This window comes from Pleurodeles waltl, chromosome 9 (genome assembly GCF_031143425.1).
Source record: "Pleurodeles waltl isolate 20211129_DDA chromosome 9, aPleWal1.hap1.20221129, whole genome shotgun sequence".
Classification (NCBI taxonomy): Eukaryota; Metazoa; Chordata; class Amphibia; order Caudata; family Salamandridae; genus Pleurodeles; species Pleurodeles waltl.
The window spans coordinates 638,481,674-638,619,444 of record NC_090448.1 but is presented as its reverse complement, the minus strand read 5'-3'; positions in this window follow the sequence as shown (position 1 = coordinate 638,619,444).

Here is a 137,771-nt window from a genome sequence, read left to right as displayed (position 1 = left end):
GCATCTCCCCTGTGTCCTGATACAGCCCAGTGTTTAAGGATTGCAAAAAGACCTAGGTAGGAGCCCTGAGATTTTTCTGGGTAAATAGTATTATTTGTTCAAAAGTGTTAGTTTCAGCTACCTGTGTTTGTTTCACTGTGGACTCTCTGTGTTTCAGGAAGCCTGGCCTCTGTTAAAGTTGTATTTTTTTAAATTAGTTTTTGCCGTGACTGTGTGAATTGCCTTGCTAGTTTGTGTCCCCCCTCCCCCACTTTTCTCTCTTCTAAGCAAAAAGGCTACATACATCTTGCAGAGTGTGTTTTTAGGAGACTGTTTTAATCTGTTTGTGTGATTTAAATTGTGCTTAAAAACTGTCTGCCCCCTGTATTTTTGCCCTTAAAAAAGCCCGATTTTAGAGTGCGTACCCAGCACTATTGCAGTGTTTGTTTCTTAAACAATCTCTCCCTTACCTGGAAAGTAGACTCTGCCAGCTTGGAAGTGTGGATTCAGCCTGTCTGTATGCAAGGAGATTCTGAATAGAGCAGTAGTTGCCTTTCCCCCTGACCTTAGGGACTGGACTTAGATGATTGGCTCCCTGAGTCCCTGGTGCACCTGAGACCCCCCGCCCACCTACTCTGGCCCCTTAAGTTTGTGGAGGGAAACCCAAGACAGCCAACTCTATTTTGTGAGCCTCTGTGCATCTCCCCTCTGTCCTGATACAGCCCAGTGTTCAATGATTGCAAAAAGACCTAGGTAAGGAGCCAGGGAGATTTATCTGGGTAAATAGTATTATTTGTTCAAAAGTGTTTGTTTCAGCTGACTGTGTTTGTTTTACTGTGGACTCTCTGTGTTTCAAGCAGCCTGGCCTCTGTTAAAGTTGTATATTTGTTTTATTCGTTTTTGCCGTGACTGTGTGAATTGCCTTGCTAGTTTGGGTCCCCCTTTTCTCTCTTCTAAGTAAAAAGGCTACATACATCTTGCAGAGTGTGTTTTTAGGAGACTGTTTTAATCTGTTTGTGTGATTTAAATTGTGCTTAAAAACTGTCTGCCCCCCTGTATTTTTGGCTTTAAAAAGCCCTTTTTTAGAGTGCGCGCCCAGCACTATTGCAGTGTTTGTTTCTTAAACAATCTCTCCCTTACCTTGAAAGTAGACTCTGCTAGCTTGGAAGTGTGGATTCAGCCTGTCTGTATCCAAGGAGATTCTGAATAGAGCAGCAGTTGCCTTTCCCCCTGACCTCAGCGACTGGACTTAGCTGATTGGCTGCCTGAGTCCCTGCTGCACCTGAGACCCGCCCCCCCCCACCTGCTCTGGCCCCTTAAGTTTGTGGAGGGAAGCACAAGACAGCCACCTCCATTTTGTGAGCCTCTGTGCATCTCCCCTGTGTCCTGATACAGCCTAGTGTTCAAGGATTACAAAAAGAGCTAGGTAAGGAGCCCTGAGATTTTTCTGGGTAAATAGTATTATTTGTTCAAAAGTGTTTGTTTCAGCTACCTGTGTTTGTTTTACTGTGGACTCTGTGTTTCAGGCAGCGTGACCTCTGTTAAAGTTGTATTTTTTTTAATTAGTTTTTGGCGTATCTGTGTGAATTGCCTTACTAGTTTGTGCCCCCCTCTCCTCCCCCGTTTTCTCTCTTCTAAGTAAAAAGGCTACATACATCTTGCAGAGTGTGTTTTTAGGAGACTGTTTTAATCTGTTTGTGTGATTTTAAATTGTGCTTAAAAACTGGCTGCCCCCCTGTATTTTTGCCTTTAAAAAAGCCTGATTCTAGAGTGCGCGCCCAGCACTATTGCAGTGTTTGTTTCTTAAACAATCGCTCCCTTACCTGGAAAGTAGACTCTGCTAGCTTGGAAGTGTGGATTCATCCTGTCTGTATCCAAGGAGATTCTGAATAGAGCAGCAGTTGCCTTTCCCCATGACCACAGGGTCTGGACTTAGCTGATTGGTTCCCTGAGTCCCTGATGCACCTGAGACCCGCCCCCCCCACCTGTTCTGGCCCCTTAAGTTTGTGGAGGGAAGCCAAAGACAGCCACCTCCATTTTGTGAGCCTCTGTGCATCTCCCATCTGTCCTGATGCAGCCCAGTGTTCAAGGATTGCAAAAAGACCTAGGTAAGGAGCCCTGAGATTTTTCTGAGTAAATAACATTATTTGTTCAAAAGTGTTTGTTTCAGCTACCTGTGTTTTAATGTGTACTCTGTGTTTCAGGCAGCCTGGCCTCTGTTAAAGTTGTATTTGTTTTTATTTGTTTTTGCCGTCACTTTGTGAATTGCCTTGCTAGTTTGTGCCGCCCCCTCCCCATTTCTCTCTTCTAAGTAAAAAGGCTACATACATCTTGCAGAGTGTGTTTTTAGGAGATTGTTTTAATGTGTTTGTGTGATTTAAATTGTGCTTAAAAACTGTCTGCCCCCCTGTATTTTTGCCTTTAAAAACGCCCGATTTTAGAGTGCGCGCCCAGCACTATTGCAGTGTTTGTTTCTTAAACAATCTCTCCCTTGCCTGGAAAGTAGACTCTGCTAGCTTGGAAGTGTGGATTCAGCCTGTCTGTATCCAAAGAGATTCTGAATAGAACAGCAGTTGCCTTTCCCCCTGACCACAGGGACTGGACTTAGCTGATTGGCTCTCTGAGTCCCTGCTGCACCTGAGACCCGCCCCCCCTCAACTGCTCTGGCCCTTTAAGTTTATGGAGGGAAGCCCAAGACAGCCACCCCCATTTTGTGAGCCTCTGTGCATCTCCCCTGTGGCCTGATACAGCCCAGTGTTCAAGGATTGCGAAAAGACCTAGGTAAGGAGCCCTGAGATTTTTCTGGGTAAATAGTATTATTTGTTCAAAAGTGTTTGTTTCAGCTACCTGTGTTTTTTTTACTGTGGACTCTCTGTGTTTCAGGCAGCCTGGCCTCTGTTAAAGTTGTATTTTTTTTAATTCGTTTTTGCTGTGACTGTGTGAATTGCCTTATTGCCTTGCTAGTTTGTGCCCCCCCTCCCCTCCCCCCTTTTCTCTATTCTAAGTAAAAAGGCTAGATACACCTTGCAGAGTGTGTTTTTAGGAGACTGTTTTAATCGGTTTGTGTGATTTAAATTCTGCTTAAAAACTGTCTGCCCCCCCCTGTATTTTTGCCTTTAAAAAAGCCCGGTTTTAGAGTGCGCGCCCAGCACTATTGCAGTGTTTGTTTCTTAAACAATCTCTCCCTTACCTGGAAAGTAGACTCTGCTAGCTTAGAAGTGTGGATTCAGCCTGTCTGTATCCAAGGAGATTCCAAAGAGAGCAGCAGTTGCCTTTCCCCCTGACCACAGGGACTAGAGTTAGCTGATTGGCTCCCTGAGTCCCTGCTGCACCTGAGACCCGCACCCCCCACCTGCTCTGGCCCCTTAAGTTTGTGGAGGTAAGCGCAAGACAGCCAACTCCATTTTGTGAGCCTCTGTGCATCTCCTCTGTGTCCGGATACAGCCCAGTGTTCAAGGATTGCAAAAAGACCCAGGTAAGGAGCCCTGAGATTTTTCTGGGTAAATAGTATTATTTGTTCAAAAGTGTTTGTTTCAGCTACCTGTGTTTGTTATACTGTGGACTCTCTGTGTTTCAGGCAGCCTGGCCTCTGTTAAAGTTGTACTTTTTTTTAATTAGTTTTAGCCGTCACTGTGTGAATTGCCTTGCTAGTTTGTGTCCCCCCTCCCCCCCTTTTCTCTCTTCTAAGTAAAAAGGCTACATACATCTTGCAGAGTGTGTTTTTAGGAGACTTTTAATCTGTTTGTGTGATTTAAATTGTGCTTAAAAACTGTCTGCCCCCTGTATTTTTGCCCTCAAAAAAGCCCGATTTTAGAGTGCTCACCCAGCACTATTGAACTGTTTGTTTCTTAAACAATCTCTCCCTTACCTGGAAAGTAGACTCTGCCAGCTTGGAAGTGTGGATTCAGCCTGTCTGTATGCAAGGAGATTCTGAATAGAGCAGTAGTTGCCTTTCCCCCTGACCACAGGGACTAGACTTAGCGGATTGGCTCCCTGAGTCCCTGCTGCACCTGAGACCCGCACCCCCCACCTGCTCTGGCCCCTTAAGTTTGTGGAGGGAAGCCCAAGACAGCCACCTCCATTTTGTGAGCCTCTGTGCATCTCCCCTGTGTCCTGATACAGCCCAGTGTTCAAGGATTGCAAAAAGACCTAGGTAAGGAGCCCTGAGATTTTTCTGGGTAAATAGTATTATTTGTTCAAAAGTGTTTGTTTCAGCTACCTGTGTTTGTTATACTGTGGACTCTCTGTGTTTCAGGCAGCCTGGCCTCTGTTAAAGTTGTACTTTTTTTTATTTGTTTTAGCCGTCAATGTGTGAATTGCCTTACTAGTTTGTGTCCCCCCTTTTCTCTCTTCTAAGTAAAAAGGCTACATACATCTTGCAGAGTGTGTTTTTAGGAGACTTTTCATCTGTTTGTGTGATTTAAATTGTGCTTAAAAACTGTCTGCCCCCCTGTATTTCTTTCCTTTAAAAAGCCCGATTTTAGAGTGGGCGGCCAGCACTATTGCAGTGTTTGTTTCTTAAACAATCTCTCCCTTTCCTGGAAAGTAGACTCTGCCAGCTTGGAAGTATGGATTCAGCCTCTATGTATCCAAGGAGATTCTGAATAGAGCAGCAGTTGCCTTTCCCCCTGACCACAGGGACTGGACTTAGCTGTTTGGCTCCCTGAGTTCCTGCTGCACCTGAGACCCCCCCCCCCCCCCCCCCACCTGCTCTGGCCCCTTAAGTTTGTGGAGGGAAGCCCAAGACAGCCACCTCCATTTTGTGAGCCTCTGTGCATCTCCCCTGTGGCCTGATACAGCCCAGTGTTCAAGGATTGCGAAAAGACCTAGGTAAGGAGCCCTGAGATTTTTCTGGGTAAATAGTATTATTTGTTCAAAAGTGTTTGTTTCAGCTACCTGTGTTTGTTTTACTGTGGACTCTCTGTGTTTCAGGCAGCCTGGCCTCTGTTAAAGTTGTATTTTTTTTAATTCGTTTTTGCCGTGACTGTGTGAATTGCCTTGCTAGTTTGTGCCCCCTCTCCGCCCCCTTTTCTCTCTTCTATGTAAAAAGGCTACATACATCTTGCAGAGTGTGTTTTTAGGAGACTGTTTTAATCTGTTTGTGTGATTTAAATTGTGCTTAAAAACTGTATGCCCCCCTGTATTTTTGCCTTTAAAAAAGCCCGATTTTAAGTGCGCACCAAGCACTATTGCAATGTTTGTTTCTTAAACAATCTCTCCCTTGCCTGGAAAGTAGACTCTGCTAGCTTGGAAGTGTGGATTCAGCCTGTCTGTATCCATGGAGATTCTGAATAGAGCAGCAGTTGCCTTTCCCCCTGACCACAGGGACTGAACTTAGCTGATTGGCTTCCTGAGTCCCTGCTGCACCTGAGACCTGCCCCCCCACCTGCCCTGGCCCCTTAAGTTTGTGGAGGGAAGCCGAAGACAGCCACCTCCATTTTGTGAGCCTCTGTGCATCTCCCCTGTGTCCTGATACAGCCCAGTGTTCAAGGATTGCAAAAAGACCTAGGTAGGAGCCCTGAGATTTTTCTGGGTAAATAGTATTATTTGTTCAAAAGTGTTAGTTTCAGCTACCTGTGTTTGTTTTACTGTGGACTCTCTGTGTTTCAGGCAGCCTGACCTCTGTTAAAGTTGTATTTTTTTTAATTAGTTTTTGCCGTGACTGTGTGAATTGCCTTGCTAGTTTGTGCCCCCCCTCCCCTCCCTCCCTTTTCTCTCTTCTAAGTTAAAAGGCTAGATATATCTTGTAGAGTGTGTTTTTAGGAGACTGTTTTAATCTGTTTGTGTGATTTAAATTGTGCTTAAGAACTGTCTGCCCCCCTGTATTTTTGCCTTTTAAAAAGCCCGGTTTTAGAGTGCGCGCCCAGCACTATTGCAGTGTTTGTTTCTTAAACAATCTCTCCCTTACCTGGAAAGTAGACTCTGCTAGCTTGGAAGTGTGGATTCAGCCTGTCTGTATCCAAGGAGATTCCAAAGAGAGCAGCAGTTGCCTTTCCCCCTGACCACAGGGACTAGAGTTAGCTGATTGGCTCCCTGAGTCCCTGCTGCACCTGAGACCCGCACCCCCCACCTGCTCTGGCCCCTTAAGTTTGTGGAGGGAAGCGCAAGACAGCCAACTCCATTTTGTGAGCCTCTGTGCATCTCCTCTGTGTCCGGATACAGCCCAGTGTTCAAGGATTGCAAAAAGACCCAGGTAAGGAGCCCTGAGATTTTTCTGGGTAAATAGTATTATTTGTTCAAAAGTGTTTGTTTCAGCTACCTGTGTTTGTTATACTGTGGACTCTCTGTGTTTCAGGCAGCCTTGCCTCTGTTAAAGTTTTACTTTTTTTTAATTTGTTTTAGCCGTCACTGTGTGAATTGCCTTGCTAGTTTGTGTCCCCCCTCCCCCCTTTTCTCTCTTTTAAGTAAAAAGGCTACATACATCTTGCAGAGTGTGTTTTTAGGAGACTGTTTTAATCTGTTTGTGTGATTTAAATTGTGCTTATAAACTGTCTGCCCCCCTGTATTTTTGCCTTTAAAAAAGCCAGATTTTAGAGTGCGCCCAGCACTATTGCAGTGTTTGTTTCTTAAACAATCTCTCCCTTTCCTGGAAAGTAGACTCTGCTAGCTTGGAAGTGTGGATTCAGCCTCTATGTATCCAAGGAGATTCTGAATAGAAAAGCAGTTGCCTTTCCCCCTGACCACAGGGACTGTACTAAGCTGTTTGGCTCCCTGAGTTCCTGCTGCACCTGAGACACGCCCCCCCCACCTGCTCTGGCCCCTTAAGTTTGTGGAGGGAAGCCCAAGACAGCCACCTCCATTTTGGGAGCCTCTGTGCATCTCCCCTGTGGCCTGATACAGCCCAGTGTTCAAGGATTGCGAAAAGACCTAGGTAAGGAGGCCTGAGATTTTTCTGGGTAAATAGTATTATTTGTTCAAAAGTGTTCATTTCAGCTACCTGTGTTTGTTATACTGTGGAATCTCTGTGTTTCACGCAGCCTGGCTTCTGTTAAAGTTGTATTTTTTTTTTTTTTTTTTGCTGTAACAGTGTGAATTGCCTTGCTAGTTTGTGCCACCCCCCACCCCCCCTTTTCTCTTCTAAGTAAAAATACTACATACATCTTTCAGAGTGTGTTTTTAGGAGACTGTTTTAATCTGTTTGTGTGATTTAAATTGTGCTTAAAAACTGTCTGCCCCCAGTGTATTTTTGCCTTAAAAAAAGCCCGATTTTAGAGTGCGCGCCCAGCACTATTGCAGTGTTTGTTTCTTAAACAATCTCTCCCTTACCTGGAAAGTAGACTCTGCTAGCTTGGAAGTGTGGATTCAGTCTGTCTGTATCCAAGGAGATTCTGAAGAGAGCAGCAGTTGCCTTTCCCCCTGACCACAGGGACTGGACTTAGCTGATTGGCTCCCTGAGTCCCTGCTGCACCTGAGACCCGCCCCCCCACCTGCTCTGGCCCCTTAAGTTTGTGGAGGGAAGCCCAAGACAGCCACCTCCTTTTTGTGAGCCTCTGTGCATCTCCCCTGTGTCCTGATACAGCCCAGTGTTCAAGGATTGCAAAAAGACCTAGGTAAGGAGCCCCAAGATTTTTATGGGGAAATAGTATTATTTGTTCAAAAGTGTTTGTTTCAGCTACCTGTGTTTGTTTTACTGTGGACTCTCTGTGTTTCAGGCAGCCTGGCCTCTGTTAAAGTTGTATTTTTTTTAATTCGTTTTTGCTGTGACTGTGTGAATTGCCTTACTAGTTTGTGTCCCCCCTTTTCTCTCTTCTAAGTAAAAAGGCTACATACATCTTGCAGAGTGTGTTTTTAGGAGACTTTTCATCTGTTTGTGTGATTTAAATTGTGCTTAAAAACAGTCTGCCCCCCTGTATTTTTTTCCTTTAAAAAGCCCGATTTTAGAGTGGGCGGCCAGCACTATTGCAGTGTTTGTTTCTTAAACAATCTCTCCCTTTCCTGGAAAGTAGACTCTGCCAGCTTGGAAGTGTGGATTCAGCCTCTATGTATCCAAGGAGATTCTGAATAGAGCAGCAGTTGCCTTTCCCCCTGACCACAGGGACTGGACTTAGCTGTTTGGCTCCCTGAGTTCCTGCTGCACCTGAGACCCGCCCCCCCCACCTGCTCTGGCCCCTTAAGTTTGTGGAGGGAAGCCCAAGACAGCCACCTCCATTTTGTGAGCCTCTGTGCATCTCCCCTGTGGCCTGATACAGCCCAGTGTTCAAGGATTGCGAAAAGACCTAGGTAAGGAGCCCTGAGATTTTTCTGGGTAAATAGTATTATTTGTTCAAAAGTGTTTGTTTCAGCTACCTGTGTTTGTTTTACTGTGGACTCTCTGTGTTTCAGGCAGCCTGGCCTCTGTTAAAGTTGTATTTTTTTTAATTCGTTTTTGCCGTGACTGTGTGAATTGCCTTGCTAGTTTGTGCCCCCTCTCCGCCCCCTTTTCTCTCTTCCAAATAAAAAGGCTACATACATCTTGCAGAGTGTGTTTTTAGGAGACTGTTTTAATCTGTTTGTGTGATTTAAATTGTGCTTAAAAACTGTATGCCCCCCTGTATTTTTGCCTTTAAAAAAGCCCGATTTTAAGTGCGCGCCAAGCACTATTGCAGTGTTTGTTTCTTAAACAAGCTCTCCCTTAACTGGAAAGTAGACTCTGCTAGCTTGGAAGTGTGGATTCAGCCTGTCTGTATCCAAGAAGATTCTCAATAGAGCAGCAGTTGCCTTTCCCCCTGACCACAGGGACTGGACTTAGCTGATTGGCTCCCCGAGTCCCTGCTGCACCTGAGACCCGCCCCCCCTCCCACCTGCTCTGGCCCCTTAAGTTTGTGGAGGGAAGCCCAAGATAGCCACCTCCATTTTGTGAGCCTCTGTGCATCTCCCCTGTGTCCTGATACAGCCCGGTGTTCAGGGATTGCAAAAAGACCTAGGTAAGGAGCCCTGAGATTTTTCTGGGTAAATAGTATTATTTGTTCAAAAGTGTTCGATTCAGCTACCTGTGTTTGTTTTACTGTGGACTTTCTGTGTTTCAGGCAGCCTGGCCTCTGTTTAAGTTGTATTTTTTTTAATTCGTTTTTGCCGTGACTGTGTGAATTGCCTTGCTAGTTTGTGCCCCCTTCACCCCCTTTTCTCTCTTCTAAGTAAAAAGGCTACATACATCTTGCAGAGTGTGTTTTTAGGAGACTGTTTTAATCTGTTTGTGTGATTTAAATTGTGGTTAAAAACTCTCTGCCCGCCTGTATTAATGCATTTAAAAAGTCCGATTTTAGAGTGCGCGCCCAGCACTATTGCAGTGTTTGTTTCTTAAACAATCTCTCCTTACCTGGAAAGTAGACTCTGCTAGCTTGGAAGTGTGGATTCAGCCTGTCTGTGTCCAAGGAGATTCTGAATAGAGCAGCAGTTGCCTTTCCCCCTGACCACAGAGACTGGACTTAGCTGATTGGCTCCCTGAGTCCCTGCTGCACCTGAGACCTGCCCCCCCACCTCCTCTGGGCCCTTAAGTTTGTGGAGGTATGCCCAAGACAGCCACCTCCATTTTGTGAGCCTCTGTGCATCTCCCCTGTGGCCTGATACAGCCCAGTGTTCAAGGATTGCAAAAAGACCTAGGTAAGGAGCCCTGAGATTTTTCTGGGTAAATAGTATTATTTGTTCAAAAGTGTTTGTTGCAGCTACCTGTGTTTGTTTTACTGTGGACTCTCTGTGTTCCAGACAGCCTGGCCTCTGTTAAAGTTGCATTTTTTTTAATTTGTTTTTGCCGTGACTGTGTGAATTGCCTTGCTAGTTTGTGCCCCCCTCCCTTTTCTCTCTTCTAGGTAAAAAGGCTACATACATCTTACAGAGTGTGTTTTTAGGAGACTGTTTTAATCTGTTTGTGTGATTTAAATTGTGCTTAAAAACTGTCTGCCCCCCCTGTATTTTTGCCTTTAAGAAAGCCCGATTTTAGAGTGTGCGCCCAGCACTATTGCAGTGTTTGTTTCTTAAACAATCTCTCCCTTAACTGGAAAGTAGACTCTCCTAGCTTGGAAGTATGCATTCAGCCTGTCTGTATGCAAGGAGATTATGAATAGAGCAGCAGTTGCCTTTCCACCTGACCACAGGCACTGGACTTAGCTGATTGGCTCCCTGAGTCCCTGCTGCACCTGAGATCCGCCCCCCCACCTGCTCTGGACCGTTAAGTTTGTAGAGGGAAGCCCAAGACAGCCACCTCCATTTTGTGAGCCTCTCTGCATCTACCCTGTGTGCTGATACAGCCCAGTGTTCAAGGATTGCAAAAAGCCCTAGGTAAGGAGCCCTGAGATTTTTCTGGGTAAATAGTATTATTTGTTCAAAAGTGTTTGTTTCAGCTACCTGTGTTTGTTTTACTGTGGACTCTCTGTGTTTCAGGCAGCCTGGCCTCTGTTAAAGTTGTATTTTTTTTAATTCGTTTTTGCCGTGACTGTGTGAATTGCCTTGCTAGTTTGTGCCCCCCCCTTTTCTCTCTTCTAAGTAAAAAGGCTACATACATCTTGCAGAGTGTGTTTTTAGGAGACTGTTTTAATCTGTTTGTGTGATTTAAATTGTGCTTAAAAACTCTCTGGCCGTCTCTATTTTTGCCTTTAAAAAAGCCAGATTTTAGGGTGCACGCCCAGCACTATTGCAGTGTTTATTTCTTAAACAATCTCTCCCTTACCTGGAAAGTAGACTCTGCTAGCTTGGAAGTGTGGAATCAGCCTGTGTGTGTCCAAGGAGATTCTGAATAGAGCAGCTGTTGCCTTTCCCCCTGACCACAGGGACTGGACATAGCTGATTGGCTCCCTGAGTCCCTGCTGCACCTGAGACCCGCCACTCCCCACCTGCTCTGGCCCCTTAAGTTTGTGGAGGGAAGCCCAAGACAGCCACCTCCATTTTGTGAGCCTCTGTGCTTCTCCCCTGTGTCCTGATACAGCCCAGTGTTCAAGGATTGCAAAAAGACCTACGTAAGGAGCCCTGAGGTTTTTGTGGGTAAATAGTATTATTTGTTCAAAAGGGTTTGTTGCAGCTACCAGTGTTTGTTTTACTGTGGACTCTCTGTGTTCCAGGCAGCCTGGCCTCTGTTAAAGTTGTATTTTTTTTAATTCGTTTTTGCTGTGACTGTGTGAATTGCCTTGCTAGTTTGTGCCCTCCCTCCCCTCCCCCCCCTTTTCTCTCTTCTAAGTAAAAAGGCTACATACATCTTGCAGTGTGTGTTTTTAGGAGACTGTTTTAATCTGGTTGTGTGATTTAAATTGTGCTTAAAAACTGTCTGCCCCCCTGTATTTTTGCCTTTAAAAAAGCCCGATTTTAGAAAGCGCGCCCAGCACTATTGCAGTGTTTGTTTCTTAAACAATCTCTCCCTTAACTGGAAAGTAGACTCTCCTAGCTTGGAAATATGGATTCAGCCTTTCTGTATCCAAGGAGATTCTCAATAGAGCAGCAGTTGCCTTTCCCCTTGACCACAGGGACTGGACTTAGCTGATTGGCTCCCTGAGTCCCTGCTGCACCTGAGACCCGCACCCCCCCCACCTGCTCTGGCCCCTTAAGTTTGTGGAGGGAAGCCCAAGACAGCCACCTCCATTTTGTGAGCCTCTGTGCTTCTCCCCTGTGTCCTGATACAGCCCAGTGTTCAAGGATTGCAAAAAGACCTAGGTAAGGAGCCCTGAGATTTTTTTGGGTAAATAGTATTATTTGTTCAAAAGTGTTTGTTGCAGCTACCTGTGTTTGTTTTACTGTGGACTCTCTGTGTTCCAGGCAGCCTGGACTCTGTTAAAGTTGTATTTTTTTTAATTCATTTTTGCCGTGACTGTGTGTATTGCCTTGCTAGTTTGCTAGTTTGTGCCCTCCCTCCCCTCCCCCCCTTTTCTGTCTTCTAAGTAAAAAGGCTACATACATCTTGCAGAGTGTGTTTTTAGGAGACTGTTCTAATCTGTTTGTGTGATTTAAATTGTGCTTAAAAACTGTCTGCCTCTGTATTTTTGCCTTTAAAAAAGCCCGATTTTAGAGTGCGCGCCCAGCACTATTGCAGTATTTGTTTCTTAAACAATCTCTCCCTTAACTGGAAAGTAGACTCTCCTAGCTTGGAAGTATGGATTCAGCCTGTCTGTATCCAAGGAGATTCTCAATAGAGCAGCAGTTACCTTACCCCCTGACCACAGGGACTGGACTTAGCTGATTGGCTCCCTGAGTCCCTGCTGCATCTGAGACCTGCCCGCACCTGCTCTGGCCCCTTAAGTTTGTGGAGGGAAGCCCAAGACAGCCACCTCCATTTTGTGAACCTCTGTGCATCTCCCATGTGTCCTGATAAAGCCCAGTGTTCAAGGATTGCAAAAAGACCTAGGTAAGGAGCCCTGAGATTTTTCTGGGTAAATAGTCTTATTTGTTCAAAAGTGTTTGTTGCAGCTACCTGTGTTTGTTTTACTGTGGACTCTCTGTGTTTCAAGCAGCCTGGCCTCTGTTATTATATTTTTTACATTTTTTTTTGCCGTGACTGTGTGAATTGCCTTGCTATTTTTGTGCCCCCCCCACCTTTTCTCTCTTCTAAGTAAAAAGGCTACATACATCTTGCAAAGTGTGTTTTTAGGAGACTGTTTTAATCTGTTTGTGCGACTTAAATTGAGCTTAAAAACTGTCTGCCCCCCTGTATTTTTGCCTTTAAAAAAGCCCCATTTTAGAGTGCGTGCCCAGCACTATTGCAGTGTTTGTTTCTTAAACAATCTCTCCCTTACCTGGAAAGTAGACTCTGCTAGCTTGGAAGTGTGGATTCAGCCTGTCTGTATCCAAGGCGATTCTGAATAGAGCAGCAGTTGCCTTTCCCCCTGTCCACAGGGACTGGACTTGGCTGATTGGCTCCCTGAGTCCCTGTTGCACCTGCGACCCACCCCCCCACCTGCTCTGGCCCCTTAAGATTGTGGAGGGAAGCCCAAGACAGCCACCTCCATTATGTGAGCCTCTGTGCATCTCCCCTGTGTCCTGATACAGCCCAGTGTTCAAGGATTGCAAAAAGACCTAGGTAAGGAGCCCTGAGATTTTTCTGGGTAAATAGTATTATTTGTTCAAAAGTGTTTGTTTCAGCTACCTGTGTTTGTTTTACTGTGGACTCTCTGTGTTTCAGGCAGCCTGGCCTCTGTTAAAGTTTTATTTTTTTTAATTCGTTTTTGCCGTGACCGTGTGAATTGCCTTGCTAGTTTTTGCTACCCCTCTTCTCCCCCCCCTTTTCTCTCTTCTAAGTAAAAAGGCTACATACATCTTGCAGAGTGTGTTTTTAGGAGACTGTTTTAATCTGTTGGTGTTACAAGAGCGACCTCTGACCTGTTTTTGGTCTAGAGCTCGCCCCCCACGTCCGCAGCACCACCTTGCTGCCTCCCTGCGGCCCGCCCCCCTCGCGCCCCATTCGCCGCTCCCTCCCGCCTCCCAGCTGCTCCTCCCACCCCCCTCCCTTCTTAATGGCTGGTGCTGCGCGTCGCGAGTGAGCGACCTCTGACCTGTTTTTGGTCTAGAGCTCGCCCCCCACGTCCGCAGCACCACCTTCCTGTCTCGTGCCCCTGATCCCCGCCCACGCTGCTGCTAGCCTTTTCGAGGCCCTCCTCCACCCACATGCATCCTCCTGCGCCTCATCCCTGGTGTCTAGTGGGCTCTGGTAAGCTTCGCTAGACCCATGTGCTCTCTGCCTCTTTTCGCCGTATCTGTAAGTGTTTTTCTACTTTTCAGCGCCTTGCGCTCTTGCCCCCATTTGTGCCCCTTCTGATTGCTGTATTCCGATTGTATTTTGTGCCATTTATCATATTTTGTGACTGTTTTTGACTTGTGCCTTACTTTTGTCATTGTGCCATGTTTTTCCTGGTTTTCGCCCCTTGTGCGCTCACCCTTGCCGTTTTCTCCCTGCCGCTGCCTCCCTGCGGCCCCGTCCCCATCGCGCCCCTATTCGCCGCTCCCTCCTGCCTCCTGCCTCCCAGCTGCTCCTCCCTCCCTTCTTAATGGCTGGCGCTGCGCGTCGTGAGTGAGCGACCTCTGACCTGTTTTTGGTCTAGAGCTCGCCCCCCACGTCCGCAGCACCACCTTGCTGTCTCGTGCCCCTGACCCCGCCCACACTGCTGCTAGCGTGTTCGAGGCCCTCCTCCACCCGCAGGCATCCTCCTGCGCCTCATCCCTGTTGTCTAGTGGGCTCTTGTAAGCTTCGTAAGACCCGTGTGCTCTCTGCCGCTTTTCGCTGTATCTGTAAGTGTTTTTCTACTTTTCAGCGCCTTGCCTCCTTGCGCTCTTGCCCCCATTTGTGCCCCTTCTGATTGCTGTATTCCGATTGTATTTTGTGCCATTTATCGTATTTTGTGACTGTTTTTGTCTTGTGTCTTACTTTTGTCATTGTGCCTTGCTTTTCCTGGTTTTCGCCCCTTGTGCGCTCCCCCTTGCCGTTTTCTCCCTGCCGCTGCCTCCCTGCGGCCCGCACCCTCGCGCCCCCATTCGCCGCACCCTCCCGCCTCCCAGCTGCTCCTCCCTTCTTAATGGCTGGCGCTGCGCGTTGCGAGTGAGTGCCCTCTGACCTGTTTTTGGTCTAGAGCTCGCCCCCCACGTCTGCAGCACCACCTTGCTGTGTCGTGCCCCTGACCCCCGCCCATGCTGCTGCTAGCGTATTCGAGGCTCTCCTCCACCCGCAGGCATCCTCCTGCGCCTCATCCCTAGTGTCTAGTGGGCTCTGGTAAGCTTCGCTAGACCCGTGTGCTCTCTGCCGCTTTTCGCCGTATCTGTAAATCTTTTTCTACTTTTCAGCACCTTGCCTCCTTGCGCTTTTGCCCCCATTTGTGCCCCTTTTGATTGCTGTATTCCGATTGTATTTTGTGCCATTTATCGTATTTTGTGACTGTTTTTGACTTGTGCCTTACTTTTGTCATTGTGCCTTGTTTTTCCTGGTTTTCGCCCCTTGTGCGCTCCCCCTTGCCGTTTTCTCCCTGCCGCTGCCTCCCTGCGGCCCGGTCCCCCTCGCGCCCCCATTTGCCGCTCCCTCCTGCCTCCCGCCTCCCAGCTGCTCCTCCCTCCCTTCTTAATGGCTGGCGCTGCGCATCGCTAGTGAGCGACCTCTGACCTGTTTTGGTCTAGAGCTCGCCCCCCACGTCCGCAGCACCACCTTGCTGTCTTGTGCCCCTGACCCCCGCCCACGCTGCTGCTAGCGTGTTCGATGCCCTCCTCCACCCGCAGGCATCCTCCTGTGCCTCATCCCTGGCGTCTAGTGGGCTCTGGTAAGCTTCGCTAGACCCGTGTGCTCTCTGCCACTTTTCGCCGTATCTGTCAGTGTTTTTCTACTTTTCAGCGCCTTGCCTCCTTGCACTCTTGCCCCCATTTGTGCCCCTTCTAATTTGCTGTATTCCGATTGTATTTTGTGCCATTTATCGTATTTTGTGACTGTTTTTGACTTGTGCCTTACTTTTGTCATTGTGCCTTGTTTTTTCTGGTTTTCGCCCCTTGTGCGCTCCCCCTTGCCGTTTTCTCCCTGCCGCAGCCTCCCTGCGGCACCGCCCCCCTCACGCCCCTAATCGCCGACCCTCCCGCCTCCCAGCTGCTCCCCCCTCCCTTCTTAATGGCTGGCGCTGAGCGTCGCGAGTGAGCAACCTCTGACCTGTTTTTGGTCTAGAGTTCGCCCCCCACGACCGCAGCACCACCTTGCTGTCTCGTGCCCCTGACCCCCGCCCACGCTGCTGCTAGCGTATTCGAGGCCCTCCTCCACCCGCAGGCATCCTCCTGCGCCTCATCCCTAGTGTCTAGTAGTGGCCTCTGGTAAGCTTCGCTAGACCCGTGTGCTCTCTGCTGTTTTTCGCAGTATCTGGAAGTGTTTTTCTACTTTTCAGCACCTTGCCTCCTTGCGCTCTTGCCCCCATTTGTGCCCCTTCTGATTGCTGTATTCCGATTGTATTTTGTGCCATTTATCGTATGTTGTGACTGTTTTTGACTTGTGCCTTACTTTTGTCATTGTGCCTTGTTTTTCCTGGTTTTCGCCCCTTGTGCTCTCCCCCTTGCCGTTTTCTCCCTGCCGCTGCCTCCCTGCGGCCCGTCCCCCTCGCGCCCCCTTTCGCCGCTCCCTCCCGCCTCCCAGCTGCTCCTCCCTTCTTAATGGCTGGCGCTGCGCGTTGCGAGTGAGTGCCCTCGGACCTGTTTTTGGTCTAGAGCTCGCCCCCCACGTCTGCAGCACCACCTTGCTGTCTCGTGCCCCTGACCCCGCCCACGCTGCTGCTAGCGTGTTCGATGCCCTCCTCCACCCGCAGGCATTGTCCTGCGCCTCATCCCTGGTGTCTAGTGGGCTCTGGTAAGCTTCGCTAGACCCGTGTGCTCTCTGCAGCTTTTCGCCGTATCTGTAAGTGTTTTTCTACTTTTCAGTGCCTTGCCTCCTTGCGCTCTTGCCCCCATTTGTGCCCCTTCTGATTGCCGTATTCTGATTGTATTTTGTGCCATTTATCGTATTTTGTGACTGTTTTTGACTTGTGCCTTACTTTTGTCATTGTGCCTGGTTTTTCCTGGTTTTCGCCCCTTGTGCGCTCCCCCTTGTCATTTTCTCCCTGCTGCTGCCTCCCTGCGGCCCGCCCCCCTGGCGCCCCCATTCGCCGCTCCCTCCAACTCCGAGCTGCTCCTGCCTCCCCCTCCCTTCTTAATGGTTGGCGCTGCGCGTCGCGAGTTAGCAACCTCTGACCTGTTTTTGGTCTAGAGCTCGCCCCCCACGTCTGCAGCACCACATTGCTGTCTCGTGCCCCTGATCCCCGCCCACGCTGCTGCTAGCGTATTCGAGGCCCTCCTCCACCCGCAGGCATCCTCCTGCGCCTCAACCCTTGTGTCTAGTGGGCTCTGGTAAGCTTCGCTAGACCCGTGTGCTCTCTGCCGCTTTACGCCGTATCTGTAAGTGTTTTCCTACTTTTCAGCGCCTTGCCTCCTTGCGCTCTTGCCCCCATTTGTGCCCCTTCTGATTGCTGTATTCCGATTGTATTTTGTGCCATTTATCGTATTTTGTGACTGTTTTTGACTTGTGCCTTACTTTTGTCATTGTGCCTTGTTTCTTCTGGTTTTCGCCCCTTGTGCGCTTCCCCTTGCCTTTTTCTCCCTGCCGCTGCCTCCCTGCGGCCCGCCCCCTCACGCCCCTATTCGCCGCTCCCTCCCGCTTCCCGCCTCCCAGCTGCTCCACCCTCCCCCTCCCTTCATAATGGCTGGCGCTGCGCGTCACGAGTGAGCGACCTCTGACCTGTTTTTGGTCTAGAGCTCGCCCCCTACGTCCGCAGCACCACCTTGCTGTCTCATGCCCCTGACCCCCGCCCACGCTGCTGCTAGCGTGTTCGAGGTCCTCCTCCACTCGCAGGCATCCTCCTGCGCCTCATCCCTGGTGTCTAGTGGGCTCTGGTAAGCTTCGCTAGACCCGTGTGCTCTCTGCTGCTTTTCGCCGTATCTATAAGTGTTTTTCTACTTTTCAGCACCTTGCCTCCTTGCGCTCTTGCCCCCATTTGTGCCCCTTCTGATTGCTGTATTCCGATTTGTATTTTGTGCCATTTATCGTATTTTGTGACTGTTTTTGACTTGTGCCTTACTTTTGTCATTGTGCCTGGTTTTTCCTGGTTTTCGCCCCTTGTGCGCTCCCCCTTGTCATTTTCTCCCTGCCGCTGCCTCCCTGTGGCCCCGCCCCCCTTGCGCCCCCATTCGCCGCTCCCTCCCGCCTCCCAGCTGCTTCTCCCTCCCCCTCTCTTCTTAATGACTTGTGCTGCGCGTCGCGAGTGAGCGACCTCTGACCTGTTTTTGGTCTAGAGCTCGCCCCCCACGTCCGCAGCAGCACCTTGCTGTCTCGTGCCCCTGACCTCCGCCCACGCTGCTGATACCGTATTCGAGGCCCTCCTCCACCCGCAGGCATCCTCCTGCGCCTCATCCCTGGTGTCTAGTGGGCTCTGGTAAGCTTCGCTAGAGAGTGTGCTCTCTGCCGCTTTTCGCCGTATCTGTAAGTGTTTTTCTAATTTTCAGCGCCTTGCCTCCTTGCGCTCTTGCCCCCATTTGTGCCCCTTCTGATTGCTGTATTGCGATTGTATTTTGTGTCATTTATCGTATTTTGTGACTGTTTTTGACTTGTGCCTTACTTTTGTCATTGTGCCTTGTTTTTCCTGGTTTTCGCCCCTGATGCGCTCCCCCTTGCCTTTTTCTCCCTGCCGCTGCCTCCCTGCGGCCCGCCCCCCTCACGCCCCCGTTTGCCGCTCCCTCCCACCTCCCAGCTGCTCCTCTCTCCCCCCTCCCTTCTTAATGGCTGGCGCTGCGCGTCACGAGTGAGCGACCTCTGACCTGTTTTTGGTCTAGAGCTTGCCCCCCACGTCCGCAGCACCACCTCGCTGTCTCGTGCCCCTGACCCCCACCCACACTGCTGCTAGCGTGTTCGAGGCCCTCCTCCACCCGCAGGCATCCTCCTGTGCCTCATCCCTGGTGTCTAGTGGGCTCTGGTAAGCTTCGCTAGACCCGTGTGCTCTCTGACGCTTTTCGCCGTATCGGTAAGTGTTTTTCTTCTTTTCAGCGCTTTTCGCACTTGCCTCCATTTGTGCCCCTTCTGATTGCTGTATTCTGATTGTATTTTGTGCCATTTATCGTATTTTGTGACTGTTTTTGACTTGTGCCTTACTTTTGTCATTGTGCCTTGTTTTTCCTGGTTTTCGCCCCTTGTGCGCTCCCCCTTGCCGTATTCTCCCTGCCGCTGCCTCCCTGCGGCCCGCCCCCCTCACGCCCCAATTCGCCGCTCCCTCCCGCCTCCCAGCTGCTCCTCCCTCCCCCTCCCATCTTAATGGCTGGCGCTGCGCATCGCGAGTGAGCGACCTCTGACATGTTTTTGGTCTAGAGTTCGCCCTCCACGACCGCAGCACCACCTTGCTGTCTCGTGCCCCTGACCCCCGCCTACGCTGCTGCTAGCGTGTTCGAGGCCCTCCTCCACCCGCAGGCATCCTCCTGCGCCTCATCCCTGGTGTCTAGTGGGCTCTGGTAAGCTTCGCTAGACCCGTGTGCTCTCTGCCGCTTTTTGCCGTATCTGTAAGTGTTTTTCTACTTTTCAGCGCCTTGCCTCCTTGCGCTCTTTCCCCCATTTGTGCCCCTTCTGATTGCTGTATTCCGATTGTATTTTGTGCCATTTATCGTATTTTGTGACTGTTTTTGACTTGTGCCTTACTTTTGTCATTGTGCCTTGTTTTTCCTGGTTTTGGCCCCTTGTGCGCTCCCCTTGCTGTTTTCTCCCTGCCGCTGCCTCCCTGCGGCCCGACCCCTCACGGCCCCATTCGCCGCTCCCTCCCGCCTCCCAGCTGCTCCTCCCTCCCCCTCCCTTCTTAATGGCTGTCTCTGCGCGTCGCGAGTGAGCGACCTCTGAACTGTTTTTGGTCCAGAGCTTGCCCCCCACGTCCGCAGCACCACCTTGCTGTCTCGTGCCCCTGACCCCCGCCCACGCTGCTGCTAGCGTGTTCGAGGTCCTCCTCCACTCACAGGCATCCTCCTGCGCCTCATCCCTGGTGTCTAGTGGGCTCTGGTAAGCTTCGCTAGACCCGTATGATCTCTGCCGCTTTTCGCCGTATCTGTAAGTGTTTTTCTACTTTTCAGCACCTTGCCTCCTTGCGCTCTTGCCCCCATTTGTGCCCCTTCTGATTGCTGTATTCCGATTGTATTTTGTGCCATTTATCGTATTTTGTGACTGTTTTTGACTTGTGCCTTACTTTTGTCATTGTGCCTTGTTTTTCCTGGTTTTCGCCCCTTGTGCGCTCCCCCTTGCCGTATTCTCCCTGCCGCTGCCTCCCTGCGGCCCGCCCCCCTCACGCCCCAATTCGCCGCTCCCTCCCGCCTCCCGCCTCCCAGCTGCTCCTCCCTCCCCCTCCCATCTTAATGGCTGGCACTGCGCATCGCGAGTGAGCGACCTCTGACCTGTTTTTGGTCCAGAGCTTGCCCCCCACGTCCGCAGCACCACCTTGCTGTCTCGTGCCCCTGACCCCCGCCTACGCTGCTGCTAGCGTGTTCGAGGCCCTCCTCCACCCGCAGGCATCCTCCTGCGCCTCATCCCTGGTGTCTAGTGGGCTCTGGTAAGCTTCGCTAGACCCGTGTGCTCTCTGCCGCTTTTTGGCGTATCTGTAAGTGTTTTTCTACTTTTCAGCGCCTTGCCTCCTTGCGCTCTTTCCCCCATTTGTGCCCCTTCTGATTGCTGTATTCCGATTGTATTTTGTGCCATTTATCGTATTTTGTGACTGTTTTTGACTTGTGCCTTACTTTTGTCATTGTGCCTTGTTTTTCCTGGTTTTCGCCCCTTGTGCGCTCCCCTTGCTGTTTTCTCCCTGCCGCTGCCTCCCTGCCTCCCGACCCCTCACGGCCCCATTCGCCGCTCCCTCCCACCTCCCAGCTGCTCCTCCCTCCCCCTCCCTTCTTAATGGCTGTCTCTGCGCGTCGCGAGTCGCGAGTGAGCGACCTCTGAACTGTTTTTGGTCCAGAGCTTGCCCCCCATGTCCGCAGCACCACCTTGCTGTCTCGTGCCCCTGACCCCCGCCCACGCTGCTGCTAGCGTGTTCGAGGCCCTCCTCCACCCGCAGGCATCCTCCTGCGCCTCATCCCTGGTGTCTAGTGGGCTCTGGTAAGCTTCGCTAGATCCGTGTTCTCTCTGCCGCTTTTCGCCGTATCTGTAAGTGTTTTTCTACTTTTCAGCCCCTTGCCTCCTTGCGCTCTTGCCCCCATTTGTGCCCCTTCTGATTGCTGTATTCCGATTGTATTTTGTGCCATTTATCGTATTTAGTGACTGTTTTTGACTTGTGCGTTACTTTTGTCATTGTGCCTTGTTTTTCCTGGTTTTCGCCCCTTGTGCGCTCCCCCTTGCCGTTTTCTCCCTGCCGCTGCCTCCCTGCGGCCCCGCCCCCCTCGCGCCCCTATGCGCCGCTCCCTTCCACCTCCCGCCTCCCAGCTGCTCCCCCCTCCCTTCTGCTCCTCCTTCCCCCTCCCTCCTTAATGGCTGGCGCTGCGCGTCGCGAGTGAGCGACCTCTGACCTGTTTTTGGTCAAGAGCTCGCCCCTCACGTCTGCAGCACCACATTGCTGTCTCGTGCCCCTGATCCCCGCCCATGCTGCTGCTAGCGTATTCGAGGCCCTCCTCCACCCGCAGGCATCCTCCTGCGCCTCATCCCTGGTGTCTAGTGGGCTCTGGTAAGCTTCGCTAGACCCGTGTGCTCTCTGCCGCTTTTCGCCGTATCTGTAAGTGTTTTTCTAATTTTCAGCGCCTTGCCTCCTTGCGCTCTTGCCCCCATTTGTGCCCCTTCTGATTGCTGTATTCCGATTGTATTTTTGTGCCATTTATCGTATTTTGTGACAGTTTTTGACTTGTGCCTTACTTTTGTCATTGTGCCTTGTTATTCCTTGTTTTCGCCCCTTGTGCGCTCCCCCTTGCCGTTTTCTCCCTGCCGCAGCCTCCCTGCGGCCCCGCCCCCCTCACGCCCCTAATCGCCGACCCTCCCGCCTCCCAGCTGCTCCCCCCTCCCTTCTTAATGGCTGGCGCTGAGCGTCGCGAGTGAGCGACCTCTGACCTGTTTTTGGTCTAGAGCTCGCCCCCCACGTCCGCAGCACCACCTTGCTGTCGTGTGCCCCTGACCCCCGCCCACGCTGCTGCTAGCGTGTTCGATGCTCTCCTCCACCCGCAGGCATCCTCCTGCGCCTCATCCCTAGTGTCTAGTGGGCTCTGGTAAGCTTCGCTAGACCCGTGTGCTCTCTGCCGCTTTTCGCCGTATCTGTAAGTCTTTTTCTACTTTTCAGCACCTTGCCTCCTTGCGCTTTTGCCCCCATTTGTGCCCCTTTTGATTGCTGTATTCCGATTGTATTTTGTGCCATTTATCGTATTTTGTGACTGTTTTTGACTTGTGCCTTACTTTTGTCATTGTGCCTTGTTTTTCCTGGTTTTCGCCCCTTGTGCGCTCCCCCTTGCCGTTTTCTCCCTGCCGCTGCCTCCCTGCGGCCCGGTCCCCCTCGCGCCCCCATTTGCCGCTCCCTCCTGCCTCCCGCCTCCCAGCTGCTCCTCCCTCCCCCCTCCCTTCTTAATGGCTGGCGCTGCGCATCGCTAGTGAGCGACCTCTGACCTGTTTTGGTCTAGAGCTCGCCCCCCACGTCCGCAGCACCACCTTGCTGTCTTGTGCCCCTGACCCCCGCCCACGCTGCTGCTAGCGTGTTCGATGCCCTCCTCCACCCGCAGGCATCCTCCTGTGCCTCATCCCTGGCGTCTAGTGGGCTCTGGTAAGCTTCGCTAGACCCGTGTGCTCTCTGCCACTTTTCGCCGTATCTGTCAGTGTTTTTCTACTTTTCAGCGCCTTGCCTCCTTGCACTCTTGCCCCCATTTGTGCCCCTTCTAATTTGCTGTATTCCGATTGTATTTTGTGCCATTTATCGTATTTTGTGACTGTTTTTGACTTGTGCCTTACTTTTGTCATTGTGCCTTGTTTTTTCTGGTTTTCGCCCCTTGTGCGCTCCTTCTTGCCGTTTTCTCCCTGCCGCAGCCTCCCTGCGGCCCCGCCCCCCTCACGCCCCTAATCGCCGACCCTCCCGCCTCCCAGCTGCTCCCCCCTCCCTTCTTAATGGCTGGCGCTGAGCGTCGCGAGTGAGCAACCTCTGACCTGTTTTTGGTCTAGAGTTCGCCCCCCACGACCGCAGCACCACCTTGCTGTCGCGTGCCCCTGACCCCCGCCTACGCTGCTGCTAGCGTGTTCGAGGCCCTCCTCCACCCGCAGGCATCCTCCTGCGCCTCATCCCTGGTGTCTAGTGGGTTCTGGTAAGCTTCGCTAGACCCGTGTGCTCTCTGCCGCTTTTTGCCGTATCTGTAAGTGTTTTTCTACTTTTCAGCGCCTTGCCTCCTTGCGCTCTTGCCCCATTTGTGCCCCTTCTGATTGCTGTATTCCGATTGTATTTTGTGCCATTTATCGTATTTTGTGACTGTTTTTGACTTGTGCCTTACTTTTGTCATTGTGCCTTGTTTTTTCTGGTTTTCGCCCCTTGTGCGCTCCCCCTTGCCGTTTTCTCCCTGCCGCTGCCTCCCTGTGGCCCGCACCCTCGCGCCCCCATTCGCCGCTCCCTCCCGCCTCCCAGCTGCTCCTCCCTTCTTAATGGCTGGCGCTGCGCATTGCGAGTGAGTGCCCTCGGACCTGTTTTTGGTCTAGAGCTCGCCCCCCACGTCTGCAGCACCACCTTGCTGTCTCGTGGCCCTGACCCCCGCCCACGCTGCTGCTAGCGTATTCGAGGCCCTCCTCCACCCGCAGGCATCCTCCTGCGCCTCATCCCTAGTGTCTAGTAGTGGCCTCTGGTAAGCTTCGCTAGACCCGTGTGCTCTCTGCTGTTTTTCGCAGTATCTGGAAGTGTTTTTCTACTTTTCAGCACCTTGCCTCCTTGCGCTCTTGCCCCCATTTGTGCCCCTTCTGATTGCTGTATTCCGATTGTATTTTGTGCCATTTATCGTATTTTGTGACTGTTTTTGACTTGTGCCTTACTTTTGTCATTGTGCCTTGTTTTTTCTGGTTTTCGCCCCTTGTGCGCTCCTTCTTGCCGTTTTCTCCCTGCCGCAGCCTCCCTGCGGCCCCGCCCCCCTCACGCCCCTAATCGCCGACCCTCCCGCCTCCCAGCTGCTCCCCCCTCCCTTCTTAATGGCTGGCGCTGAGCGTCGCGAGTGAGCAACCTCTGACCTGTTTTTGGTCTAGAGTTCGCCCCCCACGACCGCAGCACCACCTTGCTGTCTCGTGCCCCTGACCCCCGCCTACGCTGCTGCTAGCGTGTTCGAGGCCCTCCTCCACCCGCAGGCATCCTCCTGCGCCTCATCCCTGGTGTCTAGTGGGTTCTGGTAAGCTTCGCTAGACCCGTGTGCTCTCTGCTGTTTTTCGCAGTATCTGGAAGTGTTTTTCTACTTTTCAGCGCCTTGCCTCCTTGCGCTCTTGCCCCCATTTGTGCCCCTTCTGATTGCTGTATTCCGATTGTATTTTGTGCCATTTATCGTATTTTGTGACTGTTTTTGACTTGTGCCTTACTTTTGTCATTGTGCCTTGTTTTTTCTGGTTTTCGCCCCTTGTGCGCTCCCCCTTGCCGTTTTCTCCCTGCCGCTGCCTCCCTGTGGCCCGCACCCTCGCGCCCCCATTCGCCGCTCCCTCCCGCCTCCCAGCTGCTCCTCCCTTCTTAATGGCTGGCGCTGCGCATTGCGAGTGAGTGCCCTCGGACCTGTTTTTGGTCTAGAGCTCGCCCCCCACGTCTGCAGCACCACCTTGCTGTCTCGTGGCCCTGACCCCCGCCCACGCTGCTGCTAGCGTATTCGAGGCCCTCCTCCACCCGCAGGCATCCTCCTGCGCCTCATCCCTAGTGTCTAGTAGTGGCCTCTGGTAAGCTTCGCTAGACCCGTGTGCTCTCTGCTGTTTTTCGCAGTATCTGGAAGTGTTTTTCTACTTTTCAGCACCTTGCCTCCTTGCGCTCTTGCCCCCATTTGTGCCCCTTCTGATTGCTGTATTCCGATTGTATTTTGTGCCATTTATCGTATTTTGTGACTGTTTTTGACTTGTGCCTTACTTTTGTCATTGTGCCTTGTTTTTCCTGGTTTTCGCCCCTTGTGCGCTCCCCCTTGCCGTTTTCTCCCTGCCGCTGCCTCCCTGCGGCCCGTCCCCCTCGCGCCCCCTTTCGCCGCTCCCTCCCGCCTCCCAGCTGCTCCTCCCTTCTTAATGGCTGGCGCTGCGCGTTGCGAGTGAGTGCCCTCGGACCTGTTTTTGGTCTAGAGCTCGCCCCCCACGTCTGGAGCACCACCTTGCTGTCTCGTGCCCCTGACCCCGCCCACGCTGCTGCTAGCGTGTTCGATGCCCTCCTCCACCCGCAGGCATTGTCCTGCGCCTCATCCCTGGTGTCTAGTGGGCTCTGGTAAGCTTCGCTAGACCTGTGTGCTCTCTGCAGCTTTTCGCCGTATCTGTAAGTGTTTTTCTACTTTTCAGTGCCTTGCCTCCTTGCGCTCTTGCCCCCATTTGTGCCCCTTCTGATTGCCGTATTCTGATTGTATTTTGTGCCATTTATCGTATTTTGTGACTGTTTTTGACTTGTGCCTTACTTTTGTCATTGTGCCTGGTTTTTCCTGGTTTTCGCCCCTTGTGCGCTCCCCCTTGTCATTTTCTCCCTGCTGCTGCCTCCCTGCGGCCCGCCCCCCTGGCGCCCCCATTCGCCGCTCCCTCCCGACTCCGAGCTGCTCCTGCCTCCCCCTCACTTCTTAATGGTTGGCGCTGCGCGTCGCGAGTTAGCAACCTCTGACCTGTTTTTGGTCTAGAGCTCGCCCCCCATGTCTGCAGCACCACATTGCTGTCTCGTGCCCCTGATCCCCGCCCACGCTGCTGCTAGCGTATTCGAGGCCCTCCTCCACCCGCAGGCATCCTCCTGCGCCTCAACCCTTGTGTCTAGTGGGCTCTGGTAAGCTTCGCTAGACCCGTGTGCTCTCTGCCGCTTTACGCCGTATCTGTAAGTGTTTTCCTACTTTTCAGCGCCTTGCCTCCTTGCGCTCTTGCCCCCATTTGTGCCCCTTCTGATTGCTGTATTCCGATTGTATTTTGTGCCATTTATCGTATTTTGTGACTGTTTTTGACTTGTGCCTTACTTTTGTCATTGTGCCTTGTTTCTTCTGGTTTTCGCCCCTTGTGCGCTTCCCCTTGCCTTTTTCTCCCTGCCGCTGCCTCCCTGCGGCCCGCCCCCTCACGCCCCTATTCGCCGCTCCCTCCCGCTTCCCGCCTCCCAGCTGCTCCACCCTCCCCCCTCCCTTCATAATGGCTGGCGCTGCGCGTCACGAGTGAGCGACCTCTGACCTGTTTTTGGTCTAGAGCTCGCCCCCTACGTCCGCAGCACCACCTTGCTGTCTCATGCCCCTGACCCCCGCCTACGCTGCTGCTAGCGTGTTCGAGGTCCTCCTCCACTCGCAGGCATCCTCCTGCGCCTCATCCCTGGTGTCTAGTGGGCTCTGGTAAGCTTCGCTAGACCCGTGTGCTCTCTGCTGCTTTTCGCCGTATCTGTAAGTGTTTTTCTACTTTTCAGCACCTTGCCTCCTTGCGCTCTTGCCCCCATTTGTGCCCCTTCTGATTGCTGTATTCCGATTGTATTTTGTGCCATTTATCGTATTTTGTGACTGTTTTTGACTTGTGCCTTACTTTTGTCATTGTGCCTGGTTTTTCCTGGTTTTCGCCCCTTGTGCGCTCCCCCTTGTCATTTTCTCCCTGCCGCTGCCTCCCTGTGGCCCCGCCCCCCTTGCGCCCCCATTCGCCGCTCCCTCCCGCCTCCCAGCTGCTTCTCCCTCCCCCTCTCTTCTTAATGACTTGTGCTGCGCGTCGCGAGTGAGCGACCTCTGACCTGTTTTTGGTCTAGAGCTCGCCCCCCACGTCCGCAGCAGCACCTTGCTGTCTCGTGCCCCTGACCTCCGCCCACGCTGCTGATACCGTATTCGAGGCCCTCCTCCACCCGCAGGCATCCTCCTGCGCCTCATCCCTGGTGTCTAGTGGGCTCTGGTAAGCTTCGCTAGAGCCGTGTGCTCTCTGCCGCTTTTCGCCGTATCTGTAAGTGTTTTTCTAATTTTCAGCGCCTTGCCTCCTTGCGCTCTTGCCCCCATTTGTGCCCCTTCTGATTGCTGTCTTGCGATTGTATTTTGTGTCATTTATCGTATTTTGTGACTGTTTTTGATTTGTGCCTTACTTTTGTCATTGTGCCTTGTTTTTCCTGGTTTTCGCCCCTGATGCGCTCCCCCTTGCCGTTTTCTCCCTGCCGCTGCCTCCCTGCGGCCCGCCCCCCTCACGCCCCCGTTTGCCGCTCCCTCCCACCTCCCAGCTGCTCCTCTCTCCCCCCTCCCTTCTTAATGGCTGGCGCTGCGCGTCACGAGTGAGCGACCTCTGACCTGTTTTTGGTCTAGAGCTTGCCCCCCACGTCCGCAGCACCACCTCGCTGTCTCGTGCCCCTGACCCCCACCCACACTGCTGCTAGCGTGTTCGAGGCCCTCCTCCACCCGCAGGCATCCTCCTGTGCCTCATCCCTGGTGTCTAGTGGGCTCTGGTAAGCTTCGCTAGACCCGTGTGCTCTCTGCCGCTTTTCGCCGTATCGGTAAGTGTTTTTCTTCTTTTCAGCGCTTTTCGCACTTGCCTCCATTTGTGCCCCTTCTGATTGCTGTATTCTGATTGTATTTTGTGCCATTTATCGTATTTTGTGACTGTTTTTGACTTGTGCCTTACTTTTGTCATTGTGCCTTGTTTTTCCTGGTTTTCGCCCCTTGTGCGCTCCCCCTTGCCGTATTCTCCCTGCCGCTGCCTCCCTGCGGCCCGCCCCCCTCACGCCCCAATTCGCCGCTCCCTCCCGCCTCCCGCCTCCCAGCTGCTCCTCCCTCCCCCTCCCATCTTAATGGCTGGCGCTGCGCATCGCGAGTGAGCGACCTCTGACATGTTTTTGGTCTAGAGTTCGCCCTCCACGACCGCAGCACCACCTTGCTGTCTCGTGCCCCTGACCCCCGCCTACGCTGCTGCTAGCGTGTTCGAGGCCCTCCTCCACCCGCAGGCATCCTCCTGCGCCTCATCCCTGGTGTCTAGTGGGCTCTGGTAAGCTTCGCTAGACCCGTGTGCTCTCTGCCGCTTTTTGCCGTATCTGTAAGTGTTTTTCTACTTTTCAGCGCCTTGCCTCCTTGCGCTCTTGCCCCCATTTGTGCCCCTTCTGATTGCTGTATTCCGATTGTATTTTGTGCCATTTATCGTATTTTGTGACTGTTTTTGACTTGTGCCTTACTTTTGTCATTGTGCCTTGTTTTTCCTGGTTTTGGCCCCTTGTGCGCTCCCCTTGCTGTTTTCTCCCTGCCGCTGCCTCCCTGCGGCCCGACCCCTCACGGCCCCATTCGCCGCTCCCTCCCGCCTCCCAGCTGCTCCTCCCTCCCCTCCCTTCTTAATGGCTGTCTCTGCGCGTCGCGAGTGAGCGACCTCTGAACTGTTTTTGGTCCAGAGCTTGCCCCCCACGTCCGCAGCACCACCTTGCTGTCTCGTGCCCCTGACCCCCGCCCACGCTGCTGCTAGCGTGTTCGAGGTCCTCCTCCACTCACAGGCATCCTCCTGCGCCTCATCCCTGGTGTCTAGTGGGCTCTGGTAAGCTTCGCTAGACCCGTATGATCTCTGCCGCTTTTCGCCGTATCTGTAAGTGTTTTTCTACTTTTCAGCACCTTGCCTCCTTGGGCTCTTGCCCCCATTTGTGCCCCTTCTGATTGCTGTATTCCGATTGTATTTTGTGCCATTTATCGTATTTTGTGACTGTTTTTGACTTGTGCCTTACTTTTGTCATTGTGACTGGTTTTTCCTGGTTTTCGCCCCTTGTGCGCTCCCCCTTGTCATTTTCTCCCTGCCGCTGCCTCCCTGTGGCCCCGCCCCACTTGCGCCCCCATTCGCCGCTCCCTCCCGCCTCCCAGCTGCTCCTCCCTCCCCCTCTCTTCTTAATGTCTTGTGCTGCGCGTCGCGAGTGAGCGACCTCTGACCTGTTTTTGGTCTAGAGCTCGCCCCCCACGTCCGCAGCAGCACCTTGCTGTCTCGTGCCCCTGACCTCCGCCCACGCTGCTGCTACCGTATTCGAGGCCCTCCTCCACCCGAAGGCATCCTCCTGCGCCTCATCCCTGGTGTCTAGTGGGCTCTGGTAAGCTTCGCTAGACCCGTGTGCTCTCTGCCGCTTTTCGCCGTATCTGTAAGTGTTTTTCTAATTTTCAGCGCCTTGCCTCCTTGCGCTCTTGCCCCATTTGTGCCCCTTCTGATTGCTGTATTCCGATTGTATTTTGTGCCATTTATCGTATTTAGTGACTGTTTTTGACTTGTGCCTTACTTTTGTCATTGTGCCTGGTTTTTCCTGGTTTTCGCCCCTTGTGCGCTCCCCCTTGTCATTTTCTCCCTGCTGCTGCCTCCCTGCGGCCCGCCCCCCTCACGCCCCTATGCGCCGCTCCCTTCCACCTCCCGCCTCCCAGCTGCTCCCCCCTCCCTTCTGCTCCTCCTTCCCCCTCCCTCCTTAATGGCTGGCGCTGCACGTCGCGAGTGAGCGACCTCTGACCTGTTTTTGGTCTAGAGGTCGCCACCCACATCTGGAGCACCACCTTGCTGTCTCGTGCCCCTGACCCCCGCCCACGCTGCTGCTAGCGTGTTCGAGGCCCTCCTCCACCCGCAGGCATCCTCCTGCGCCTCATCCCTGGTGTCTAGTGGGCTCTGGTAAGCTTCGCTAGACCCGTGTGCTCTCTGCCACTTTTCACCGTATCTGTAAGAGTTTTTCTACTTTTCAGTGCCTTGCCTCCTTGCGCTCTTGCCCCCATTTGTGCCCCTTCTGATTGCTGTATTCCGATTGTATTTTGTGTCATTTATTGTATTTTGTGACTGTTTTTGACTTGTGCCTTACTTTTGTCATTGTGCCTTGTTTTTCCTGGTTTTCGCCCCTTGTGCGCTCCCCCTTCCCGTTTTCTCCATGCCGCTGCCTCCCTGCGGCCCCGCCCCCCTCGCACCCCCATGCGCCGCTCCCTCCCACCTCCTAGCTGCTCCTCCCTCCCCCCCTCCCTTCTTAATGGCTGGCGTCGCGAGTGAGCGACCTCTGACCTGTTTTTGGTCTAGAGCTCGCCCCCCACGTCCGCAGCACCACCTTGCTGTCTTGTGCCCCTGACCCCCGCCCACACTGCTGCTAGCGTGTTCGAGGCCCTCCTCCACCCGCAGGCATCCTCCTGCGCCACATCCCTGGTGTCTAGTGGGCTCTGGTAAGCTTCGCTAGACCCGTGTGCTCTCTGCCGCTTTTCGCCGTATCTGTAAGTGTTTTTCTACTTTTCAGCGCCTTGCCTCCTTGCGCTCTTGCCCCCATTTGTGCCCCTTCTGATTGCTGTATTCCGATTGTATTTTGTGCCATTTATCGTATTTTGTGACTGTTTTTGACTTGTGCCTTACTTTTGTCATTGTGCCTGGTTTTTCCTGGTTTTCGCCCCTTGTGCGCTCCCCCTTGTCATTTTCTCCCTGCCGCTGCCTCCCTGCGGCCCCGCCCCCCTCGCACCCCCATTCGCCGCTCCCTCCTGCCTCCCAGCTGCTCCTCCCTTCCCCTCCCTTCTTAATGCCTGGCGCTGCGCGTCGCGAGTGAGCGACCTCTGACCTGTTTTTGGTCAAGAGCTCGCCCCTCACGTCTGCAGCACCACATTGCTGTCTCGTGCCCCTGATCCCCGCCCATGCTGCTGCTAGCGTATTCGAGGCCCTCCTCCACCCGCAGGCATCCTCCTGCGCCTCATCCCTGGTGTCTAGTGGGCTCTGGTAAGCTTCGCTAGACCCGTGTGCTCTCTGCCGCTTTTCGCCGTATCTGTAAGTGTTTTTCTAATTTTCAGCGCCTTGCCTCCTTGCGCTCTTGCCCCCATTTGTGCCCCTTCTGATTGCTGTATTGCGATTGTATTTTGTGTCATTTATCGTATTTTGTGACCGTTTTTGACTTGTGCCTTACTTTTGTCATTGTGCCTTGTTTTTCCTGGTTTTCGCCCCTTGTGCGCTCCCCCTTTGCTGTTTTCTCCCTGCCGCTGCCTCCCTGCGGCCCCGCCCCCCTCACGCCCCCATTCGCCGCTCTCTCCCGCCTCCCGCCTCCCAGCTGCTCCTCCCTCCCACCTCCCTTCTTAATGGCTGGCACTGCGCATCGCGAGTGAGCGACCTCTGACCTGTTTTTGGTCTAGAGCTCGCACCCCACGTCAGCAGCACCACCTTGCTGTCTCGTGCCCCTGACCTCCGCCAACGCTGCTGCTAGCGTGTTCAAGGCCCTCCTCCACCCGCAGGCATCCTCCTGCGCCTCATCCCTGGTGTCTAGTGGGCTCTGGTAAGCTTCGCTAGACCTGTGTGCTCTCTGACGCTTTTCGCCGTATCGGTAAGTGTTTTTCTTCTTTTCAGCGCCTTTCGCACTTGCCTCCATTTGTGCCCCTTCTGATTGCTGTATTCTGATTGTATTTTGTGCCATTTATCGTATTTTGTGACTGTTTTTGACTTGTGCCTTACTTTTGTCATTGTGCCTTGTTTTTCCTGGTTTTCGCCCCTTGTGCGCTCCCCCTTGCCGTATTCTCCCTGCCGCTGCCTCCCTGCGGCCCGCCCCCCTCACGCCCCAATTCGCCGCTCCCTCCCGCCTCCCGCCTCCCAGCTGCTCCTCCCTCCCCCTCCCATCTTAATGGCTGGCGCTGCGCATCGCGAGTGAGCGACCTCTGACCTGTTTTTGGTCTAGAGTTCGCCCTCCACGACCGCAGCACCACCTTGCGGTCTCGTGCCCCTGACCCCCGCCTACGCTGCTGCTAGCGTGTTCGAGGCCCTCCTCCACCCGCAGGCATCCTCCTGCGCCTCATCCCTGGTGTCTAGTGGGCTCTGGTAAGCTTCGCTAGACCCGTGTGCTCTCTGCCGCTTTTTGCCGTATCTGTAAGTGTTTTTCTACTTTTCAGCGCCTTGCCTCCTTGCGCTCTTTCCCCCATTTGTGCCCCTTCTGATTGCTGTATTCCGATTGTATTTTGTGCCATTTATCGTATTTTGTGACTGTTTTTGACTTGTGCGTTACTTTTGTCATTGTGCCTTGTTTTTCCTGGTTTTCGCCCCTTGTGCGCTCCCCTTGCTGTTTTCTCCCTGCCGCTGCCTCCCTGCCTCCCGACCCCTCACGGCCCCATTCGCCGCTCCCTCCCGCCTCCCAGCTGCTCCTCCCTCCCCCTCCCTTCTTAATGGCTGTCTCTGCGCGTCGCGAGTCGCGAGTGAGCGACCTCTGAACTGTTTTTGGTCCAGAGCTTGCCCCCCATGTCCGCAGCACCACCTTGCTGTCTCGTGCCCCTGACCCCCGCCCACGCTGCTGCTAGCGTGTTCGAGGCCCTCCTCCACCCGCAGGCATCCTCCTGCGCCTCATCCCTGGTGTCTAGTGGGCTCTGGTAAGCTTCGCTAGATCCGTGTTCTCTCTGCCGCTTTTCGCCGTATCTGTAAGTGTTTTTCTACTTTTCAGCCCCTTGCCTCCTTGCGCTCTTGCCCCCATTTGTGCCCCTTCTGATTGCTGTATTCCGATTGTATTTTGTGCCATTTATCGTATTTAGTGACTGTTTTTGACTTGTGCGTTACTTTTGTCATTGTGCCTTGTTTTTCCTGGTTTTCGCCCCTTGTGCGCTCCCCCTTGCCGTTTTCTCCCTGCCGCTGCCTCCCTGCGGCCCCGCCCCCCTCGCGCCCCTATGCGCCGCTCCCTTCCACCTCCCGCCTCCCAGCTGCTCCCCCCTCCCTTCTGCTCCTCCTTCCCCCTCCCTCCTTAATGGCTGGCGCTGCGCGTCGCGAGTTAGCGACCTCTGACCTGTTTTTGGTCTAGAGGTCGCCATCCACATCTGGAGCACCACCTTGCTGTCTTGTGCCCCTGACCCCCGCCCACACTGCTGCTAGCGTGTTCGAGGCCCTCCTCCACCCGCAGGCATCCTCCTGCGCCACATCCCTGGTGTCTAGTGGGCTCTGGTAAGCTTCGCTAGACCCGTGTGCTCTCGGCCGCTTTTCGCCGTATCTGTAAGTGTTTTTCTACTTTTCAGCGCCTTGCCTCCTTGCGCTCTTGCCCCCATTTGTGCCCCTTCTGATTGCTGTATTCCGATTGTATTTTGTGCCATTTATCGTATTTTGTGACTGTTTTTGACTTGTGCCTTACTTTTGTCATTGTGCCTGGTTTTTCCTGGTTTTCGCCCCTTGTGCGCTCCCCCTTGTCATTTTCTCCCTGCCGCTGCCTCCCTGCGGCCCCGCCCCCCTCGCACCCCCATTCGCCGCTCCCTCCCGCCTCCCAGCTGCTCCTCCCTTCCCCTCCCTTCTTAATGCCTGGCGCTGCGCGTCGCGTGTGAGCGACCTCTGACCTGTTTTTGGTCAAGAGCTCGCCCCTCACGTCTGCAGCACCACATTGCTGTCTCGTGCCCCTGATCCCCGCCCATGCTGCTGCTAGCGTATTCGAGGCCCTCCTCCACCCGCAGGCATCCTCCTGCGCCTCATCCCTGGTGTCTAGTGGGCTCTGGTAAGCTTCGCTAGACCCGTGTGCTCTCTGCCGCTTTTCGCCGTATCTGTAAGTGTTTTTCTACTTTTCAGCGCCTTGCCTCCTTGCGCTCTTGCCCCCATTTGTGCCCCTTCTGATTGCTGTATTCCGATTGTATTTTGTGCCATTTATCGTATTTTGTGACTGTTTTTGACTTGTGCCTTACTTTTGTCATTGTGCCTTGTTTTTCCTGGTTTTCGCCCCTTGTGCGTTCCCCCTTGCCGTTTTCTCCCTGCCGCTGCCTCCATGCGGCCCCGCCCCCTCATGCCCCTATTCGCCGCTCCCTCCCACCTCCCGCCTCCCAGCTGCTCCACCCTCCCCCCTCCCTTCTTAATGGCTGGCGCTGCGCGTCACGAGTGAGCGACCTCTGACCTGTTTTTGGTCTAGAGCTCGCCCCCCACCACCGCAGCACCACCTTGCTGTCTCGTGCCCCTGACCCCCGCCCACGCTGCTGCTTGCGTGTTCGAGGCCCTCCTCCACCCGCAGGCATCCTCCTGCGCCTCATCCCTGGTGTCTAGTGGGCTCTGGTAAGCTTCGCTAGACCCGTGTGCTCTCTGCCGCTTTTCACCGTATCTGTAAGTGTTTTTCTACTTTTCAGCGCCTTGCCTCCTTGTGCTCTTGCCCCCATTTGTGCCCCTTCTGATTGCTGTATTCCGATTGTATTTTGTGCCATTTATCGTATTTTGTGACTGTTTTTGACTTGTGCCTTACTTTTGTCATTGTGCCTTGTTTTTCCTGGTTTTCACCCCTTGTGCGCTCCCCCTTGCTGTTTTCTCCCTGCCGCTGCCTCCCTGCGGCCCGACCCCTCGCGGCCCCATTCGCCGCTCCCTCCCACCTCCCAGCTGCTCCTCTCTCCCCCCTCCCTTCTGAATGGCTGGCGCTGCGCGTCACGAGTGAGCGACCTTTGACCTGTTTTTGGTCTAGAGCTCGCCCCCCACGTCCGCAGCACCACCTTGCTGTCTCGTGCCCCTGACCCCCGCCCACGCTGCTGCTAGCGTGTTCGAGGCCCTCCTCCACCCGCAGGCATCCTCCTGCGCCTCATCCAGGGTGTCTAGTGGGCTCTGGTAAGCTTCGCTAGACCCGTGTGCTCTCTGCCGCTTTTCGCCGTATCTGTAAGTGTTTTCCTACTTTTCAGCGCCTTGCCTCCTTGCGCTCTTGCCCCCCTTTGTGCCTCTTCTGATTGCTGTATTCCGATTGTATTTTGTGCCATTTATCGTATTTTGTGACTGTTTTTGACTTGTGCCTTACTTTTGTCATTGTGCCTTGTTTTTTCAGGTTTTCGCCCCTTGTGCGCTCCCCCTTGCCGTTTTCTCTCTGCCGCTGCCTCCCTGCGCCCCCCCCCTCGCGCCCCCATTCGCTGCTCCCTCCCGCCTCCCAGCTGCTCCTCCCTCCCCCCTCCCTTCTTAATGGCTGGCGCTGCGCGTCGCGAGTGAGCGACCTCTGACCTGTTTTTGGTCTAGAGCTCGCCCCCCCACGTCCGCAGCACCACCTTGCTGTCTTGTGCCCCTGACCCCCACCCACACTGCTGCTAGCGTGTTCGAGGCCCTCCTCCACCCGCAGGCATCCTCCTGCGCCTCATCCCTGGTGTCTAGTGGGGTCTGGTAAGCTTCGCTAGACCTGTGTGCTCTCTGCCGCTTTTCGCCGTATCTGTAAGTGTTTTTCTACTTTTCAGCGCCTTGCCTCCTTGCGCTCTTGCCCCCATTTGTGCCCTTCTGATTGCTGTATTCCGATTGTATTTTGTGCCATTTATCGTATTTTGTGGACTGTTTTTGACTTGTGCCTTACTTTTGTCATTGTGCCTTGTTTTTCCTGGTTTTCGCTCCTTGTGCGCTCCCCCTTGCCGTTTTCTCCCTGCCGCTGCCTCCCTGCGGCCCGCCCCCCTCATGCCCCCATTCGCCGCTCCCTCCCGCCTCCTGCCTGCTCCTTCCTCCCCCCTCCCATCTTAATGGCTGGCGCTGCGCATCGCGAGTGAGCGACCTCTGACCTGTTTTTGGTCTAGAGCTCGCCCCCCACGTCCGCAGCACCACCTTGCTGTCTCGTGCCCCTGACCCCCCGCCTACGCTGTGGTAGCGTGTTCGAGGCCCTCCTCCACCCGCAGGCATCCTCCTGCGCCTCATCCCTGGTGTCTAGTAAACTCTGGTAAGCTTTGCGAGACCCGTGTGCTCTTTGCCGCTTTTCGCCGTATCTGTAAGTGTTTTTCTACTTTTCAGGGCCCTGCCTCCTTGCGCTCTTGCCCCCATTTGTGCCCCTTCTAATTGCTGTATTCCGATTGTATTTTGGGCCATTTATCGTATTTTGTAACTGTTTTTGACTTGTGCCTTACTTTTATCATTGTGCCTTGTTTTTCCTGGTTTTCGCCCATTGTGCGCTCCCCCTTGCCGTTTTCTCCCTGCCGCTGCCTCCCTGCGGCCCGCCCCCTCGCACCCCCATTCGCCGCTCCCTCCCGGCTCCCAGCTGCTCCTCCCTCCCCCCTTCCTTCTTAATTGCTGGCGCTGGGCGTCGCGAGTGAGCAACCTCTGACCTGTTTTTGGTCTAGAGCTCGCCCCCCACGTCCGCAGCACCACCTTGCTGTCTCGTGCCCCTGACCCCCACCCACGCTGCTGCTAGCGTGTTCGAGCCCTCCTCCACCCGCAGGCATCCTCCTGCGCCTCATCCCTGGTTTCTAGTGGGCTCTGGTAAGCTTCGCTAGACCTGTGTGCTCTCTGCCGCTTTTCACCGTATCTGTAAGTGTTTTTCTACTTTTCAGCGCCTTGCCTCCTTGCGCTCTTGCCCCCATTTGTGCCCCTTCTGATTGCTGTATTCGATTGTATTTTCTGTTATTTATCGTATTTTGTGACTGTTTTTGACTTGTGCCTTACTTTTGTCATTGTGCCTTGTTTTTCCTGGTTTTCGCCCCTTGTGCGCTCCCCCTTGCCATTTTCTCCCTGCCGCTGCCTCCCTGCGGCCCGGTCCCCCTCGCGCCCCCATTTGCCGCTCCCTCCTGCCTCCCGCCTCCCAGCTGCTCCTCCCTCCCCCCTCCCTTCTTAATGGCTGGCGCTGCGCATCGCTAGTGAGCGACCTCTGACCTGTTTTGGTCTAGAGCTCGCCCCCCACGTCCGCAGCACCACCTTGCTGTCTTGTGCCCCTGACCCCCGCCCACGCTGCTGCTAGCGTGTTCGATGCCCTCCTCCACCCGCAGGCATCCTCCTGTGCCTCATCCCTGGCGTCTAGTGGGCTCTGGTAAGCTTCGCTAGACCCGTGTGCTCTCTGCCACTTTTCGCCGTATCTGTCAGTGTTTTTCTACTTTTCAGCGCCTTGCCTCCTTGCACTCTTGCCCCCATTTGTGCCCCTTCTAATTTGCTGTATTCCGATTGTATTTTGTGCCATTTATCGTATTTTGTGACTGTTTTTGACTTGTGCCTTACTTTTGTCATTGTGCCTTGTTTTTTCTGGTTTTCGCCCCTTGTGCGCTTCCCCTTGCCGTTTTCTCCCTGCCGCAGCCTCCCTGCGGCCCCGCCCCCCTCACGCCCCTAATCGCCGACCCTCCCGCCTCCCAGCTGCTCCCCCCTCCCTTCTTAATGGCTGGCGCTGAGCGTCGCGAGTGAGCAACCTCTGACCTGTTTTTGGTCTAGAGTTCGCCCCCCACGACCGCAGCACCACCTTGCTGTCTCGTGCCCCTGACCCCCGCCTACGCTGCTGCGAGCGTGTTCGAGGCCCTCCTCCACCCGCAGGCATCCTCCTGCGCCTCATCCCTGGTGTCTAGTGGGTTCTGGTAAGCTTCGCTAGACCCGTGTGCTCTCTGCCGCTTTTTGCCGTATCTGTAAGTGTTTTTCTACTTTTCAGCGCCTTGCCTCCTTGCGCTCTTGCCCCATTTGTGCCCCTTCTGATTGCTGTATTCCGATTGTATTTTGTGCCATTTATCGTATTTTGTGACTGTTTTTGACTTGTGCCTTACTTTTGTCATTGTGCCTTGTTTTTTCTGGTTTTCGCCCCTTGTGCGCTCCCCCTTGCCGTATTCTCTCTGCCGCTGCCTCCCTGCGGCCCGTCCCCCTCGCGCCCCCTTTCGCCGCTCCCTCCCGCCTCCCAGCTGCTCCTCCCTTCTTAATGGCTGGCGCTGCGCGTTGCGAGTGAGTGCCCTCGGACCTGTTTTTGGTCTAGAGCTCGCCCCCCCACGTCTGCAGCACCACCTTGCTGTCTCGTGCCCCTGACCCCGCCCACGCTGCTGCTAGCGTGTTCGATGCCCTCCTCCACCCGCAGGCATTGTCCTGCGCCTCATCCCTGGTGTCTAGTGGGCTCTGGTAAGCTTCGCTAGACCCGTGTGCTCTCTGCAGCTTTTCGCCGTATCTGTAAGTGTTTTTCTACTTTTCAGTGCCTTGCCTCCTTGCGCTCTTGCCCCCATTTGTGCCCCTTCTGATTGCCGTATTCTGATTGTATTTTGTGACTGTTTTTGACTTGTGCCTTACTTTTGTCATTGTGCCTGGTTTTTCCTGGTTTTCGCCCCTTGTGCGCTCCCCCTTGTCATTTTCTCCCTGCCGCTGCCTCCCTGCGGCCCGCCCCCCTGGCGCCCCCATTCGCCGCTCCATCCCGCCTCCCAGCTGCTCCTCCCTCCCCCTCCCTTCTTAATGGCTGGCGCTGCGCGGCGCGAGTGAGCGACCTCTGACCTTTTTTTGGTCTAGAGCTCGCCCCCCACGTCCGCAGCACCACCTTGCTGTCTCGTACCCCTGACCCCCGCCAACGCTGCTGCTAGTGTATTCGAGGCCCTCCTCCACCCGCAGGCATCCTCCTGCGCCTCATCCCTGGTGTCTAGTGGGATCTGGTAAGCTTCGCTAGACCCATGTGCTCTCTGCCGCTTTTCGCCGTATCTGTAAGTGTTTTTCTACTTTTCAGCGCCTTGCCTCCTTGCGCTCTTGCACCCATTTGTGCCCCTTCTGATTGCTGTATTACGATTGTATTTTCTGTCACTTATCGTATTTTGTGACTGTTTTTGACTTGTGCGATACTTTTGTCATTGTGCATTGTTTTTCCTGGTTTTCGCCCCTTGTGCGCTCCCCCTTGCCGTTTTCTCCCTGCCGCTGCCTCCCTGCGGCCCGCCCCCCTCGCGCCCCCATGCGCCGCTCCCTTCCACCTCCCGCCTCCCAGCTGCTCCTCCCTCCTCCCTCCCTTCTTAATGGCTGGCGCTGCGCATCGCGAGTGAGCGACCTCTTACCTGTTTTTGGTCCAGAGCTCGCCCCCCACGTCCGCAGCACCACCTTGCTGTCTCTTGCCCCTGACCCCCGCCCACACTGCTGCTAGCGTGTTCGAGGCCCTCCTCCACCCGCAGGCATCCTCCTGCGCCTCATCCCTGGTGTCTAGTGGGTTCTGGTAAGCTTCGCTAGACCCGTGTGCTCACTTCCGCTTTTCGCCGTATCTGTAAGTGTTTTTCTACTTTTCAGTGCCTAGCCTCCTTGCGCTCATGCCCCCATTTGTGCCCCTTCTGATTGCTGTATTCCGATTGTATTTTGTGCCATTTATCGTATTTTGTGACTGTTTTTGACTTGTGCCTTACTTTTGTCATGGTGCCTTGTTTTTCCTGGTTTTCGCCCCTTGTGAGCTAGCCCTTGCCGTTTTCTCCCTTCCGCTGCCTCCCTGCAGCCGGCCCCCCTCGCGCCCCCATTCGCCGCTCCCTCCCCCCAGCTGCTCCTCCCTCCCCCCCCCTTCTTAATGGCTGGCGCTGCGCGTCGCGAGTGAGCGACCTCTGACCTGTTTTTGGTCTAGAGCTCGCACCCCACGTCCGCAGCACCACCTTGCTGTCTCGTGCCCCTGACCCCCACCCACGCTGCTGCTAGCGTGTTCGAGGCCCTCCTCCACCCGCAGGCATCCTCCTGCGCCTCATCCCTGGTGTCTAGTGGGCTCTGGTAAGCTTCGCTAGACCTGTGTGCTCTCTGCCGCTTTTCCTCGTATCTGTAAGTGTTTTTCTACTTTTCAGTGCCTTGCCTCCTTGCGCTCTTGCCCCCATTTGTGCCCCTTCTGATTGCTGTATTCCGATTGTATTTTGTGGCATTTATCGTATTTTGTGACTGTTTTTGACTTGTGCCTTACTTTTGTCATTGTGCCTTGTTTTTCCTGGTTTTCGCCCCTTGTGCGCTCCACCTTGCCGTTTTCTCCCTGCCGCTGCCTCCCTGCGGCCCGCCCCCCTCACGACCCCATTCGCCGCTCCCTCCCGCCTCCCAACTGCTCCTCCCTCCCCCCTCCCATCTTAATGGCTGGCGCTGCCCATCGCGAGTGAGCGACCTCTGACCTGTTTTTGGTCCAGAGCTCGCACCACACGTCCGCAGCACCACCTTGCTGTCTCATGCCCCTGACCCCCGCCTACGTTGCTGGTAGCGTGTTCGAGGCCCTCCTCCACCCGCAGGCATCCTCCTGCGCCTCATCCCTGGTGTCTAAAGGGCTCTGGTAAGCTTCGCTACACCCGTGTGCTCTCTGCCGCTTTTCTCCGTATCTGTAAGTGTTTTTCTACTTTTCAGCGCCTTGCCTCCTTGCGCTCTTGCCCCCATTTGTGCCCCCTTCTGATTGCTGTATTCCGATTGTATTTTGTGCCATTTATCGTATTTTCTGACTGTTTTTGACTTGTGCGATACTTTTGTCATTGTGCCTTGTTTTTCCTGGTTTTCGCCCCTTGTGCGCTCCCCCTTGCCGTTTTCTCCCTGCCGCTGCCTCCCTGCGGCCCCGCCCCCCTCGCGCCCCCCATTTGCCGCTCCCTCCCGCCTCCCAGCTGCTCCTCCCTCCCCCTCCCTTCTTAATGGCTGGCGCTGCGCGACGCGAGTGAGCGACCTCTGACCTTTTTTTGGTCTAGAGCTCGCCCCCCACGTCCGCAGCACCACCTTGCTGTCTCGTACCCCTGACCCCCGCCAACGCTGCTGCTAGTGTATTCGAGGCCCTCCTCCACCCGCCGGCATCCTCCTGCGCCTCATCCCTGGTGTCTAGTGGGATCTGGTAAGCTTCGCTAGACCCATGTGCTCTCTGCCGCTTTTCGCCGTATCTGTAAGTGTTTTTCTACTTTTCAGCGCCTTGCCTCCTTGCGCTCTTGCACCCATTTGTGCCCCTTCTGATTGCTGTATTACGATTGTATTTTCTGTCACTTATCGTATTTTGTGACTGTTTTTGACTTGTGCGATACTTTTGTCATTGTGCATTGTTTTTCCTGGTTTTCGCCCCTTGTGCGCTCCCCCTTGCCGTTTTCTCCCTGCCGCTGCCTCCCTGCGGCCCGCCCCCCTCGCGCCCCCATGCGCCGCTCCCTTCCACCTCCCGCCTCCCAGCTGCTCCTCCCTCCCCCCTCCCTTCTTAATGGCTGGCGCTGCGCATCGCGAGTGAGCGACCTCTTACCTGTTTTTGGTCAAGAGCTCGCCCCCCACGTCCGCAGCACGACCTTGCTGTCTCTTGCCCCTGACCCCCGCCCACGCTGCTGCTAGCGTGTTCGAGGCCCTCCTCCACCCGCAGGCATCCTCCTGCGCCTCATCCCTGGTGTCTAGTGGGCTCTGGTAAGCTTTGCTAGACCTGTGTGCTCTCTGCCGCTTTTCGCCGTATCTGTAAGTGTTTTTCTACTTTTCAGCGCCTTGCCTCCTTGCGCTCTTGCCCCCATTTGTGCCCCTTCTGATTGCTGTATTCAGATTGTATTTTGTGTCATTTATCGTATTTTGTGACTGTTTTTGACTTGTGCCTTACTTTTGTCATTGTGCCTTGTTTTTCCTGGTTTTCGCCCCTTGTGCGCTCCCCCTTGCTGTTTTCTCCCTGCCTCCCTGCGGCCCCGCCCCCCTCGTACCCCCATTCGCCGCTCCCTCCCGCCTCCCAGCTGCTCCTCCCTCCCCCCTCCCTTCTTAATGGCTGGCACTGCGCGTCGCGCGTTAGCAACCTCTGACCTGTTTTTGGTCTAGAGCTCGCCCCCCACGTCGGCAGCACTACCTTGCTGTCTCATGCCCCTGACCCCCGCCCACACTGCTGCTAGCGTGTTCGAGGCCCTCCTCCACCCGCAGGCATCCTCCTGCACCTCATCCCTAGTGTCTAGTGGGCTCTGGTAAGCTTCGCTAGACCCGTGTGCTCTCTGCCGCTTTTCGCCGTATCTGTAAGTGTTTTTCTACTTTTCAGCGCCTTGCCTCCTTGCGCTCTTGCCACCATTTGTGCCTCTTCTGATTGCTGTATTCCGATTGTATTTTGTGTCATTTATCGTATTTTGTGACTGTTTTTGACTTGTGCCTTACCTTTGTCATTGTGCCTTGTTTTTCCTGGTTTTCGCACCTTGTGCGCTCCACCTTGCCGTTTTCTCCCTGCCGCTGCCTCCCTGCGGTCCCGCCCCCCCTCGCACCCTCATTCTCCGCTCCCTCCCGCCTCCCAGCTGCTCCTCCCTCCCCCTCCCTTCTTAATGGCTGGCGCTGCGCGTCGCGAGTGAGCGACCTCTGACCTGTTTTTGGTCTAGAGCTCGCCCCCCACGTCCGCAGAACCACCTTGCTGTCTCATGCCCCTGACCCCCGCCCACGCTGCTGCTAGCGTGTTCGAGGCCGTCCTCCACCCGCAGGCATCCTCCTGCGCCTCATCCCTGGTGTCTAGTGGGCTCTGGTAAGCTTCGCTAGACCTGTGTGCTCTCTGCTGCTTTTCGGCGTATCTGTAAGTGTTTTTCTACTTTTCAGCGCCTTGCCTCCTTGCGCTCTTGCCCCCATTTGTGCCCCTTCTGATTGCTGTATTCCTATTGTATTTTGTGCCATTTATTGTATTTTGTGACTGTTTTTGACTTGTGCCTTACTTTTGTCATTGTGCCTTGTTTTTCCTGGTTTTCGCCCCTTGTGCACTCCCCCTTGCCGTTTTCTCCCTGCCGCTGCCTCCCTGCGGCCCGCCCCCCTCACGCCCCCATTCGCCGCTCCCTCCCGCCTCCCGCCTGCTCCTCCCTCCCCTCTCCCATCTTAATGGCTGGCGCTGCGCATCGCGAGTGAGGGACCTCTGACCTGTTTTTGGTCTAGAGCTCTCCCCCCACGTCCACAGCACCACCTTGCTGTCTGGTGCCCCTGACCCCCCGCCTACGCTGCTGCTAGCATGTTCGAGGCCCTCCTCCACCCGCAGGCATCCTCCTGCGCCTCATCCCTGGTGTCTAGTGGGCTCTGGTAAGCTTCGCTAGACCTGTGTGCTCTCTGCCGCTTTTCGCCGTATCTGTAAGCGTTTTTCTACTTTTCTGCGCCTTGCCTCCTTGCGCTCTTGCCCCCATTTGTGCCCCTTCTGATTGCTGTATTCCGATTGAATTTTGTGCCATTTATCGTATTTTGTGACTGTTTTTGACTTGTGCCTTACTTTTGTCATTGTGCCTTGTTTTTCCTGGTTTTCGCCCCTGGTGCGCTCCCCCTTGCCGTTTTCTCCCTGCCGCTGCCTCCCTGCAGCCCGCCCCCCTCACGCCCCCATTCGCCGCTCCCTCCCGCCTCCCAGCTGCTCCTCCCTCCCCCCTCCCATCTTAATGGCTGGCGCTGCGCATCGCGAGTGAGCGACCTCTGACCTGTTTTTGGTCTAGAGCTCGCCCCCCACGTCCGCAGCACCACCTTGCTGTCTCGTGCCCCTGACCCCCGCCCACGCTGCTGCTAGCGTGTTTGAGGCCCTCCTCCACCCGCAGGCATCCTCCTGCGCCTCATCCCTGGTGTCTATTGGGCTCTGGTAAGCTTCGCTAGACCTGTGTGCTCTCTGCCGCTTTTCGCCGTATCTGTAAGTGTTTTTCTACTTTTCTGCGCCTTGCCTCCTTGCGCTCTTGCCCCCATTTGTGCCCCTTCTGATTGCTGTATTCCGATTGAATTTTGTGCCATTTATCGTATTTTGTGACTGTTTTTGACTTGTGCCTTACTTTTGTCATTGTGCCTTGTTTTTCCTGGTTTTCGCCCCTTGTGCGTTCCCCCTTGCCGTTTTCTCCCTGCCGCTGCTTCCCTGCCGCTGCCTCCCTGCGGCCCGCCACCCTCACGCCCCCATTCGCCGCTCCCTCCCGCCTCCCGCCTCCCGCCTCCTAGCTGCTTTTCCCGCCCCCCTCCCATTTTAATGGCTGGCTCTGCGCATCGCGAGTGAGCGACCTCTGATCTGTTTTTGGTCTAGAGTTCGCCCCCCACGTCTGCAGCACCACCTTGCTGTCTCGTGCCCCTGACCCCCTCCCACGCTGTTGCTAGCGTGTTCGAGGCCCTCCTCCACCCGCAGGCATCCTCCTGCGCCTCATCCCTGGTGTCTAGTGGGCTCTGGTAAGCTTCGCTAGACCTGTGTGCTCTCTGCTGCTTTTCGCTGTATCTATAAGTGTTTTTCTACTTTTCAGCGCCTTGCCTCCTTGCGCTCTTGCCCCCATTTGTGCCCCTTCTGATTGCTGTATTCCGATTGTATTTAGTGCCATTTATCGTATTTTGTGACTGTTTTTGACTTGTGCCTTACTTTTGTCATTGTGCCTTGTTTTTCCTGGTTTTCGCCCCTTGTGCGCTCCCCCTTGCTGTTTTCTCCCTGCCGCTGCCTCCCTGCGGCCCGCCCCCTCGTGCCCCCATTCGCCGCTCCCTCCCACCTCCCGCCTCCCAGCTGCTCCTCCCTGCCCCCTCCCTTCTTAATGGCTGGCGCTGCGCATCGTGAGTGAGCGATCTCTGACCTGTTTTTGGTCTAGAGCTCTCCCCCCACGTACGCAGCACCACCTTGCTGTCTGGTGCCCCTGACCCCCGCCTACACTGCTGCTAGCATGTTCGAGGCCCTCCTCCACCCGCAGGCATCCTCCTGCGCCTCATCCCTGGTGTCTAGTGGGCTCTGGTAAGCTTCGCTAGACCCGTGTGCTCTCTGCCGCTTTTCGCTGTATCTGTAAGTGTTTTTCTACTTTTCAGCCCCTTGCCTCCTTGTGCTCTTGCCCCCATTTGTGCCCCTTCTGATTGCTGTATTCCGATTGTATTTTGTGCCATTTATCGTATTTTGTGACTGTTTTTGTCTTGTGCCTTACTTTTGTCATTGTGCCTTGTTTTTCCTGGTTTTCGCCCCTTGTGCGCTCCCCCTTGCCGTTTTCTCCCTGCCGCTGCTTCCCTGCCGCTGCCTCCCTGCGGCCCGCCCCCCTCACGCCCCCATTCGCCGCTCCCTCCCGCCTCCCGCCTGCTCCTCCCTCCCCTCTCCCATCTTAATGGCTGGCGCTGCGCATCGCGAGTGATGGACCTCTGACCTGTTTTTGGTCTAGAGCTCTCCCCCCACGTCCACAGCACCACCTTGCTGTCTGGTGCCCCTGACCCCCCGCCTACGCTGCTGCTAGCATGTTCGAGGCCCTCCTCCACCCGCAGGCATCCTCCTGCGCCTCATCCCTGGTGTCTAGTGGGCTCTGGTAAGCTTCGCTAGACCTGTGTGCTCTCTGCCGCTTTTCGCCGTATCTGTAAGCGTTTTTCTACTTTTCTGCGCCTTGCCTCCTTGCGCTCTTGCCCCCATTTGTGCCCCTTCTGATTGCTGTATTCCGATTGAATTTTGTGCCATTTATCGTATTTTGTGACTGTTTTTGACTTGTGCCTTACTTTTGTCATTGTGCCTTGTTTTTCCTGGTTTTCGCCCCTGGTGTGCTCCCCCTTGCCGTTTTCTCCCTGCCGCTGCCTCCCTGCAGCCAGCCCCCCTCACGCCCCCATTCGCCGCTCCCTCCCTCCTCCCGCCTCCCAGCTGCTCCTCCCTCCCCCCTCCCATCTTAATGGCTGGCGCTGCGCATCGCGAGTGAGCAACCTCTGACCTGTTTTTGGTCTAGAGCTCGCCCCCACGTCCGCAGCACCACCTTGCTGTCTCGTGCCCCTGACCCCCCGCCCACGCTGCTGCTAGCGTGTTCGAGGCCCTCCTCCACCTGCAGGCATCCTCCTGCGCCTCATTCCTGGTGTCTAGTGGGCTCTGGTAAGCTTTGCTAGACCTGTGTGCTCTCTGCCGCTTTTCGCCGTATCTATAAGTGTTTTTCTACTTTTCAGCGCCTTGCCTCCTTGCGCTCTTGCCCCCATTTGTGCCCCTTCTGATTGCTGTATTCCGAATGTATTTTGTGCCATTTATCGTATTTTGTGACAGTTTTTAACTTGTGCCTTACTTTTGTCATTGTGCCTTGTTTTTCCTGGTTTTCGCACCTTGTGCGCTCCCCCTTGCTGTTTTCTCCCTGCCGCTGCCTCCCTGCGGCCCGGCCCCCCTCGCGCCACCATTCGCCGCTCCCTCCCGCCTCCCAGCTGCTCCTCCCTCCCCCTCCCTTCTTAATGGATGGCGCTGCGCGTCGCGAGTGAGAGACCTCTGACCTGTTTTTGGCCTAGAGCTCGCCCCCCACGTCCGCAGCACCACCTTGCTGTCTCGTGCCCCTGACCCCTGCCCACGCTGCTGCTTGCGTATTCTAGGCCCTCCTCCACCTGCAGGCATCCTCCTGCGCCTCATCCCTGGTGTCTAGTGGGCTCTGGTAAGCTTCGCTAGACCCGTGTGCTCTCTGCCGCTTTTCGACGTATCTGTAAGTGTTTTTCTACTTTTCAGCGCCTTGCCTCCTTGCGCTCTTGCCCCCATTTGTGCCCCTTCTGATTGCTGTATTCCGATTGTATTTTGTGCCATTTATCGTATTTTGTGACTGTTTTTGACTTGTGCCTTACTTTTGTCATTGTGCTTTGTTTTTCCTGGTTTTCGCCCCTTGTGCGCTCCCCCTTGCTGTTTTCTCCCTGCCGCTGCCTCCCTGCGGACCCGCCCCCCTCGCGCCCCCATTCGGTGCTCCCTCCCAGCTGCTCCTCCCTCCCTCCTCCCTTCTTAGTGGCTGGCGCTGCGCATCGCGAGTGAGCGACCTCTGACCTGTTTTTGGTCTAGAGCTCGCCCCCCACGTCCGCAGCACCACCTTGCTGTCTGGTGCCCCTGACCCCCGCCTACACTGCTGCTAGCGTGTTCGAGGCCCTCCTCCACCCGCAGGCATCCTCCTGCGCCTCATCCTTGGTGTCTAGTGGGCTCTGGTAAGCTTCGCTAGACTGGTGTGCTCTCTGCCGCTTTTCGCCGCATCTGTAAGTGTTTTTCTACTTTTCAGCGCCTTGCCTCCTTGCGCTCTTGCCCCCATTTGTGCCCCTTCTGATTGCTGTATTCCTATTGTATTTTGTGCCATTTATTGTATTTTGTGACTGTTTTTGACTTGTGCCGTACTTTTGTCATTGTGCCTTGTTTTTCCTGGTTTTCGCCCCTTGTGCACTCCCCCTTGCCGTTTTCTCCCTGCCGCTGCCTCCCTGCGGCCCGCCCCCCCTCACGCCCCCATTCGCCGCTCCCTCCCTCCTTCCGCCTCCAAGCTGCTCCTCCCTCCCCCCTCCCATCTTAATGGCTGGCGCTGCGCATCGTGAGTGAGCGATCTCTGACCTGTTTTTGGTCTAGAGCTCTCCCCCCACGTCCGCAGCACCACCTTGCTGTCTGGTGCCCCTGACCCCCCCCGCCTACTCGGCTGCTAGCATGTTCGAGGCCCTCCTCCACCCGCAGGCATCCTCCTGCGCCTCATCCCTGGTATCTAGTGGGCTCTGGTAAGCTTCGCTAGACCCGTGTGCTCTCTGCCGCTTTTCGCCGTATCTGTAAGTGTTTTTCTACTTTTCAGCGCCTTGCCTCCTTGTGCTCTTGCCCCCATTTGTGCCCCTTCTAATTGCTGTATTCCGATTGTATTTTGTGCCATTTATCGTATTTTGTGACTGTTTTTGTCTTGTGCCTTACTTTTGTCATTGTGCCTTGTTTTTCCTGGTTTTCGCACCTTGTGCGCTCCCCCTTTCAGTTTTCTCCCTGCCGCTGCCTCCCTGCGGCCGGCCCCCCTCGCGCCACCATTCGCCGCTCCCTCCTGCCTCCCAGCTGCTCCTCCCTCCCCCCTCCCATCTTAATGGCTGGCGCTGCGCATCGCGAGTGAGCGACCTCTGACCTGTTTTTGGTCTAGAGCTCGCCCCCCACGTCCGCAGCACCACCTTGCTGTCTCGTGCCCCTGACCCCCGCCCACGCTCCTGCTAAGCGTGTTCGAGGCCCTCCTCCACCCGCAGGCATCCTCCTGCGCCTCATCCCTGGTGTCTAGTGGGCTCTGGTAAGCTTCGCTAGACCTGTGTGCTCTCTGCCTCTTTTCGCCGTATCTGTAAGTGTTTTTCTACTTTTCAGTGGCTTGCTTCCTTGCGCTCTTGCCCCCATTTGTGCCCCTTCTGATTGCTGTATTCCGATTGTATTTTGTGCCATTTATCGTATTTTGTGACTGTTTTTGACTTGTGCCTTACTTTTGTCATTGTGCCTTGTTTTTCCTGGTTTTCGCACCTTGTGCGCTCCCCCTTGCTGTTTTCTCACTGCCGCTGCCTCCCTGCGGCCCGCCCCACTCGCTCCCCCATTCGTCGCTCCCTCCCACCTCCTGCCTCCCAGCTGCTCCTCCCTCCCCCCTCCCTTCTTAATGGCTGGCGCTGCGCATCGTGAGTGAGCGACCTCTGACCTGTTTTTGGTCTAGAGCTCTCCCCCCACGTCCGCAGCACCACCTTGCTGTCTGGTGCCCCTGACCCCCGCCTACGCTGCTGCTAGCATGTTCGAGGCCCTCCTCCACCCGCAGGCATCCTCCTGCGCCTCATCCCTGGTGTCTAGTGGGCTCTGGTAAGCTTCGCTAGACCCGTGTGCTCTCTGCCGCTTTTCGCCGTATCTGTAAGTGTTTTTCTACTTTTCTGCACCTTGCCTCCTTGCGCTCTTGCCCCCATTTGTGCCCCTTCTGATTGCTGTATTCCGATTGTATTTTGTGCCATTTATCGTATTTTGTGACTGTTTTTGACTTGTGCCTTACTTTTGTCATTGTGCCTTGTTTTTCCTGGTTATCGCCCCTTGTGCGCTCCCCCTTGCCGTTTTCTCCCTGCCGCTGCCTCCCTGCGGCCCGCGCCCGTTCGCTGCTCCCTTCCACCTCCCAGCTGCTCCTCCCTCCCCCCTCCCTTCTTTATGGCTGGCGCTGCGCATCGCGAGTGAGCGACCTCTGACCTGTTTTTGGTCTAGAGCTCGCCCCCCACGTCCGCAGCACCACCTTGCTGTCTCGTGCCCCTGACCCCCGCCCACGCTGCTGCTAGCGTATTCGAGGCCCTACTCCACCCGCAGGCATCCTCCTGCGCCTCATCCCTGGTGTCTATTGGGCTCTGGTAAGCTTTGCTAGACCCATGTGCTCTCTGCCGCTTTTCGCCGTATCTGTAAGTGTTTTTCTACTTTTCAGCGCCTTGCCTCCTTGCGCTCTTGCCCCCATTTGTGCCCCTTCTGATTGCTGTATTCCGATTGGATTTTGTGTCATTTATCGTATTTTGTGACTGTTTTTGACTTGTGCCTTACTTTTGTCATTGTGCCTTGTTTTTCCTGATTTTCGCCCCTTGTGCGCTCCCCCTTGCTGTTTTCTCCCTGCCGCTGCCTCCCTGCGGCCCCGCCCCCCTCGCGCCCCCATTCGCCGCTCCCTCCCGCCTCCCAGCTGCTCCTCTCTCCCTTCATAATGGCTGGCGCTGCACGTCACGAGTGAGCGACCTCTGACCGGTTTTTGGTCTAGAGCTCGCCCCCCCATGTCCGCAGCACCACCTTGCTGTCTCGTGCCCCTGACCCCCGCCCACGCTGCTAGCATATTTGAGGCCCTCCTCCACCCGCAGGCATCCTCCTGCACATCATCCCTAGTGTCTAGTGGGCTCTGGTAAGCTTCGCTAGACCCGTGTGCTCTCTGCCGCTTTTCGCCGTATCTGTAAGTGTTTTTCTACTTTTCAGCGCCTTGCCTCCTTGCCCCCATTTGTGCCCCTTCTGATTTCTGTATTCTGATTGTATTTTGTGCCATTTATCATATTTTGTGACTGTTTTTGACTTGTGCCTTACTTTTGTCATTGTGCCTTGTTTTTCCTGGTTTTCGCACCTTGTGCGCTCCCCCTTTCAGTTTTCTCCCTGCCGCTGCCTCCCTGCGGCCCGGCAACCCTCGCGCCACCATTCGCCGCTCCCTCCCGCCTCCCAGCTGCTCCTCCCTCCCCCCTCCCCCTCCCGTCTTAATCGTTGGCGCTGCGCGTCGCGAGTGAGAGACCTCTGACCTTTTTTTGGTCTAGAGCTCGCCCCCAACGTCCGCAGCACCACCTTGCTGTCTCGTGCCCCTGACCCCTGCCCACGCTGCTGCTAGCGTATTCGAGGCCCTCCTCCACCCGCAGGCATCCTCCTGCGCCTCATCCCTGGTGTCTAGTGGGCTCTGGTAAGCTTCGCTAGACCCGTGTGCTCTCTGCCGCGTTTCGCCGTATCTGTAAGTGTTTTTCTACTTTTCAGCGCCTTGCCTCCTTGCGCTCTTGCCCCCATTTGTGCCCCTTCTGATTGCTGTATTCCGATTGTATTTTGTGCCATTTATCGTATTTTGTGACTGTTTTTGACTTGTGCCTTACTTTTGTCATTGTGCCTTGTTTTTCCTGGTTTTTGCCCCTTGTGCGCTCCCCCTTGCTGTTTTCTCCCTGCCCCTGCCTCCCTGCGGCCCGCCCCCTCAGGCCCCCCATGCGTTGCTCCCCTCCCACCTCCCGCCTCCCAGCTGCTCCTCCCTCCCCCCTCCCTTCTTAATGGATGGACCTGCTCGTCGCGAGTGAGCGACCTCTGACCTGTTTTTGGTCTAGAGCTCGCCCCCCATGTCCGCAGCACCACCTTGCTGTCTCGTGCCCCTGACCCCCGCCCACGCTGGTGCTAGCGTGTTCGAGGCCCTCCTCCACCTGCAGGCATCCTCCTGCGCCTCATCCCTGGTGTCTAGTGGGCTCTGGTAAGCTTCGCTAGACCTGTGTGCTCTCTGCCGCTTTTCGCCGTATCTGTAAGTGTTTTCTACTTTTCAGCGCCTTGCCTCCTTGCGCTCTTGCCCCCATTTGTGCCCCTTCTGATTGCTGTATTCCTATTGTATTTTGTGCCATTTATTGTATTTTGTAACTGTTTTTGACTTGTGCCTTACTTTTGTCATTGTGCCTTGTTTTTCCTGGTTTTCGCCCCTTGTGCACTCCCCCTTGCAGTTTTCTCCCTGCCGCTGCCTCCCTGCGGCCCGCCCCCCTCAAGCCCCCATTCGCCGCTCCCTCCCGCCTCCCAGCTGCTCCTCCCTCCCCTCTCCCATCTTAATGGCTGGCGCTGCGCATCGCGAGTGAGCGACCTCTGACCTGTTTTTGGTCTAGAGCTCTCCCCCCACGTCCGCAGCACCAACTTGCTGTCTGGTGCCCCCTGACCCCGCCTACGCTGCTGCTAGCATGTTCGAGGCCCTCCTCCACCCGCAGGCATCCTCCTGCGCCTCATCCCTGGTGTCTAGTGGGCTCTGGTAAGCTTCGCTAGACCTGTGTGCTCTCTGCCGCTTTTCGCCGTATCTGTAAGTGTTTTTCTACTTTTCTGCGCCTTGCCTCCTTGCGCTCTTGCCCCCATTTGTGCCCCTTCTGATTGCTGTTTTCCGATTTAATTTTGTGCCATTTATCGTATTTTGTGACTTTTTGACTTGTGCCTTACTTTTGTCATTGTGCCTTGTTTTTCCTGGTTTTCCCCCCTTGTGCGCTCCCCCTTGCCGTTTTCTCCCTGCCGCTGCCTCCCTGCCGCTGCCCTCCCTGCGGCCCGCCCCCCTCACACCCCCATTCGCCGCTCCCTCCCTCCTCCCGCCTCCCCCCCCCTCCAATCTTAATGGCTGGCGCTGCGCATCGCGAGTGAGCGACCTCTGACCTGTTTTTGGTCTAGAGCTCGCCCCCCACGTCCGCAGCACCACCTTGCTGTCTCGTGCGCCTGACCCCCACCCACGCTGCTGCTAGCGTGTTCGAGGCCCTCCTCCACCCGCAGGCATCCTCCTGCGCCTCATCCCTGGTGTCTAGTGGGCCCTGGTAAGCTTAGCTAGACGTGTGTGCTCTCTGCCGCTTTTCGCCGTATCTGTAAGTGTTTTTCTACTTTTCAGCACCTTGCCTCCTTGCGCTCTTGCCCCCATTTGTGCCCCTTCTGATTGCTGTATTCCGATTGTATTTTGTGCCATTTATCGTATTTAGTGACTGTTTTTGACTTGTGCCTTACTTTTGTCATTGTGCCTTGCTTTTCCTGGTTTTCGCACCTTCTGCGCTCCCCCTTGCTGTTTTTTCCTTGCCGCTGCATCCCTGCGGCCCCGCCCCCCTCGCGCCCCCATTCGCCGCTCCCTCCCACCTCCCGCCTCCCAGCTGCTTCTCCCTCCCCCCTTCCTTCTTAATGGCTGGCGCTGCGCATCGTGAGTGAGCGACCTCTGACCTGTTTTTGGTCTAGAGCTCTCCCCCCACGTCCGCAGCACCACCTTGCTGTCTGGTGCCCCTGACCCCCGCCTACGCTGCTGCTAGCATGTTCGAGGCCCTCCTCCACCCGCAGGCATCCTCCTGCGCCTCATCCCTGTTGTCTAGTGGGCTCCGGTAAGCTTCGCTAGACCCGTGTGCTCTCTGCCACTTTTCGCCGTATCTGTAAGTGTTTTTCTACTTTTCGGCGCCTTGCCTCCTTGTGCTCTTGCCCCCATTTGTGCCCCTTCTGATTGCTGTATTCCGATTGAATTTTGTGCCATTTATCGTATTTTGTGACTGTTTTTGACTTGTGCCTTACTTTTGTCATTGCGCCTTGTTTTTCCTGGTTTTCGCCCCTTGTGCGCTCCCCCTTGCCGTTTTCTCCCTGCTGCTGCCTCCCTGTCGCTGCCTCCCTGCGGCCCGCCCCCCTCACGCCCCCATTCGCCGCTCCCTCCCTCCTCCCGCCTCCCTCCCCCCTCCCATCTTAATGGCTGGCGCTGCGCATCGCGAGTGAGCGACCTCTGACCTGTTTATGGTCTAGAGCTCGCCCCCCACGTCCGCAGCACCACCTTGCTGTCTCGTGCCCCTGACCCCCCGCCCACGCTGCTGCTAGCGTGTTCGAGGCCCTCCTCCACCCGCAGGCATCCTCCTGCGCCTCATCACTGGTGTCTAGTGGGCTCTGGTAAGCTTAGCTAGACCTGTGTGCTCTCTGCCGCTTTTCGCCGTATCTGTAAGTGTTTTTCTACTTTTCAGCGCCTTGCCTCCTTGCGCTCTTGCCCCCATTTGTGCCCCTTCTGATTGCTGTATTCCGATTGTATTTTGTGCCATTTATCGTATTTTGTGACTGTTTTTGACTTGTGCCTTACTTTTGTCATTGTGCATTGTTTTTCCTGGTTTTCGCCCCTTGTGCGCTCCCCCTTGCTGTTTTCTCCCTGCCGCTGCCTCCCTGCGGCATGCCCCCCTCGCGCCCCCATTCGCCGCTCCCTCCCACCTCCCGCCTCCCAGCTGCTCCTCCCTCCCCCTCCTTTCTTAATGGCTGGCGCTGCGCATCGTGAGTGAGCGACCTCTGACCTGTTTTTGTTCTAGAGCTCTCCCCCCACGTCCGCAGCACCACCTTGCTGTCTGGTGCCCCTGACCCCCGCCTACGCTGCTGCTAGCATGTTCAAGGCCCTCCTCCACCCGCAGGCATCCTCCTGCGCCTCATCCCTGGTGTCTAGTGGGCTCTGGTAAGCTTCGCTAGACCTGTGTGCTCTCTGCCGCTTTTCGCCGTATTTGTAAGTGTTTTTCTACTTTTCAGCGCCTTGCCTCCTTGTGCTCTTGCCCCCATTTGTGCCCCTTCGGATTGCTGTATTCCGATTGTATTTTGTGCCATTTATCGTATTTTGTGACGGTTTTTGTCTTGTGCCTTACTTTTGTCATTGTGCCTTGTTTTTCCTGGTTTTCGCCCCTTGTGCGCTCCCCCTTGCTGTTTTCTCCATGCCGCTGCCTCCCTGCGGCCCGCCCCCCTCGCGCCCCCATTCGCCACTCCCTCCAGCCTCCCAGCTGCTCCTCTCTCCCCCTCCCTTCTTAATGGCTGGCGCTGCGCGTCTCGAGTGAGCGACCTCTGACCTGTTTTTCGTCTAGAGCTCGCCCCCCCACGTCCGCAGCACCACCTTGCTGTCTCGTGCCCCTGACCCCCGCCCACGCTGCTGCTAGCGTGTTCGAGGCCCTCCTCCACCCGCAGGCATCCTCCTGCGCCTCATCCCTGGTGTCTAGTGGGCTCTGGTAAGCTTCGCTAGACTTGTGTGCTCTATGCCGCTTTTCGCCGTATCTGTAAGTGTTTTTCTACTTTTCAGCGCCTTGCGTCCTTGCGCTCTTGCCTCCCTTTGTGCCCCTTCTGATTGCTGTATTCCGATTGTATTTTGTGCCATTTATCGTATTTTGTGACTGTTTTTGACTTGTGCCTTACTTTTGTCATTGTGCCTTGTTTTTCCTGGTTTTCGCCCCTTGTGCGCTCCCCCTTGCCGTTTTCTCCCTGCTGCTGCCTCCCTGCGGCCCCGCCCCCCTCGCGCCCCCGCCCCCCACGAGCCCCCATGCGCCGCTCCCTCCCACCTCCCGCCTCCCAGCTGCTCCTCCCTCCCCCCTCCCTTCTTAATGGCTGGCGCTGCGCGTCGCGAGTGAGCGACCTCTGACCTCTTTTTGGTCTAGAGCTCGCCCTCCACGTCCGCAGCACCACCTTGCTGTCTCGTGCCTCTGACCCCCGCCCACGCTGCTGCTAGCGTGTTCGAGGCCCTCCTCCACACGCAGGCATCCTCCTGCGACTCATCCCTGGAGTCTAGTGGGCTCTGGTAAGCTTCGCTAGACCCGTGTGCTCTCTGCAGCTTTTCGCCGTATCTGTGTTTTTCTACTTTTCAGCGCCTTGCCTCCTTGTGCTCTTGCCCCCATTTGTGCCCCTTCTGATTGCTGTATTCCGATTGTATTTTGTGCCATTTATCGTATTTTGTGACTGTTTTTGTCTTGTGCCTTACTTTTGACATTGTGCCTTGTTTTTCCTGGTTTTCGCACCTTGTGCGCTCCCCCTTTCAGTTTTCTCCCTGCTGCTGCCTCCCTGCGGCCCGCCCCCCTCGCGCCACCATTCGCCGCTCCCTCCCGCCTCCCAGCTGCTCCTCCCTCCCCCCTCCCTTCATAATGGCTGGCGCTGCGCGTCGCAAGTGGGAGACCTCTGACCTGTTTTTGGTCTAGAGCTCGCCCCCCACGTCCGCAGCACCACCTTGCTGTCTCGTGCCCCTGACCCCTGCCCACGCTGCTGCTAGCGTATTCGAGGCCCTCCTCCACCCGCAGGCATCCTCCTGCGCCTCATCCCTGGTGTCTAGTGGGCTCTGGTAAGCTTCGCTAGACCTGTGTGCTCTCTGCCGCTTTTTGCCGTATCTGTAAGTGTTTTTCTACTTTTCAGCGCATTGCCTCCTTGCGCTCTTGCCCCCATTTGTGCCCCTTCTGATTGCTGTATTCCGATTGTATTTTGTGCCATTTATCGTATTTTGTGACTGTTTTTGACTTGTGCCTTACTTTTGTCATTGTGCCTTGTTTTTCCTGGTTTTCGCCCCTTGTGAGCTCCCCCTTGCTGTTTTTTCCCTGCCGCTGCCTCCCTGCCTACCCTCCCCCCTCGCGCCCCCATTCGGCGCTCCCTCCCGCCTCCCAGCTGCTCCTCCCTCCCTCCTCCCTTCTTAATGGCTGGCGCTGCGCGTCGCAAGTGAGCGACCTCTGACCTGTTTTTGGTCTAGAGCTCGCCCCCCACGTCCGCAGCACCACCTTGCTGTCTTGTGCCCCTGACCCCCGCCCACGCTGCTGCTAGCGTGTTCGAGGCCCTCCTCCACCCGCAGGCATCCTCCTGCGCCTCATCCTTTGTGTCTAGTGGGCTCTGGTAAGCTTTTCTAGACTGATGTGCTCTCTGCCGCTTTTCGCCGCATCTGTAAGTGTTTTTCTACTTTTCAGCGCCTTGCCTCCTTGCGCTCTTGCCCCCATTTGTGCCCCTTCTGATTGCTGTATTCCTATTGTATTTTGTGCCATTTATTGTATTTTGTGACTGTTTTTGACTTGTGCCTTACTTTTGTCATTGTGCCTTGTTTTTCCTGGTTTTCACCCCTTGTGCACTCCCCCTTGCCGTTTTCTCCCTGCCGCTGCCTCCCTGCGGCCCGCCCCCCTCACGCCCCCATTCGCCGCTCCCTCCCTCCTCCCGCCTCCCAGCTGCTCCTCCCTCCCCCCTCCCATCTTAATGGCTGGCGCTGCGCATCGCGAGTGAGCGACCTCTGACCTGTTTTTGGTCTAGAGCTCTCCCCCCACGTCCGCAGCACCACCTTGCTGTCTGGTGCCCCTGACCCCGCCTACACTGCTGCTAGCATGTTCGAGGCCCTCCTCCACCCGCAGGCATCCTCCTGCGCCTCATCCCTGGTGTCTAGTGGGCTCTGGTAAGATTCGCTAGACCCGTGTGCTCTCTGCCGCTTATCGCTGAATCTGTAAGTGTTTTTCTACTTTTCAGCGCCTTGCCTCCTTGTGCTCTTGCCCCCATTTGTGCCCCTTCTGATTGCTGTATTCCGATTGTATTTTGTGCCATTTATCGTATTTTGTGACTGTTTTTGTCTTGTGCCTTACTTTTGTCATTGTGCCTTGTTTTTCCTGGTTTTTGCACCTTGTGCGCTCCCCCTTTCAGTTTTCTCCCTGCTGCTGCCTCCCTGCGGCCCCACCCCCCTCCCGCCACCATTCGCCGCTCCCTCCCGCCTCCTAGCTGCTCCTCCCTCCCCCTCCCTTCTTAATGGCTGGTGCTGCACGTCGCGAGTGAGAGACCTCTGACCTGTTTTTGGTCTAGAGCTTGCCCCCCACGTCCGCAGCACAACCTTGCTGTCTCGTGCCCCTGACCCCTGCCCATGCTGCTGCTAGCGTATTCAAGGCCCTCCTCCACCCGCAGGCATCCTCCTGCGCCTCATCCCTGGTGTCTAGTGGGCTCTGGTAAGCTTCGCTAGACCCGTGTGCTCTCTGCCGCTTTTCGCAGTATCCGTAAGTGTTTTTCTACTTTTCAGCGCCTTGCCTCCTTGCGCTCTTGCCCCCATTTGTGCCCCTTCTGATTGCTGTATTCCGATTGTATTTAGTGCCATTTATCATATTTTGTGACTGTTTTTAACTTGTGCCTTACTTTTGTCATTGTGCCTTGTTTTTCCTGGTTTTCGCCCCTTGTGCGCTCCCCCTTGCTGTTTTCTCCCTGCCGCTGCCTCCCAGCCTACCCGCCCCCCTTGCGCCCCCATTCGGCGCTGCCTCCCAGCTGCTCCTCCCTCCCCCCTCCCTTCTTAATGGCTGGCGCTGCGCGTCGCGAGTAAGCGACCTCTGACCTGTTTTTGGTCTAGAGCTCGCCCCCCACGTCCGCAGCACCACCTTGCTGTCTCGTGCCCCTGACCCTTGCCCACGCTGCTGCTAGCGTGTTCGAGGCCCTCCTCCACCCGCAGGCATCCTCCTGCGCCTCATCCTTGGTGTCTAGTGGGCTCTGGTAAGGTTCGCTAGACCGGTGTGCTCTCTGCCGCTTTTCGCCGCATCTGTAAGTTTTTTTCTACTTTTCAGCGCCTTGCCTCCTTGCGCTCTTGCCCCCATTTGTGCCCCTTCTGACTGCTGTATTCCTATTTTATTTTGTGCCATTTATTGTATTTTGTGACTGTTTTTGACTTGTGCCTTACTTTTGTCATTGTGCCTTGTTTTTCCTGGTTTTCGCCCCTTGTGCACTCCCCCTTGCCGTTTTCTCCCTGCCGTTGCCTCCCTGCGGCCCGCCCCTCTCACGCCCCCATTCGCCGCTCCCTCCCGCCTCCGAGCTGCTCCTCCCTCCCTTCTTAATGGCTGGCGCTGCGCGTCGTGAGTGAGAGACCTCTGACCTGTTTTTGGTCTAGAGCTCGCCCCCCACGTCCGCAGCACCACCTTGCTGTCTGGTGCCCCTGACCCCCGCCTACACTGCTGCTAGCATGTTCGAGGCCTTCATCCACCCGCAGGCATCCTCCTGCGCCTCATCCCTGGTGTCTAGTGGGCTCTGGTAAGCTTTGCTAGACCCGTGTGCTCTCTGCCGCTTTTCGCCGTATCTGTAAGTGTTTTTCTACTTTTCAGCGCCTTGCCTCCTTGTGCTCTTGCCCCCATTTGTGCCCCTTCTGATTGCTGTATTCCGATTGTATTTTGTGCCATTTATCGTATTTTGTGACTGTTTTTGTCTTGTGCCTTACTTTTGTCATTGTGCCTTGTTTTTCCTGGTTTTAGCACCTTGTGCGCTCCCCCTTGCTGTTTTCTCCCTGCCGCTGCCTCTCTGCGGCCCCGCCCCCCTCGCGCCACCATTCGCCGCTCCCTCCCGCCTCCCAGTTGCTCCTCCCTCCACCCTCCCATCTTAATGGCTGGCGCTGCGCATCGCGAGTGAGCGACCTCTGACCTGTTTTTGGTCTAGAGCTCGCCCCCCACGTCCGCAGCACCACCTTGCTGTCTCGTGCCCCTGACCCCCGCCCACGCTGCTGCTAGCGTGTTCGAGGCCCTCCTCCACCCGCAGGCATCCTCCTGCGCCTCATCCCTGGTGTCTAGTGGGCTCTGGTAAGCTTCGCTAGACCTGTGTGCTCTCTGCCGCTTTTCGCCGTATCTGTAAGTGTTTTTCTACTTTTCAGCACCTTGCCTCCTTGCGCTCTTGCCCCCATTTGTACCCCTTCTGATTGCTGTATTCCGATTGTATTTTGTGCCATTTATCGTATTTTGTGACTGTTTTTGACTTGTGCCTTACTTTTGTCATTGTGCCTTGTTCTTCCTGGTTTTCGCACCTTGTGCGCTCCCCCTTGCTGTTTTCTCCCTGCCGCTGCCTCCCTGCGGCCCGCCCCCCTCGTGCCCCCCTTCGCCGCTCCCTCCCACCTCCCGCCTCCCAGCTGCTCCTCCCTCCCCCCTCCCTTCTTAATGGCTGGCGCTGCGCATCGTGAGTGAGCGACCTCTGACCTGTTTTTGGTCTAGAGCTCTCCCCCCACGTCCGCAGCACCACCTTGCTGTCTGGTGCCCCTGACCTCCGCCTACGCTGCTGCTAGCATGTTCGAGGCCCTCCTCCACCCGCAGGCATCCTCCTGTGCCTCATCCCTGGTGTCTAGTGGGCTCTGGTAAGCTTCGCTAGACCCGTGTGCTCTCTGCCGCTTTTCGCCGTATCTGTAAGTGTTTTTCTACTTTTCTGCACCTTGCCTCCTTGCGCTCTTGCCCCCATTTGTGCCCCTTCTGATTGCTGTATTCCGATTTAATTTTGTGGCATTTATCGTATTTTGTGATTGTTTTTGACTTGTGCCTTACTTTTGTCATTGTGCCTTGTTTTTCCTGGTTTTCGCCCCTTGTGCGCTCCCCCTTGCCATTTCCTCCCTGCCGCTGACTCCCTGCCGCTGCCTCCCTGCGGCCCGCCGCCCTCACGCCCCCATTCGCCGCTCTCTCCCGCCTCCCGCCTCACAGCTGCTCCTCCTTCCCCCCTCCCATCTTAATGGCTGGCGCTGCGCATCGCGAGTGAGCGACCTCTGACCTGTTTTTGGTCTAGAGCTCCCCCCCATGTCCGCAGCACCACCTTGCTGTCTCGTGCCCCTGACCCCCGCCCACGCTGCTGCTAGCGTATTCGAGGCCCTCCTCCACCCGCAGGCATCCTCCTGCGCCTCATCCCTGGTGTCTAGTGGGCTCTGGTAAGCTTCGCTAGACCTGTGTGCTCTCTGCCGCTTTTCGCCGTATCTGTAAGTGTTTTTCTACTTTTCAGCACCTTGCCTCCTTGCGCTCTTGCCCCCATTTGTGCCCCTTCTGATTGCTGTATTCCGATTGTATTTTGTGCCATTTATCGTATTTTGTGACTGTTTTTGACTTGTGCCTTACTTTTGTCATTGTGCCTTGTTTTTCCTGGTTTTCGCACCTTGTGCGCCCCCCTTGCTGTTTTCTCCCTGCCGCTGCCTCCCTGCGGCCCGCCGCCCTCACGCCCCCATTCGCCGCTCCCTCCCGCCTCCCGCCTCACAGCTGCTCCTCCTTCCCCCCTCCCATCTTAATGGCTGGCGCTGCGCATCGCGAGTGAGCGACCTCTGACCTGTTTTTGGTCTAGAGCTCCCCCCCCATGTCCGCAGCACCACCTTGCTGTCTCGTGCCCCTGACCCCCGCCCACGCTGCTGCTAGCGTGTTCGAGGCCCTCCTCCACCCGCAGGCATCCTCCTGCGCCTCATCCCTGGTGTCTAGTGGGCTCTGGTAAGCTTCGCTAGACCGGTGTGCTCTCTGCTGCTTTTCGCCGTATCTGTAAGTGTTTTTCTACTTTTCAGCGCCTTGCCTCCTTGCGCTCTTGCCCCCATTTGTGCCCCTTCTGATTGCTGTATTCCGATTGTATTTTGTGCCATTTATCGTATTTTGTGACTGTTTTTGACTTGTGCCTTACTTTTGTCATTATGCCTTGTTTTTCCTGGTTTTCGCCCCTTGTGCGCTCCCCCTTGCTGTTTTCTCCCTGCCGCTGCCTCCCTGCGGCCTGCCCCCCTCGCGCCCCCATTCGGCGCTCACTCCCGCCTCCCAGCTGCTCCTCCCTCCCCCCTCCCTTCTTAATGGCTGGCGCTGCGCGTCGCGAGTGAGCGACCTCTGACCTGTTTTTGGTCTAGAGCTCGCCCCCCACGTCCGCAGCACCACCTTGCTGTCTCGTGCCCTTGACCCTCGCTGCTGCTAGCGTGTTCGAGGCCCTCCTCCACCCGCAGGCATCATCCTGCGCCTCATCCTTGGTGTCTATTGGGCTCTGGTAAGCTTCGCTAGACCGGTGTGCTCTCTGCCGCTTTTCGCCGTATCTGTAAGTGTTTTTCTACTTTTCAGCGCCTTGCCTCCTTGCGCTGTTGCCCCCATTTGTGCCCCTTCTGATTGCTGTATGCCGATTGTATTTTGTGCCATTTATCGTATTTTGTGACTCTTTTTGACTTGTGCCTTACTTTTGTCATTGTGCCTTGTTTTTCCTGGTTATCGCCCCTTGTGCGCTCCCCCTTGCCGTTTTCTCCCTGCCGCTGCCTCCCTGCGGCCCGCCCCCATTCGCCGCTCCCTTCCACCTCCCGCCTCCCAGCTGCTCCTCCCTCCCCCCTCCCTTCTTAATGGCTGGCGCTGCGGGTCGCGAGTGAGCGACCTCTGACCTGTTTTTGGTCTAGAGCTCGCCCCCCACGTCCGCAGCACCACCTTGCTGTCTCGTGCCCCTGACCCCTGCCCACGCTGCTGCTAGCGTATTCGAGGCCCTCCTCCACCCGCAGGCATCCTCCTGCGCCTCATCCCTGGTGTCTAGTGGGCTCTGGTAAGCTTCGCTAGACCTGTGTGCTCTCTGCCGCTTTTCGCCATATCTTTAATTGTTTTTCTACTTTTCAGCGCCTTGCCTCCTTGCACTCTTGCCCCCATTTGTGCCCCTTCTGATTGCTGTATTCTGATTGTATTTTGTGCCATTTATCGTATTTTGTGACTGTTTTTGACTTGTGCCTTACTTTTGTCATTGTGCCTTGTTTTTCCTGGTTTTCGCCCCTTGTGCACTCCCCCTTGCCCTTTTCTCCCTGCCGCTGCCTCCCTGCGGCCCGCCCCCCTCGTGCCCCCCTTCGCCGCTCCCTCCCACCTCCCGCCTCCCAGCTGCTCCTCCCTCCCCCCTCCCTTCTTAATGGCTGGCGCTGCGCATCGTGAGTGAGCGACCTCTGACCTGTTTTTGGTCTAGAGCTCTCCCCCCACGTCCGCAGCACCACCTTGCTGTCTGGTGCCCCTGACCCCCGCCTACGCTGCTGCTAGCATGTTCGAGGCCCTCCTCCACCTGCAGGCATCCTCCTGCGCCTCATCCCTGGTGTCTAGTGGGCTCTGGTAAGCTTCGCTAGACCCGTGTGCTCTCTGCCGCTTTTCGCCGTATCTGTAAGTGTTTTTCTACTTTTCTGCACCTTGCCTCCTTGCGCTCTTGCCCCCATTTGTGCCCCTTCTGATTGCTGTATTCCGATTTAATTTTGTGGCATTTATCGTATTTTGTGATTGTTTTTGACTTGTGCCTTACTTTTGTCATTGTGCCTTGTTTTTCCTGGTTTTCGCCCCTTGTGCGCTCCCCCTTGCCATTTCCTCCCTGCCGCTGCCTCCCTGCGGCCCGCCGCCCTCACGCCCCCATTCGCCGCTTCCTCCCGCCTCCCGCCTCACAGCTGCTCCTCCTTCCCCCCTCCCATCTTAATGGCTGGCGCTGCGCATCGCGAGTGAGCGACCTCTGACCTGTTTTTGGTCTAGAGCCCCCCCCCCCATGTCCGCAGCACCACCTTGCTGTCTCGTGCCCCTGACCCCTGCCCACGCTGCTGCTAGCATGTTCGAGGCCCTCCTCCACCCGCAGGCATCCTCCTGCGCCTCATCCCTGGTGTCTAGTGGGCTCTGGTAAGCTTCGCTAGACCTGTGTGCTCTCTGCCGCTTTTCGCCGTATCTGTAAGTGTTTTTCTACTTTTCAGCACCTTGCCTCCTTGCGCTCTTGCCCCCATTTGTGCCCCTTCTGATTGCTGTATTCCGATTGTATTTTGTGCCATTTATCGTATTTTGTGACTGTTTTTGACTTGTGCCTTACTTTTGTCATTGTGCCTTGTTTTTCCTGGTTTTCGCACCTTGTGCGCTCCCCCTTGCTGTTTTCTCCCTGCCGCTGCCTCCCTGCGGCCCGCCCCCCTCGTGCCCCCCTTCGCCGCTCCCTCCCACCTCCCGCCTCCCAGCTGCTCCTCCCTCCCCCTCCCTTCTTAATGGCTGGCGCTGCGCATCGTGAGTGAGCGACCTCTGACCTGTTTTTGGTCTAGAGCTCTCCCCCCACGTCCGCAGCACCACCTTGCTGTCTGGTGCCCCTGACCCCCGCCTACGCTGCTGCTAGCATGTTCGAGGCCCTCCTCCACCCGCAGGCATCCTCCTGCGCCTCATCCCTGGTGTCTAGTGGGCTCTGGTAAGCTTCGCTAGACCTGTGTGCTCTCTGCTGCTTTTCGCCGTATCTGTAAGTGTTTTTCTACTTTTCAGCGCCTTGCCTCCTTGCGCTCTTGCCCCCATTTGTGCCCCTTCTGATTGCTGTATTCCGATTGTATTTTGTGCCATTTATCGTATTTTGTGACTGACTGTTTTTGACTTGTGCCTTACTTTTGTCATTGTGCCTTGTTTTTCCTGGTTTTCGCCCCTTGTGCGCTCCCCCTTGCTGTTTTCTCCCTGCCGCTGCCTCCCTGCGGCCTGCCCCCCTCGCGCCCCCATTCGGCGCTCCCTCCCGCCTCCCAGCTGCTCCTCCCTCCCCCCTCCCCCCTCCCTTCTTAATGGCTGGCGCTGCGCGTCGCGAGTGAGCGACCTCTGACCTGTTTTTGGTCTAGAGCTCGCCCCCCACGTCCGCAGCACCACCTTGCTGTCTCGTGCCCCTGACCCTCGCTGCTGCTAGCGTGTTCGAGGCCCTCCTCCACCCGCAGGCATCCTCCTGCACCTCATCCTTGGTGTCTATTGGGCTCTGGTAAGCTTCGCTAGACCGGTGTGCTCTCTGCCGCTTTTCGCCGTATCTGTAAGTGTTTTTCTACTTTTCAGCGCCTTGCCTCCTTGCGCTGTTGCCCCCATTTGTGCCCCTTCTGATTGCTGTATGCCGATTGTATTTTGTGCCATTTATCGTATTTTGTGACTGTTTTTGACTTGTGCCTTACTTTTGTCATTGTGCCTTGTTTTTCCTGGTTATCGCCCCTTGTGCGCTCCCCCTTGCCGTTTTCTCCCTGCCGCTGCCTCCCTGCGGCCCGCCCCCATTCGCCGCTCCCTTCCACCTCCCGCCTCCCAGCTGCTCCTCCCTCCCCCCTCCCCTCTCCCTTCTTAATGGCTGGTGCTGCGGGTCGCGAGTGAGCGACCTCTGATCTGTTTTTGGTCTAGACCTCGCCCCCCACGTCCGCAGCACCACCTTGCTGTCTCGTGCCCCTGACCCCTGCCCACGCTGCTGCTAGCGTATTCGAGGCCCTCCTCCACCCGCAGGCATCCTCCTGCGCCTCATCCCTGGTGTCTAGTGGGCTCTGGTAAGCTTCGCTAGACCTGTGTGCTCTCTGCCGCTTTTCGCCATATCTTTAAGTGTTTTTCTACTTTTCAGCGCCTTGCCTCCTTGCGCTCTTGCCCCCATTTGTGCCCCTTCTGATTGCTGTATTCTGATTGTATTTTGTGCCATTTATCGCATTTTGTGACTGTTTTTGACTTGTGCCTTACTTTTGTCATTGTGCCTTGTTTTTCCTGGTTTTCGCCCCTTGTGCACTCCCCCTTGCCCTTTTCTCCCTGCCGCTGCCTCCCTGCGGCCCGCCCCCCTCACGCCCCCATTCGCCACTGCTCCTCCCTCCCCCCTCCCATCTTAATGGCTGGCGCTGCGCATCGCGAGTGAGCGACCTCTGACCTGTTTTTGGTCTAGAGCTCGCCCCCCACGTCCGCAGCACCACCTTGCTGTCTCGTGCCCCTGACCCCCGCCCACGCTGCTGCTAGCGTGTTCGAGGCCCTCCTCCACCCGCAGGCATCCTCCTGCGCCTCATCCATGGTGTCTAGTGGGCTCTGGTAAGCTTCGCTAGACCTGTGTGCTCTCTGCCGCTTTTCGCCGTATCTGTAAGTGTTTTTCTACTTTTCAGCACCTTGCCTCCTTGCGCTCTTGCCCCCATTTGTGCCCCTTCTGATTGCTGTATTCCGATTGTATTTTGTGCCATTTATCGTATTTTGTGATTGTTTTTGACTTGTGCCTTACTTTTGTCATTGTGCCTTGTTTTTCCTGGTTTTCGCACCTTGTGCGCTCCCCTTTGCTGTTTTCTCCCTGCCGCTGCCTCCCTGCGGCCCGCCCCCTTCGTGCCCCCCTTCGCCGCTCCCTCCCACCTCCCGCCTCCCAGCTGCTCCTCCCTCCCCCCTCCCTTCTTAATGGCTGGCGTTGCGCATCGTGAGTGAGCGACCTCTGACCTGTTTTTGGTCTAGAGCTCTCCCCCCACGTCCGCAGCACCACCTTGCTGTCTGGTGCCCCTGACCCCCGCCTACGCTGCTGCTAGCATGTTCCAGGCCCTCCTCCACCCGCAGGCATCCTCCTGCGCCTCATCCCTGGTGTCTAGTGGGCTCTGGTAAGCTTCGCTAGACCCGTGTGCTCTCTGCCGCTTTTCGCCGTATCTGTAAGTGTTTTTCTACTTTTCTGCACCTTGCCTCCTTGCGCTCTTGCCCCCATTTGTGCCCCTTCTGATTGCTGTATTCCGATTTAATTTTGTGGCATTTATCGTATTTTGTGATTGTTTTTGACTTGTGCCTTACTTTTGTCATTGTGCCTTGTTTTTCCTGGTTTTCGCCCCTTGTGTGCTCCCCCTTGCCGTTTCCTCCCTGCCGCTGCCTCCCTGCCACTGCCTCCCTGCGGCCCGCCGCCCTCACGGCCCCATTCGCCGCTCCCTCCCGCCTCCCGCCTCACAGCTGCTCCTCCTTCCCCCCTCCCATCTTAATGGCTGGCGCTGCGCATCGCGAGTGAGCGACCTCTGACCTGTTTTTGGTCTAGAGCTCCCCCCCATGTCCGCAGCACCACCTTGCTGTCTCGTGCCCCTGACCCCCGCCCACGCTGCTGCTAGCGTGTTCGAGGCCCTCCTCCACCCGCAGGCATCCTCCTGCGCCTCATCCCTGGTGTCTAGTGGGCTCTGGTAAGCTTCGCTAGACCTGTGTGCTCTCTGCTGCTTTTCGCCGTATCTGTAAGTGTTTTTCTACTTTTCAGCGCCTTGCCTCCTTGCGCTGTTGCCCCCATTTGTGCCCCTTCTGATTGCTGTATGCCGATTGTATTTTGTGCCATTTATCGTATTTTGTGACTGTTTTTGACTTGTGCCTTACTTTTGTCATTGTGCCTTGTTTTTCCTGGTTTTCGCCCCTTGTGCACTCCCCCTTGCCCTTTTCTCCCTGCCGCTGCCTCCCTGCGGCCCGCCCCCCTCACGCCCCCATTCGCCGCTGCTCCTCCCTCCCCCCTCCCATCTTAATGGCTGGCGCTGCGCATCGCGAGTGAGCGACCTCTGACCTGTTTTTGGTCTAGAACTCGCCCCCCACGTCCGCAGCACCACCTTGCTGTCTCGTGCCCCTGACCCCCGCCCACGCTGCTGCTAGCGTGTTCGAGGCCCTCCTCCACCCGCAGGCATCCTCCTGCGCCTCATCCCTGGTGTCTAGTGGGCTCTGGTAAGCTTCGCTAGACCTGTGTGCTCTCTGCTGCTTTTCGCCGTATCTGTAAGTGTTTTTCTACTTTTCAGCGCCTTGCCTCCTTGCGCTCTTGCCCCCATTTGTGCCCCTTCTGATTGCTGTATTCCGATTGTATTTTGTGCCATTTATCGTATTTTGTGACTGTTTTTGACTTGTGCCTTACTTTTGTCATTGTGCCTTGTTTTTCCTGGTTTTCGCCCCTTGTGCGCTCCCCCTTGCTGTTTTCTCCCTGCCGCTGCCTCCCTGCGGCCTGCCTCCCTCGCGCCCCCATTCGGCGCTCCCTCCCGCCTCCCAGCTGCTCCTCCCTCCCCCCTCCCCCCTCCCTCCCTTCTTAATGGCTGGCGCTGCGCGTCGCGAGTGAGCGACCTCTGACCTGTTTTTGGTCTAGAGCTCGCCCCCCACGTCCGCAGCACCACCTTGCTGTCTCGTGCCCCTGACCCTCGCTGCTGCTAGCGTGTTCGAGGCCCTCCTCCACCCGCAGGCATCCTCCTGCGCCTCATCCTTGGTGTCTATTGGGCTCTGGTAAGCTTCGCTAGACCTGTGTGCTCTCTGCCGCTTTTCGCCGTATCTTTAAGTGTTTTTCTACTTTTCAGCGCCTTGCCTCCTTGCGCTCTTGCCCCCATTTGTGCCCCTTCTGATTGCTGTTTTCTGATTGCATTTTGTGCCATTTATCGTATTTTGTGACTGTTTTTGACTTGTGCCTTACTTTTGTCATTGTGCCTTGTTTTTCCTGGTTTACGCCCCTTGTGCACTCCCCCTTGCCCTTTTCTCCCTGCCGCTGCCTCCCTGCGGCCCGCCCCCCTCGTGCCCCCCTTTGCCGCTCCCTCCCACCTCCCGCCTCCCAGCTGCTCCTCCCTCCCCCCTCCCTTCTTAATGGCTGGCGCTGCGCATCGTGAGTGAGCGACCTCTGACCTGTTTTTGGTCTAGAGCTCTCCCCCCACGTCCGCAGCACCACCTTGCTGTCTGGTGCCCCTGACCCCCGCCTACGCTGCTGCTAGCATGTTCGAGGCCCTCCTCCACCTGCAGGCATCCTCCTGCGCCTCATCCCTGGTGTCTAGTGGGCTCTGGTAAGCTTCGCTAGACCCGTGTGCTCTCTGCCGCTTTTCGCCGTATCTGTAAGTGTTTTTCTACTTTTCTGCACCTTGCCTCCTTGCGCTCTTGCCCCCATTTGTGCCCCTTCTGATTGCTGTATTCCGATTTAATTTTGTGGCATTTATCGTATTTTGTGATTGTTTTTGACTTGTGCCTTACTTTTGTCATTGTGCCTTGTTTTTCCTGGTTTTCGCCCCTTGTGCGCTCCCCCTTGCCATTTCCTCCCTGACGCTGCCTCCCTGCCGCTGCCTCCCTGCGGCCCGCCGCCCTCACGCCCCCATTCGCCGCTCCCTCCCGCCTCCCGCCTCACAGCTGCTCCTCCTTCCCCCCTCCCATCTTAATGGCTGGCGCTGCGCATCGCGAGTGAGCGACCTCTGACCTGTTTTTGGTCTAGAGCTCCCCCCCCATGTCCGCAGCATCACCTTGCTGTCTCGTGCCCCTGACCCCCGCCCACGCTGCTGCTAGCGTGTTCGAGGCCCTCCTCCACCCGCAGGCATCCTCCTGCGCCTCATCCTTGGTGTCTATTGGGCTCTGGTAAGCTTCGCTAGACCGGTGTGCTCTCTGCCGCTTTTCGCCGTATCTGTAAGTGTTTTTCTACTTTTCAGCGCCTTGCCTCCTTGCGCTGTTGCCCCCATTTGTGCCCCTTCTGATTGCTGTATGCCGATTGTATTTTGTGCCATTTATCGTATTTTGTGACTGTTTTTGACTTGTGCCTTACTTTTGTCATTGTGCCTTGTTTTTCCTGGTTTTCGCCCCTTGTGCACTCCCCCTTGCCCTTTTCTCCCTGCCGCTGCCTCCCTGCGGCCCGCCCCCCTCACGCCCCCATTCGCCGCTGCTCCTCCCTCCCCCCTCCCATCTTAATGGCTGGCGCTGCGCATCGCGAGTGAGCGACCTCTGACCTGTTTTTGGTCTAGAACTCGCCCCCCACGTCCGCAGCACCACCTTGCTGTCTCGTGCCCCTGACCCCCGCCCACGCTGCTGCTAGCGTGTTCGAGGCCCTCCTCCACCCGCAGGCATCCTCCTGCGCCTCATCCCTGGTGTCTAGTGGGCTCTGGTAAGCTTCGCTAGACCTGTGTGCTCTCTGCCGCTTTTCGCCGTATCTGTAAGTGTTTTTCTACTTTTCAGCACCTTGCCTCCTTGCGCTCTTGCCCCCATTTGTGCCCCTTCTGATTGCTGTATTCCGATTGTATTTTGTGCCATTTATCGTATTTTGTGACTGTTTTTGACTTGTGCCTTACTTTTGTCATTGTGCCTTGTTTTTCCTGGTTTTCGCACCTTGTGCGCTCCCCCTTGCTGTTTTCTCCCTGCCGCTGCCTCCCTGCGGCCCGCCCCCCTCGTGCCCCCCTTAGCCGCTCCCTCCCACCTCCCGCCTCCCAGCTGCTCCTCCCTCCCCCCTCCCTTCTTAATGGCTGGCGCTGCGCATCGTGAGTGAGCGACCTCTGACCTGTTTTTGGTCTAGAGCTCTCCCCCCACGTCCGCAGCACCACCTTGCTGTCTGGTGCCCCTGACCCCCGCCTACGCTGCTGCTAGCATGTTCGAGGCCCTCCTCCACCCGCAGGCATCCTCCTGCGCCTCATCCCTGGTGTCTAGTGGGCTCTGGTAAGCTTCGCTAGACCCGTGTGCTCTCTGCCGCTTTTCGCCGTATCTGTAAGTGTTTTTCTACTTTTCTGCACCTTGCCTCCTTGCGCTCTTGCCCCCATTTGTGCCCCTTCTGATTGCTGTATTCCGATTTAATTTTGTGGCATTTATCGTATTTTGTGATTGTTTTTGACTTGTGCCTTACTTTTGTCATTGTGCCTTGTTTTTCCTGGTTTTCGCCCCTTGTGCGCTCCCCCTTGCCGTTTCCTCCCTGCCGCTGCCTCCCTGCCGCTGCCTCCCTGCCGCGGCCTCCCTGCGGCCCGCCGCCCTCACGCCCCCATTCGCCGCTCCCTCCCGCCTCCCGCCTCACAGCTGCTCCTCCTTCCCCCCTCCCATCTTAATGGCTGGCGCTGCGCATCGCGAGTGAGCGACCTCTGACCTGTTTTTGGTCTAGAGCTCCCCCCCCATGTCCGCAGCACCACCTTGCTGTCTCGTGCCCCTGACCCCTGCCCACGCTGCTGCTAGCGTGTTCGAGGCCCTCCTCCACCCGCAGGCATCCTCCTGCGCCTCATCCCTGGTGTCTAGTGGGCTCTGGTAAGCTTCGCTAGACCTGTGTGCTCTCTGCTGCTTTTCGCCGTATCTGTAAGTGTTTTTCTACTTTTCAGCGCCTTGCCTCCTTGCGCTCTTGCCCCCATTTGTGCCCCTTCTGATTGCTGTATTCCGATTGTATTTTGTGCCATTTATCGTATTTTGTGACTGACTGTTTTTGACTTGTGCCTTACTTTTGTCATTGTGCCTTGTTTTTCCTGGTTTTCGCCCCTTGTGCGCTCCCCCTTGCTGTTTTCTCCCTGCCGCTGCCTCCCTGCGGCCTGCCCCCCTCGCGCCCCCATTCGGCGCTCCCTCCCGCCTCCCAGCTGCTCCTCCCTCCCCCCTCCCCCCTCCCTTCTTAATGGCTGGCGCTGCGCGTCGCGAGTGAGCGACCTCTGACCTGTTTTTGGTCTAGAGCTCGCCCCCCACGTCCGCAGCACCACCTTGCTGTCTCGTGCCCCTGACCCTCGCTGCTGCTAGCGTGTTCGAGGCCCTCCTCCACCCGCAGGCATCCTCCTGCACCTCATCCTTGGTGTCTATTGGGCTCTGGTAAGCTTCGCTAGACCGGTGTGCTCTCTGCCGCTTTTCGCCGTATCTGTAAGTGTTTTTCTACTTTTCAGCGCCTTGCCTCCTTGCGCTGTTGCCCCCATTTGTGCCCCTTCTGATTGCTGTATGCCGATTGTATTTTGTGCCATTTATCGTATTTTGTGACTGTTTTTGACTTGTGCCTTACTTTTGTCATTGTGCCTTGTTTTTCCTGGTTATCGCCCCTTGTGCGCTCCCCCTTGCCGTTTTCTCCCTGCCGCTGCCTCCCTGCGGCCCGCCCCCATTCGCCGCTCCCTTCCACCTCCCGCCTCCGAGCTGCTCCTCCCTCCCCCCTCCCTTCTTAATGGCTGGCACTGCGGGTCGCGAGTGAGCGACCTCTGACCTGTTTTTGGTCTAGAGCTCGCCCCCCACGTCCGCAGCACCACCTTGCTGTCTCGTGCCCCTGACCCCCACCTACGCTGCTGCTAGCGTATTCGAGGACCTCCTCCACCCGCAGGCATCCTCCTGCGCCTCATCCCGGGTGTCTAGTAGGCTCTGGTAAGCTTCGCTAGACCTGTGTGCTATCTGCCACTTTTCGCCGTATCTGTAAGTGTTTTTCTACTTTTCAGCGACTTGCCTCCTTGCGCGCTTGCCCCCATTTGTGCCCCTTCTGATTGCTGTATTCCGATTGTATTTTGTGCCATTTATCGTATTTTGTGACTGTTATTGACTTGTGCCTTACTTTTGTCATTGTGCCTTGTTTTTCCTGGTTTTCCCCCCTTGTGCGCTCCCCCTTGCTGTTTTCTCCCTGCCGCTGCCTCCCTGCGGCCCCGCCCCCCTCGCGCCCCCATTCGCCGCTCCCTCCCGCCTCCCAGCTGCTCCTCTCTCCCTTCTTAATGGCTGGCGCTGCGCGTCACGAGTGAGCGACCTCTGACCTGTTTTTGGTCTAGAGCTCGCCCCCCATGTCCGCAGCACCACCTTGCTGTCTCGTGCCCCTGACCCCCGCCCACGCTGCTAGCATATTTGAGGCCCTCCTCCACCCGCAGGCATCCTCCTGCACCTCATCCCTAGTGTCTAGTGGGCTCTGGTAAGCTTCGCTAGACCAGTGTGCTCTCTGCCGCTTTTCGCCGTATCTGTAAGTGTTTTTCTACTTTTCAGCGCCTTGCATCCTTGCGCTCTTGCCACCATTTGTGCCCCTTCTGATTGCTGTATTCCGATTGTATTTTGTGTCATTTATCGTATTTTGTGACTGTTTTTGACTTGTGCCTTACTTTTGTCACTATGCCTTGTTTTTCCTGGTTTTCGCCCCTTGTGCGCTCCCCCTTGCCGTTTTCTCCCTGCCGCTGCCTCTCTGCGGTCCCGCCCCCCTCGCACCCCCATTCTCCGCTCCCTCCCGCCTCCCGCCTCCCAGCTGCTCCTCCCTCCCCCCTCCCTTCTTAATGGCTGGCGCTGCGCGTCGCGAGTGAGCGACCTCTGACCTGTTTTTGGTCTAGAGCTCGCCCCCCACGTCGGCAGAACCACCTTGCTGTCTCGTGCCCCTGACCCCCGCCCACGCTGCTGCTAGCGTGTTCGCGGCCCTCCTCCACCCGCAGGCATCCTCCTGCGCCTCATCCCTGGTGTCTAGTGGGCTCTGGTAAGCTTCGCTAGACCCGTGTGCTCTCTGCCGCTTTTCGCCGTATCTGTAAGTATTTTTCTACTTTTCAGTGACTTGCCTCCTTGCCCTCTTGCCCCCATTTGTGCCCCTTCTGATTTCTGTATTCTGATTGTATTTTGTGGCATTTATCGTATTTTGTGACTGTTTTTGACTTGTGCCTTACTTTTGTCATTGTGCTTTGTTTTTCCTGGTTTTCGCCCCTTGTGCGCTCCCCCTTGCCGTTTTCTCCCTGCCGCTGCCTCCCTGCGGCCCGCCCCCCCTCACGCCCCCATTCGCCGCTCCCTCCCGCCTCCCAGCTGCTCCTTCCTCCCCCCTCCCATCTTAATGGCTGGCGCCGCGCATCGCGAGTGAGCGACCTCTGACCTGTTTTTGATCTAGAGCTCGCCCCCCACATCCGCAGCAGCACCTTGCTGTCTCGTGCCCCTGACCCCCGCCCACGCTGCTGCTAGCGTGTTCGCGGCCCTCCTCCACCCGCAGGCATCCTCCTGCGCCTCATCCCTGGTGTCTAGTGGGCTCTGGTAAGCTTCGCTAGACCCGTGTGCTCTCTGCCGCTTTTCGCCGTATCTGTAAGTGTTTTTCTACTTTTCAGCGCCTTGTCTCCTTGCGCTCTTGCCCCCATTTGTGCCCCTTCTGATTTCTGTATTCTGATTGTATTTTGTGCCATTTATCGTATTTTGTGACTGTTTTTGACTTGTGCCTTACTTTTGTCATTGTGCCTTGTTTTTCCTGGTTTTCGCACCTTGTGCGCTCCCCCTTTCAGTTTTCTCCATGCTGCTGCCTCCATGCGGCCCGGCCCCCCTCGCGCCACCATTCGCCGCTCCCTCCCGCCTCCCAGCTGCTCCTCCCTCCCCCTCCCTTCTTAATGGTTGGCGCTGCGCGACGCGAGTGAGAGACCTCTGACCTGTTTTTGGTCTAGAGCTCGCCCCCCACGTCCGCAACACCACCTTGCTGTCTCGTGCCCCTGACCCCTGCCCATGCTGCTGCTAGCATATTCGAGGCCCTCCTCTACCCGCAGGCATCCTCCTGCGCCTCATCCCTGGTGTCTAGTGGGCTCTGGTAAGCTTCGCTAGACCCGTGTGCTCTCTGCCGCTTTTCGCCGTATCTGTAAGTGTTTTTCTACTTTTCAGCGTCTTGCCTCCTTGCGCTCTTGCCCCCATTTGTGCCCCTTCTGATTGCTGTATTCCGATTGTATTTTGTGCCATTTATCGTATTTTGTGACTGTTTTTGACTTGTGCCTTACTTTTGTCATTGTGCTTTGTTTTTCCTGGTTTTCGCCCCTTGTGCGCTCCCCCTTGCTGTTTTCTCCCTGCTGCTGCCTCCCTGCGGACCCGCCCCCCTCGCTCCCCCATTCGGCGCTCCCTCCCAGCTGCTCCTCCCTCCCTCCTCGCTTCTTAGTGGCTGGCGCTGCGCGTCGCGAGTGAGCGACCTCTGACCTGTTTTTGGTCTAGAGCTCGCCCCCCACGTCCGCAGCACCACCTTGCTATCTGGTGCCCCTGACCCCCGCCTACCCTGCTGCTAGCATGTTCGAGGCCCTCCTCCACCCGCAGGCATCCTCATGCGCCTCATCCCTGGTGTCTAGTGGGCTCTGGTAAGCTTCGCTAGACCTGTGTGCTCTCTGCCACTTTTCGCCGTATCTGTAAGTGTTTTTCTACTTTTCTGCACCTTGCCTCCTTGCGCTCTTGCCCCCATTTGTGCCCCTTCTGATTGCTGTATTCCGATTAAATTTTGTGCCATTTATCGTATTTTGTGACTTTTTGACTTGTGCCTTACTTTTGTCATTGTGCCTTGTTTTTCCTGGTTTTCGGCCCTTGTGCGCTCCCCCTTGCCGTTTTCTCCCTGCCGCTGTCTCCCTGTTGCTGCCTCCCTGCGGCCCGCCCCCCTCACGCCCCCATTCGCCGCTCCCTCCCTCCTCCCGCCTCCCAGCTGCTCCTCCCTCCCCCCTCCCTTCTTAATGGCTGGCGCTGCGCGTCACGAGTGAGCGACCTCTGACCTGTTTTTGGTCTAGAGCTCGACCCCCATGTCCGCAGCACCACCTTGCTGTCTCGTGCCCCTGACCCCCGCCCACGCTGCTAGCATATTTGAGGCCCTCCTCCACCCGCAGGCATCCTCCTGCACCTCATCCCTAGTGTCTAGTGGGCTCTGGTAAGCTTCGCTAGACCGGTGTGCTCTCTGCCGCTTTTCGCCGTATCTGTAAGTGTTTTTCTACTTTTCAGCGCCTTGCATCCTTGCGCTCTTGCCACCATTTGTGCCCCTTCTGATTGCTGTATTCCGATTGTATTTTGTGTCATTTATCGTATTTTGTGACTGTTTTTGACTTGCGCCTTACTTTTGTCATTATGCCTTGTTTTTCCTGGTTTTCGCCCCTTGTGCGCTCCCCCTTGCCGTTTTCTCCCTGCCGCTGCCTCCCTGCGGCCCGCCCCCCCTCACGCCCCCATTCGCCGCTCCCTCCCGCCTCCCAGCTGCTCCTTCCTCCCCCCTCCCATCTTAATGGCTGGCGCCGCGCATCGCGAGTGAGCGACCTCTGACCTGTTTTTGTCTAGAGCTCCCCCCCCATGTCCGCAGCACCACCTTGCTGTCTCGTGCCCCTGACCCCCGCCCACGCTGCTGCTAGCGTGTTCGAGGCCCTCCTCCACCCGCAGGCATCCTCCTGCGCCTCATCCCTGGTGTCTAGTGGGCTCTGGTAAGCTTCGCTAGACCTGTGTGCTCTCTGCTGCTTTTCGCCGTATCTGTAAGTGTTTTTCTACTTTTCAGCGCCTTGCCTCCTTGCGCTCTTGCCCCCATTTGTGCCCCTTCTGATTGCTGTATTCCGATTGTATTTTGTGCCATTTATCGTATTTTGTGACTGTTTTTGACTTGTGCCTTACTTTTGTCATTGTGCCTTGTTTTTCCTGGTTTTCGCCCCTTGTGCGCTCCCCCTTGCTGTTTTCTCCCTGCCGCTGCCTCCCTGCGGCCTGGCCCCCTCGCGCCCCCATTCGGCGCTCCCTCCCGCCTCCCAGCTGCTCCTCCCTCCCCCCTCCCTTCTTAATGGCTGGCGCTGCGTGTCGCGAGTGAGCGACCTCTGACCTGTTTTTGGTCTAGAGCTCGCCCCCCACGTCCGCAGCACCACCTTGCTGTCTCGTGCCCCTGACCCTCGCTGCTGCTAGCGTGTTCGAGGCCCTCCTCCACCCGCAGGCATCCTCCTGCGCCTCATCCTTGGTGTCTATTGGGCTCTGGTAAGCTTCGCTAGACCGGTGTGCTCTCTGCCGCTTTTCGCCGTATCTGTAAGTGTTTTTCTACTTTTCAGCACCTTGCCTCCTTGCGCTGTTGCCCCCATTTGTGCCCCTTCTGATTGCTGTATGCCGATTGTATTTTGTGCCATTTATCGTATTTTGTGACTGTTTTTGACTTGTGCCTTACTTTTGTCATTGTGCCTTGTTTTTCCTGGTTTTCGCCCCTTGTGCGCTCCCCCTTGCCGTTTGCTCCCTGCCGCTGCCTCCCTGCGGCCCGCCCCCATTCGCTGCTCCCTTCCACCTCCCGCCTCCCAGCTGCTCCTCCCTCCCCCCTCCCTTCTTAATGGCTGGCGCTGCGGGTCGCGAGTGAGCGACCTCTGACCTGTTTTTGGTCTAGAGCTCGCCCCCCACGTCCGCAGCACCACCTTGCTGTCTCGTGCCCCTGACCCCCACCCACGCTGCTGCTAGCGTGTTCGAGGACCTCCTCCACCCGCAGGCATCCTCCTGCGCCTCATCCCGGGTGTCTAGTAGGCTCTGGTAAGCTTTGCTAGACCTGTGTGCTATCTGCCACTTTTCGCCGTATCTGTAAGTGTTTTTCTACTTTTCAGCGACTTGCCTCCTTGCGCTCTTGCCCCCATTTGTGCCCCTTCTGATTGCTGTATTCCGATTGTATTTTGTGCCATTTATCGTATTTTGTGACTGTTTTTGACTTGTGCCTTACTTTTGTCATTGTGCCTTGTTTTTCCTGGTTTTCCCCCCTTGTGCGCTCCCCCTTGCTGTTTTCTCCCTGCCGCTGCCTCCCTGCGGCCCCGCCCCCCTCGCGGCCCCATTCGCCGCTCCCTCCCGCCTCCCAGCTGCTCCTCTCTCCCTTCTTAATGGCTGGCGCTGCGCGCCACGAGTGAACGACCTCTGACCTGTTTTTGGTCTAGAGCTCGCCCCCCATGTCCGCAGCACCACCTTGCTGTCTCGTGCCCCTGACCCCCGCCCACGCTGCTAGCATATTTGAGGCCCTCCTCCACTCGCAGGCATCCTCCTGCACCTCATCCCTAGTGTCTAGTGGGCTCTGGTAAGCTTTGCTAGACCGGTGTGCTCTCTGCCGCTTTTCGCCGTATCTGTAAGTGTTTTTCTACTTTTCAGCGCCTTGCATCCTTGCGCTCTTGCCACCATTTGTGCCCCTTCTGATTGCTGTATTCCGATTGTATTTTGTGTCATTTATCGTATTTTGTGACTGTTTTTGACTTGTGCCTTACTTTTGTCATTATGCCTTGTTTTTCCTGGTTTTCGCCCCTTGTGCGCTCCCCCTTGCCGTTTTCTCCCTGCCGCTGCCTCTCTGCGGTCCCGCCCCCCTCGCACCCCCATTCTCCGCTCCCTCCCGCCTCCCAGCTGCTCCTCCCTCCCCCCTCCCTTCTTAATGGCTGGCGCTGCGCGTCGCGAGTGAGCGACCTCTGACCTGTTTTTGGTCTAGAGCTCGCCCCCCACGTCCGCAGAACCACCTTGCTGTCTCGTGCCCCTGACCCCCGCCCACGCTGCTGCTAGCGTGTTCGCGGCCCACCTCCACCCGCAGGCATCCTCCTGCGCCTCATCCCTGGTGTCTAGTGGGCTCTGGTAAGCTTCGCTAGACCCGTGTGCTCTCTGCCGCTTTTCGCCGTATCTGTAAGTATTTTTCTACTTTTCAGTGACTTGCCTCCTTGCCCTCTTGCCCCCATTTGTGCCCCTTCTGATTTCTGTATTCTGATTGTATTTTGTGGCATTTATCGTATTTTGTGACTGTTTTTGACTTGTGCCTTACTTTTGTCATTGTGCCTTGTTTTTCCTGGTTTTCGCCCCTTGTGCGCTCCCCCTTGCCGTTTTCTCCCTGCCGCTGCCTCCCTGCGGCCCGCCCCCCCTCACGCCCCCATTCGCCGCTCCTTCCCGCCTCCCAGCTGCTCCTTCCTCCCCCCTCCCATCTTAATGGCTGGCGCCGCGCATCGCGAGTGAGCGACCTCTGACCTGTTTTTGATCTAGAGCTCGCCCCCCACATCCGCAGCAGCACCTTGCTGTCTCGTGCCCCTGACCCCCACCCACGCTGCCGCTAGCGTGTTCGAGGCCCTCCTCCACCCGCAGGCATCCTCCTGCGCCTCATACCTGGTGTCTAGTGGGCTCTGGTAAGCTTCGCTAGACCTGTGTGCTCTCTGCCGCTTTTCGCCGTATCTGTAAGTGTTTTTCTACTTTTCAGCGCCTTGTCTCCTTGCGCTCTTGCCCCCATTTGTGCCCCTTCTGATTTCTGTATTCTGATTGTATTTTGTGCCATTTATCGTATTTTGTGACTGTTTTTGACTTGTGCCTTACTTTTGTCATTGTGCCTTGTTTTTTCCTGGTTTTCGCACCTTGTGCGCTCCCCCTTTCAGTTTTCTCCCTGCTGCTGCCTCCCTGCGGCCCGGCCCCCCTCGCGCCACCATTCGCCGCTCCCTCCCGCCTCCCAGCTGCTCCTCCCTCCCCCTCCCTTCTTAATGGTTGGCGCTGCGCGTCGCGAGTGAGAGACCTCTGACCTGTTTTTGGTCTAGAGCTCGCCCCCCACGTCCGCAACACCACCTTGCTGTCTTGTGCCCCTGACCCCTGCCCATGCTGCTGCTAGCATATTCGAGGCCCTCCTCCACCCGCAGGCATCCTCCTGCGCCTCATCCCTGGTGTCTAGTGGGCTCTGGTAAGCTTCGCTAGACCCGTGTGCTCTCTGCCGCTTTTCGCCGTATCTGTAAGTGTTTTTCTACTTTTCAGCGTCTTGCCTCCTTGCGCTCTTGCCACCATTTGTGCCCCTTCTGATTGCTGTATTCCGATTGTATTTTGTGCCATTTATCGTATTTTGTGACTGTTTTTGACTTGTGCCTTACTTTTGTCATTGTGCTTTGTTTTTCCTGGTTTTCGCCCCTTGTGCGCTCCCCCTTGCTGTTTTCTCCCTGCCGCTGCCTCCCTGCGGACCCGCCCCCCTCGCGCCCCCATTCGGCGCTCCCTCCCAGCTGCTCCTCCCTCCCCCTCCCTTCTTAATGGCTGGCGCTGCGCATCGCGAGTGAGCGACCTCTGACCTGTTTTTGGTCTAGAGCTCGCCCCCCACGTCCGCAGCACCACCTTGCTGTCTCGTGCCCCTGACCCCCGCCCACGCTGCTGCTAGCGTGTTCGAGGCCCTCCTCCACCCGCAGGCATCCTCCTGCGCCTCATCCCTGGTGTCTAGTGGGCTCTGGTAAGCTTCGCTAGACCTGTGTGCTCTCTGCCGCTTTTCGCCGTATCTGTAAGTGTTTTTCTACTTTTCAGCGCCTTGCCTCCTTGCGCTCTTGCCCCCATTTGTGCCCCTTCTGATTGCTGTATTCCGATTGTATTTTGTGCCATTTATCGTATTTTGTGACTGTTTTTGACTTGTGCCTTACTTTTGTCATTGTGCCTTGTTTTTCCTGGTTTTCCCCCCTTGTGTGCTCCCCCTTGCTGTTTTCTCCCTGCCGCTGCCTCCCTGCGGCCCCGCCCCCCTCGCGCCCCCATTCGCCGCTCCCTCCCGCCTCCCAGCTGCTCCTCTCTCCCTTCTTAATGGCTGGCGCTGCGCGTCACGAGTGAGCGACCTCTGACCTGTTTTTGGTCTAGAGCTCGCCCCCCATGTCCGCAGCACCACCTTGCTGTCTCGTGCCCCTGACCCCCGCCCACGCTGCTAGCATATTTGAGGCCCTCCTCCACCCGCAGGCATCCTCCTGCACCTCATCCTTAGTGTCTAGTGGGCTCTGGTAAGCTTCGCTAGATCCGTGTGCTCTCTGCCGCTTTTCGCCGTATCTGTAAGTGTTTTTCTACTTTTCAGCGCCTTGCCTCCTTGCGCTCTTGCCACCATTTGTGCCCCTTCTGATTGTTGTATTCCGATTGTATTTTGTGTCATTTATCGTATTTTGTGACTGTTTTTGACTTGTGCCTTACTTTTGTCATTGTGCCTTGTTTTTCCTGGTTTTCGCCCCTTGCCGTTTTCTCCCTGCCGCTGCCTCCCTGCGGTCCCCGCCCCCCTCGCACCCCCATTCTCCGCTCCCTCCCGCCTCCCAGCTGCTCCTCCCTCCCCCCCTCCCTTCTTAATGGCTGGCGCTGCGCGTCGCGAGTGAGCGACCTCTGACCTGTTTTTGGTCTAGAGCTCGCCACCCACGTCCGCAGAACCACCTTGCTGTCTCGTGCCCCTGACCCCCGCCCACGCTGCTGCTAGCGTGTTCGCGGCCCTCCTCCACCCGCAGGCATCCTCCTGCGCCTCATCCCTGGTGTCTAGTGGGCTCTGGTAAGCTTCGCTAGACCCGTGTGCTCTCTGCCGCTTTTCGCCGTATCTGTAAGTGTTTTTCTACTTTTCAGTGCCTTGCCTCCTTGCGCTCTTGCCCCCATTTGTGCCCCTTCTGATTTCTGTATTCTGATTGTATTTTGTGCCATTTATCGTATTTTGTGACTGTTTTTGACTTGTGCCTTACTTTTGTCATTGGGGCCTTGTTTTTCCTGGTTTTCGCCCCTTGTGTGCTCCCCCTTTCAGTTTTCTCCCTGCCGCTGCCTCCCTGCAGCCCGGCCCCCCTCGTGCCACCATTCGCCGCTCCCTCCCGCCTCCCAGCTGCTCCTCCCTCCCCCCTCCCGTCTTAATGGTTGACGCTGCGCGTCGCGAGTGAGAGACCTCTGACCTTTTTTTGGTATAGAGCTCGCCCCCCACGTCCGCAGCACCACCTTGCTGTCTCGTGCCCCTGACCCCTGCCCACGCTGCTGCTAGCGAATTCGAGGCCCTCCTCCACCCGCAGGCATCCTCCTGCGCCTCATCCATGGTGTCTAGTGGGCTCTGGTAAGCTTCGCTAGACCCGTGTGCTCTCTGCCGCTTTTCGCCGTATCTGTAAGTGTTTTTCTACTTTTCAGCGCCTTGCCTCCTTGCGCTCTTGCCCCCATTTGTGCCCCTTCTGATTGCTGTATTCCGATTGTATTTTGTGCCATTTATCGTATTTTGTGACTGTTTTTGACTTGTGCCTTACTTTTGTCATTGTGCCTTGTTTTTCCTGGTTTTCGCCCCTTTTGCGCTCCCCCTTGCTGTTTTCTCCCTGCCGCTGCCTCCCTGCGGACCCGCCCCCCCTCGCGCCCCCATTCGGAGCTCCCTCCCAGCTGCTCCTCCCTCCCAGCTGCTCCTCCCTCCCTCCTCCCTTCTTAGTGGCTGGCGCTGCGCGTCGCGAGTGAGCGACCTCTGACCTGTTTTTGGTCTAGAGCTCGCCCCCCACGTCCGCAGCACCACCTTGCTGTCTCGTGCCCCTGACCCCCGCCCACACTGCTGCTAGTGTGTTCGAGGCCCTCCTCCACCCGCAGGCATCCTCCTGCGCCTCATCCTTGGTGTCTAGTGGGCTCTGGTAAGCTTCGCTATACCGGTGTGCTCTCTGCCGCTTTTCGACGCATCTGTAAGTGTTTTTCTACTTTTCAGCGCCTTGCCTCCTTGCGCTCTTGCCCCCATTTGTGCCCCTTCTGATTTCTGTATTCCGATTGTATTTTGTGCCATTTATCGTATTTTGTGACTGTTTTTGACTTGTGCCTTACTTTTGTCATTGTGCCTTGTTGTTCCTGGTTTTCGCACCTTGTGCGCTCCCCCCTTTCAGTTTTCTCCCTGCCGCTGCCTCCCTGCGGCCCCGCCCCCCTCGCGCCACCATTCGCCGCTCCCTCCCGCCTCCGAGCTGCTCCTCCCTCCCCCCTCCCTTCTTAATGGCTGGCGCTGCGCGTCGCGAGTGAGAGACCTCTGACCTGTTTTTGGTCTAGAGCTCGCCCCCCACGTCCGCAGCACCACCTTGCTGTCTGGTGCCCCTGACCCCCGCCTACACTGCTGCTAGCATGTTCGAGGCCTTCATCCACCCGCAGGCATCCTCCTGCGCCTCATCCCTGGTGTCTAGTGGGCTCTGGTAAGCTTCGCTAGACCCGTGTGCTCTCTGCCGCTTTTCGCCGTATCTGTAAGTGTTTTTCTACTTTTCAGCGCCTTGCCTCCTTGTGCTCTTGCCCCCATTTGTGCCCCTTCTGATTGCTGTATTCCGATTGTATTTTGTGCCATTTATCGTATTTTGTGACTGTTTTTGTCTTGTGCCTTACTTTTGTCATTGTGCCTTGTTTTTCCTGGTTTTAGCACCTTGTGCGCTCCCCCTTTCAGTTTTCTCCCTGCCGCTGCCTCTCTGCGGCCCCGCCCCCCTCGCGCCACCATTCGCCGCTCCCTCCCGCCTCCCAGTTTCTCCTCCCTCCCTTCTTAATGGCTGGAGCTGCGCGTCGCGAGTGAGAGACCTCTGACCTGTTTTTGGTCTAGAGCTCGCCCCCCACGTCCGCAGCACCACCTTGCTGTCTCGTGCCCCTGACCCCTGCCCACGCTGCTGCTAGCGTATTCAAGGCCCTCCTCCACCCGCAGGCATCCTCCTGCGCCTCATCCCTGGTGTCTAGTGGGCTCTGGTAAGCTTCGCTAGACCTGTGTGCTCTCTGCCGCTTTTCGCCGTATCTGTAAGTGTTTTTCTACTTTTCAGCGCCTTGTCTCCTTGCGCTCTTGCCCCCATTTGTGCCCCTTCTGATTTCTGTATTCTGATTGTATTTTGTGCCATTTATCGTATTTTGTGACTGTTTTTGACTTGTGCCGTACTTTTGTCATTGTGCCTTGTTTTTCCTGGTTTTCGCACCTTGTGCGCACCCCCTTGCTGTTTTCTCCCTGCCGAAGCCTCCCTGCGGACCCGCCCCCCTCGCGCCCCCATTCGGCGCTCCCTCCCAGCTTCTCCTCCCTCCCTCCTCGCTTCTTAGTGGCTGGCGCTGCGCGTCGCGAGTGAGCGACCTCTGACCTGTTTTTGGTCTAGAGCTCGCCCCCCACGTCCGCAGCACCACCTTGCTATCTGGTGCCCCTGACCCCCGCCTACCCTGCTGCTAGCATGTTCGAGGCCCTCCTCCACCCGCAGGCATCCTCATGCGCCTCATCCCTGGTGTCTAGTGGGCTCTGGTTAGCTTCGCTAGACCTGTGTGCTCTCTGCCGCTTTTCGCCGTATCTGTAAGTGTTTTTCTACTTTTCTGCGCCTTGCCTCCTTGCGCTCTTGCCCCCATTTGTGCCCCTTCTGATTGCTGTATTCCGATTAAATTTTGTGCCATTTATCGTATTTTGTGACTTTTTGACTTGTGCCTTACTTTTGTCATTGTGCCTTGTTTTTCCTGGTTTTCGCCCCTTGTGCGCTCCCCCTTGCCGTTTTCTCCCTGCCGCTGCCTCCCTGTTGCTGCCTCCCTGCGGCCCGCCCCCCTCACGCCCCCATTCGCCGCTCCCTCCCTCCTCCCGCCTCCCAGCTGCTCCTCCCTCCCCCCTCCCATCTTAATGGCTGGCGCTGCGCATCGCGAGTGAGCGACCTCTGACCTGTTTTTGGTCTAGAGCTCGCCCCCCACGTCCGCAGCACCACCTTGCTGTCTCGTGCCCCTGACCCCCGCCCACGCTGCTGCTAGCGTGTTCGAGGCCCTCCTCCACCCGCAGGCATCCTCCTGCGCCTCATCCCTGGTGTCTAGTAGGCTCTGGTAAGCTTCGCTAGACCTGTGTGCTCTCTGCCGCTTTTCGCCGTATCTGTAAGTGGTTTTCTACTTTTCAGCGACTTGCCTCCTTGCGCTCTTGCCCCCATTTGTGCCCCTTCTGATTGCTGTATTCCGATTGTATTTTGTGCCATTTATCGTATTTTCTGACTGTTTTTGACTTGTGCCTTACTTTTGTCATTGTGCCTTGTTTTTCCTGGTTTTCCCCCCTTGTGTGCTCCCCCTTGCTGTTTTCTCCCTGCCGCTGCCTCCCTGCGGTCCCGCCCCCCTCGCACCCCCATTCTCCGCTCCCTCCTCCCGCCTCCCAGATGCTCCTCCCTCCCCCCTCCCATCTTAATGGCTGGCGCTGCGCATCGCGAGTGAGCGACCTCTGACCTGTTTTTGGTCTAGAGCTCGCCCCCCACGTCCGCAGCACCACCTTGCTGTCTCGTGCCCCTGACCCCCCGCCCACGCTGCTGCTAGCGTGTTCGAGGCCCTCCTCCACCCCCAGGCATCCTCCTGCACCTCATCCCTAGTGTCTAGTGGGCTCTGGTAAGCTTCGCTAGATCCGTGTGCTCTCTGCCGCTTTTCGCCGTATCTGTAAGTGTTTTTCTACTTTTCAGCGCCTTGCCTCCTTGCGCTCTTGCCACCATTTGTGCCCCTTCTGATTGCTGTATTCCGATTGTATTTGTGTCATTAATCGTATTTTGTGACTGTTTTTGACTTGTGCCTTACTTTTGTCATTGTGCCTTGTTTTTCCTGGTTTTCGCCCCCTTGTGCGCTCCCCCTTGCCGTTTTCTCCCCTGCCGCTGCCTCCCTGCGGTCCCGCCCCCCTCGCACCCCCATTCTCCGCTCCCTCCCGCCTCCCAGCTGCTCCTCCCTCCCCCCTCCCTTCTTAATGACTGGCGCTGCGCGTCGCGAGTGAGCGACCTCTGACCTGTTTTTGGTCTAGAGCTCGCCACCCCACGTCCGCAGAACCACCTTGCTGTCTCGTGCCCCTGACCCCCGCCCACGCTGCTGCTAGCGTGTTCGCGGCCCTCCTCCACCCGCAGGCATCCTCCTGCGCCTCATCCCTGGTGTCTAGTGGGCTCTGGTAAGCTTTGCTAGACCCGTGTGCTCTCTGCCGCTTTTCGCCGTATCTGTAAGTGTTTTTCTACTTTTCAGTGCCTTGCCTCCTTGCGCTCTTGCCCCCATTTGTGCCCCTTCTGATTTCTGTATTCTGATTGTATTTTGTGCCATTTATCGTATTTTGTGACTGTTTTTGACTTGTGCCTTACTTTTGTCATTGGGCCTTGTTTTTCCTGGTTTTCGCCCCTTGTGTGCTCCCCCTTTCAGTTTTCTCCCTGCCGCTGCCTCCCTGCAGCCCGGCCCCCCTCGTGCCACCATTCGCCGCTCCCTCCCCGCCTCCCAGCTGCTCCTCCCTCCCCCCTCCCGTCTTAATGGTAGACGCTGCGCGTCGCGAGTGAGAGACCTCTGACCTTTTTTTGGTATAGAGCTCGCCCCCCACGTCCGCAGCACCACCTTGCTGTCTCGTGCCCCTGACCCCTGCCCACGCTGCTGCTAGCGTATTCGAGGCCCTCCTCCACCCGCAGGCATCGTCCTGCGCCTCATCCCTGGTGTCTAGTGGGCTCTGGTAAGCTTCGCTAGACCTGTGTGCTCTCTGCCGCTTTTCGCCATATCTTAAGTGTTTTTCTACTTTTCAGCGCCTTGCCTCCTTGCGCTCTTGCCCCCATTTGTGCCCCTTCTGATTGCTGTATTCTGATTGTATTTTGTGCCATTTATTGTATTTTGTGACTGTTTTTGACTTGTGCCTTCCTTTTGTCATTGTGCCTTGTTTTTCCTGGTTTTCGCCCCTTGTGCACTCCCCCTTTCCCTTTCTCTCCCTGCCGCTGCCTCCCTGCGGCCCGCCCCCCTCACGCCCCCATTCGCCGCTGCTCCTCCCTCCCCCCTCCCCCATCTTAATGGCTGGCGCTGCGCATCGCGAGTGAGCGACCTCTGACCTGTTTTTGGTCTAGAGCTCGCCCCCCACGTCCGCAGCACCACCTTGCTGTCTCGTGCCCCTGACCCCCGCCCACGCTGCTGCTAGCGTGTTCGAGGCCCTCCTCCACCCGCAGGCATCCTCCTGCGCCTCATCCCTGGTGTCAAGTGGGCTCTGGTAAGCTTCGCTAGACCTGTGTGCTCTCTGCCGCTTTTCGCCGTATCTGTAAGTGTTTTTCTACTTTTCAGCACCTTGCCTCCTTGCGCTCTTGCCCCCATTTGTGCCCCTTCTGATTGCTGTATTCCGATTGTATTTTGTGCCATTTATCGTATTTTGTGACTGTTTTTGACTTGTGCCTTACTTTTGTCATTGTGCCTTGTTTTTCCTGGTTTTCGCACCTTGTGCGCTCCCCCTTGCTGTTTTCTCCCTGCCGCTGCCTCCCTGCGGCCCGCCCCCCTCGTGCCCCCTTTCGCCGCTCCCTCCCACCTCCCGCCTCCCAGCTGCTCCTCCTCCCCCCTCCCTTCTTAATGGCTGGCGCTGCGCATCGTGAGTGAGCGACCTCTGACCTGTTTTTGGTCTAGAGCTCTCCCCCCACGTCCGCAGCACCACCTTGCTGTCTGGTGCCCCTGACCCCCGCCTACGCTGCTGCTAGCATGTTCGAGGCCCTCCTCCACCCGCAGGCATCCTCCTGCGCCTCATCCCTGGTGTCTAGTGGGCTCTGGTAAGCTTCGCTAGACCCGTGTGCTCTCTGCCGCTTTTCGCCGTATCTGTAAGTGTTTTTCTACTTTTCTGCACCTTGCCTCCTTGCGCTCTTGCCCCCATTTGTGCCCCTTCTGATTGCTGTATTCCGATTTAATTTTGTGGCATTTATCGTATTTTGTGATTGTTTTTGACTTGTGCCTTACTTTTGTCATTGTGCCTTGTTTTTCCTGGTTTTCGCCCCTTGTGCGCTCCCCCTTGCCGTTTCCTCCCTGCCGCCGCCTCCCTGCCGCTGCCTCCCTGCGGCCAGCCGCCCTCACGCCCCCATTCGCCGCTCCCTCCCGCCTCCCGCCTCACAGCTGCTCCTCCTTCCCCCCTCCCATCTTAATGGCTGGCGCTGCACATCGCGAGTGAGCGACCTCTGACCTGTTTTTGGTCTAGAGCTCCCCCCCCATGTCCGCAGCACCACCTTGCTGTCTCGTGCCCTGACCCCCGCCCACGCTGCTGCTAGCGTGTTCGAGGCCCTCCTCCACCCGCAGGCATCCTCCTGCGCCTCATCCCTGGTGTCTAGTGGGCTCTGGTAAGCTTCGCTAGACCTGTGTGCTCTCTGCTGCTTTTCGCCGTATCTGTAAGTGTTTTTCTACTTTTCAGCGCCTTGCCTCCTTGCGCTCTTGCCCCCATTTGTGCCCCTTCTGATTGCTGTATTCCGATTGTATTTTGTGCCATTTATCGTATTTTGTGACTGTTTTTGACTTGTGCCTTACTTTTGTCATTGTGCCTTGTTTTTCCTGGTTTTCGCCCCTTGTGCGCTCCCCCTTGCTGTTTTCTCCCTGCCGCTGCCTCCCTGCGGCCTGCCCCCCTCGCGCCCCCATTCGGCGCTCCCTCCCGCCTCCCAGCTGCTCCTCCCTCCCCCCTCCCTTCTTAATGGCTGGCGCTGCGCGTCGCGAGTGAGCGACCTCTGACCTGTTTTTGGTCTAGAGCTCGCCCCCCACGTCCGCAGCACCACCTTGCTGTCTCGTGCCCCTGACCCTCGCTGCTGCTAGCGTGTTCGAGGCCCTCCTCCACCCGCAGGCATCCTCCTGCGCCTCATCCTTGTTGTCTATTGGGCTCTGGTAAGCTTCGCTAGACCGGTGTGCTCTCTGCCGCTTTTCGCCGTATCTGTAAGTGTTTTTCTACTTTTCAGCACCTTGCCTCCTTGCGCTGTTGCCCCCATTTGTGCCCCTTCTGATTGCTGTATGCCGATTGTATTTTGTGCCATTTATCGTATTTTGTGACTGTTTTTGACTTGTGCCTTACTTTTGTCATTGTGCCTTGTTTTTCCTGGTTATCGCCCCTTGTGCGCTCCCCCTTGCCGTTTTCTCCCTGCCGCTGCCTCCCTGCGGCCCGCCCCCATTCGCCGCTCCCTTCCACCTCCCGCCTCCCAGCTGCTCCTCCCTCCCCCCTCCCTTCTTAATGGCTGGCGCTGCGCGTCGCGAGTGAGCGACCTCTGACCTGTTTTTGGTCTAGAGCTCGCCCCCCACGTCCGCAGCACCACCTTGCTGTCTCGTGCCCCTGACCCCCCACCCACGCTGCTGCTAGCGTGTTCGAGGACCTCCTCCACCCGCAGGCATCCTCCTGCGCCTCATCCCGGGTGTCTAGTAGGCTCTGGTAAGCTTCGCTAGACCTGTGTGCTATCTGCCACTTTTCGCCGTATCTGTAAGTGTTTTTCTACTTTTCAGCGACTTGCCTCCTTGCGCTCTTGCCCCCATTTGTGCCCCTTCTGATTGCTGTATTCCGATTGTATTTTGTGCCATTTATCGTATTTTGTGACTGTTTTTGACTTGTGCCTTACTTTTGTCATTGTGCCTTGTTTTTCCTGGTTTTCCCCCCTTGTGCGCTCCCCCTTGCTGTTTTCTCCCTGCCGCTGCCTCCCTGCGGCCCCGCCCCCCTCGCACCCCCATTCTCCGCTCCCTCCCGCCTCCCGCCTCCTCCTCCCTCCCCCCTCCCTTCTTAATGGCTGGCGCTGCGCGTCACGAGTGAGCGACCTCTGACCTGTTTTTGGTCAAGAGCTCGCCCCCCATGTCCGCAGCACCACCTTGCTGTCTCGTGCCCCTGACCCCCGCCCACGCTGCTAGCATATTTGAGGCCCTCCTCCACCCACAGGCATCCTCCTGCACCTCATCCCTAGTGTCTAGTGGGCTCTGGTAAGCTTCGCTAGACCGGTGTGCTCTCTGCCGCTTTTCGCCGTATCTGTAAGTGTTTTTCTACTTTTCAGCGCCTTGCATCCTTGCGCTCTTGCCACCATTTGTGCCCCTTCTGATTGCTGTATTCCGATTGTATTTTGTGTCATTTATCGTATTTTGTGACTGTTTTTGACTTGTGCCTTACTTTTGTCATTATGCCTTGTTTTTCCTGGTTTTCGCCCCTTGTGCGCTCCCCCTTGCCGTTTTCTCCCTGCCGCTGCCTCTCTGCGGTCCCGCCCCCCTCGCACCCCCATTCTCCGCTCCCTCCCGCCTCCCAGCTGCTCCTCCCTCCCCCCTCCCTTCTTAATGGCTGGCGCTGCGCGTCGCGAGTGAGCGACCTCTGACCTGTTTTTGGTCTAGAGCTCGCCCCCCACGTCCGCAGAACCACCTTGCTGTCTCGTGCCCCTGACCCCCGCCCACGCTGCTGCTAGCGTGTTCGCGGCCCTCCTCCACCCGCAGGCATCCTCCTGCGCCTCATCCCTGGTGTCTAGTGGGCTCTGGTAAGCTTCGCTAGACCCGTGTGCTCTCTGCCGCTTTTCGCCGTATCTGTAAGTATTTTTCTACTTTTCAGTGACTTGCCTCCTTGCGCTCTTGCCCCCATTTGTGCCCCTTCTGATTTCTGTATTCTGATTGTATTTTGTGGCATTTATCGTATTTTGTGACTGTTTTTGACTTGTGCCTTACTTTTGTCATTGTGCCTTGTTTTTCCTGGTTTTCGCCCCTTGTGCGCTCCCCCTTGCCGTTTTCTCCCTGCCGCTGCCTCCCTGTTGCTGCCTCCCTGCGGCCCGCCCCCCTCACGCCCCCATTTGCCGCTCCCTCCCTCCTCCCGCCTCCCAGCTGCTCCTCCCTCCCCCCTCCCATCTTAATGGCTGGCGCTGCGCATCGCGAGTGAGCGACCTCTGACCTGTTTTTGGTCTAGAGCTCGCCCCCCACGTCCGCAGCACCACCTTGCTGTCTCGTGCCCCTGACCCCCGCCCACGCTGCTGCTAGCGTGTTCGAGGCCCTCCTCCACCCGCAGGCATCCTCCTGCGCCTCATCCCTGGTGTCTAGTAGGCTCTGGTAAGCTTCGCTAGACCTGTGTGCTCTCTGCCGCTTTTCGCCGTATCTGTAAATGGTTTTCTACTTTTCAGCGACTTGCCTCCTTGCGCTCTTGCCCCCATTTGTGCCCCTTCTGATTGCTGTATTCCGGTTGTATTTTGTGCCATTTATCGTATTTTGTGACTGTTTTTGACTTGTGCCTTACTTTTGTCATTGTGCCTTGTTTTTCCTGGTTTTCCCCCCTTGCGTGCTCCCCCTTGCTGTTTTCTCCCTGCCACTGCCTCCCTGCGGCCCCGCCCCCCTCGCGCCCCCATTCGCCGCTCCCTCCCGCCTCCCAGCTGCTCCTCTCTCCCTTCTTAATGGCTGGCGCTGCGCGTCACGAGTGAGCGACCTCTGACCTGTTTTTGGTCTAGAGCTCGCCCCCCATGTCCGCAGCACCACCTTGCTGTCTCGTGCCCCTGACCCCCGCCTACGCTGCTAGCATATTTGAGGCCCTCCTCCACCCGCAGGCATCCTCCTGCACCTCATCCCTAGTGTCTAGTGGGCTCTGGTAAGCTTCGCTAGATCCGTGTGCTCTCTGCCGCTTTTCGCCGTATCTGTAAGTGTTTTTCTACTTTTCAGCGCCTTGCCTCCTTGCGCTCTTGCCACCATTTGTGCCCCTTCTGATTGCTGTATTCCGATTGTATTTTGTGTCATTTATCGTATTTTGTGACTGTTTTTGACTTGTGCCTTACTTTTGTCATTGTGCCTTGTTTTTCCTGGTTTTCGCCCCTTGTGCGCTCCCCCTTGCCGTTTTCTCCCTGCCGCTGCCTCCCTGCGGTCCCGCCCCCCTCGCACCCCCATTCTCCGCTCCCTCCCGCCTCCCGCCTCCCAGCTGCTCCTCCCTCCCCCCTCCCTTCTTAATGGCTGGCGCTGCGCGTCGCGAGTGAGCGACCTCTGACCTGTTTTTGGTCTAGAGCTCGCCACCCACGTCCGCAGAACCACCTTGCTGTCTCGTGCCCCTGACCCCCCGCCCACGCTGCTGCTAGCGTGTTCGCGGCCCTCCTCCCCCCGCAGGCATCCACCTGCGCCTCATCCCTGGTGTCTAGTGGGCTCTGGTAAGCTTCGCTAGACCCGTGTGCTCTCTGCCGCTTTTCGCCGTATCTGTAAGTGTTTTTCTACTTTTCAGTGCCTTGCCTCCTTGCGCTCTTGCCCCCATTTGTGCCCCTTCTGATTTCTGTATTCTGATTGTATTTTGTGCCATTTATCGTATTTTGTGACTGTTTTTGACTTGTGCCTTACTTTTGTCATTGGGCCTTGTTTTTCCTGGTTTTCGCCCCTTGTGTGCTCCCCCTTTCAGTTTTCTCCCTGCCGCTGCCTCCCTGCAGCCCGGCCCCCCTCGTGCCACCATTCGCCGCTCCCTCCCGCCTCCCAGCTGCTCCTCCCTCCCCCCTCCCTTCTTAATGGCTGGCGCTGCGCGTCGCGAGTGAGCGACCTCTGACCTGTTTTTGGTCTAGAGCTCGCCACCCACGTCCGCAGAACCACCTTGCTGTCTCGTGCCCCTGACCCCCGCCCACGCTGCTGCTAGCGTGTTCGCGGCCCTCCTCCACCCGCAGGCATCCACCTGCGCCTCATCCCTGGTGTCTAGTGGGCTCTGGTAAGCTTCGCTAGACCCGTGTGCTCTCTGCCGCTTTTCGCCATATCTGTAAGTGTTTTTCTACTTTTCAGTGCCTTGCCTCCTTGCGCTCTTGCCCCCATTTGTGCCCCTTCTGATTTCTGTATTCTGATTGTATTTTGTGCCATTTATCGTATTTTGTGACTGTTTTTGACTTGTGCCTTACTTTTGTCATTGGGCCTTGTTTTTCCTGGTTTTCGCCCCTTGTGTGCTCCCCCTTTCAGTTTTCTCCCTGCCGCTGCCTCCCTGCAGCCCGGCCCCCCTCGTGCCACCATTCGCCGCTCCCTCCCGCCTCCCAGCTGCTCCTCCCTCCCCCCTCCCGTCTTAATGGTTGACGCTGCGCGTCGCGAGTGAGAGACCTCTGACCTTTTTTTGGTATAGAGCTCGCCCCCCACGTCCGCAGCACCACCTTGCTGTCTCGTGCCCCTGACCCCTGCCCACGCTGGTGCTAGCGTATTCGAGGCCCTCCTCCACCTGCAGGCATCCTCCTGCGCCTCATCCCTGGTGTCTAGTGGGCTCTGGTAAGCTTCGCTAGACCCGTGTGCTCTCTGCCGCTTTTCGCCATATCTGTAAGTGTTTTTCTACTTTTCAGTGCCTTGCCTCCTTGCGCTCTTGCCCCCATTTGTGCCCCTTCTGATTTCTGTATTCTGATTGTATTTTGTGCCATTTATCGTATTTTGTGACTGTTTTTGACTTGTGCCTTACTTTTGTCATTGTGCCTTGTTTTTCCTGGTTTTCGCCCCTTGTGCGCTCCCCCTTGCTGTTTTCTCCCTGCCGCTGCCTCCCTGCGGACCCGCCCCCCTCGCGCCCCCATTCGGCGCTCCCTCCCAGCTGCTCCTCCCTCCCTCCTCCCTTCTTAGTGGCTGGCGCTGCGCGTCGCGAGTCAGCGACCTCTGACCTGTTTTTGGTCTAGAGCTCGCCCCCCACGTCCGCAGGACTACCTTGCTGTCTCGTGCCCCTGACCCCCGCCCACGCTGCTGCTAGTGTGTTCGAGGCCCTCCTCCACCCGCAGGCATCCTCCTGCGCCTCATCCTTGGTGTCTAGTGGGCTCTGGTAAGCTTCGCTATACCGGTGTGCTCTCTGCCGCTTTTCGACGCATCTGTAAGTGTTTTTCTACTTTTCAGCGCCTTGCCTCCTAGCGCTCTTGCCCCCATTTGTGCCCCTTCTTATTGCTGTATTCCGATTGTATTTTGTGCCATTTATCGTATTTTGTGACTGTTTTTGACTTGTGCCTTAGTTTTGTCATTGTGCCTTGTTTTTCCTGGTTTTCGCCCCTTGTGCGCTCCCCCTTGCCGTTTTCTCCCTGCCGCTGCCTCCCTGCGCCCCCGCCCCCCTCACGCCCCCATGCGTCCCTCCCACCTCCCGCCTCCCAGCTGCTCCTCCCTCCCCCCTCCTTTCTTAATGGATGGCGCTGCGCGTCGCGAGTGAGCGACCTCTGACCTATTTTTGGTCTAGAGCTCGCCCCCCATGTCCGCAGCACCACCTTGCTGTCTCGTGCCCCTGACCCCCGCCCACGCTGGTGCTAGCGTGTTCGAGGCCCTCCTCCACCTGCAGGCATCCTCCTGCGCCTCATCCCTGGTGTCTAGTGGGCTCTGGTAAGCTTTGCTAGACCTGTGTGCTCTCTGCCGCTTTTCGCCGTATCTGTAAGTGTTTTTCTACTTTTCAGCGCCTTGCCTCCTTGCGCTCTTGCCCCCATTTGTGCCCCTTCTGATTGCTGTATTCCTATTGTATTTTGTGCCATTTATTGTATTTTGTGACTGTTTTTGACTTGTGCCTTACTTTTGTCATTGTGCCTTGTTTTTCCTGGTTTTCGCCCCTTGTGCACTCCCCCTTGCCGTTTTCTCCCCGCCGCTGCCTCCCTGCGGCCCGCCCCCCTCACGCCCCCATTCGCCGCTCCCTCCCGCCTCCCAGCTGCTCCTCCCTCCCCTCTCCCATCTTAATGGCTGGCGCTGCGCATCGCGAGTGAGCGACCTCTGACCTGTTTTTGGTCTAGAGCTCTCCCCCCACGTCCGCAGCTCCACCTTGCTGTCTGGTGCCCCTGACCCCCGCCTACGCTGCTGCTAGCATGTTCGAGGCCATCCTCCACCCGCAGGCATCCTCCTGCGCCTCATCCCTGGTGTCTAGTGGGCTCTGGTAAGCTTCGCTAGACCCGTGTGCTCTCTGCCGCTTTTCGCCGTATCTGTAAGTATTTTTCTACTTTTCAGTGACTTGCCTCCTTGCGCTCTTGCCCCCATTTGTGCCCCTTCTGATTTCTGTATTCTGATTGTATTTTGTGGCATTTATCGTATTTTGTGACTGTTTTTGACTTGTGCCTTACTTTTGTCATTGTGCCTTGTTTTTCCTGGTTTTCGCCCCTTGTGCGCTCCCCCTTGCCGTTTTCTCCCTGCCGCTGCCTCCCTGCGTCCCGCCCCCCCTCACGCCCCCATTCGCCGCTCCCTCCCGCCTCCCAGCTGCTCCTTCCTCCCCCCTCCCATCTTAATGGCTGGCGCCGCGCATCGCGAGTGAGCGACCTCTGACCTGTTTTTGATCTAGAGCTCGCCCCCCACATCCGCAGCAGCACCTTGCTGTCTCGTGCCCCTGACCCCCACCCACGCTGCCGCTAGCGTGTTCGAGGCCCTCCTCCACCCGCAGGCATCCTCCTGCGCCTCATACCTGGTGTCTAGTGGGCTCTGGTAAGCTTCGCTAGACCTGTGTGCTCTCTGCCGCTTTTCGCCGTATCTGTAAGTGTTTTTCTACTTTTCAGCGCCTTGTCTCCTTGTGCTCTTGCCCCCATTTGTGCCCCTTCTGATTTCTGTATTCTGATTGTATTTTGTGCCATTTATCGTATTTTGTGAGTGTTTTTGACTTGTGCCTTACTTTTGTCATTGTGCCTTGTTTTTCCTGGTTTTCGCACCTTGTGCGCTCCCCCTTTCAGTTTTCTCCCTGCTGCTGCCTCCCTGCGGCCCGGGCCCCCTCGCGCCACCATTCGCCGCTCCCTCCCGCCTCCCAGCTGCTCCTCCCTCCCCCTCCCTTCTTAATGGTTGGCTCTGCGCGTCGCGAGTGAGAGACCTCTGACCTGTTTTTGGTCTAGAGCTCGCCCCCCACGTCCGCAACACCACCTTGCTGTCTCGTGCCCCTGACCCCTTCCCATGCTGCTGCTAGCATATTCGAGGCCCTCCTCCACCCGCAGGCATCCTCCTGCGCCTCATCCCTGGTGTCTAGTGGGCTCTGGTAAGCTTCGCTAGACCCGTGTGCTCTCTGCCGCTTTTCGCCGTATCTGTAAGTGTTTTTCTACTTTTCAGCGTCTTGCCTCCTTGCGCTCTTGCCCCCATTTGTGCCCCTTCTGATTGCTGTATTCCGATTGTATTTTGTGCCATTTATCGTATTTTGTGACTGTTTTTGACTTGTGCCTTACTTTTGTCATTGTGCTCTGTTTTTCCTGGTTTTCGCCCCTTGTGCGCACCCCCTTGCTGTTTTCTCCCTGCCGCTGCCTCCCTGCGGACCCGCCCCCCTCGCGCCCCCATTCGGCGCTCCCTCCCAGCTGCTCCTCCCTCCCTCCTCGCTTCTTAGTGGCTGGCGCTGCGCGTCGCGAGTGAGCGACCTCTGACCTGTTTTTGGTCTAGAGCTCGCCCCCCACGTCCGCAGCACCACCTTGCTATCTGGTGCCCCTGACCCCCGCCTACCCTGCTGCTAGCATGTTCGAGGCCCTCCTCCACCCGCAGGCATCCTCATGCGCCTCATCCCTGGTGTCTAGTGGGCTCTGGTAAGCTTCGCTAGACGTGTGTGCTCTCTGCCGCTTTTCGCCGTATCTGTAAGTGTTTTTCTACTTTTCTGCGCCTTGCCTCCTTGCGCTCTTGCCCCCATTTGTGCCCCTTCTGATTGCTGTATTCCGATTAAATTTTGTGCCATTTATCGTATTTTGTGACTTTTTGACTTGTGCCTTACTTTTGTCATTGTGCCTTGTTTTTCCTGGTTTTCGCCCCTTGTGCGCTCCCCCTTGCCGTTTTCTCCCTGCCGCTGCCTCCCTGTTGCTGCCTCCCTGCTGCCCGCCCCCCTCACGCCCCCATTCGCCGCTCCCTCCCTCCTCCCGCCTCCCAGCTGCTCCTCCCTCCCCCCTCCCATCTTAATAGCTGGCGCTGCGCATCGCGAGTGAGCGACCTCTGACCTGTTTTTGGTCTAGAGCTCGCCCCCCACGTCCGCAGCACCACCTTGCTGTCTCGTGCCCCTGACCCCCGCCCACGCTGCTGCTAGCGTGTTCGAGGCCCTCCTCCACCCGCAGGCATCCTCCTGCGCCTCATCCCTGGTGTCTAGTAGGCTCTGGTAAGCTTCGCTAGACCTGTGTGCTCTCTGCCGCTTTTCGCCGTATCTGTAAATGGTTTTCTACTTTTCAGCGACTTGCCTCCTTGCGCTCTTGCCCCCATTTGTGCCCCTTCTGATTGCTGTATTCCGATTGTATTTTGTGCCATTTATCGTATTTTGTGACTGTTTTTGACTTGTGCCTTACTTTTGTCATTGTGCCTTGTTTTTCCTGGTTTCCCCCCTTGCGTGCTCCCCCTTGCTGTTTTCTCCCTGCCGCTGCCTCCCTGCGGCCCCGCCCCCCTCGCGCCCCCATTCGCCGCTCCCTCCCGCCTCCCAGCTGCTCCTCTCTCCCTTCTTAATGGCTGGCGCTGCGCGTCACGAGTGAGCGACCTCTGACCTGTTTTTGGTCTAGAGCTCGCCCCCCATGTCCGCAGCACCACCTTGCTGTCTCGTGCCCCTGACCCCCGCCTACGCTGCTAGCATATTTGAGGCCCTCCTCCACCCGCAGGCATCCTCCTGCACCTCATCCCTAGTGTCTAGTGGGCTCTGGTAAGCTTCGCTAGATCCGTGTGCTCTCTGCCGCTTTTCGCCGTATCTGTAAGTGTTTTTCTACTTTTCAGCGCCTTGCCTCCTTGCGCTCTTGCCACCATTTGTGCCCCTTCTGATTGCTGTATTCCGATTGTATTTTGTGTCATTTATCGTATTTTGTGACTGTTTTTGACTTGTCCCTTACTTTTGTCATTGTGCCTTGTTTTTCCTGGTTTTCGCCCCTTGTGCGCTCCCCCTTGCCGTTTTCTCCCTGCCGCTGCCTCCCTGCGGTCCCGCCCCCCTCGCACCCCCATTCTCCGCTCCCTCCCGCCTCCCAGCTGCTCCTCCCTCCCCCCTCCCTTCTTAATGGCTGGCGCTGCGCGTCGCGAGTGAGCGACCTCTGACCTGTTTTTGGTCTAGAGCTCGCCACCCACGTCCGCAGAACCACCTTGCTGTCTCGTGCCCCTGACCCCCGCCCACGCTGCTGCTAGCGTGTTCGCGGCCCTCCTCCACCCGCAGGCATCCACCTGCGCCTCATCTCTGGTGTCTAGTGGGCTCTGGTAAGCTTCGCTAGACCCGTGTGCTCTCTGCCGCTTTTCGCCGTATCTGTAAGTGTTTTTCTACTTTTCAGTGCCTTGCCTCCTTGCGCTCTTGCCCCCATTTGTGCCCCTTCTGATTTCTGTATTCTGATTGTATTTTGTGCCATTTATCGTATTTTGTGACTGTTTTTGACTTGTGCCTTACTTTTGTCATTGGGCCTTGTTTTTCCTGGTTTTCGCCCCTTGTGTGCTCCCCCTTTCAGTTTTCTCCCTGCCGCTGCCTCCCTGCAGCCCGGCCCCCCTCGTGCCACCATTCGCCGCTCCCTCCCGCCTCCCAGCTGCTCCTCCCTCCCCCCTCCCGTCTTAATGGTTGACGCTGCGCGTCGCGAGTGAGAGACCTCTGACCTTTTTTTGGTATAGAGCTCGCCCCCCACGTCCGCAGCACCACCTTGCTGTCTCGTGCCCCTGACCCCTGCCCACGCTGCTGCTAGCGTATTCGAGGCCCTCCTCCACCCGCAGGCATCCTCCTGCGCCTCATCCCTGGTGTCTAGTGGGCTCTGGTAAGCTTCGCTAGACCCGTGTGCTCTCTGCCGCTTTTTGCCGTATCTGTAAGTGTTTTTCTACTTTTCAGCGCCTTGCCTCCTTGCGCTCTTGCCCCCATTTGTGCCCCTTCTGATTGCTGTATTCCGATTGTATTTTGTGCCATTTATCGTATTTTGTGACTGTTTTTGACTTGTGCCTTACTTTTGTCATTGTGCCTTGTTTTTCCTGGTTTTCGCCCCTTGTGCGCTCCCCCTTGCTGTTTTCTCCCTGCCGCTGCCTCCCTGCGGACCCGCCCCCCTCGCGCCCCCATTCGGCGCTCCCTCCCAGCTGCTCCTCCCTCCCTCCTCCCTTCTTAGTGGCTGGCGCTGCGCGTCGCGAGTGAGCGACCTCTGACCTGTTTTTGGTCTAGAGCTCGCCCCCCACGTCCGCAGCACCACCTTGCTGTCTCGTGCCCCTGACCCCCGCCCACGCTGCTGCTAGTGTGTTCGAGGCCCTCCTCCACCCGCAGGCATCCTCCTGCGCCTCATCCTTGGTGTCTAGTGGGCTCTGGTAAGCTTCGCTATACCGGTGTGCTCTCTGCCGCTTTTCGACGCATCTGTAAGTGTTTTTCTACTTTTCAGCGCCTTGCCTCCTAGCGCTCTTGCCCCCATTTGTGCCCCTTCTGATTGCTGTATTCCGATTGTATTTTGTGCCATTTATCGTATTTTGTGACTGTTTTTGACTTGTGCCTTACTTTTGTCATTGTGCCTTGTTTTTCCTGGTTTTCGCCCCTTGTGCGCTCCCCCTTGCCGTTTTCTCCCTGCCGCTGCCTCCCTGCGCCCCCGCCCCCCTCACGCCCCCATGCGTCGCTCCCTCCCACCTCCCGCCTCCCAGCTGCTCCTCCCTCCCCCCTCCTTTCTTAATGGATGGCGCTGCGCGTCGCGAGTGAGCGACCTCTGACCTATTTTTGGTCTAGAGCTCGCCCCCCATGTCCGCAGCACCACCTTGCTGTCTCGTGCCCCTGACCCCCGCCCACGCTGGTGCTAGCGTGTTCGAGGCCCTCCTCCACCTGCAGGCATCCTCCTGCGCCTCATCCCTGGTGTCTAGTGGGCTCTGGTAAGCTTTGCTAGACCTGTGTGCTCTCTGCCGCTTTTCGCCGTATCTGTAAGTGTTTTTCTACTTTTCAGCGCCTTGCCTCCTTGCGCTCTTGCCCCCATTTGTGCCCCTTCTGATTGCTGTATTCCTATTGTATTTTGTGCCATTTATTGTATTTTGTGACTGTTTTTGACTTGTGCCTTACTTTTGTCATTGTGCCTTGTTTTTCCTGGTTTTCGCCCCTTGTGCACTCCCCCTTGCCGTTTTCTCCCCGCCGCTGCCTCCCTGCGGCCCGCCCCCCTCACGCCCCCATTCGCCGCTCCCTCCCGCCTCCCAGCTGCTCCTCCCTCCCCTCTCCCATCTTAATGGCTGGCGCTGCGCATCGCGAGTGAGCGACCTCTGACCTGTTTTTGGTCTAGAGCTCTCCCCCCACGTCCGCAGCTCCACCTTGCTGTCTGGTGCCCCTGACCCCCGCCTACGCTGCTGCTAGCATGTTCGAGGCCCTCCTCCACCCGCAGGCATCCTCCTGCGCCTCATCCCTGGTGTCTAGTGGGCTCTTGTAAGCTTCGCTAGACCTGTGTGCTCTCTGCCGCTTTTCGCCGTATCTGTAAGTGTTTTTCTACTTTTCTACGCCTTGCCTCCTTGCGCTCTAGCCCCCATTTGTGCCCCTTCTGATTGCTGTATTCCGATTGAATTTTGTGCCATTTATCGTATTTTGTGACTTTTTGACTTGTGCCTTACTTTTGTCATTGTGCCTTGTTTTTCCTGGTTTTCGCCCCTTGTGCGCTCCCCCTTGCCGTTTTCTCCCTGCCGCTGCCTCCCTGCCGCTGCCTCCCTGCGGCCCGCCCCCCTCACGCCCCCATTCGCCGCTCCCTCCCTCCTCCCGCCTCCCTCCCCCCTCCCATCTTAATGGCTGGCGCTGCGCATCGCGAGTGAGCGACCTCTGACCTGTTTTTGGTCTAGAGCTCGCCCCCCACGTCCGCAGCACCACCTTGCTGTCTCGTGCCCCTGACCCCCGCCCACGCTGCTGCTAGCGTGTTCGAGGCCCTCCTCCACCCGCAGGCATCCTCCTGCGCCTCATCCCTGGTGTCTAGTGGGCTCTGGTAAGCTTAGCTAGACCTGTGTGCTCTCTGCCGCTTTTCGCCGTATCTGTAAGTGTTTTTCTACTTTTCAGCACCTTGCCTCCTTGCGCTCTTGCCCCCATTTGTGCCCCTTCTGATTGCTGTATTCCGATTGTATTTTGTGCTATTTATCGTATTTAGTGACTGTTTTTGACTTGTTCCTTACTTTTGTCATTGTGCCTTGCTTTTCCTGGTTTTCGCACCTTCTGCGCTCCCCCTTGCTGTTTTTTCCCTGCCGCTGCATCCCTGCGGCCCGCCCCCCTCGCGCCCCCATTCGCCGCTCCCTCCCACCTCCCGCCTCCCAGCTGCTCCTCCCTCCCCCCTCCCTTCTTAATGGCTGGCGCTGCGCATCGTGAGTGAGCGACCTCTGACCTGTTTTTGGTCTAGAGCTCTCCCCCCACGTCCGCAGCACCACCTTGCTGTCTGGTGCCCCTGACCCCCGCCTACGCTGCTGCTAGCATGTTCGAGACCCTCCTCCACCCGCAGGCATCCTCCTGCGCCTCATCCCTGTTGTCTAGTGGCCTCCGGTAAGCTTCGCTAGACCCGTGTGCTCTCTGCCGCTTTTCGCCGTATCTGTAAGTGTTTTTCTACTTTTCTGCGCCTTGCCTCCTTGCGCTCTTGCCTCCATTTGTGCCCCTTCTGATTGCAGTATTCCGATTGAATTTTGTGCCATTTATCGTATTTTGTGACTGTTTTTGACTTGTGCCTTACTTTTGTCATTGTGGGGGTGATTCTAACCCTGGCGGTCGGTGATAAAGCGGCGGCCAACCCGCCAACAGTCCGGCGGTCCAAAAAATGGAATTCTGACCCTGGCGGGAACCGCCAACAGAGACCGCCACATTAACACTCCGACCGCCACAGCGGTACAGACAAACAGCGCGGCGGTCACCGCCAACAGGCAGGCGGCAGACAATGTACCGCCCACACTATCATAACTCACCAATCCGCCACCTCTTCCGGGGCGGGAGCACCGCCGATAAAAACACGGCGGAAACAGACCACGAACGGGAAAACGCTCACCGAAACACACTCCACGAGTACGGAGGACAGCATGGAACCCGAATTAAACATCCTACCTGCTCTCGTCTACCTGCTCATCTACCACAAGTACGAACGCCGGCGCAGACGACAACGGTGAGTACTGCACCTACGACACACGGGAGGGGGAAGGAGGAAAGGTTACGCGCACACACATATGCGACCCCCACCCCCCCAAACTATGTACACACCAATGCAGAGCAACAAGTCACAGTGACACCACCCAAACCCCCCGGTAAAATGCAAAGACATAATTAAAATTAGAAAAAATATTTATGTACAATATAGGCTTTGAAAAGTATTGGTCAACTAGCCAAAAAACAATACCAAAATAATTATATATACAGTGCAATGGATAACCGAGGCAATTAGTCCTGCACATCAAAAGTAAATCGAAGTGTCCGTGGGCCAAAGTGTAACAACACAAGGGCAAAGCCCACACAGGAGACCTGAGTCCTTTGGAGACAACACTGCAGGGGCATCTGATGACAAAACTACAGGCACCTCAGGGGGAAGGGAAGGGGGGGGCACCACAGCCACATGAGTCCACGACGCCAGATCCACGAAGGGGCCACCATGCCCACTGTGCCATCCTGGGGAGTGCAAAGCCACAGTCTCACAAGTCTCTACAGTGGGTGGATTGCCCACTTTGCCATCCTGGGGAGTGCAAAGCCACAGTCTCACAAGTCTCTACAGTGGGTGGATTGCCCACTGTGCCATCCTGGGGAGTGCAAAGCCACAGTCTCACAAGTCCCTACAGTGGGTGGATTGCCCACTGTGCCATCCTGGGGAGTGCAAAGCCACAGTCCATCAGGTGGATTACAGTCTCCACTGGTTCTGGAGGAGGCATGGTGGGCACAGTGAACCGTTAACACTGCTTGACAGGAAGGGCCCAGCGGAGCGGTGCTTGAGACGGCGGGGCCCAGCGGAGCGGTGCTTGACAGGAAGGGCCCAGCGGAGCGGTGCTTGACAGGAAGGGCCCAGCGGAGCGGTGCTTGAGACGGCGGGGCCCAGCGGAGCGGTGCTTGAGACGGCGGGGCCCAGCGGAGCGGTGCTTGACAGGAAGGGCCCAGCGGAGCGGTGCTTGAGACGGCGGGGCCCAGCGGAGCGGTGCTTGACAGGAAGGGCCCAGCGGAGCGGTGCTTGACAGGAAGGGCCCAGCGGAGCGGTGCTTGACAGGAAGGGCCCAGCGGAGCGGTGCTTGAGACGGCGGGGCCCAGCGGAGCGGTGCTTGACAGGAAGGGCCCAGCGGAGCGGTGCTTGACAGGAAGGGCCCAGCGGAGCGGTGCTTGAGACGGCGGGGCCCAGCGGAGCGGTGCTTGACAGGAAGGGCCCAGCGGAGCGGTGCTTGAGACGGCGGGGCCCAGCGGAGCGGTGCTTGAGACGGCGGGGCCCAGCGGAGCGGTGCTTGACAGGAAGGGCCCAGCGGAGCGGTGCTTGAGATGGCGGGTCCCTGTTCAGCGGTCCCTATCTACACGGCGGGCCCTGTTCGGCGGTGCTCTTCTGCACGGCGGGGCCCTGTTCAGCGGTGCTCTTCTGCACGGCGGGGCCCTGTTCAGCGGTGCTCTTCTGCACGGCGGGGCCCTGTTCAGCGGTGCTCTTCTGCACGGCGGGGTCCTGTTCAGCGGTGCTCTTCTGCACGGCGGGGCCCTGTTCAGCGGTGCTCTTCTGCACGGCGGGGCCCTGTTCAGCGGTGCTCTTCTGCACGGCGGGGCCCTGTTCAGCGGTGCTCTTCTGCACGGCGGGCCCTGTTCAGTGGTGCTCTTCTTCACGGCGGGGCCATGTTCAGCGGTGCTCTTCTGCACGGCGGGCCCTGTTCAGCGGTGCTCTTCTGCACGGCGGGCCCTGTTTAGCGGTGCTCTTCTTCACGGCGGGTCCCTGTTCAGCGGTGCTCTTCTGCACGGCGGGCCCTGTTCAGCGGTGCTCTTCTTCACGGCGGGGCCCTGTTCGGCGGTGCTCTTCTTCACGGCGGGGCCCTGTTCAGCGGTGCTCTTCTGCACGGTGGGCCCTGTTCAGCGGTGCTCTTCTGCACGGCGGGCCCTGTTCAGCGGTGCTCTTCCAGTAAGTCAAGGGAGCCAGACCTGGGCTGGACTCCCTGCTCAGTCCCCCTCCGACCGTGATGTTTCTGGACCCTTCGGTGACGGAGTCCTGGGCCCATGGGTGTCCTCCCTTACAGCTGGGACGTGGCATGTGGGGCCCACCTGCTCCGCGCTCCTGCTGCCTGACTCCTCCGCCCTGCTGCCCTTTCGCTCCTTAGATGTGGCTCTCGGGCCCTTGCCTCCCCTAGATGTTGTGGCAGGTGAAGTGGGCGAACTTTGCTCCTTGGGGGCAGCCGTGTCAGTCCTCTCACGGCGGCCCTTGTGTTTCCTGGTCCTCTTCCCTGGGGGGGGGGCTTGATGTGTCCTTGCTGCTGATTGAAGTGTCACTGCTGGCAAAGGGTGGACTCCAGAACCCATGCACAACAGTGACACTCGTAGCTGGGCTGGTGGTGGCTGTGGTGCTCTTGGGACTCTTTGCAGATGGAGGGGGTGGGTCATCGGAGGGAAAGAGGTCAAGATTAGCGAGGAAAAGTTTTTTAGGACCAAGGTAAAGGGTAGGAGAAGTGGTGATGGGAGTGGAGGAAGAGGATTTGGTTGTAGGAGAGTCAGGTGTGCTGTCATTGGGTGAAGGTGCTGGTGCTGTAGGCTGTCGTGAGGTGGATGGCTGTTGGGTGGGTGGCTGCCTGCGTTTGTGAGTCTTGGAAGAGGGGGTGACAGACACAGTGGGAGAGGACACAGGGGACGTGTAAATGGCAGTGGGGGTGGTGACTGCACGCGTGCGGACTGTACTGGAGGGTGTGGTGGTGATGGAAGCACTGGCTGATGTTGGTGTGCATGCAGGTGTGAGTGTAGACGTCACAGGGAGGGAGGAGGGAGACGAGGAGGAGGGGGACACAGAGGTGGTAGTGACTGTTGGAATGTCTGCATCTGGGTGTTGCTTGGGTGAGTGTTTGTGGGATCTGTGGTGCTTGTGTCTGGATGAGCTGCCCTTGGGTGTTGAGGTGTGTGCAGGCTGGTCAGATGGTGTGGATGGGATAGGCTGAGGAACAGGAGACAGAGACAGGGTGGAGGCAGTCAGAAGAGGGAGGCTGGAAACAGGGACAATGGCTGCCGTCAGTGCTGAGGCCAGAGCATTGAACGATCGTTGATGGGCAGCCTGACCCGAATGAATGCCCTCCAGGTAGGCATTGCTCCGATGCACCTCCCTTTCTACCCCCTGGATGGCATTCAAAAGGGTAGTCTGCCCAACAATGAGCGTCCTCAGGAGGTCACTGAGCTCCGCACTGAGGGCAGCAGGGGTGACAGGGGCAGGGGCTGAGGTGCCTGGGGCGAAGGAGACGCCCGCCTTCCTGGGCGAGCGGGCACGGAGCGTAGGCTGAGGGGCTGCTGGGAGGGCGGGGCTGGTGCGCTGGGTGGCTGTACCTGTAGAGGCGGGGGGCACGGATGTTGCCGCCACCGCTAGGGAGCACCCATCCGAGGACGTGTCTGTGTCGCTGGTCTCACCACCGGTCCCCGTTGTGGTGCTCCCCTCGCCCTCCGGATCACTGGTGCCCTCGGTGTCTGTTCCTGGGGCCACCGGGGCCTTGTGACTGGCAGCTCCCTCGTGCTCCGATGCCAAATCTCCTCCGCCTGATGATGCTAATGCACACATGCACAAGAAGATGAAGAAGAAGGGTGGGGGGAGAAAAACGAAGACCAGGTTGAGTGCATGCAATGTCAACACCGTTGGCGGAGAGGACAGACAGAGGAGCCTCATGCACTACGCCGTGCATTCGGGGTACACTACTCAGTACTCCTGACTAGGACAACAGGTCTAGAGACGACAAACGCGCACATGTGTGATGCTGGACCATCAATAGCTGTACTTGTCACCCTACAGAGGTGGGGGCCGGGAGCACAGGGCCATGCCTAAGGGAGGGTACTGGCCTACAGAAAGCGCCCTGGCCTAATGTCACCCATAGCCCTCCTCCCCCACCCAGACGCCTCCACTGCGCAGAAAGATAGGAGAATGTGGTGATACTCACCCCCTTGTGTCTGCTGTGATGTCCTCAAGCGCCCATCCAAATCAGGGTAGGCCACCGCCAGGATCCGGGACATCAGGGGGGTCATGGTACGACTGGCACCCCTCCTAGGTTGGTAGGCCATCCCCAGCAGTGACTTGGCGGTCTTCCTGGTTCCGCGGCGGATGTCCTCTCACCTCTTGCGGCAGTGGGTGCCCCGTCTGTTGTGGACCCCCAGGGTCCGGACTTCCTTGGCGATGGCACGCCAAATGTCGACTTTCTGATGGGCGCTGACCTATTTGACATGTACAGGGTGGGAAGGAAACATTCATCAATGAACTGCATGTTAGATGTGATTGGCCCCCCCTCACCAACTTTGCCAAATGGCACATGCTCTCATCTGTTGTGCGTTGCACTCCTCATTCGCCCCCCACCCCACCAACTTACATCCACCCCACTCCACACAGGCATCGCCCATTCCATGTGCACACGGTGTACTTACCTGTTGGTCTGGAGGACCGTAGAGTAACGCATACTGGGGGAGGACCCCATCCACGAGCTTCTCCAACTCTTCAGACGTGAAGGCAGGGGCCCTTTCCCCAGTCGCAGCAGCCATTGTCACTTCCAGACCGAGGTCACAGCAGCACTTGCAGTATAGGTCCTCTCCTGTGGATGATCAGGTCTCGAGTGATTAAGCAGATAGAAAATGGCGGTCACGCCCGCGGCGGTGCGTACCGCGGCGGTGCGTACCGCGACCGCCGGCGCACCTCGTCATTGGCTCCTGAAACCCATAGGCTTCAATGTTAACCAATGCGGCTTCGTATAGCGGTCTTCGACCGCCTACCGCCACGGTGCGCCCCGCCAGCGCATTGACCTCACATCCCATTGTCCCACTTCACAGGTCAGGCAGACGCCATTTCAAGGGCCCACATGGCATAATTCGTACTGCGTCACACAGGCCTAGGCCTTGCATTGCCACACATACACGCTCTCAATACATAGATAACCGTGTGCTATGCAAGCTGTGGTGAACGTACCTGTGAGTTGCTTGACTCTGTGCTCCATGTTGTCCTTCCTAGGAATCGTCCGCTGGGACTTGCGAGGAGAAGGATGAATCCTCGCGTGTACCGACCGCTGGTGGACCTGTCGACAATGGAAGAACGCCACATCATACTACGATACCGACTTGACCGTGCCACTATCCATGAACTGTGTGCCCAGCTGGAGCCAGCCCTGATGTCCCCCATCCGCCAACCCACAGGAATTCCCCCTCTGGTGCAGGTTCTGTCAGTCCTCCATTTTCTTGCAAGTGGCTCATTCCAGACGACAGTGGCCATGTCATCTGGAATGTCTCAGCCCATGTTTTCAAAAGTTTTGTCTAGAGTGTTGTCTGCCCTGACGAAACACATGCGGAGTTACATTCTATTCCCTGAGGAGGTTGATCTGGCCACTGTGAAGGGTGATTTTTATGCCCTTGGACATATCCCCAACATAATTGGTGCCATTGATGGGACCCATGTGGCCTTAGTACCCCCAAAAGACGATGAGCAGGTGTACAGAAACAGGAAAAGTTATCATTCTATGAACGTCCAGGTGGTCTGTTTGGCTGACCAGTACATCTCCCATGTAAATGCCATGTTCCCTTGTTCAGTGCATGACGCGTATGTGATGCGTAATAGCAGCATCCCTTATGTGATGGAACAGCTACAGGGACAACGTGTGTGGCTAATCGGTGACTCTGGTTACCCCAACCTGCCTTGGCTATTGACCCCAGTGAGGAATCCCCGGACCAGGGCTGAGGAACGGTACAATGAGGCCCATGGGCGGACTAGGAGGATCATAGAAAGGACCTTTGGCCTCCTGAAGGCCAGGTTTAGGTGCCTGCATATGACAGGGGGATCCCTGATGTACTCACCAAAGAAGGTGTGCCAGATCATCGTGGCCTGCTGTATGCTTCACAATCTTGCATTGCAACGTCAGGTGCCTTTCCTGCAGGAGGATGGTCCAGATGGTGGTGTTGAAGCAGCTGTGGAGCCTGCGGAGAGTGAAGAGGAGGAAGACTCAGAGGACGACACAGACAACAGGGACAGAGTTATCCAACAGTATTTTCAGTAGCACACAGGTAAGAATCACCCACGCCATTTTACATTTACTTGAAGACTCCTGCATCTCAACTTTGTCTATTTCCCCCCAGTTCTTTTAGACTGATGTTTGATTTTCCCTTCCCTTTTCAGTGCTGTATGACCCACTGCGTGACTTCTGGTTGGTTAGCCCATGGATGCTTATTGACCTCGGTATGTTTTCAACACAAAGTTAACCGAACATAATTGATCTGTAATGTGTTATACATTTGTAAATAATACAGGCTGACTCCTGATAGATTTCAGTGCAATGAGTGATTTATTTGTAGTGCTAGATAATGGTACATGATATTAACACGGTGATGGGTGGGGGTGGAGTAATGTCCATGGCAGAGTCCAGTTCTCAGTCTCACAGGTGCATTGTCCATATGCCTGTGGAAGGATGGAGCAGGGGCTGTTCAACGTTGGACAGGGTGGCAATGTGGGACAGTGGGATGACTTCAGGGGGTATCTCATGCTGGCGGGGGTCTTGACATCCTACTCTGTCTATTTTTTTGATCTCAGGCTCCTCTTGCGGGGTGGTTGTTCTTCAGCAGGAGGTGGGGTTCTGGTGGCCTGTCGTTGTGGTGGGGCCTCCTGACCACTAGCGCCGGCGGAGGTGGTAGGCTGTTCCTGGTCCGGGCTAGTGACAGGGGCCCTGTGCGGTGCCACATGGTCCCGCAACGTGTCTTCTATACGGTTCAGGGCCTGGACTATGCTCCCCATAGCGGTAGAGATGTTGGTGAGTTGATTGCTGAACCCCATGTAGCGTTCCTCCTGCTGTGCCTGGATCTCCTGGAACCTGGCCAGTACCGTCGCCATCGTCTCTTGGGAGTGGTGGTAGGCTGCCATGATGGTGGTGAGGGCCTCTTGGAGAGTGGGTTCCCTGGGCCTCTCCCCCCCCCCCCCTGTCGCCCAGCAGCCCTCCGAGTTGCCCGGTTTCCCCCGGCCTCTGTCCCCTGGACGGTGTGCCCACTACCACTGCCCCCAGGTCCCTGTTGTTGTTGGGGTGGTGGGTTAGCCTGGGTGCCCTGTAGTGGCAGACACACCGCTGATTGACCTGTCCTAGAGACAGAGGCATGGGCCCACTGGGTGGGAGCTGTGCTGTTGGTCCCAGAGGGGGTTGGGTCTGGTGTGGCCTGTGTCTGTGTGTGGGGAACCCACTGTCCAGAGGTCCCCGATGGTCCGGGCTGGTCATCAGGTTCCAGGTCGACAGAGCTGCTGTCATCACTGGGGGCCTCTTCCGGGGGTGGGATGGACATTTCTGGACCCTCCTGACCGGTGTGTTGGCGTTCGGGTCCTGCATGGGGTAAGAAAGTATGGTTATTGTTTCTGTGTGTGCTATTGCGTGCGATTTATGGGTGCCCTTGTCCCCCAGTGCTGCCATTCCCTTGGGGGAGGTGTTGTGAGTGTGTTTTGGGGGGGGGGGGGGTATGTGCAGTGGTCATGCTTAGGTGATGGGTGTCCATAGTTTGTGGTGGCATGCAGGGGTTGGTGTTGGGTGGGTTGTGCTGGAGAGACATTCTCAGGGAGGATGTGTGATGGGGGCTTGGGGGTGAGAGGGGTGGTGGGGGTTAGCATGCTGGGGCGGGGGTGAAGTAGTTGAGATTGTACTTACCAGAGTCCATTCCTCCGTGTACTCCAGCGAGGCCATCAGGATGCAGGATGTTTAGTACCTCTTGCTCCCATGCTGTGAATTCGGGTGGAGTGCTTGGGGGTCCCCCGCCAGTCTTCTGCACTGCGATGTTGTGTCGCGAGACCATCGAGCGCACCTTTCCCCGTAGGTCGTTCCAGCGTTTGCGGATGTCGTCCCGATTTCTGGGATGCTGTCCCACCGCGTTGACCCTGTCCACGATCCGCTGCCATAGCTCCGCCTTCCTGGCTATAGTGGTGTGCTGCACCTGTGAGCCGAATAGCTGGGGTTCAACTCTTATAATTTCCTCCACCATGACCCGGAGTTCTTGGTCCGAAAAGCGTGGGTGCCTTTGGGGTGCCATGGGGTGGTGTGGATGAGGTGTGGGGTGGTGTATGTGGTGATGAGTGTGTTGGTGTGTGGTGCTTTGTGCTTCTATGTGGTGTGTGTGATGGTGTAGTGTGCCTCTGTGTGATGTAGCTCTCTATTCTGTGATGTGTCTCTCTCTCCTTCGTCTCTGATCTTTGGTCGTAGGGGTTTGTGGATGATGTGGGTGTGTGTTTTATATTGGGTTGGGTGTGTGGGAGTGTTGTGTGTATGTGTATCAGGTGTGTGTATTTCAAATTGTCCAATGTGGCTGTGTTTTGGAGCTGTGTGTGTATTTTGAGGGCGGCGGTGTGTACCGCCAATGGAATACCGCGGTTGAAAGACCGCCGCGTGGATTTGTGGGTCAGAATGACATGGGCGTGTTTCTGTTGGCGTAGCGGTGGAGGTTTGGTCATCTCCAGTTTACCACTGGCCGCTGATGTGGCGGCCTGCTGTGGATGTCAGATTTTTGGCGGGTTGTCAGTTGTGGGTCAGAATGACCGTGGCGGTTTACCGCGGCCACGGCGGTAGAATGGCGGACTTCTGACTGGCGGTAAGGGCCTTTTACCGCCGAGGTAAGAATGACCCCCTGTGTCTTGTTTTTCCTGGTTTTCGCCCCTTGTGCGCACCCCCTTGCTGTTTTCTCCCTGCCGCTGCCTCCCTGCGGCCCGCCCCCCCTCACGCCCCCATTCGCCGCTCCCTCCCAGCTGCTCCTCCCTCCCCCCTCCCATCTTAATGGCTGGCGCTGCGCATCGTGAGTGAGCGACCTCTGACCTGTTTTTGGTCTAGAGCTCTCCCCCCACGTCCGCAGCACCACCTTGCTGTCTGGTGCCCCTGACCCCCGCCTACGCTGCTGCTAGCATGTTCGAGGACCTCCTCCACCCGCAGGCATCCTCCTGCGCCTCATCCCTGGTGTCTAGTGGGCTCTGGTAAGCTTCGCTAGACTTGTGTGCTCTCTGCTGCTTTTCGACGTATCTGTAAGTGTTTTTCTACTTTTCAGCGCCTTGCCTCCTTGCGCTCTTGCCCCCATTTGTGCCCCTTCTGATTGCTGTATTCCAATTGTATTTTGTGCCATTTATCGTATTTTGTGACTGTTTTTGACTTGTGCCTTACTTTTGTCATTGTGCCTTGTTTTTCCTGGTTTTCGCCCCTTGTGCGCTCCCCCTTGCCGTTTTCTCCCTGCCGCTGCCTCCCTGCGGCCCGCCCCCCCTCACGCCCCCATTCGCCGCTCCCTCCCGCCTCCCAGCTGCTCCTCCCTCCCCCCTCCCATCTTAATGGCTGGCGCTGCGCAACGCGAGTGAGCGACCTCTGACCTGTTTTTGGTCTAGAGCTCGCCCCCCACGTCCGCAGCACCACCTTGCTGTCTCGTGCCCCTGACCCCCGCCTACGCTGCTGGTAGCGTGTTCGAGGCCCTCCTCCACCCACAGGCATCCCCCTGCGCCTTATCCCTGGTGTCTAGTGGGCTCTGGTAAGCTTCGCTAGACCCGTGTGCTTTCTGCCGCTTTTCGCCGTATCTGTAAGTGTTTTTCTACTTTTCAGCGCTTTGCCTCCTTGCGCTCTTGCCCCCATTTTTGCCCCTTCTGATTGCTGTATGCCGATTGTATTTTGTGCCATTTATCGTATTTTGTGATTGTTTTTGACTTGTGCCTTACTTTTGTCATTGTGCCTTGTTTTTCCTGGTTTTCGCACCGTGTGCGCTCCCCCTTGCTGTTTTCTCCCTGCCGCTGCCTCCCTGCGGCCCGACCCCCTCGAGGCTCCATGCGCCACTTCCTCCCGCCTCCCAGCTGCTCCTCCCTCCCCCCCTCCCTTCTTAATGGCTGGCGCTGAGCGTCGCGAGTGAGCGACCTCTGACCTGTTTTTGATCTAGAGCTCGTCCCCCACGTCCGCAGCACCACCTTGCTGTCTCGTGCCCCTGACCCCCGCCCACGCTGCCGCTAGCGTGTTCGAGGCCCTCCTCCACCCGCAGGCATCCTCCTGCGCCTCATACCTGGTGTCTAGTGGGCTCTGGTAAGCTTCGCTAGACCCGTGTGCTCTCTGCCGCTTTTCGCCGTACCTGTAAGTGTTTTTCTACTTTTCAGCGCCTTGCCTCCTTGCGCTCTTGCCCCCATTTGTGCCCCTCCTGATTGCTGTATTCCGATTGTATTTTGTGTCATTTATCGTATTTTGTGACTGTTTTTGACTTGTGCCTTAGTTTTGTCATTGTGCCTAGTTTTTCCTGGTTTTCGCTCCTTGTGCGTTCCCCCTTGCCGTTTTCTCCCTGCTGCTGCCTCCCTGCGGCCCCGCCCCCCTCGTGTCCCTATGCGCCGCTCCCTCCCACCTCCCGCCTCCCAGCTGCTCCTCCCTCCCCCCTCCCTTCTTAACGGCTGGCGCTGCGTGTCGCGAGTGAGCGACCTCTGACCTGTTTTTGGTCTAGAGCTCGCCCTCCACTTCCGCAGCACCACCTTGCTGTCTCGTGCCCCTGACCCCCGCCCACGCTGCTGCTAGCGTGTTCGAGGCCCTCCTCCACCCGCAGGCATCCTCCTGCGCCTCATCCCTGGAGTCTAGTGGGCTCTGGTAAGCTTCGCTAGACCTGTGTGCTCTCTGCCGCTTTTCGCCGTATCTGTAAGTGTTTTTCTACTTTTCAGCGCCTTGCCTCCTTGCGCTCTTGCCCCCATTTGTGCCCCTTCTGATTGCTGTATTCCGATTGTATTTTGTGCCATTTATCGAATTTTGTGACTGTTTTTGACTTGTGCCTTACTTTTGTCATTGTGCCTTGTTTTTCCTGGTTTTCGCCCCTTGTGCGCTCCCCCTTGCCGTTTTCTCCCTGCCGCTGCCTCCCTGCGGCCCGCCCCCATTCGCCGCTCCCTCCCGCCTCCCACTTCCCAGCTGCTCCTCCCTCCCCCCTCCCATCTTAATGGCTGGCGCTGCGCATCGTGAGTGAGCGACCTCTGACCTGTTTTTGGTCTAGAGCTCTCCCCCCACGTCCGCAGCACCACCTTGCTGTCTGGTGCCCCTGACCCCCGCCTACGCTGCTGCTAGCATGTTCGAGGCCCTTCTCCACCCACAGGCATCCTCCTGCGCCTCATCCCTGGTGTCTAGTGGGCTCTGGTAAGCTTCGCTAGACCCGTGTGCTCTCTGCCGATTTTCGCCGTATCTGTAAGTGTATTTCTACTTTTCTGCGCCTTGCCTCCTTGCGCTCTTGCCCCCATTTGTGCCCCTTCTGATTGCTGTATTCCGATTGAATTTTGTGCCATTTATCGTATTTTGTGACTGTTTTTGACTTGTGCCTTACTTTTGTCATTGTGCCTTGTTTTTCCTGGTTTTCGCCCCTTGTGCGCTCCCCCTTGCCGTTTTCTCCCTGCCGCTGCCTCCCTGCCGCTGCCTCCCTGCGGCCCGCCGCCCTCACGCCCCCATTCGCCGCTCCCTCCCGCCTCCCAGCTGCTCCTCCCTCCCATCTTAATGGCTGGCGCTGCGCATCGCGAGTGAGCGACCTCTGACCTGTTTTTGGTCTAGAGCTCGCCCCCCACGTCCGCAGCACCACCTTGCTGTCTCGTGCCCCTGACCCCCGCCCACGCTGCTGCTAGCGTGTTGGAGGCCCTCCTCCACCCGCAGGAATCCTCCTGCGCCTCGTCCCTGGTGTCTTGTGGGCTCTGGTAAGCTTCGCTAGACCTGTGTGCTCTCTGCTGCTTTTCGCCGTATCTGTAAGTGTTTTTCTACTTTTCAGCGCCTTGCCTCCTTGCGCTCTTGGCCCCATTTGTGCCCCTTCTGATTGCTGTATTCCGATTGCATTTTGTGCCATTTATCGTATTTTGTGACTGTTTTTGACTTGTGCCTTACTTTTGTCATTGTGCATTGTTTTTCCTGGTTTTCGACCCTTGTGCGCTCCCCCTTGCTGTTTTCTCCCTGCCGCTGCCTCCCTGCGGCATGCCCCCCTTGCGCCCCCATTCACCGCTCCCTCCCACCTCCCGCCTCCCAGCTGCTCCTCCCTCCCCCCTCCTTTCTTAATGGCTGGCGCTGCGCATCGTGAGTGAGCGACCTCTGACCTGTTTTTGTTCTAGAGCTCTCCCCCCACGTCCGCAGCACCACCTTGCTGTCTGGTGCCCCTGACCCCCGCCTACGCTGCTGCTAGCATGTTCGAGGCCCTCCTCCATCCGCAGGCATCCTCCTGCGCCTCATCCCTGGTGTCTAGTGGGCTCTGGTAAGCTTCGCTAGACCCGTGTGCTCTCTGCTGCTTTTCGCCGTATCTGTAAGTGTTTTTCTACTTTTCAGCGCCTTGCCTCCTCGTGCTCTTGCCCCCATTTGTGCCCCTTCTGATTGCTGTATTCCGATTGTATTTTGTGCCATTTATCGTATTTTGTGACTGTTTTTGTCTTGTGCCTTACTTTTGTCATTGTGCCTTGTTTTTCCTGGTTTTCGCCCCTTGTGCGCTCCCCCTTGCTGTTTTCTCCATGCCGCTGCCTCCCTGCGGCCCGCCCCCCTCGCGCCCCTATTCGCCACTCCCTCCCGCCTCCCAGCTGCTCCTCTCTCCCCCCTCCCTTCTTAATGGCTGGCGCTGCGCGGCTCGAGTGAGCGACCTCTGACCTGTTTTTGGTCTAGAGCTCGCACCCCACGTCCGCAGCACCACCTTGCTGTCTCGTGCCCCTGACCCTCTCCCACGCTGCTGCTAGCGTGTTCGAGGCCCTCCTCCACCCGCAGGCATCCTCCTGCGCCTCATCCCTGGTGTCTAGTGGGCTCTGGTAAGCTTCGCTAGACCTGTGTGCTCTCTGCCGCTTTTCGCCGTATCTGTAAGTGTTTTTCTACCTTTCAGCGCCTTGCCTCCTTGCGCTCTTGCCCCCATTTGTGCCCCCTCTGATTGCTGTATTCCGATTGTATTTTGTGCCATTTATCGTATTTTGTGACTGTTTTTGACTTGTGCCTTACTTTTGTCATTGTGCCTTGTTTTTCCTGGTTTTCGCACCTTGTGCGCTCCCCCTTGCCGTTTTCTCACTGCTGCTGCCTCCCTGCGGCCCCGCCCCTCTCGTGCCCCCATGCGCCGCTCCCTCCCACCTCCCAGCTGCTCCTCCCTCCCCCCTCCCTTCTTAATGGCTGGCGCTGCGCGTCGCGAGTGAGCGACCTCTGACCTCTTTTTGGTCTAGAGCTCGCCCTCCACGTCCGCAGCACCACCTTGCTGTCTCGTGCCCCTGACCCCCGTCCATGCTGCTGCTAGCGTGTTCGAGGCCCTCCTCCACCCGCAGGCATCCTCCTGCGCCTCATCCCTGGAGTCTAGTGGGCTCTGGTAAGCTTCGCTAGACCTGTGTGCTCTCTGCCGCTTTTCGCCGTATCTGTAAGTGTTTTTCTACTTTTCAGCACCTTGCCTCCTTGCGCTCTTGCCCCCATTTGTGCCCCCTCTGATTGCTGTATTCCGATTGTATTTTGTGCCATTTATCTAATTTTGTGACTGTTTTTGACTTGTGCCTTACTTTTGTCATTGTGCCTTGTTTTTACTGGTTTTCGCCCCTTGTGCGCTCCCCCTTGCCGTTTTCTCCCTGCCGCTGCCTCCCTGCGGCCCGCCCCCCCTCATGCCCCCATTCGCCGCTCCCTCCTGCCTCCCAGCTGCTCCTCCCTCCCACCTCCCATCTTAATGGCTGGCGCTGCGCATCGCGAGTGAGCGACCTCTGACCTGTTTTTGGTCTAGAGCTCGCCCCCCACGTCCGCAGCACCACCTTGCTGTCTTGTGCCCCTGACCCCCGCCCACGCTGCTGCTAGCGTGTTCGAGGCCCTCCTCCACCCGCGGGCATGCTCCTGCGCCTCATCCCTGGTGTCTAGTGGGCTCTGGTATGCTTCGCTAGACCTGTGTGCTCTCTGCCGCTTTTCGCCGTATCTGTAAGTGTTTTTCTACTTTTCAGTGTCTTGCCTCCTTGCGCTCTTGCCCCCATTTGTGCCCCTTCTGATTGCTGTATGCCGATTGTATTTTGTGCCATTTATCGTATTTTGTGATTGTTTTTGACTTGTGCCTTACTTTTGTCATTGTGCCTTGTTTTTCCTTGTTTTCGCCCCTTGTGCCTTCCCCCTTGCCGTTTTCTCCCTGCTGCTGCCTCCCTGCCGCCCCGCCCCCCTCGCGCCCCCATTCGCCGCTCCCTCCCGCCTCCCACTTCCCAGCTGCTCCTCCCTCCCCCCTCCCATCTTAATGGCTGGCGCTGCGCAACGCGAGTGAGCGACCTCTGACCTGTTTTTGGTCTAGAGCTCGCCCCCCACGTCCGCAGCACCACCTTGCTGTCTCTGGCCCTGACCCCCGCCTACGCTGCTGGTAGCGTGTTCGAGGCCCTCCTCCACCCACAGGCATCCCCCTGCGCCTCATCCCTGGTGTCTAGTGGGCTCTGGTAAGCTTCGCTAGACCTGTGTGCTTTCTGCTGCTTTTCGCCGTATCTGTAAGTGTTTTTCTACTTATCAGCGCCTTGCCTCCTTGCGCTCTTGCCCCCATTTTTGCCCCTTCTGATTTCTGTATGCCGATTGTATTTTGTGCCATTTATCGTATTTTGTGATTGTTTTTGACTTGTGCCTTACTTTTGTCATTGTGCCTTGTTTTTCCTGGTTTTCGCCCCTTGTGCGCTCCCCCTTGCCGTTTTCTCCCTGCCGCTGCCTCCCTGCGGCCCGCCCCCCTCACGCCCCCATACGCCGCTCCCTCCCGCCTCCCAGCTGCTCCTCCCTCCCCCCTCCCATTTTAATGGCTGGCGCCGCGCATCGAGAGGGAGCGACCTCTGACCTGTTTTTGATCTAGAGCTCGCCCCCCACGTCCGCAGCAGCACCTTGCTGTCTCGTGCCCCTGACCCCCACCCACGCTGCCGCTAGCGTGTTCGAGGCCCTCCTCCACCCGCAGGCATCCTCCTGCGCCTCATACCTGGTGTCTAGTGGGCTCTGGTAAGCTTCGCTAGACCCGAGTGCTCTCTGCCGCTTTTCGCCGTATCTGTAAGTGTTTTTCTACTTTTCAGCGCCTTGCCTCCTTGCGCTCTTGCCCCCATTTGTGCCCCTTCTGATTGCTGTATTCCGATTGTATTTTGTGTCATTTATCGTATTTTGTGACTGTTTTTGACTTGTGCCTTAGTTTTGTCATTGTGCCTTGTTTTTCCTGGTTTTCGCCCCTTGTGCGTTCCCCATTGCAGTTTTCTCCCTGCTGCTGCCTCCCTGCGGCCCCGCCCCCCTCGCGCCCCCATTCGCCGCTCCCTCCCACCTCCCGTCTCCCGTCTGCTCCTCCCTCCCCCCTCCTTTCTTAATGGCTGGCGCTGCGCATCGTGAGTGAGCGACCTCTGACCTGTTTTTGTTCTAGAGCTCTCCCCCCACGTCCGCAGCACCACCTTGCTGTCTGTTGCCCCTGACCCCCGCCTACGCTGCTGCTAGCATGTTCGAGGTCCTCCTCCATCCGCAGGCATCCTCCTGCGCCTCATCCCTGGTGTCTAGTGGGCTCTGGTAAGCTTCGCTAGACCCGTGTGCTCTCTGCCGCTTTTCGCCGTATCTGTAAGTATTTTTCTACTTTTCAGCGCCTAGCCTCCTCGTGCTCTTGCCCCCATTTGTGCCCCTTCTGATTGCTGTATTCCGATTGTATTTTGTGCCATTTATCGTATTTTGTGACTGTTTTTGTCTTGTGCCTTACTTTTGTCATTGTGCCTTGTTTTTCCTGGTTTTCGCCCCTTGTGCGTTCCCCATTGCCGTTTTCTCCCTGCCGCTGCCTCCCTGCGGCCCGCCCCCCCTCACGCCCCCATTCGCCGCTCCCTCCCGCCTCCCGCCTCCCAGCTGCTCCTCCCTCCCCCCTCCCATCTTAATGGCTGGCGCTGCGCATCGCGAGTGAGCGACCTCTGACCTGTTTTTGGTCTAGAGCTCGCCCCCCACGTCCGCAGCACCACCTTGCTGTCTCCTGCCCCTGACCCCCGCCCACGCTGCTGCTAGCGTGTTCGAGGCCCTCCTCCACCCGCAGGCATCCTCCAGCGCCTCATCCCTGGTGTCTAGTGGGCTCTGGTAAGCTTCGCGAGACCTGTGTGCTCTCTGCCGCTTTTCGCCGTATCTGTAAGTGTTTTTCTACTTTTAAGCGCCTTGCCTCCTTGCGCTCTTGCCCCAATTTGTGCCCCTTCTGATTGCTGTATTCCGATTGTATTTTGTGCCATTTATCGTATTTTGTGATTGTTTTTGACTTGTGCCTTACTTTTGTCATTGTGCCTTGTTTTTCCTGGTTTTCGCACCTTGTGCGCTCCCCCTTGTTGTTTTCTCCCTGCCGCTGCCTCGCTGCGGCCCCGCCCCCCTCGAGACTCCATGCGCCACTCCCTCCCGCCTCCCAGCTGCTCCTCCCTCCCCCTCCCATCTTAATGGCTGGCACTGCGCATCGCGAGTGAGCGACCTCTGACCTCTTTTTGGTCTAGAGCTCGCCCTCCACGTCCGCAGCACCACCTTGCTGTCTTGTGCCCCTGACCCCCGCCAACGCTGCTGCTAGCATGTTCGAGGCCCTCCTCCACCCGCAGGCATCCTCCTGCGCCTCATCCCTGGAGTCTAGTGGGCTCTGGTAAGCTTCGCTAGACCTGTGTGCTCTCTGCCGCTTTTCGCCGTATCTGTAAGTGTTTTTCTACTTTTCAGCGCCTTGCCTCCTTGCGCTCTTGCCCCCATTTGTGCCCCTTCTGATTGCTGTATTCCGATTGTATTTTGTGCCATTTATCGAATTTTGTGACTGTTTTTGACTTGTGCCTTACTTTTGTCATTGTGCCTTGTTTTTCCTGGTTTTCGCCCCTTGTGCGCTCCCCCTTGCCGTTTTCTCCCTGCCGCTGCCTCCCTGCGGCCGGCCCCCATTCGCCGCTCCCTTCCGCCTCCCACTTCCCAGCTGCTCCTCCCTCCCCCCTCCCATCTTAATGGCTGGCGCTGCGCAACGCGAGTGAGCGACCTCTGACCTGTTTTTGGTCTAGAGCTCGCCCCCCACGTCCGCAGCACCACCTTGCTGTCTCGTGCCCCTGACCCCCGCCTACGCTGCTGGTAGCGTGTTCGAGGCCCTCCTCCACCAACAGGCATCCCCCTGCGCCTCATCCCTAGTGTCTAGTGGGCTCTGGTAAGCTTCGCTAGACCTGTGTGCTTTCTGCCGCTTTTCGCCGTATCTGTAAGTGTTTTTCTACTTTCCAGCGCCTTGCCTCCTTGCGCTCTTGCCCCCATTTTTGCCCCTTCTGATTGCTGTATGCCGATTGTATTTTGTGCCATTTATCGTATTTTGTGATTGTTTTTGACTTGTGCCTTACTTTTGTCATTGTGCCTTGTTTTTCCTGGTTTTCGCCCCTTGTGCGCTCCCCCTTGCCGTTTTCTCCCTGCCGCTGCCTCCCTGCGGCCCGCCCCCCTCACGCCCCCATTCGCCGCTCCCTCCCGCCTCCCAGCTGCTCCTCCCTCCCCCCTCCCATCTTAATGGCTGGCGACGCGCATCGCGAGGGAGCGACCTCTGACCTGTTTTTGATCTAGAGCTCGCCCCCCACGTCCGCAGCAGCACCTTGCTGTCTCGTGCCCCTGACCCCCACCACGCTGCCGCTAGCGTGTTCGAGGCCCTCCTCCACCCGCAGGCATCCTCCTGCGCCTCATACCTGGTGTCTAGTGGGCTCTGGTAAGCTTCGCTAGACCTGTGTGCTCTCTGCCGCTTTTCGCCATATGTGTAAGTGTTTTTCTACTTTTCAGCGCCTTGCCTCCTTGCGCTCTTGCCCCCATTTGTGCCCCTTCTGATTGCTGTATTCCGATTGTATTTTGTGTCATTTATCGTATTTTGTGACTGTTTTTGACTTGTGCCTTAGTTTTGTCATTGTGCCTTGTTTTTCCTGGTTTTCGCCCCTTGTGCGTTCCCCATTGCCGTTTTCTCCCTGCTGCTGCCTCCCTGCGGCCCGCCCCCCTCGCGCCCCCATCCGCCGCTCCCTCCCACCTCCCGCCTCCCCAGCTGCTCCTCCCTCCCCCCTCCTTTCTTAATGGCTGGCGCTGCGCATCGTGAGTGAGCGACCTCTGACCTGTTTTTGTTCTAGAGCTCTCCCCCCACGTCCGAAGCACCACCTTGCTGTCTGGTGCCCCTGACCCCCGCCTATGCTGCTGCTAGCATGTTCGAGGTCCTCCTCCATCCGCAGGCATCCTCCTGCGCCTCATCCCTGGTGTCTAGTGGGCTCTGGTAAGCTTCGCTAGACCCGTGTGTTCTCTGCCGCTTTTCGCCGTATCTGTAAGTGTTTTTCTACTTTTCAGCGCCTTGCCTCCTCGTGCTCTTGCCCCCATTTGTGCCCCTTCTGATTGCTGTATTCCGATTGTATTTTGTGTAATTTATCGTATTTTGTGACTGTTTTTGACTTGTGCCTTAGTTTTGTCATTGTGCCTAGTTTTTCCTGGTTTTCTCCCCTTGTGCGTTCCCCCTTGCCGTTTTCTCCCTGCTGCTGCCTCCCTGCGGCCCCGCCCCCCTCACGCCCCCATGCGCCGCTCCCTCCCACCTCCCGCCTCCGAGCTGCTCCTCCCTCCCCCCTCCCTTCTTAATGGCTGGCGCTGCGCGTCGCGAGTGAGCGACCTCTGACCTCTTTTTGGTCTAGAGCTCGCCCTCCACGTCCGAAGCACCACCTTGCTGTCTCGTGCCCCTGACCCCCACCCACGCTGCTGCTAGCGTGTTCGAGGCCCTCCTCCACCCGCAGGCATCCTCCTGTGCCTCATCCTTGGAGTCTAGTGGGCTCTGGTAAGCTTAGCTAGACCTGCGTGCTTTCTGCCGCTTTTCGGCGTATCTGTTTTCCTACTTTTCAGCGCCTTCCCTCCTTGCGCTCTTGCCCCCATTTTTGCCCCTTCTGATTGCTGTATTCCGATTGTATTTTGTGCCATTTATCGAATTTTGGGACTGTTTTTGACTTGTGCCTTGCTTTTGTCATTGTGCCTTGTTTTTCCTGGTTTTCGCACCTTGTGCGCTCCCCCTTGCTGTTTTCTCCCTGCCGCATCCTCCCTGCGGCCCCGCCCCCCTCGAGGCTCCATGCGCCACTCCCTCCCGCCTCCCAGCTGCTCCTCCCTCCCCCCTCCCTTCTTAATGGCTGGCGCTGCGCGTCGCGAGTGAGCAACCTTTGACCTGTTTTTGGTCTAGAGCTCGCCCCCCATGTCCGCAGCACCACCTTGCTGTCTCGTGCCCCTGACCCCCGCCCACGCTGCTGCTAGCATGTTCGAGGCCCTCCTCCACCCGTAGGCATCCTCCTGCGCCTCATCCCTGGTGTGTAGTGGGCTCTGGTAAGCTTCGCTAGAGCTGTGTGCTCTCTGCCGCTTTTCACCGTATCTGTAAGTGTTTTTCTACTTTTCGGCGCCTTGCCTCCTTGCGCTCTTGCCCCCATTTGTGCCCCTACTGATTGCTGAATTCCGATTGTATTTTGTGCCATTTATCGAATTTTGTGACTGTTTTTGACTTGTGCCTTACTTTTGTCATTGTGCCTTGTTTTTCATGGTTTTCGCCCCTTGTGCGCTCCCCCTTGCCGTTTTCTCCCTGCCGCTGCCTCCCTGCGGCCCGCCCCCCATCACGCCCCCATTCGCCGCTCCCTCCCGCCTCCCAGCTGCTCCTCCCTCCCCCCTCCCATCTTAATGGCTGGCGCTGGGCATCGTGAGTGAGTGACCTCTGACCTGTTTTTGGTCTAGAGCTCTCCCCCCACGTCCGCAGCACCACCTTGCTGTCTGGTGCCCCTGACCCCCGCCTACGCTGCTGCTAGCATGTTCGAGGCCCTCCTCCACCCGCAGGCATCCTCCTGCGCCTCATCCCTGGTGTCTAGTGGGCTCTGGTAAGCTTCGCTAGACTTGTGTGCTCTCTGCCGCTTTTCGCCGTATCTGTAAGTGTTTTTCTACTTTTCAGCGCCTTGCCTCCTTGCGCTCTTGCCCCCATTTGTGCCCCTTCTGATTGCTGTATTCCGATTGTATTTTGTGCCATTTATCGTATTTTGTGACTGTTTTTGACTTGTGCCTTACTTTTGTCATTGTGCCTTGTTTTTTCTGGTTTTCGCCCCTTGTGCGCTCCCCCTTGCCGTTTTCTCCCTGCTGCTGCCTCCCTGCGGCCCCGCCCCCCTCGAGACTCCATGCGCCACTCCCTCCCGCCTCCCAGCTGCTCCTCCCTCCCTCCTCCCTTCTTAATGGCTGGCGCTGCGCGTCGCGAGTGAGCGACCTCTGACCTGTTTTTGGTCTAGAGCTCGCCCGCCACGTCCGCAGCACCACCTTGCTGTCTCGTGCCCCTGACCCCCGCCCACGCTGCTGCTAGCATGTTCGAGGCCCTCCTCCACCCGTAGGCATCCTCCTGCGCCTCATCCCTGGTGTCTAGTGGGCTCTGGTAAGCTTAGCTAGACCTGCGTGCTTTCTGCCGCTTTTCGGCGTATCTGTTTTCCTACTTTTCAGCGCCTTGCCTCCTTGCGCTCTTGCCCCCATTTTTGCCCCTTCTGATTGCTGTATTCCGATTGTATTTTGTGCCATTTATCGAATTTTGGGACTGTTTTTGACTTGTGCCTTGCTTTTGTCATTGTGCCTTGTTTTTCCTGGTTTTCGCACCTTGTGCGCTCCCCCTTGCTGTTTTCTCCCTGCCGCATCCTCCCTGCGGCCCCGCCCCCCTCGAGGCTCCATGCGCCACTCCCTCCCGCCTCCCAGCTACTCCTCCCTCCCCCCAGCTACTCCTCCCTCCCCCCAGCTACTCCTCCCTCCCCCCTCCCTTCTTAATGGCTGGCGCTGCGCGTCGCGAGTGAGCAACCTCTGACCTGTTTTTGGTCTAGAGCTTGCCCCCCATGTCCGCAGCACCACCTTGCTGTCTCGTGCCCCTGACCCCCGCCCACGCTGCTGCTAGCATGTTCGAGGCCCTCCTCCACCCGTAGGCATCCTCCTGCGCCTCATCCCTGGTGTGTAGTGGGCTCTGGTAAGCTTCGCTAGACCTGTGTGCTCTCTGCCGCTTTTCGCCGTATCTGTAAGTGTTTTTCTACTTTTCGGCGCCTTGCCTCCTTGCGCTCTTGCCCCCATTTGTGCCCCTACTGATTGCTGTATTCCGATTGTATTTTGTGCCATTTATCGAATTTTGTGACTGTTTTTGACTTGTGCCTTACTTTTGTCATTGTACCTTGTTTTTCCTGGTTTTCGCCCCTTGTGCGCTCCCCCTTGCCGTTTTCACCCTGCCGCTGCCTCCCTGCGGCCCGCCCCCCCTCACGCCCCCATTTGCCGCTCCCTCCCGCCTCCCAGCTGCTCCTCCCTCCCCCCTCCCATCTTAATGGCTGGCGCTGGGCATCGTGAGTGAGCGACCTCTGACCTGTTTTTGGTCTAGAGCTCTCCCCCCACGTCCGCAGCACCACCTTGCTGTCTGGTGCCCCTGACCCCCGCCTACGCTGCTGCTAGCATGTTCGAGGCCCTCCTCCACCCGCAGGCATCCTCCTGCGCCTCATCCCTGGTGTCTAGTGGGCTCTGGTAAGCTTTGCTAGACTTGTGTGCTCTCTGCCGCTTTTCGCCGTATCTGTAAGTGTTTTTCTACTTTTCAGCGCCTTGCCTCCTTGCGCTCTTGCCCCCATTTGTGCCCCTTCTGATTGCTGTATTCCGATTGTATTTTGTGCCATTTATCGTATTTTGTGACTGTTTTTGACTTGTGCCTTATTTTTGTCATTGTGCCTTGTTTTTCCTGGTTTTCGCCCCTTGTGCGCTCCCCCTTGCCGTTTTCTCCCTGCCGCTGCCTCCCTGCGACCCGCCCCCCCTCACACCCCCATTCGCCGCTCCCTCCCGCCTCCCGCCTCCCAGCTGCTCCTCCCTCCCCCCTCCCATCTTAATGGCTGGCGCTGCGCATCGCGAGTGAGCGACCTCTGACCTGATTTTGGTCTAGAGCTCGCCCCCCACATCCGCAGCACCACCTTGCTGTCTCCTGCCCCTGACCCCCACCCACGCTGCTGCTAGCGTGTTCGAGGCCCTCCTCCACCTGCAGGCATCCTCCAGCGCCTCATCCCTGGTGTCTAGTGGGCTCTGGTAAGCTTCGCTAGACATGTGTGCTCTCTGCCGCTTTACGCCGTATATGTAAGTGTTTTTCTACTTTTCAGCGCCTTGCCTCCTTGCGCTCTTGCCCCCATTTGTGCCCCTACTGATTGCTGTATTCCGATTGTATTTTGTGCCATTTATCGAATTTTGTGACTGTTTTTGACTTGTGCCTTACTTTTGTCATTGTGCCTTGTTTTTCCTGGTTTTCGCCCCTTGTGCGCTCCCCCTTGCCGTTTTCTCCCTGCCGCTGCCTCCCTGCGGCCCGCCCCCCTCGAGGCTCCATGCGCCACTCCCTCCCGCCTCCCAGCTGCTCCTCCCTCCCCCCTCCCTTCTTAATGGCTGGCGCTGTGCGTCGCGAGTGAGCAACCTCTGACCTGTTTTTGGTCTAGAGCTTGCCCCCCATGTCCGCAGCACCACCTTGCTGTCTCGTGCCCCTGACCCCCGCCCACGCTGCTGCTAGCATGTTCGAGGCCCTCCTCCACCCGTAGGCATCCTCCTGCGCCTCATCCCTGGTGTGTAGTGGGCTCTGGTAAGCTTCGCTAGACCTGTGTGCTCTCTGCCGCTTTTCGCTGTATCTGTAAGTGTTTTTCTACTTTTCGGCGCCTTGCCTCCTTGCGCTCTTGCCCCCATTTGTGCCCCTACTGATTGCTGTATTCCGATTGTATTTTGTGCCATTTATCGAATTTTGTGATTGTTTTTGACTTGTGCCTTACTTTTGTCATTATGCCTTGTTTTTCCTGGTTTTCGCACCTTGTGCGCTCCCCCTTGCTGTTTTCTCCCTGCCGCTGCCTCCCTGCGGCCCCGCCCCCCACGAGGCTCCATGTGCCACTCCCTCCCGCCTCCCAGCTGCTCCTCCCTCCCCCCTCCCTTCTTAATGGCTGGCGCTGCGCTTTGCGAGTGAGTGACCTCTGACCTGTTTTTGGTCTAGAGCTCGCCCCCCATGTCCGCAGCACCACCTTGCTGTCTCGTGCCCCTGACCCCCGCCCACGCTGCTGCTAGCATGTTCGAGGCCCTCCTCCACCCGTAGGCATCCTCCTGCGCCTCATCCCTGGTGTGTAGTGGGCTCTGGTAAGCTTCGCTAGACCTGTGTGCTCTCTGACGCTTTTCGTCGTATCTGTAAGTGTTTTTCTACTTTTCAGCGCCTTGCCTCCTTGCGCTCTTGCCCCCATTTGTGCCCCTACTGATTGCTGTATTCCGATTGTATTTTGTGCCATTTATCAAATTTTGTGACTGTTTTTGACTTGTGCCTTACTTTTGTCATTGTGCCTTGTTTTTCCTGGTTTTCGCCCCATGTGCGCTCCCCCTTGCCGTTTTCTCCCTGCCGCTGCCTCCCTGCGGCCCACCCCCCCCTCACGCCCCCATTCGCCGCTCCCTCCCGCCTCCCAGCTGCTCCTCCCTCCCCCCTCCCATCTTAATGGCTGGCGCTGCGCATCACGAGTGAGCGACATCTGACCTGTTTTTGATCTAGAGCTCGCCCCCCACGTCCGCAGCAACACCTTGCTGTCTCGTGCCCCTGACCCCCGCCCACGCTGCCGCTAGCGTGTTCGAGGCCCTCCTCCACCCGCAGGCATCCTCCTGCGCCTCATAACTGGTGTCTAGTGGGCTCTGGTAAGCTTCGTTAGACCTGTGTGCTCTCTGCCGCTTTTCGCCGTATCTGTAAGTGTTTTTCTACTTTTCAGCGCCTTGCCTCCTTGTGCTCTTGCCCCCATTTGTGCCCCTTCTGATTGCTGTATTCCGATTGTATTTTGTGTCATTTATCGTATTTTGTGACTGTTTTTGACTTGTGCCTTACTTTTGTCATTGTGCCTTGTTTTTCCTGATTTTCGCCCCTTGTGCGCTCGCCCTTGCCGTTTTCTCCCTGCCGCTGCCTCCCTGCGGCCCGCCCCCATTCGCCGCTCCCTCCCGCCTCCCACTTCCCAGCTGCTCCTCCCTCCCCCCTCCCTTCTTAATGGCTGGCGCTGCGCGTCGCGAGTGAGCGACCTCTGACCTGTTTTTGGTCTAGAGCTCGCCCCCTATGTCCGCAGCACCACTTTGCAGTCTCCTGCCCCTGACCCCCGCCTACGCTGCTGCTAGCATGTTCGAGGCCCTCCTCCACCCGTAGGCATCCTCCTGCGCCTCATCCCTGGTGTGTAGTGGGCTCTGGTAAGCTTCGCTAGACCCGTGTGCTCTCTGCCGCTTTTCGCCGTATCTGTAAGTGTTTTTCTACTTTTCAGCGCCTTGCCTCCTTGCGCTCTTGCCCCCATTTGTGCCCCTTCTGATTGCTGTATTCCGATTGTATTTTGTGTCATTTATCGTATTTTGTGACTGTTTTTGACTTGTGCCTTAGTTTTGTCATTGTGCCTGGTTTTTCCTGGTTTTCTCCCCTTGTGCGTTCCCCCTTGCCGTTTTCTCCCTGCTGCTGCCTCCCTGCGGCCCCGCCCCCCTCGCGCCCCCATGCGCCGCTCCCTCCCACCTCCCGCCTCCGAGCTGCTCCTCCCTCCCCCCTCCCTTCTTAATGGCTGGCGCTGCGCGTCGCGAGTGAGCGACCTCTGACCTCTTTTTGGTCTAGAGCTCGCCCTCCACGTCCGCAGCACCACCTTGCTGTCTCGTGCCCCTGACCCCCGCCCACGCTGCTGCTAGCGTGTTCGAGGCCCTCCTCCACCCGCAGGCATCCTCCTGCGCCTCATCCCTGGAGTCTAGTGGGCTCTGGTAAGCTTCGCTAGACCTGCGTGCTTTCTGCCGCTTTTCGGCGTATCTGTTTTTCTACTTTTCAGCGCCTTGCCTCCTTGCGCTCTTGCCCCCATTTTTGGCCCTTCTGATTGCTGTATTCCGATTGTATTTTGTGCCATTTATCGAATTTTGTGACTGTTTTTGACTTGTGCCTTGCTTTTGTCATTGTGCCTTGTTTTTCCTGGTTTTCGCACCTTGTGCGCTCCCCCTTGCTGTTTTCTCCCTGCCGCTGCCTCCCTGCGGCCCCGCCCCCCTCGAGGCTCCATGCGCCACTCCCTCCCGCCTCCCAGCTGCTCCTCCCTCCCCCCTCCCTTCTTAATGGCTGGCGCTGCGCGTCGCGAGTGAGCAACCTTTGACCTGTTTTTGGTCTAGAGCTCGCCCCCCATGTCCGCAGCACCACCTTGCTGTCTCGTGCCCCTGACCCCCGCCCACGCTGCTGCTAGCATGTTCGAGGCCCTCCTCCACCCGTAGGCATCCTCCTGCGCCTCATCCCTGGTGTGTAGTGGGCTCTGGTAAGCTTTGCTAGACCTGTGTGCTCTCTGCCGCTTTTCGCCGTATCTGTAAGTGTTTTTCTACTTTTCAGCGCCTTGCCTCCTTGCGCTCTTGCTCCCATTTGTGCCCCTACTGATTGCTGAATTCCGATTGTATTTTGTGCCATTTATCGAATTTTGTGACTGTTTTTGACTTGTGCCTTACTTTTGTCATTGTGCCTTGTTTTTCATGGTTTTCGCCCCTTGTGCGCTCCCCCTTGCCGTTTTCTCCCTGCCGCTGCCTCCCTGCGGCCCGCCCCCCCTCACGCCCCCAATCGCCGCTCCCTCCCGCCTCCCAGCTGCTCCTCCCTCCCCCCTCCCATCTTAATGGCTGGCGCTGGGCATCGTGAGTGAGTGACCTCTGACCTGTTTTTGGTCTAGAGCTCTCCCCCCACGTCCGCAGCACCACCTTGCTGTCTGGTGCCCCTGACCCCCGCCTACGCTGCTGCGAGGATGTTCGAGGCCCTCCTCCACCCGCAGGCATCCTCCTGCGCCTCATCCCTGGTGTCTAGTGGGCTCTGGTAAGCTTCGCTAGACTTGTGTGCTCTCTGCCGCTTTTCGCCGTATCTGTAAGTGTTTTTCTACTTTTCAGCGCCTTGCCTCCTTGCGCTCTTGCCCCCATTTGTGCCCCTTCTGATTGCTGTATTCCGATTGTATTTTGTGCCATTTATCGTATTTTGTGACTGTTTTTGACTTGTGCCTTACTTTTGTCATTGTGCCTTGTTTTTCCTGGTTTTCGCCCCTTGTGCGTTCCCACTTGCCGTTTTCTCCCTGCCGCTGCCTCCCTGCGGCCCGCCCCCCCTCACGCCCCCATTCGCCGCTCCCTCTCGCCTCCCGCCTCCCAGCTGCTCCTCCCTCCCCCTCCCATCTTAATGGCTGGCGCTGCGCATCGCGAGTGAGCGACCTCTGACCTGTTTTTGGTCTAGAGCTCGCCCCCCACATCCGCAGCACCACTTTGCTGTCTCCTGCCCCTGACCCCCGCCCACGCTGCTGCTAGCGTGTTCGAGGCCCTCCTCCACCCGCAGGCATCCTCCAGCGCCTCATCCCTGGTGTCTAGTGGGCTCTGGTAAGCTTCGCTAGACCTGTGTGCTCTCTGCCGCTTTTCGCCGTATCTGTAAGTGTTTTTCTACTTTTCAGCGCCTTGCCTCCTTGCGCTCTTGCTCCCATTTGTGCCCCTACTGATTGCTGAATTCCGATTGTATTTTGTGCCATTTATCGAATTTTGTGACTGTTTTTGACTTGTGCCTTACTTTTGTCATTGTGCCTTGTTTTTCATGGTTTTCGCCCCTTGTGCGCTCCCCCTTGCCGTTTTCTCCCTGCCGCTGCCTCCCTGCGGCCCGCCCCCCCTCACGCCCCCAATCGCCGCTCCCTCCCGCCTCCCAGCTGCTCCTCCCTCCCCCCTCCCATCTTAATGGCTGGCGCTGGGCATCGTGAGTGAGTGACCTCTGACCTGTTTTTGGTCTAGAGCTCTCCCCCCACGTCCGCAGCACCACCTTGCTGTCTGGTGCCCCTGACCCCCGCCTACGCTGCTGCTAGGATGTTCGAGGCCCTCCTCCACCCGCAGGCATCCTCCTGCGCCTCATCCCTGGTGTCTAGTGGGCTCTGGTAAGCTTCGCTAGACTTGTGTGCTCTCTGCCGCTTTTCGCCGTATCTGTAAGTGTTTTTCTACTTTTCAGCGCCTTGCCTCCTTGCGCTCTTGCCCCCATTTGTGCCCCTTCTGATTGCTGTATTCCGATTGTATTTTGTGCCATTTATCGTATTTTGTGACTGTTTTTGACTTGTGCCTTACTTTTGTCATTGTGCCTTGTTTTTCCTGGTTTTCGCCCCTTGTGCGTTCCCACTTGCCGTTTTCTCCCTGCCGCTGCCTCCCTGCGGCCCGCCCCCCCTCACGCCCCCATTCGCCGCTCCCTCTCGCCTCCCGCCTCCCAGCTGCTCCTCCCTCCCCCTCCCATCTTAATGGCTGGCGCTGCGCATCGCGAGTGAGCGACCTCTGACCTGTTTTTGGTCTAGAGCTCGCCCCCCACATCCGCAGCACCACTTTGCTGTCTCCTGCCCCTGACCCCCGCCCACGCTGCTGCTAGCGTGTTCGAGGCCCTCCTCCACCCGCAGGCATCCTCCAGCGCCTCATCCCTGGTGTCTAGTGGGCTCTGGTAAGCTTCGCTAGACCTGTGTGCTCTCTGCCGCTTTTCGCCGTATCTGTAAGTGTTTTTCTACTTTTCAGCGCCTTGCCTCCTTGCGCTCTTGCCCCCATTTGTGCCCCTACTGATTGCTGTATTCCGATTGTATTTTGAGCCATTTATCGAATTTTGTGACTGTTTTTGACTTGTGCCTTACTTTTGTCATTGTGCCTTGTTTTTCCTGGTTTTCGCCCGTTGTGCGCTCCCCCTTGCCATTTTCTCCCTGCCGCTGCCTCCCTGCGGCCCGCCCCCCTCGAGGCTCCATGCGCCACTCCCTCCCGCCTCCCAGCTGCTCCTCCCTCCCCCCTCCCTTCTTAATGGCTGGCGCTGCGCGTCGCGAGTGAGCAACCTCTGACCTGTTTTTGGTCTAGAGCTTGCCCCCCATGTCTGCAGCGCCACCTTGCTGTCTCGTGCCCCTGACCCCCGCCCACGCTGCTGCTAGCATGTTCGAGGCCCTCCTCCACCCGTAGGCATCCTCCTGCGCCTCATCCCTGGTGTGTAGTGGGCTCTGGTAAGCTTCGCTAGACCTGTGTGCTCTCTGCCGCTTTTCGCCGTATCTGTAAGTGTTTTTCTACTTTTCGGCGCCTTGCCTCCTTGCGCTCTTGCCCCCATTTGTGCCCCTACTGATTGCTGTATTCCGATTGTATTTTGTGCCATTTATCGAATTTTGTGACTGTTTTTGACTTGTGCCTTACTTTTGTCATTGTACCTTGTTTTTTTTCTGGTTTTCGCCCCTTGTGCGCTCCCCCTTGTTGTTTTCTCCCTGCCGCTGCCTCCCTGCGGCCCGCCCCCCCTCACGCCCCCATTCGCCGCTCCCTCCCGCCTCCCAGCTGCTCCACCCTCCCCCCTCCCATCTTAATGGCTGGCGCTGCGCGTCGCGAGTGAGCGACCTCTTACCTGTTTTTGGTCTAGAGCTCTCCCCCCACGTCCGCAGCACCACCTTGCTGTCTCGTGCCCCTGACCCCCACCCACGCTGCTGCTAGCATGTTCGAGGCCCTCCTCCACCCGTAGGCATCCTCCTGCGCCTCATCCCTGGTGTCTAGTGGGCTCTGGTAAGCTTCGCTAGACCTGTGTGCTCTCTGCCGCTTTTCGCCGTATCTGTAAGTGTTTTTCTACTTTTCAGCGCCTTGCCTCCTTGCGCTCTTGCCCCCATTTGTGCCCCTACTGATTGCTGTATTCCGATTGTATTTTGTGCCATTTATCGAATTTTGTGACTGTTTTTGACTTGTGCCTTACTTTTGTCATTGTGCCTTGTTTTTCCTGGTTTTCGCCCCTTGTGCGCTCCCCCTTGCCGTTTTCTCCCTGCCGCTGCCTCCCTGCGGCCCGCCCCCCTCGAGGCTCCATGCGCCACTCCCTCCCGCCTCCCAGCTGCTCCTCCCTCCCCCCTCCCTTCTTAATGGCTGGCGCTGCGCTTCGCGAGTGAGCAACCTCTGACCTGTTTTTGGTCTAGAGCTTGCCCCCCATGTCCGCAGCACCACCTTGCTGTCTCCTGCCCCTGACCCCCGCCCACGCTGCTGCTAGCGTGTTCGAGGCCCTCCTCCACCCGCAGGCATCCTCCAGCGCCTCATCCCTGGTGTCTAGTGGGCTCTGGTAAGCTTCGCTAGACCTGTGTGCTCTCTGCCGCTTTTCGCCATATCTGTAAGTGTTTTTCTACTTTTCAGCGCCTTGCCTCCTTGCGCTCTTGCCCCAATTTGTGCCCCTTCTGATTGCTGTATTCCGATTGTATTTTGTGCCATTTATCGTATTTTGTGATTGTTTTTGACTTGTGCCTTACTTTTGTGATTGTGCCTTGTTTTTCCTGGTTTTCGCACCTTGTGCGCTCCCCCTTGTTGTTTTCTCCCTGCCGCTGCCTCCCTGCGGCCCCGCCCCCCTCGAGACTCCATGCGCCACTCCCTCCCGCCTCCCAGCTGCTCCTCCCTCCCTCCTCCCTTCTTAATGGCTGGCGCTGCGCGTCGCGAGTGAGCGACCTCTGACCTGTTTTTGGTCTAGAGCTCGCCTGCCACGTCAGCAGCACCACCTTGCTGTCTCGTGCCCCTGACCCCCGCCCACGCTGCTGCTAGCATGTTCGAGGCCCTCCTCCACCCGTAGGCATCCTCCTGCGCCTCATCCCTGGTGTCTAGTGGGCTCTGGTAAGCTTCGCTAGACCTGTGTGCTCTCTGCCGCTTTTCGCCGTATCTGTAAGTGTTTTTCTACTTTTCAGCGCCTTGCCTCCTTGCGCTCTTGCCCCCATTTGTGCCCCTACTCATTGCTGTATTCCGATTGTATTTTGTGCCATTTATCGAATTTTGTGACTGTTTTTGACTTGTGCCTTACTTTTGTCATTGTGCCTTGTTTTTCCTGGTTTTCGCCCCTTGTGCGCTCCCCCTTGCCGTTTTCTCCCTGCCGCTGCCTCCCTGCGGCCCGCCCCCCTCGAGGCTCCATGCGCCACTCCCTCCCGCCTCCCAGCTGCTCCTCCCTCCCCCCTCCCTTCTTAATGGCTGGCGCTGCGCGTCGCGAGTGAGCAACCTCTGACCTGTTTTTGGTCTAGAGCTTGCCCCCCATGTCCGCAGCACCACCTTGCTGTCTCGTGCCCCTGACCCCCGCCCACGCTGCTGCTAGCATGTTCGAGGCCCTCCTCCACCCGTAGGCATCCTCCTGCCCCTCATCCCTGGTGTCTAGTGGGCTCTGGTAAGCTTCGCTAGACCTGTGTGCTCTCTGCCGCTTTTCGCCGTATCTGTAAGTGTTTTTCTACTTTTCAGCGCCTTGCCTCCTTGCGCTCTTGCCCCCATTTGTGCCCCTACTGATTGCTGTATTCCGATTGTATTTTGTGCCATTTATCGAATTTTGTGACTGTTTTTGACTTGTGCCTTACTTTTGTCATTGTGCCTCGTTTTTCCTGGTTTTCGCCCCTTGTGCGCTCCCCCTTGCCGTTTTCTCCCTGCCGCTGCCTCCCTGCGGCCCGCCCCCCCTCACGCCCCCATTCGCCGCTCCCTCCCGCCTCCCAGCTGCTCCTCCCTCCCCCCTCCCATCTTAATGGCTGGCGCTACGCATCGCGAGTGAGCGACCACTGACCTGTTTTTGATCTAGAGCTCGCCCCCCACGTCCGCAGCAACACCTTGCTATCTCGTGCCCCTGACCCCCGCCCACGCTGCCGCTAGCGTGTTCGAGGCCCTCCTCCACCCGCAGGCATCCTCCTGCGCCTCATACCTGGTGTCTAGTGGGCTCTGGTAAGCTTCGCTAGACCCGTGTGCTCTCTGCCGCTTTTCGCCGTATCTGTAAGTGTTTTTCTACTTTTCAGCGCCTTGCCTCCTTGTGCTCTTGCCCCCATTTGTGCCCCTTCTGATTGCTGTATTCCGATTGTATTTTGTGTCATTTATCGTATTTTGTGACTGTTTTTGACTTGTGCCTTAGTTTTGTCATTGTGCCTTGTTTTTCCTGGTTTTTGCCCCTTGTGCGTTCCCCCTTGCCGTTTTCTCCCTGCTGCTGCCTCCCTGCGGCCCGCCCCCCTCGCGCCCCCATGCGCCGCTCCCTCCCACCTCCCGCCTCCCAGCTGCTCCTCCCTCCCCCCTCCCTTCTTAATGGCTGGCGCTGCGCGTCGCGAGTGAGCGACCTCTGACCTCTTTTTGGTCTAGAGCTCGCCCTCCACGTCCGCAGCACCACCTTGCTGTCTTGTGCCCCTGACCCCCGCCCACGCTGCTGCTAGCGTGTTCAAGGCCCTCCTCCACCCGCAGGCATCCTCCTGCGCCTCATCCCTGGAGTCTAGTGGGCTCTGGTAAGCTTCGCTAGACCTGTGTGCTCTCTGCCGCTTTTCGACGTATCTGTAAGTGTTTTTCTACTTTTCAGCGCCTTGCCTCCTTGCGCTCTTGCCCCCATTTGTGCCCCTTCTGATTGCTGTATTCCGATTGTATTTTGTGCCATTTATCGAATTTTGTGACTGTTTTTGACTTGTGCCTTGCTTTTGTCATTGTGCCTTGTTTTTCCTGGTTTTCGCACCTTGTGCGCTCCCCCTTGCTGTTTTCTCCCTGCCGCTGCCTCTCTGCGGCCCCGCCCCCCACGAGGCTCCATGTGCCACTCCCTCCCGCCTCCCAGCTGCTCCTCCCTCCCCCCTCCCTTCTGAATGGCTGGCGCTGCGCTTTGCGAGTGAGCGACCTCTGACCTGTTTTTGGTCTAGAGCTCGCCCCCCATGTCCGCAGCACCACCTTGCTGTCTCGTGCCCCTGACCCCCGCCCACGCTGCTGCTAGCATGTTCGAGGCCCTCCTCCACCCGTAGGCATCCTCCTGCGCCTCATCCCTGCTGTGTAGTGGGCTCTGGTAAGCTTCGCTAGACCTGTGTGCTCTCTGACGCTTTTCGCCGTATCTGTAAGTGTTTTTCTACTTTTCAGCGCCTTGCCTCCTTGCGCTCTTGCCCCCATTTGTGCCCCTACTGATTGCTGTATTCCGATTGTATTTTGTGCCATTTATCAAATTTTGTGACTGTTTTTGACTTGTGCCTTACTTTTGTCATTGTGCCTTGTTTTTCCTGGTTTTCGCCCCTTGTGCGCTCGCCCTTGCCGTTTTCTCCCTACCGCTGCCTCCCTGCGGCCCGCCCCCATTCGCCGCTCCCTCCCGCCTCCCACTTCCCAGCTTCTCCTCCCTCCCCCCTCCCATCTTAATGGCTGGCGCTGCGCAATGCGAGTGAGCGACCTCTGACCTGTTTTTGGTCTAGAGCTCGCCCCCCACGTCCGCAGCACCCCCTTGCTGTCTCGTGCCCCTGACCCCCGCCTACGCTGCTGGTAGCGTGTTCGAGGCCCTCCTCCACCCACAGGCATCCCCCTGCGCCTCATCCCTGGTGTCTAGTGGGCTCTGGTAAGCTTCACTAGACCTGTGTACTTTCTGCCACTTTTCGCCGTATCTGTAAGTGTTTTTCTACTTTTCAGCGCCTTGCATCCTTGCGCTCTTGCCACCATTTGTGCCCCTTCTGATTGCTGTATTCCGATTGTATTTTGTGTCATTTATCGTATTTTGTGACTGTTTTTGACTTGTGCCTTACCTTTGTCATTATGCCTTGTTTTTCCGGGTTTTCGCCCCTTGTGCGTTCCCCCTTGCCGTTTTCTCCCTGCCGCTGCCTCCCTGCGGCCCGCCTCCCCTCACGCCCCCATTCGCCGCTCCCTCCCGCCTCCCAGCTGCTCCTCCCTCCCCCCTCCCATCTTAATGGCTGGCACTTCGCGTCGCGAGTGAGCGACCTCTGACCTGTTTTTGGTCTATAGCTCGCCCGCCACGTCCGCAGCACCACCTTGCTGTCTCGTGCCCCTGACCCCCGCCCACGCTGGCGCTAGCGTGTTCGAGGCCCTCCTCCACCCGCAGGCATCCTCCTGCGCCTCATAACTGGTGTCTAGTGGGCTCTGGTAAGCTTCGCTAGACCCGTGTGCTCTCTGCCGCTTTTCGCCGTATCTATAAGTGTTTTTCTACTTTTCAGCGCCTTGCCTCCTTGCGCTCTTGCTCCCATTTGTGCCCCTCCTGATTGCTGTATTCCGATTGTATTTTGTGCCATTTATCGAATTTTGTGACTGTTTTTGACTTGTGCCTTAGTTTTGTCATTGTGCCTTGTTTTTCCTGGTTTTCGCCCCTTGTGCGCTCCCCCTTGCCGTTTTCTCCCTGCTGCTGCCTCCCTGCGGCCCCGCCCCCCTCGAGGCTCCATGCGCCACTCCCTCCCGCCTCCCAGCTGCTCCTCCCTCCCCCCTCCCTTCTTAATGGCTGCCGCTGCGCTTCGCGAGTGAGCAACCTCTGACCTGTTTTTGGTCTAGAGCTCGCCCCCCATGTCCGCAGCACCACCTTGCTGTCTCGTGCCCCTGACCCCCGCCCACGCTGCTGCTAGCATGTTCGAGGCCCTCCTCCACCCGTAGGCATCCTCCTGCGCCTCATCCCTGGTGTGTAGTGGGCTCTGGTAAGCTTCGCTAGACCTGTGTGCTCTCTGAGGCTTTTCGCCGTATCTGTAAGTGTTTTTCTACTTTTCAGCGCCTTGCCTCCTTGCACTCTTGCCCCCATTTGTGCCCCTACTAATTCCTGTATTCCGATTGTATTTTGTGCCATTTATCGAATTTTGTGACTGTTTTTGACTTGTGCCTTACTTTTGTCATTGTACCTTGTTTTTCCTGGTTTTCGCCCCTTGTGCGCTCCCCCTTGCCGTTTTCTCCCTGCCGCTGCCTCCCTGCGGCCCGCCCCCCCTCACGCCCCCATTCGCCGCTCCCTCCCGCCTCCCAGCTGCTTCTCCCTCCCCCTCCCATCTTAATGGCTGGCGCTGCGCGTCGCGAGTGAGCGACCTCTTTTTGGTCTAGAGCTCGCCCGCCACGTCCGCAGCACCACCTTGCTGTCTCGTGCCCCTGACCCCCGCCCACGCTGCCGCTAGCGTGTTCGAGGCCCTCCTCCACCCGCAGGCATCCTCCTGCGCCTCATAACTGGTGTCTAGTGGGCTCTGGTAAGCTTCGCTAGACCCGTGTGCTCTCTGCCGCTTTTCGCCGTATCTGTAAGTGTTTTTCTACTTTTCAGCACCTTGCCTCCTTGTGCTCTTGCCCCCATTTGTGCCCCTTCTGATTGCTGTATTCCGATTGTATTTTGTGTCATTTATCGTATTTTGTGACTGTTTTTGACTTGTGCCTTAGTTTTGTCATTGTGCCTTGTTTTTCCTGGTTTTTGCCCCTTGTGCGTTCCCCCTTGCCGTTTTCTCCCTGCTGCTGCCTCCCTGCGGCCCGCCCCCCTCGCGCCCCCATGCGCCGCTCCCTCCCACCTCCCGCCTCCCAGCTGCTCCTCTCTCCCCCCTCCCTTCTTAATGGCTGGCGCTGCGCGTCGCGAGTGAGCGACCTCTGACCTCTTTTTGGTCTAGAGCTCGCCCTCCACGTCCGCAGCACCACCTTGCTGTCTTGTGCCCCTGACCCCCGCCCACGCTGCTGCTAGCGTGTTCGAGGCCCTCCTCCACCCGCAGGCATCCTCCTGCGCCTCATCCCTGGAGTCTAGTGGGCTCTGGTAAGCTTTGCTAGACCTGTGTGCTCTCTGCCGCTTTTCGACGTATCTGTAAGTGTTTTTCTACTTTTCAGCGCCTTGCCTCCTTGCGCTCTTGCCCCCATTTGTGCCCCTTCTGATTGCTGTATTCCGATTGTATTTTGTGCCATTTATCGAATTTTGTTACTGTTTTTGACTTGTGCCTTACTTTTGTCATTGTGCCTTGTTTTTCCTGGTTTTCGCCCCTTGTGCGCTCGCCCTTGCCGTTTTCTCCCTGCCGCTGCCTCCCTGCGGCCCGCCCCCATTCGCCGCTCCCTCCCGCCTCCCACTTCCCAGCTGCTCCTCCCTCCCCCCTCCCATCTTAATGGCTGGTGCTGCGCAACGCGAGTGAGCGACCTCTGACCTGTTTTTGGTCTAGAGCTCGCCCCCCACGTCCGCAGCACCCCCTTGCTGTCTCGTGCCCCTGACCCCCGCCTACGCTGCTGGTAGCGTGTTCGAGGCCCTCCTCCACCCACAGGCATCCCCCTGCACCTCATCCCTGGTGTCTAGTGGGCTCTGGTAAGCTTCACTAGACCTGTGTGCTTTCTGCCGCTTTTCGCCGTATCTGTAAGTGTTTTTCTACTTTTCAGCGCCTTGCCTCCTTGCGCTCTTGCCCCATTTTTGCCCCTTCTGATTGCTGTATGCCGATTGTATTTTGTGCCATTTATCGTATTTTGTGATTGTTTTTGACTTGTGCCTTGCTTTTGTCATTGTGCCTTGTTTTTCCTGGTTTTCGCACCTTGTGCACTCCCCCTTGCTGTTTTCTCCCTGCCGCTGCCTCCCTGCGGCCCCGCCCCCCCTCGAGGCTCCATGCGCCACTCCCTCCCGCCTCCCAGCTGCTCCTCCCTCCCCCCTCTCATCTTAATGGCTGGCGCCGCGCATCGCGAGTGAGCGACCTCTGACCTGTTTTTGATCTAGAGCTCGCCCCCCCACGTCCGCAGCAGCACCTTGCTGTCTTGTGCCCCCTGACCCCCATCCAAGCTGCCGCTAGCGTGTTCGAGGCCCTCCTCCACCCGCAGGCATCCTCCTGCGCTTCATACCTGGTGTCTAGTGGGCTCTGGTAAGCTTCGCTAGACCCGTGTGCTCTCTGCCGCTTTTCGCCGTATCTGTAAGTGTTTTTCTACTTTTCAGCGCCTTGCCTCCTTGCGCTCTTGCCCCCATTTGTGCCCCTTCTGATTGCTGTATTCCGATTGTATTTTGTGTCATTTATCGTATTTTGTGACTTTTTGAATTGTGCCTTAGTTTTGTCATTGTGCCTAGTTTTTCCTGGTTTTCTCCCCTTGTGCGTTCCCCCTTGCCGTTTTCTCCCTGCTGCTGCCTCCCTGCGGCCCCGCCCCCCTCGCGCCACCATGCGCCGCTCCCTCCCACCTCCCGCCTCCGAGGTGCTCCTCCCTCCCCCCTCCCTTCTTAATGGCTGGCGCTGTGCTTCGCGAGTGAGCGACCTCTGACCTCTTTTTGGTCTAGAGCTCGCCCTCCACGTCCGCAGCACCACCTTGCTGTCTTGTGCCCCTGACCCCCGCCCACGCTGCTGCTAGCGTGTTCGAGGCCCTCCTCCACCCGCAGGCATCCTCCTGCGCCTCATCCCTGGAGTCTAGTGGGCTCTGGTAAGCTTCGCTAGACCTGTGTGCTTTCTGCCGCTTTTCGCCGTATCTGTTTTTCTACTTTTCAGCGCCTTGCCTCCTTGCGCTCTTGCCCCCATTTTTGCCCCTTCTGATTGCTGTATTCCGATTGTATTTTGTGCCATTTATCGAATTTTGTGACTGTTTTTGACTTGTGCCTTACTTTTGTCATTGTGCCTGTTTTTCCTGTTTTTCGCACCTTGTGCGCTCCCCCTTGCTGTTTTCTCCCTGCCGCTGCCTCCCTGCGGCCCCGCCCCCCTCGAGGCTCCATGCGCCACTCCCTCCCGCCTCCCAGCTGCTCCTCCCTCCCCCCTCCCTTCTTAATGGCTGGCGCTGCGTGTCGCGAGTGAGCAACCTCTGACCTGTTTTTGGTCTAGAGCTCGCCCCCCATGTCCGCAGCACCACCTTGCTGTCTCGTGCCCCTGACCCCCGCCCACGCTGCTGCTAGCATGTTCGAGGCCCTCCTCCACCCGTAGGCATCCTCCTGCGCCTCATCCCTGGTGTGTAGTGGGCTCTGGTAAGCTTCGCTAGACCTGTGTGCTCTCTGCCGCTTTTCGCCGTATCTGTAAGTGTTTTTCTACTTTTTGGCGCCTTGCCTCCTTGCGCTCTTGCCCCCATTTGTGCCCCTACTGATTGCTGTATTCCGATTGTATTTTGTGCCATTTATCGAATTGTGTGACTGTTTTTGACTTGTGCCTTACTTTTGTCATTGTGCCTTGTTTTTCCTGGTTTTCGCCCCTTGTGCGCTCCCCCTTGCCGTTTTCTCCCTGCTGCTGCCTCCCTGCGGCCCGCCCCCCCTCACGCCCCCATTCGCCGCTCCCTCCCGCCTCCCAGCTGCTCCTCCCTCCCCCCTCCCATCTTAATGGCTGGCGCTGGGCATCGTGAGTGAGCGACCTCTGACCTGTTTTTGGTCTAGAGCTCTCCCCCCACGTCCGCAGCACCACCTTGCTGTCTGGTGCCCCTGACCCCCGCCTACGCTGCTGCTAGCATGTTCGAGGCCCTCCTCCACCCGCAGGCATCCTCCTGCGCCTCATCCCTGGTGTCTAGTGGGCTCTGGTAAGCTTCGCTAGACTTGTGTGCTCTCTGCCGCTTTTCGCCGTATCTGTAAGTGTTTTTCTACTTTTCAGCACCTTGCCTCCTTGCGATCTTGCCCCCATTTGTGCCCCTTCTGATTGCTGTATTCCGATTGTATTTTGTGCCATTTATCGTATTTTGTGACTGTTTTTGACTTGTGCCTTACTTTTGTCATTGTGCCTTGTTTTTCCTGGTTTTCGCCCCTTGTGCGCTCCCCCTTGCCGTTTTCTCCCTGCCGCTGCCTCCCTGCGGCCCGCCCCCCCTCACGCCCCCATTCACCGCTCCCTCTCGCCTCCCGCCTCCCAGCTGCTCCTCCCTCCCTCCTCCCATCTTAATGGCTGGCGCTGCGCATCGCGAGTGAGCGACCTCTGACCTGTTTTTGGTCTAGAGCTTGCCCCCCACATCCGCAGCACCACCTTGCTGTCTCCTGCCCCTGACCCCCGCCCACGCTGCTGCTAGCGTGTTCGAGGCCCTCCTCCACCCGCAGGCATACTCCAGCGCCTCATCCATGGTGTCTAGTGGGCTCTGGTAAGCTTCGCTAGACCTGTGTGCTCTCTGCCGCTTTTCGCCGTATCTGTAAGTGTTTTTCTACTTTTCAGCGCCTTGCCTCCTTGCGCTCTTGCCCCAATTTGTGCCCCTTCTGATTGCTGTATTCCGATTGTATTTTGTGCCATTTATCGTATTTTGTGATTGTTTTTGACTTGTGCCTTACTTTTGTCATTGTGCCTTGTTTTTCCTGGTTTTCGCACCTTGTGTGCTCCCCCTTGTTGTTTTCTCCCTGCCGCTGCCTCCCTGCGGCCCCGCCCCCCTCGAGACTCCATGCGCCACTCCCTCCCGCCTCCCAGCTGCTCCTCCCTCCCTCCTCCCTTCTTAATGGCTGGCGCTGCGCGTCGCGAGTGAGCGACCTCTGACCTGTTTTTGGTCTAGAGCTCGCCCGCCACGTCCGCAGCACCACCTTGCTGTCTCGTGCCCCTGACCCCCGCCCACGCTGCTGCTAGCATGTTCGAGGCCCTCCTCCACCCGCAGGCATCCTCCTGCGCCTCATCCCTGGTGTCTAGTGGGCTCTGGTAAGCTTCGCTAGACCTGTGTGCTCTCTGCCGCTTTTCGCCGTATCTGTAAGTGTTTTTCTACTTTTCAGCACCTTGCCTCCTTGCGCTCTTGCCCCAATTTGTGCCCCTTCTGATTGCTGTATTCCGATTGTATTTTGTGCCATTTATCGTATTTTGTGATTGTTTTTGACTTGTGCCTTACTTTTGTCATTGTGCCTTGTTTTTCCTGGTTTTCGCACCTTGTGCGCTCCCCCTTGTTGTTTTCTCCCTGCCGCTGCCTCCCTGCGGCCCCGCCCCCCCTCGAGACTCCATGCGGCACTCCCTTCCGCCTCCCAGCTGTCCTCCCTCCCTCCTCCCTTCTTAATGGCTGGCGCTGCGTGTCGCGAGTGAGCGACCTCTGACCTGTTTTTGGTCTAGAGCTCGCCCGCCACGTCCGCAGCACCACCTTGCTGTCTCGTGCCCCTGACCCCCGCCCACGCTGCTGCTAGCATGTTCGAGGCCCTCCTCCACCCGTAGGCATCCTCCTGCGCCTGATCCCTGGTGTCTAGTGTGCTCTGGTAAGCTTTGCTAGACCTGTGTGCTCTCTGCCGCTTTTCGCCGTATCTGTAAGTGTTTTTCTACTTTTTGGCGCCTTGCCTCCTTGCGCTCTTGCCCCCATTTGTGCCCCTACTGATTGCTGTATTCCGATTGTATTTTGTGCCATTTATCGAATTTTGTCACTGTTTTTGACTTGTGCCTTACTTTTGTCATTGTGCCTTGTTTTTCCTGGTTTTCGCCCCTTGTGCGCTCCCCCTTGCAGTTTTCTCCCTGCCGCTGCCTCCCTGCGGCCCGCCCCCCCTCACGCCCCCATTCGCCGCTCCCTCCCGCCTCCCAGCTGCTCCTCCCTCCCCCCAGCTGCTCCTCCCTCCCCCCTCCCTTCTTAATGGCTGGCGCTGCGCTTCGCGAGTGAGCAACCTCTGACCTGTTGTTGGTCTAGAGCTCGCCCCCCATGTCCGCAGCACCACCTTGCTGTCTCGTGCCCCTGACCCCCGCCCACGCTGCTGCTAGCATGTTCGAGGCCCTCCTCCACCCGTAGGCATCCTCCTGCGCCTCATCCCTGGTGTGTAGTGGGCTCTGGTAAGCTTCGCTAGACCTGTGTGCTCTCTGACGCTTTTCGCCGTATCTGTAAGTGTTTTTCTACTTTTCAGCGCCTTGCCTCCTTGCACTCTTGCCCCCATTTGTGCCCCTACTGATTGCTGTATTCCGATTGTATTTTGTGCCATTTATCGAATTTTGTGACTGTTTTTGACTTGTGCCTTACTTTTGTCATTGTACCTTGTTTTTCCTGGTTTTCGCCCCTTGTGCGCTCCCCCTTGCCGTTTTCTCCCTGCCGCTGCCTCCCTGCGGCCCGCCCCCCCTCACGCCCCCATTCTCGGCTCCCTCCCGCCTCCCGCCTCCCAGCTGCTCCTCCCTCCCCCCTCCCATCTTAATGGCTGGCGCTGCGCATCGCGAGTGAGCGACCTCTGACCTGTTTTTGATCTAGAGCTCGCCCCCCACGTCCGCAGCAACACCTTGCTGTCTCGTGCCCCTGACCCCCGCCCACGCTGCCGCTAGCGTGTTCGAGGCCCTCCTCCACCCGCAGGCATCCTCCTGCGCCTCATACTGGTGTGTAGTGGGCTCTGGTAAGCTTCGCTAGACCCGTGTGCTCTCTGCCGCTTTTCGCCGTATCTGTAAGTGTTTTTCTACTTTTCAGCGCCTTTCCTCCTTGTGCTCTTGCCCCCATTTGTGCCCCTTCTGATTGCTGTATTCCGATTGTATTTTGTGTCATTTAT